The sequence below is a fragment of the Zonotrichia leucophrys genome, chromosome 19, assembly GCF_028769735.1.
Source record: "Zonotrichia leucophrys gambelii isolate GWCS_2022_RI chromosome 19, RI_Zleu_2.0, whole genome shotgun sequence".
In the NCBI taxonomy this organism is placed as follows: Eukaryota; Metazoa; Chordata; class Aves; order Passeriformes; family Passerellidae; genus Zonotrichia; species Zonotrichia leucophrys.
This window is the reverse complement of record NC_088188.1, coordinates 11,469,761-11,604,648: the sequence shown is the minus strand read 5'-3', so window position 1 is coordinate 11,604,648 and position 134,888 is coordinate 11,469,761. Positions and strand designations below refer to the sequence as shown.

The following is a 134,888-nucleotide window of genomic DNA, read 5'->3' as shown; positions in this document are numbered from 1 at the left end:
TGGGGTTCCTATATAATGTATATAGTAAAAAGAATAAAAACTATATGTCCGGTGCAGCAGTAGAAAATTTCAGGCTCCCGGGGAATAAAGGGTTTGTTTTGTATTTTTAAATTTTTTATTTTTTTCCTTTACTCCCCGGGAGCCTGAAAGTTTCTACTGCTGCTTTTTTAAACTAAAGCTAGAAAGGAAAACAAAGTTAGAGAGAGAGAGAGAGAGAGAAAAGAGAGAGAGAGAGAGAGAGAAAAAGAGAGAGGAGAGAGAGAGAGGAAAAGGAGAGAGAAGTAAAGGCAGAAAAAAACAGAGAGAAGGAAAAAGAGAGAAAAGAAGAGGAAGAGACAGGGAAAAAAAAGACAGAGGGAAACAGAGAGAAAAGAAGACAGAGGAAAAAACAGAGAGAAAAAGCCTTGGGGGGGGGGTCCTCAAATAAACATCCTTTTTCACCCTGCTACCTTCAAACCTCCCCCCACCCACAATAATTCCTAACTGTATGCCTGCTCACATTCCCTCTCCTAATCACAATCCTCAACTCACCTGATGCCTCAATCTCAGACATCATCCTTGACATGGGCGGATCCCTCTTGTGACATGATGAATCTGCTGAAAAAAGTGTTGTACTTGACACAACCAGGAATCTCTGGATGCTGCGCTCCTCCTAAAAAAAAATACAAAACAAAACAAGAACAAAACCAGAAATTACAAATGCACTTTACCACCCTAAACACAAAAGCCAAAATCATGAGTCTAAATACTCCCTGTATTCCATGCTGTTTACTTCACAGAATCTTCAAAGCCTCTATGCTTTAGATGCCAGAAACACCTGCTGGAAAGAAGTTGAGATGAGCTGAAAGAGCCTCTTCACTGAAATGAGAGGAGAGTTCTTACCCCAGCACATCCCAGAGAGGGAATGAAGCCCCACAGCCAAGGCTGGGGTTAATATACCCTGATTGTGCCCGCCTCTCGTTCCCATGGCACCCACGAAAAGGGAGGGGGCAAATCCCACCGAGTATAAAAGCCCAGAGAGCAGCTGCAGCTGTTTGGCCTCTCTGACTCAAATTCAAGGGGAGTAAAGTGCTTGTTATAGAAGAAAGCTCTTCAGAAAAATAACAGCGCTTTCTTTTTTGTAGCAACTGCTTGGAGCAAAAGGGCAGCAAACTGGTAAGAAATAAAACTTTCTGTTTAGGCAGCATAACTAGATAGATTGGGTAATTTGCTGTTAACTTAGGTAATTATTCCTTAGTGGCTACTAAGTAGTATTTCCCATGTGACTAAGCTGGGTGGAGAAGAATACTAATGGTATGAATAGTCTAAGTCTCCTTGGGACCTCTAATTTAGGCTATCTACATTATAAGGAAAAATAAGAAAAATAAAAGCCTCCCAGGCAGTGTAAGGGTTAAGGGCATGTGAGGCTCATCCTTCTCTGAGATACTTGGTCCTACAGCATAGAAAGAAGTGCCCTGAAATGTAGTTTTAAACCTTAAGATGCTGAAAAAGGCAGAGCTTCCTTCCAGTGAACTCCTTAAAAAGAGGAAATGGGGCAGTTACCTCTACTGAAGCTAATACAATGGCAAATAAATAGTTTCTGCCTTTAATTTGCTCTCCTTAAATATTGGGAAAAGAGGGGCTTTCCACACTTTAAATCTCTCCAGTGATGAAAAAAGAAGGATTTTTCCCTCAGTTCAAACCCTTAGGATGGAGGGATAGCTGGCCTTCTCCTCAATTTGGGCCTCAGGACAACAAAAAGGGGTGGCTACCTTAATTCAAACCATAAGAAACATTGTCAAGATTTTCCCCTTCTTTTTAAACTGCCAAATAATAGAGAATGAGGACTCCCTGTCAATTAACACCCCTAACAGCATAGAAAAGGCAGGGATTCTTTCAACTGAGACCATTAAAATTGCAGGGGAATCCAAGTCCCTACCAGTTTGAACACAAAAACTAATGGAAAATGAAGCTTTTTCCCTTTTTTATAAACTCTTTTTCTCCTAATAACCCCTCTCCTTTTGGGAGTGCTCTGGAGGGTCTGGGGGCTTTGGAGAGGGACTGACACTGTAAAAGGGGAAAGTTGAAAGCCCTCTCCTGGAACCCCACTTGCTGCCTGGCCTGCTCAGTTGCTGGCCCTTGGCCAAAAGGGCTCTTCCCTTGGCGTTTTCTCAAAGTGATGCTCAGTGCCCAGGTGGGTCTGGCTGTTTCCTAGTCCGTGCTGGATGCTCCGACCGTCCCGTTAGTCCCTCTGGCCTAGCAGCTCCCTGTGCAGGTGTGCCGGGCAACCCTCTGAAAGCAGCTTGTCACACGGGGGGCCTGCTAGACCTTGGAGTGGGGGCTGAGGTGAAGAAAGGTCCTGTGAGGAGCTCTTTCCCTATACAGCCCTTTGTCTGCCCTTAAACCATGGGGTGCCAGGCTTTCCTTTCTAAGGAAATTAACAGCCTTTCCTCTCTGTGTGCCCATGGCAGAAACTGCAATTCGGCCTCCAAAACTGCAGAGAACAATTTCTCGCAGTCCGCAGCTGCCAACACCAAGAACTCTTGCTGCCCTCGGAGTGCCACGTGCCTCCTGCGGATGGACGTCGACACGCAGCAGGGTGAGTTTGGTTTTACAGGGAAGAGGGCCAGCACAGGATTTCTCCAGGAGCAAAGCTGCCCCCACCGAGAACTCGGGCTGCTCTGGCAGTGCCAAGCACCTCCTGCAAACTGGCATCAGCAAACTCAGGGGGTGAGTTTTTCTGTGCAGAAATTCTCCCAGACCAAAGCTGAGAGCATCTAACCCTGACCACAACAACTTAGCTGGGTCTAAAACTTACAACCTTTGGACTGGCAGTGTGGGACCCGACCTGCTGTGCCACCGCTGACCCCTTTCTAAAGCATTCCACTGCAGTCCTAAAACTCTGCCTTTTCAGAGGGTGTTTCCTCTGACCCTGACCATAATCTTCAAAATATTCTAGGGAATCACAGAATGGCTTTGAAAAAGCCCAACAATACCCTAAAAAGTCCCAGAGAAGCCCCTTCCAAAATCCCCTAAATACCTTTAAAAGTCCTGAGAAAAAAACTCAAAAAGACGTGCTCAGTCTCCAAACTCTACCTGTTGCTCTCTAGCCGCAGTGGGTCTGTTGTTCTCTGAGGGTTCTGTCATTGTCCTGGTGTGTGAGGGTTGCTCTCTGGTCTCGCTGTTAGGGTTGCTGTGTTGTGCTGCTGTTGGGGGAAAAGGCTGTTTTTAGGGGAGCTGGTTAGGCTGAGGTTAGGGCTGGGGTGAGGGGGTGGTACAGCTGTATCCTGTACCCTGATCTCCACTGGACTGTCCAGCCCTCAAGGCCTCTCCCTTTACCCCTCAACCGGTCCCTCTGCCCGCAGCCCTCACCTCCTGTGTACCTTGAAATTGGGTTTCCTATTATTTTGAAACTAGGTTGTTCTGGTATTTTGAAATGCAGTTTTTTATAGGCTGGTTTGTTCGATATTTTTGTAGGCCAAGTTTTTAGTATTTTTTTTTGGCTGGGAGTTTGGTATTTTTGTAGGCTGGGCTTTTAACATTGTTGTAAACTGTGGGTTTGTTATTTGAAAACCTGTTATTGGCAGGGGTTTGGTGCACCAAAGTTCAGTGTCCTGGTTTCATTCAGCTTCTTCCACTACAACTAACATAGCAGGGGATCTATTAAATTGCAGGATATACTGTATGACGCTTCCTGAAATAGATACAAATTCCAGCTGCAGCAAAGCCCACCACCACATTTATTATAAAACCCAGCCTATAACCTAAAAAACAAAAAAAATTCTCCAATTTATTTTACTGGTTTTATATTTACATTCTATAGTTATATATCTTTGTTTACATATATAATAGACTATAATTTATATGTTATGTTACAATAATATACAATATATTATAGTTTTATGTATTTATCTATTTGATTTCTATATTTCTGTTTACCACTATAATTTTATATTTATTTTTAAATGTATATTTATTTTTATTTTCATCTACATATTAGACCATATAAATTCATTAACCCGACACATCAGAGCCATAAAAATACTGTACCTTTGTCAGCACCGGTACGCAGCACACGCTCATCCCATCGCAGCACATCAAAACAAAACCTATTTCTATTACTAACAGAACAAACATCCCACACCATTGAACCCTAATAAAAACTCAAATAAACCTAACCGTAAATAACTTTTCTACTGCTGCTTTTTTAAACTAAAGCTAGAAAGGAAAACAAAGTTAGAAAGAGAGAGAGAAAATGTATCTTAAACACCCCACAGAACCCTAAAAATAGCCTCCGAATACACTCCAAATGCCCTACTTTTAAAAAGCCCCTAAAACACCCGTAAAAATCCCCAAGAACCTTTAAAAAATCCTTAAATAATCCTAAAAGAGCTTTAAAATTAACCCTAATTGTTAAAATTACCGATTAAAACTAACCCTAATCCAAGATGGCGGCGCCCGTGCCGACACGTCGTTTCCGGCAAGATGGCGGCGCCCATGCCGACACGTGGTTTCCGGCAAGATGGCGGCGCCCATGCCGACACGTGGATTCCGGCAAGATGGCGGCGCCCATGCCGACACGTGGTTTCCGGCAAGATGGCGGCGCCCATGCCGACACGTGGTTTCCGGCAAGATGGCGGCGCCATGCGACACGTGGTTTCCGGCAGATGGCGGCGCCATGCGACACGTGGTTTCCGGCAAGATGGCGGCGCCCATGCCGACACGTGGTTTCCGGCAAGATGGCGGCGCCCATGCGACACGTGGTTTCCGGCAAGATGGCGGCGCCCATCGACACGTGGTTTCCGGCAAGATGGCGGCGCCATGCCGACACGTGGTTTCGGCAAGATGGCGGCCCCATGCGACAGTGGTTTCTGGCAAGATGGCGGCGCCCATGCCGACACGTGGTAAGGGGACAAGATGGCGGCGCCATCCGAATTACGTCACTTCCGGCAACATGGCGGCCGCCATGACCGGATTGTTTTTTCTCTATTTTTGCCGGGTTTTTTGCGCTTTCCTCCTGTCCCCCGTGGCCGGAGTGTTATTCCGGTTCCCGTGCGGCCGGCGGCGTCGCGGGGAGGGGCTTCTGAGCCGTGGGGGCGGCTTTGGCCGCGGCGGCCGGCGACGGAGGGGCGGCGCACGGGGGCGGGGGCTCGGTAGGGGAGGTGGCGCCGGGGGCGGGGGCACGGCGATGGGGGGGCGGTGCCGGGGGCGGGGCGGCGGCGCCGGGGGCGGGGCGGAGCGGGGCGGGGCGCTTGGTACCGGGGGTGGTGTTAGGGGGCGGGGGCTTGGCGACGGGGGGGCGGTGTCCGGGGACTGGGGCGCCTAGGGGCGGGGGTGGCGGTGGGAGGCGGCCCCTGGGGGCGGCGCGGGCTTGGCTGGGGGGGCTGTGGTTTGGGGAAGGGGGGGGGGACCTAGGGGCGGGGCTTGGTGACAGGGTCGGTGCTTGGGTATAGGGTGCTGTTATGGTAGGTGAGATGATTAGGCTTGATTGTGTCAGTGGGGTACTGATTAGGCTTGATTGTGTCAGCTGGGGTGTGTCAGCTGGGGTATGTTAGGCTTGATTGGTGTCAGCTGGGGGTACTGATTAGGCTTGATTGTGTCAGCTGTGGGGGGGGTGTGGGTATGATTAGGCTTGATTGTGGCTGTTCAGCTGGGGTACTGATTAGGTTGATTGGTGTCAGGGGTGTGTCGTGGGGTACTGATTAGGCTTGATTGTCTGGGTACAGTGGGGTGTGTCAGCTGGGGGTATGATTAGGCTTGATGTGGGGGGCTGTGCAGCTGGGGGTATGATTAGGCTGATTGTTCAGCTGGGGGTATGATTAGGCTTGATTGTGTCAGCTGGGTGTGTCAGCTGGGGGTACTGATTAGCTTGATGGTGTCAGGGGGGTACTGATTAGGCTTGATTGCTGTCAGCTGGGGGTGTGTCAGCTGGGGGTACTGATTAGGCTTGATTGGTGTCAGCTGGGGGTGCTGATTAGGCTTGATTGGTGTCGGCTGGGGGTCTGATAGGGGGGTTCCTATTATGCTTATTGTGATCAATGGGTGCAGCAGTGAATTCAGTGGGGTAGGGTTTGTGTATTTTTAATTTTATTTTTTCTTACTGGGAGACTGATAGTTTTATGCTGTAACTAAGGGTTGTCAGTGGGGGTACTGATTAGGCTTGATTGCTGTCAGCTGGGGGTGTGTCACCTGGGGGTACTGATTAGGCTTGATTGGTGTCAGCTGGGGGTACTGATTAGGCTTGATTGCTGTCAGCTGGGGGTGTGTCAGCTGGGGGTACTGATTAGGCTTGATTGCTGTCAGCTGGGGGTGTGTCAGCTGGGGGTACTGATTAGGCTTGATTGCTGTCAGCTGGGGGTGTGTCAGCTGGGGGTACTGATTAGGCTTGATTCGTGTCAGCTGGGGGTGTGTCAGCTGGGGGTACTGATTAGGCTTGATTGGTATCAGCTGGGGTACTGATTAGGCTTGATTTGTGTCAGCTGGGGGTACTGATTAGGCTTGATTGGTGTCAGCTGGGGGTGTGTCAGCTGGGGGTACTGATTAGGCTTGATTGGTGTCAGCTGGGGGTACTGATTAGGCTTGATTGGTGTCAGCTGGGGGTGTGTCAGCTGGGGGTACTGATTAGGCTTGATTGGTGTCAGCTGGGGGTACTGATTAGGCTTGATTGCTGTCAGCTGGGGGTGTGTCAGGTGGGGGTACTGATTAGGCTTGATTGGTGTCAGCTGGGGGTGCTGATTAGGCTTGATTGGTGTCGGCTGGGGGTCCTGATTAGGAGAGGGTGGGGTTCCTATCTAATGTATATAGTAAAAAGAATAAAAACTATATGTCCGGTGCGCAGCAGTAAAATTTCAGGCTCCGGGGAATAAAGGGTTTGTTTTGTATTTTTAATTTTTTTATTTTTTTCCTTTACTCCCCGGGAGCCTGAAAGTTTCTACTGCTGCTTTTTTAAACTAAAGCTAGAAAGGAAAACAAAGTTAGAGAGAGAGAGAGAGAGAGAGAGAGAGAGAGAGAGAGAGAGAAAAGAGAGAGAGAGAGAGAGAGAGAAAAGAGAGAGAGAAGTAAAGGCTGAAAAAAATAGAGAGAAGGAAAAAGAGTGAAAAGAAGAGGAAGAGACAGGGAAAAAAAAGACAGAGGGAAACAGAGAGAAAAGAAGACAGAGGAAAAAACAGAGAGAAAAAGCCTTGGGGGGGGGGTCCTCAAATAAACATCCTTTTTCACCCTGCTACCTTCAAACCTCCCCCCACCCACAATAATTCCTAACTGTATGCCTGCTCACATTCCTTCTCCTAATCACAATCCTCAACTCACCTGATGCCTCAATCTCAGACATCATCCTTGACACTGGGCGGATCCCTCTTGTGACATGATGAATCTGCTGAAAAAAGTGTTGTACTTGACACAACCAGGAATCTCTGGATGCTGCGCTCCTCCTAAAAAAAAATACAAAACAAAACAAGAACAAAACCAGAAATTACAAATGCACTTTACCACCCCTAAACACAAAAGCCAAAATCATGAGTCTAAATACTCCCTGTATTCCATGCTGTTTACTTCACAGAATCTTCAAAGCCTCTATGCTTTAGATGCCCAGAAACACCTGCTGGAAAGAAGTTGAGATGAGCTGAAAGAGCCTCTTCACTGAAATGAGAGGAGAGTTCTTACCCCAGCACATCCCAGAGAGGGAATGAAGCCCCACAGCCAAGGCTGGGGTTAATATACCCCTGATTGTGCCCGCCTCTCGTTCCATGGCACCCACGAAAAGGGAGGGGGCAAATCCCACCGAGTATAAAAGCCCAGAGAGCAGCTGCAGCTGTTTGGCCTCTCTGACTCAAATTCAAGGGGAGTAAAGTGCTTGTTATAGAAGAAAGCTCTTCAGAAAAATAACAGCGCTTTCTTTTTTGTAGCAACTGCTTGGAGCAAAAGGGCAGCAAACTGGTAAGAAATAAAACTTTCTGTTTAGGCAGCATAACTAGATAGATTGGGTAATTTGCTGTTAACTTAGGTAATTATTCCTTAGTGGCTACTAAGTAGTATTTCCCATGTGACTAAGCTGGGTGGAGAAGAATACTAATGGTATGAATAGTCTAAGTCTCCTTGGGACCTCTAATTTAGGCTATCTACATTATAAGGAAAAATAAGAAAAATAAAAGCCTCCAGGCAGTGTAAGGGTTAAGGGCATGTGAGGCTCATCCTTCTCTGAGATACTTGGTCCTACAGCATAGAAAGAAGTGCCCTGAAATGTAGTTTTAAACCCTTAAGATGCTGAAAAAGGCAGAGCTTCCTTCCAGTGAACTCCTTAAAAAGAGGAAATGGGGCAGTTACCTCTACTGAAGCTAATACAATGGCAAATAAATAGTTTCTGCCCTTTAATTTGCTCTCCTTAAATATTGGGAAAAGAGGGGCTTTCCACACTTTAAATCTCTCCAGTGATGAAAAAAGAAGGATTTTTCCTCAGTTCAAACCTTAGGATGGAGGGATAGCTGGCCTTCTCCTCAATTTGGGCCTCAGGACAACAAAAAGGGGTGGCTACCCTTAATTCAAACCATAAGAAACATTGTCAAGATTTTCCCTTCTTTTTAAACTGCCAAATAATAGAGAATGAGGACTCCCTGTCAATTAACACCCCTAACAGCATAGAAAAGGCAGGGATTCTTTCAACTGAGACCATTAAAATTGCAGGGGAATCCAAGTCCCTACCAGTTTGAACACAAAAACTAATGGAAAATGAAGCTTTTTCCCTTTTTTATAAACTCTTTTTCTCCTAATAACCCCTCTCCTTTCTGGGAGTGCTCTGGAGGGTCTGGGGGCTTTGGAGAGGGACTGACACTGTAAAAGGGGAAAGTTGAAAGCCCTCTCCTGGAACCCCACTTGCTGCCTGGCCTGCTCAGTTGCGGGCCCCTTGGCCAAAAGGGCTCTTCCCTTGGCGTTTTCTCAAAGTGATGCTCAGTGCCCAGGTGGGTCTGGCTGTTTCCTAGTCCGTGCTGGATGCTCCGACCGTCCCCGTTAGTCCCTCTGGCCTAGCAGCTCCCTGTGCAGGTGTGCCCGGGCAACCCTCTGAAAGCAGCTTGTCACACGGGGGGCCTGCTAGACCTTGGAGTGGGGGCTGAGGTGAAGAAAGGTCCTGTGAGGAGCTCTTTCCCCTATACAGCCCTTAAACCATGGGGTGCCAGGCTTTCCTTTCTAAGGAAATTAACAGCCTTTCCTCTCTGTGTGCCATGGCAGAAACTGCAATTCGGCCTCCAAAACTGCAGAGAACAATTTCTCGCAGTCCGCAGCTGCCAACACCAAGAACTCTTGCTGCCCTCGGAGTGCCACGTGCCTCCTGCGGATGGACGTCGACACGCAGCAGGGTGAGTTTGGTTTTACAGGGAAGAGGGCCAGCACAGGATTTCTCCAGGAGCAAAGCTGCCCCCACCGAGAACTCGGGCTGCTCTGGCAGTGCCAAGCACCTCCTGCAAACTGGCATCAGCAAACTCAGGGGGTGAGTTTTTCTGTGCAGAAATTCTCCCAGACCAAAGCTGAGAGCATCTAACCCTGACCACAACAACTTAGCTGGGTCTAAAACTTACAACCTTTGGACTGGCAGTGTGGGACCGACCTGCTGTGCCACCCCTGACCCCTTTCTAAAGCATTCCACTGCAGTCCTAAAACTCTGCCTTTTCAGAGGGTGTTTCCTCTGACCCTGCCCATAATCTTCAAAATATTCTAGGGAATCACAGAATGGCTTTGAAAAAGCCCCAACAATACCTAAAAAGTCCCAGAGAAGTCCTTCCAAAATCCCCTAAATACCTTTAAAAGTCCTGAGAAAAAAAACTCAAAAAGACGTGCTCAGTCTCCAAACTCTACCTGTTGCTCTCTAGCCGCAGTGGGTCTGTTGTTCTCTGAGGGTTCTGTCATTGTCCTGGTGTGTGAGGGTTGCTCTCTGGTCTCGCTGTTAGGGTTGCTGTGTTGTGCTGCTGTTGGGGGAAAAGGCTGTTTTTAGGGGAGCTGGTTAGGCTGAGGTTAGGGCTGGGGTGAGGGGGTGGTACAGCTGTATCCTGTACCCTGATCTCCACTGGACTGTCCAGCCTCAAGGCCTCTCCCTTTACCCTCAACCGGTCCCTCTGCCCGCAGCCCTCACCTCCTGTGTACCTTGAAATTGGGTTTCCTATTATTTTGAAACTAGGTTGTTCTGGTATTTTGAAATGCAGTTTTTTATAGGCTGGTTTGTTCGATATTTTTGTAGGCCAAGTTTTTAGTATTTTTTTTTGGCTGGGAGTTTGGTATTTTTGTAGGCTGGGCTTTTAACATTGTTGTAAACTGTGGGTTTGTTATTTGAAAACCTGTTATTGGCAGGGGTTTGGTGCACCAAAGTTCAGTGTCCTGGTTTCATTCAGCTTCTTCCACTACAACTAACATAGCAGGGGATCTATTAAATTGCAGGATATACTGTATGACGCTTCCTGAAATAGATACAAATTCCAGCTGCAGCAAAGCCCACCACCACATTTATTATAAAACCCAGCTATAACCTAAAAAAACAAAAAAAATTCTCCAATTTATTTTACTGTTTTTATATTTACATTCTATAGTTATATATCTTTGTTTACATATATAATAGACTATAATTTATATGTTATGTTACAATAATATACAATATATTATAGTTTTATGTATTTATCTATTTGATTTCTATATTTCTGTTTACCACTATAATTTTATATTTATTTTTAAATGTATATTTATTTTTATTTTCATCTACATATTAGACCATATAAATTCATTAACCCGACACATCAGAGCCATAAAAATACTGTACCTTTGTCAGCACCGGTACGCAGCACACGCTCATCCATCGCAGCACATCAAAACAAAACCTATTTCTATTACTAACAGAACAAACATCCCACACCATTGAACCCTAATAAAAACTACAATAAACCTAACCGTAAATAACTTTTCTACTGCTGCTTTTTTAAACTAAAGCTAGAAAGGAAAACAAAGTTAGAAAGAGAGAGAGAAAATGTATCTTAAACACCCCACAGAACCCTAAAAAGAGCCTCCGAATACACTCAAAATGCCCTACTTTTAAAAAGCCCCTAAAACACCCGTAAAAATCCCCCAAGAACCTTTAAAAAATCCTTAAATAATCCTAAAAGAGCTTTAAAATTAACCCTAATTGTTAAAATTACCGATTAAAACTAACCCTAATCCAAGATGGCGGCGCCCGTGCCGACACGTCGTTTCCGGCAAAATGGCGGCGCCCATGCCGACACGTGGATTCCGGCAAGATGGCGGCGCCCATACTGACACGTGGATTCCAGCAAGATGGCGGCGCCCATACCGACACGTGGATTCCGGCAAGATGGCGGCGCCCATGCCGACACGTGGTTTCCGGGAAGATGGCGGCCCCCATGACCGGATCTTTTTTCTCGATTTTTGCCGGGATTTTTGCGCTCTCCGCGGGTCCCCGGGGGCCGGAATGATATTCCGGTTCGCGTGAGGCCGGCGGCGTCGCGGGAAGGGGCATCTAAGGCGTCGGGGTAGCCTCTGGGCTCGGATAGATGGCGGCGCTGATGAAGACACGTGGTTTCCGGCGAGATGGAGGCGCCCGTGCCGACACGTGGACTCCGGCAAGATGGCGGCGCCCGTGCCGACACGTGGATTCGGTCAAGATGGCGGCGCCCATTCCGACACGTGGTTTCCGGCAAGATGGCGGCGCCCATGCCGACACGTGGTTTCCGGCAAGATGGCGGCGCCCATGCCGACACGTGGTTTCCGGCAAGATGGCGGCGCCCATGCCGACACGTGGATTCCGGCAAGATGGCGGCGCCCATGCCGACACGTGGTTTCGGGAAGATGGCGGCCCCATGACCGGATTTTTTTCTCGATTTTTGCCGGGATTTTTGCGCTTTCGCGGGTCCCGGGGGCCGGAATGATATTCGGTTCGCGTGAGGCCGGCGGCGTCGCGGGGAGGGGCATCTAAGGCGCGGGGTAGCCTCTGGGCTCGGATAGATGGCGGCGCTGATGAAGACACGTGGTTTCCGGCGAGATGGAGGCGCCCATGCCGACACGTGAATTCCGGCAAGATGGCGGCGCCCGTGCCGACACGTGGTTTCCGGGAAGATGGCGGCCCCATGACGGATCTTTTTTCTCGATTTTTGCCCGGATTTTTGCGCTTTCGCGGGTCCCGGGGCCGGAATGATATTCCGGTTCGCGTGAGGCCGGCGGCGTCGCGGGAAGGGGCATCTAAGGCGTCGGGGTAGCTCTGGGCTCGGATAGATGGCGGCGCTGATGAAGACACGTGGTTTCCGGGAAGATGGAGGCGCCCGTGCCGACACGTGGACTCCGGCAAGATGGCGGCGCCCGTGCCGACACGTGGTTTCGCAATGGCGGCGCCATACGACACGTGGATCCGGCAAGATGGCGGCGCCATGCCGACACGTGGTTTCCGGGAAGATGGCGGCCCCCATGACCGGATCTTTTTTCTCGATTTTTGCCGGGATTTTTGCGCTTTCCGCGGGTCCCCGGGGGCCGGAATGATATTCCGGTTCGCGTGAGGCCGGCGGCGTCGCGGGGAGGGGCATCTAAGGCGTCGGGGTAGCCTCTGGGCTCGGATAGATGGCGGCGCTGATGAAGGCACGTAGTTTCCGGCAAGATGGAGGCGCCCGTGCCGACACGTGGATTCCGGCAAGATGGCGGCGCCCGTGCCGACACGTGGATTCGGTCAAGATGGCGGCGCCCATGCCGACACGTGGTTTTCGGCAAGATGGCGGCGCCCATGCCGACACGTGGATTCCGGCAAGATGGCGGCGCCCGTGCCGACACGTGGTTTCCGGGAAGATGGCGGCCCCCATGACCGGATCTTTTTTCTCGATTTTTGCCGGGATTTTTGCGCTTTCCGCGGGTCCCTGGGGGCCGGAATGATATTCCGGTTCGCGTGAGGCCGGCGGCGTCGCGGGGAGGGGCATCTAAGGCGCCGGGGTAGCCTCTGGGCTCGGATAGATGGCGGCGCTGATGAAGACACGCAGTTTCCGGCAAGATGGAGGCGCCCGTGCCGACACGTGGATTCCGGCAAGATGGCGGCGCCCATACCGACACGTGGATTCCGGCAAGATGGCGGCGCCCATATCGACACGTGGTTTCCGGCAAGATGGCGGCGCCCATGCCGACACGTGGATTCCGGCAAGATGGCGGCGCCCATGCCGACACGTGGTTTCCGGGAAGATGGCGGCCCCCATGACCGGATCTTTTTTCTCGATTTTTGCCGGGATTTTTGCGCCTCCGCGGGTCCCCGGGGGCCGGAATGAAATTCCGGTTCGCGTGAGGCCGGCGGCGTCGCGGGGAGGGGCATCTAAGGCGTCGGGGCGGTCTCTGGCCGCCGCGGCCCGGCGACGAAGGGTCGGTGCCCGGGGGCGGGGGCACGGCGACGGGGGGCGGGGCACGGCGACGGGGGGCGGTGCCGGGGGCGGTGCCCGGGGGCGGGGGCTCGGGTAGGGTTGGGGCGGCGCCCGGGGGCCGCGGCGCCCAGGGGAGGGGTGGTGTCGGGGGTGGCCGACGGGGGGCGGTGACTGGGGTTGGCTAGGGCCAGGTCGGCGCGGGCTTGGCTAAGGGCAGTGCTGCGGTTTGGGGGGTGGGACCTAGGGGCGGGGCTTGGTGACGGGGTGGGTGCCTGGGTATAGGAATGGTGTCTAGTGGTAGGCGAGACTGATTAGGCTTGATTGGTGTCCGCTGGGGGTCCTGATTAGGAGAGGGTGGGGTTCCTATCTAGTGTTTATAGTAAAAAGAATAAAAACTATATGTCCGGTGCAGCAGTAGAAAATTTCAGGCTCCCGGGGAGTAAAGGGTTTGTTTTGTATTTTTCAATTTTTTATTTTTTTCCTTTTGTCCCAGGGAGCCTGAAAGTTTCTACTGCTGCTTTTTTAAACTAAAGCTAGAAAGGAAAACAAAGTTAGAAAGAGAGAGAGAAAATGTATCCTAAACACCCCACAGAACCCTAAAAAGAGCCTCCCAATACACTCAAAATGCCCTACTTTTAAAAAGCCCCTAAAACACCCGTAAAAATCCCCCAAGAACCTTTAAAAAAATCCTTAAAAAATCCTAAAAGAGCTTTAAAATTAACCCTAACTGTTAAAATTACCGATTAAAACTAACCCTAATCCAAGATGGCGGCGCCCATGCTGACACGTGGTTTCCGGCAAGATGGCGGCGCCTGTGCCGACACGTGGATTCCGGCAAGATGGCAGCGCCCATGCAGACACGTGGTTTCCGGCAAGATGGCGGCGCCCATGCCGACACGTGGATTCCGGCAAGATGGCGGCGCCCATGCCGACACGTGGTTTTTGGCAAGATGGCGGCGCCAGTGCCGACACGTGAATTCCGGCAAGATGGCAGCGCCCATGCAGACAAGTGGTTTCCTGCAAGATGGCGGCGCCCATGCCGACACGTGGATTACGCCAAGATGGCGGCGCCCAGGCCGACACGTGGTTTTTGGCAAGATGGCGGCGCCCATGACGACACGTGGTTTCCGGCAAGATGGCGGTGCCCAGGCGTGCACGTGGTTTAGGGCAGATGCGGCGCCATTGACGACACGTGGTTTCCGGCAAGATTTTACGACAGTCGCGCTTTACGGCACATTTTACGACAGTCGCGCTTTACGGCCGATTTTACGACAGTCGCGCTTTACGGCACTTTTACGACAGTCGCGCTTTACGGCACCTTTTACGACAGTCGCGCTTTACGGCCGATTTTACGACAGTCGCGCTTTACGGCACTTTTACGACAGTCGCGCTTTACGGCCGATTTTACGACAGTCGCGCTTTACGGCCGATTTTACGACAGTCGCGCTTTACGGCACCTTTTACGACAGTCGCGCTTTACGGCCGCTTTTACGACAGTCGCGCTTTACGGCCGTTTTACGACAGTCGCGCTTTACGGCCGCTTTTACGACAGTCGCGCTTTACGGCAGTTTTACGACAGTCGCGCTTTACGGCACCTTTTACGACAGTCGCGCTTTACGGCAGTTTTACGACAGTCGCGCTTTACGGCCGATTTTACGACAGTCGCGCTTTACGGCCGATTTTACGACAGTCGCGCTTTACCGGCAGTTTTACGACAGTCGCGCTTTACGGCCGATTTTACGACAGTCGCGCTTTACGGCACCTTTTACGACAGTCGCGCTTTACGGCCGATTTTACGACAGTCGCGCTTTACGGCCGTTTTACGACAGTCGCGCTTTACGGCACCTTTTACGACAGTCGCGCTTTACGGCCTTTTACGACAGTCGCGCTTTACGGCACCTTTTACGACAGTCGCGCTTTACGGCCGATTTTACGACAGTCGCGCTTTACGGCCGTTTTACGACATCGCGCTTTAGGGCCTTTACGACAGTCGCGCTTTTACGGCAGTTTTACGACAGTCGCGCTTTACGGCCGCTTTTACGACAGTCGCGCTTTACGGCACCTTTTACGACAGTCGCGCTTTACGGCCGCTTTTACGACAGTCGCGCTTTACGGCCGATTTTACGACAGTCGCGCTTTACGGACCTTTTACGACAGTCGCGCTTTACGGCCGATTTACGACAGTCGCGCTTTACGGCACCTTTTACGACAGTCGCGCTTTACGGCCGATTTTACGACAGTCGCGCTTTACGGCACCTTTTACGACAGTCGCGCTTTACGGCCGATTTTACGACAGTCGCGCTTTACGGCACTTTTACGACAGTCGCGCTTTACGGCATTTTACGACAGTCGCGCTTTACGGCCGCTTTTACGACAGTCGCGCTTTACGGCACCTTTTACGACAGTCGCGCTTTACGGCCGCTTTTACGACAGTCGCGCTTTACGGCCGCTTTTACGACAGTCGCGCTTTACGGCACCTTTTACGACAGTCGCGCTTTACGGCCGCTTTTACGACAGTCGCGCTTTACGGCACCTTTTACGACAGTCGCGCTTTACGGCCGTTTTACGACAGTCGCGCTTTACGGCACCTTTTACGACAGTCGCGCTTTACGGCACTTTTACGACAGTCGCGCTTTACGGCCGATTTTACGACAGTCGCGCTTTACGGCACCTTTTACGACAGTTTTACGACAGTCGCGCTTTACGGCACCTTTTACGACAGTCGCGCTTTACGGCCGATTTTACGACAGTCGCGCTTTACGGCACCTTTTACGACAGTCGCGCTTTACGGCCGTTTTACGACAGTCGCGCTTTACGGCCGTTTTACGACAGTCGCGCTTTACGGCCGCTTTTACGACAGTCGCGCTTTACGGCGATTTTACGACAGTCGCGCTTTACGGCACCTTTTACGACAGTCGCGCTTTACGGCCGTTTTACGACAGTCGCGCTTTACGGCACTTTTACGACAGTCGCGCTTTACGGCCGCTTTTACGACAGTCGCGCTTTACGGCCGATTTTACGACAGTCGCGCTTTACGGCCGCTTTTACGACAGTCGCGCTTTACGGCCGCTTTTACGACAGTCGCGCTTTACGGCCGCTTTTACGACAGTCGCGCTTTACGGCACCTTTTACGACAGTCGCGCTTTACGGCCGCTTTTACGACAGTCGCGCTTTACGGCCGCTTTTACGACAGTCGCGCTTTACGGCACCTTTTACGACAGTCGCGCTTTACGGCACCTTTTACGACAGTCGCGCTTTACGGCCGATTTTACGACAGTCGCGCTTTACGGCCGATTTTACGACAGTCGCGCTTTACGGCAGTTTTTACGACAGTCGCGCTTTACGGCCGCATTTTACGACAGTCGCGCTTTACGGCCGATTTTACGACAGTCGCGCTTTACGGCACCTTTTACGACAGTCGCGCTTTACGGCCGATTTTACGACAGTCGCGCTTTACGGCAGTTTTACGACAGTCGCGCTTTACGGCCCTTTTACGACAGTCGCGCTTTACGGCCCTTTTACGACAGTCGCGCTTTACGGCACCTTTTACGACAGTCGCGCTTTACGGCCGATTTTACGACAGTCGCGCTTTACGGCACGCTTTTACGACAGTCGCGCTTTACGGCCGATTTTACGACAGTCGCGCTTTACGGCACCTTTTACGACAGTCGCGCTTTACGGCCTTTACGACAGTCGCGCTTTACGCGTTTACGACAGTCGCGCTTTACGGCCGCTTTTACGACAGTCGCGCTTACGGCCGATTTTACGACAGTCGCGCTTTACGGCCGATTTTACGACAGTCGCGCTTTACGGCCGCTTTTACGACAGTCGCGCTTTACGGCCGCTTTTACGACAGTCGCGCTTTACGGCCATTTTACGACAGTCGCGCTTTACGGCCGATTTTACGACAGTCGCGCTTTACGGCACCTTTTACGACAGTCGCGCTTTACGGCCGTTTTACGACAGTCGCGCTTTACGGCACCTTTACGACAGCGCGCTTTACGGCCGATTTTACGACAGTCGCGCTTTACGGCAGTTTTACGACAGTCGCGCTTTACGGCCGCTTTTACGACAGTCGCGCTTTACGGCACCTTTTACGACAGTCGCGCTTTACGGCCGATTTTACGACAGTCGCGCTTTACGGCACCTTTTACGACAGTCGCGCTTTACGGCCGATTTTACGACAGTCGCGCTTTACGGCACTTTTACGACAGTCGCGCTTTACGGCACCTTTTACGACAGTCGCGCTTTACGGCCGTTTTACGACAGTCGCGCTTTACGGCCCTTTTACGACAGTCGCGCTTTACGGCCGCTTTTACGACAGTCGCGCTTTACGGCCGCTTTTACGACAGTCGCGCTTTACGGCCTTTACGACAGTCGCGCTTTACGGCACCTTTTACGACAGTCGCGCTTTACGGCACCTTTTACGACAGTTTTACGACAGTCGCGCTTTACGGCCGATTTTACGACAGTCGCGCTTTACGGCACCTTTTACGACAGTCGCGCTTTACGGCCGCTTTTACGACAGTCGCGCTTTACGGCACCTTTTACGACAGTCGCGCTTTACGGCCGCTTTTACGACAGTCGCGCTTTACGGCCGCTTTTACGACAGTCGCGCTTTACGGCCGATTTTACGACAGTCGCGCTTTACGGCACCTTTTACGACAGTCGCGCTTTACGGCACCTTTTACGACAGTCGCGCTTTACGGCACCTTTTACGACAGTCGCGCTTTACGGCCGCTTTTACGACAGTCGCGCTTTACGGCACCTTTTACGACAGTCGCGCTTTACGGCCGTTTTACGACAGTCGCGCTTTACGGCCGTTTTACGACAGTCGCGCTTTACGGCCGATTTTACGACAGTCGCGCTTTACGGCCGCTTTTACGACAGTCGCGCTTTACGGCCGCTTTTACGACAGTCGCGCTTTACGGCACCTTTTACGACAGTCGCGCTTTACGGCCGATTTTACGACAGTCGCGCTTTACGGCAGTTTTACGACAGTCGCGCTTTACGGCCGATTTTACGACAGTCGCGCTTTACGGCACGCTTTACGACAGTCGCGCTTTACGGCCGATTTTACGACAGTCGCGCTTTACGGCACTTTTACGACAGTCGCGCTTTACGGCACTTTTACGACAGTCGCTGCTTTACACAGTCGCGCTTTGACTTTACGACAGTCGCGCTTTACGGCCGATTTTACGACAGTCGCGCTTTACGGCCGCTTTTACGACAGTCGCGCTTTACGGCACCTTTTACGCCCTTAGCCAAGCCCGCCCGCCCGGCCCTAGCCGCCCCCAGGCACCGCCCCCGTCGGCCACCCCGCCCCCCGACACCACCCCTCCCCTAGGCGCCGCGGCCCCCGGGCGCCGCCCCACCCCTACCCGAGCCCCCGCCCGCGGGCACCGCCCCCGGGCGCCGCCCCCCGTGGCCGAACCCCCGCCCCCCGTCGCCGTGCCCCCGCCCCCAGGCGCCGCCCCTTCGTCGCCGGGCCGCGGCGGCCAGAGGCCGCCCCGACGCCTTAGATGCCCCTCGCCGCGACGCCGCCGGCCTCACGCGAACCGGAATATCATTCCGACCCCGGGGACCCGCGGAAAGCGCAAAAATCCCGGCAAAAATCGAGAAAAAAGATCCGGTCATGGGGGCCGCCATCTTGCCGGAAACCACGTGTCGGCATGGGCGCCGCCATCTTGCCGGAATCCACGTGTCGGCATGGGCGCCGCCATCTTGGATTAGGGTTAGTTTTAATCGGTAATTTTAACAATTAGGGTTAATTTTAAAGCTCTTTTAGGATTATTTAAGGATTTTTTAAAGGTTCTTGGGGGATTTTTACGGGTGTTTTAGGGGCTTTTTAAAAGTAGGGCATTTGGAGTGTATTCGGAGGCTATTTTTAGGGTTCTGTGGGTGTTTAAGATACATTTTCTCTCTCTCTTTCTTTTGTTTTCCTTTCTAGCTAGTGGTAGGTGAGACTGATTAGGCTTGATTGGTGTCAGCTGGGGTTCTGATTAGGCTTGATTGGTGTCAGCTGGGGTGTGTCAGCTGGGGGTACTGATTAGGCTTGATTACTGTCAGCTGGGGTACTGATTAGGCTTGATTGTGTCAGCTGGGGGTACTGATTAGGCTTGATTGCTGTCAGCTGGGGGTGTGTCAGCTGGGGGTACTGATTAGGCTTGATTGGTGTCAGCTGGGGGTACTGATTAGGCTTGATTGCTGTCAGCTGGGGTTGTCAGCTGGGGTACTGATGGTTGATTGTGTCAGCTGGGGGTACTGATTAGGCTTGATTGCTGTCAGCTGGGGGTGTGTCAGCTGGGGGTACTGATTAGGCTTGATTGGTGTCAGCTGGGGGTACTGATTAGGCTTGATTGCTGTCAGCTGGGGTGTGTCAGCTGGGGGTACTGATTAGGCTTGATTGGTGTCAGCTAGGGGTACTGATTAGGCTTGATTGCTGTCAGCTGGGGGTGTGTCAGCTGGGGTACTGATTAGGCTTGATTGCTGTCAGCTGGGGGTCCCTGATTAGGCTTGATTGCTGTCAGCTGGGGTCCTGATTAGAGAGGTGGGGTTCCTATATAATGTATATAGTAAAAAGAATAAAAACTATATGTCCGGTGCAGCAGTAGAAAATTTCAGGCTCCCGGGGAATAAAGGGTTTGTTTTGTATTTTTAAATTTTTTATTTTTTTCCTTTACTCCCCGGGAGCCTGAAAGTTTCTACTGCTGCTTTTTTAAACTAAAGCTAGAAAGGAAAACAAAGTTAGAAAGAGAGAAGAGAAAAGAGAGAGAAGAGAAAGAAACAGAGAGAAGAGAGAGAGAAAAGAGAGAGAGAAGTAAAGGCTGAAAAAAATAGAGAGAAGGAAAAAGAGTGAAAAGAAGAGGAAGAGACAGGGAAAAAAAAGACAGAGGGAAACAGAGAGAAAAGAAGACAGAGAAAAAAACAGAGAGAAAAAGAAGAGAGGGAGATAGAGAAGAAAAGACAGAGAGACAGAAAGAGAAAAGAAAACAGAGAGAGAAACCAAGACAGAGAGAAAAGAAAAGGAGGGTGGGAAAAAGGAAAGACAGGAGTTAGAGGGAAAAGAAAGTGGTTAGGATTAGAAAACTCAGGACAGAGTGAAAAAAGAAAAGACTGAGAGCAAAAAGGACGAACCAAGGAAAAGGAGAACACAGAGAAACAGAAGCAACAAGAGCAAGGGTGAAAGTTATGAAGGAAAAGAAATAAGGTGCAAAGTATAGACACGAGAGAAAAATACATACAGTTAGACAGAAATAGTGAAATGGACAAATAAAAGGAAGGGGATGGAAACATAGTTACAGAAGCACAGACACAGTGTCAGAAAGAGTGAGAAACAGAAACAAAGGGACAGAGACAGATGGAAGTTAGGTTAGAAATAGAAAAGGAAAGTGAGGAGCAACAGGAAGAAATACAGTGGAAAGAAAATACAAAACCACACCAAAAAAACACAGGAGCCACAGTGGGGGTAGGGAAGGGCAGGGGGTATCTTGATTAGGGGTGATTCAACTTTATTAAATGCATGTTTTTATTTAGACATCAGCAAAATACATAGAAACAGTGTATACAAACGCAAGTGCATATACAATCCATAGACACACTGGTAAAAGTCAAACTTACATATGGAGCAATACAGAGCAGTACAGAGCAATACACATATCAACACAAAGTGATAACCTTTTTCTATTTTCATTACATGTTGAGTTATTGTTACAAGAAACCCAAACAACAAAAGCACACAAAAACCACCATTCATCTACCATAACCTCTCCCTTCAGATAGCACAAAACCTCACCATCCCTCTCATCACAACTGCTAAATTACACCCCAGAAATCATTGGTCCTCGGAACGTGGTTCCCGGGAACCTCCAAAAAATCCTCCTGCCTGACAAAAACCCAGGTCCCTGGAAGGTCCGTGCCCAAACTTTGGCGATGAACGTCGCCTCGCAGACTGACCGGGACTGAGGAAAAAAAAACCCAGCCGGGGGGAAAAAAAAAAAAACCCCCCGGCTGGGGATTTTTTATTCTAAATTTAAAAATGAGTTGAAAAACCTGAAAACCAAAAGTCATACACACAACGGTAAAGCCAGTCAGCATGCGCTCACACATGCAGGGACGAGCGAACACAGACAGACACGCTCACTTGCTCCCACACACGCTCACACGCTCGCTGCGGCCCTTACCTGAGACGCTGAAGAACGTGCTTCAATGCATCTTCTCGCTGCCACTCCTTGACGTCAAATGGTAGATTCCGGGGAAATCGTAGCCTCGGGGACCTGTGAGACGACAGGAAGGGGTCAACGAGTGTCTGACAGCTAGGACTTGTCCCCGCACTGGCCCAATAAATTTTCTACCCAAAATCCCACAAAACACAGATGAACGGTACAGTTTTTATAACTCTTCCACCTAACTGTGACTACGGGCCAGGGCAGGGCAGTTCCAATCATAATTGGTACAATGTAAGTACACACATTATAAGCTGACGCATACAGTGCAAGTGTACATAGAGTGTAAGTACACACAATATAAGGTGACACGCTTACATACAGTGTAAGTACAGACAATATACGCCAATACACTCACATACAGTGTAAGTACATACAGTGTAAGCTAGCCTCATACTAGTAGAACTCCTAATCCACCATAATGGATCCAGGTGAGGCATAGCTGTCCGTACAGCTCAGAACAAGACCTGAAATGACATCTGACAGGATGCTTCTAAAGAGAGAACTTTTGACTCAGGAGCTCAGACAGGTATCAGAATCGCATCTATGGCCTGGGTGCCAGGCCAAGGAATGCAGAGATCACAGATGCTAACAATAATGCCAGGGTTTCTGACAGACCCCTCAAAGGCTAAGGTAAAAGACATGAGATACACAAACAACACATAATGCACAGCAGACAAGTGACACAAGACACACCAGGACTGCTCTGCCCTGCTGCACACCTCAGCACTGTCATCAAAAGTGAGACTTTGCTTTTATGGGGCCTAAGGGGCCACTTCATGAACACCCCCCACCTCCAAAGTAGACTCAGAAACCCCTCCCAGTAATTCCCAAACCAGCACCCCGCTCTCACCCCTCTGTGGGACTTAGCCCTCTACTTATCTCTCAGACATCTCAGGATGCAGGCCCATGTCATGTACAAAAGATGGTGGCCTCTACATCTGGGAAGGTCCTGCTGGCACTGCTGTTCAACAATCTCCTGGTGTTTCTTAGCCAGCTACATTAAAGAAAACCAAATATCAATGCATGACCTCAGCAGCACGCTGGCCAAAACCCAACAATTCTGCTATTCACCATTGTCCTAAGAATGCCTGGTGCAGAAATAGGAACACATGCTTAGAGTTGCAGCAGAGAGACTTGAGCAATAACAACTGCTTCTGTAAGCTACTCAATGCTCACCTTGCCCATCTCACCTTGACTGCTGATATCCAGCTTTACTTCCTAAAAAGAAAAAGAACAGTGCTGTAACAGAGTCACACTTTAAACTCCCCCTGCAGAGACAAACAGTGACTGACCTGCTCTGGGGAACCTCCTCACCCGGCATGGGTGGATGGATGGATTTTGCCATGGATTTTATCCTCTTCATCAGAAAGTTAGGACAAAAGTAAAAGGGCTGCAGGATGACTTCACAGCTCCAAACATCTTGTGTCTATCTAGAAATATCATCTAGAGTCCAGTGACACCCCACAAACTGCAAGGCCCCAGGACTTGTCCTATTGCAGCTGGCTATGCGGCAGGGCAGGACAGCTCCGGCACAAATGTGTGCAGACACCCGTGACACAGAACACGACAAACAGGGGGACATTAAACATGACACATCATGCTTGTGGTGAGGGCCTCGAGGAGAGAAGGTAGAAGGGACCTCAAAGACACACTAGGTAACACAGCACACTGGACAACACAACATAGACCAGAACTGTTCTGCACTTCCTGCCTGAAAGCTGCCATCAAAAGTAGAGCCTCTCCCTTTAGCTGTCCTAAGAGGCCCTTGGAGAAGATTGCTTTTCCCTCTGCTAATTTTTACATCTGCCCCAAGATCTCCCAACCTGCTACTCTCCCATCATCCCATCTCCAAGCCCTGGCCCCCAACTTATCGTTTGGATGATTGGTGATGTGGCACCTGAAATGAGTCTGCCTTGGAACGCCTCGTGATGGCCTGTTAGCTTCTTGGTTAGCTACAATAAAGAAAACCAAAACCAAAGATGAGTCCAGAGTTATGCGGGCCAAATCCCAGCAAGTCAGCTACTTGCCCTCTCCTGAGTGTGCCTGGCTGCTTTAGGCTCCAGCTTCACCCTGATTCCAAGGCTGTGGCCTTTATTAGCAGTGGCACCTGGGTTAGAGAAAGGCAAAGTTGGACAGCATTCCTATGAGTGCAGTAGATAACCTTGTGTGCTGTAGGACATGGGAATACCTCTGCTAGGCTTCTGAGGAAGAGTAAAATTTCTATAACTGTTCTACCTAACTGTGACTACGTACCAGGGCAGGGCAGCTCCGATCATAAGTGGTACAATGTAAGTACACGCAATATAAGCTGATACATACAGTGCAAGTATACACAGAGTGTAAATACACATAATATAGGGTGAGCGCTTCCATACAGTGTAAGTACACACAGTATAAGCCAACATAGGTACATACAATGTAAGTACATACTGTACAAGCCAGCATAGGTACATACAATATGAGTACATACAATATACGTCAATACAGGTACACATGATATAGGTACATACAATATAAGCCAGGACTGGAGATAACTCTCTGGAAGATGAATTCTTGAGCCCTATACCCTTTGAGAAAATAGAACCTACAGAACTACTGCAGTCACCTGAAGAGGGTGTAAGACGCTCCCTGTAGAAGTCCAAGACAATGGAAAAAAAGGCACCAGCAAAGCTGGTAGTGAGAAGGAAGATGCATGAGAACATCTTGTCCCTGTGAGACATTCCTGTCTCAAAGAGCAAAATTGTAAAGATGCCAGAATAAGGGATATCCAGAAAGGAATGTGAGTAGAACGCGGCCTATATGGCACAGATGAGTGCCGATAAAGCATCGAGATGTAACAAAGGCCTATGACGTGGAAGACAATTGACACACACTACATACCACAGACAGGGACACCATAACATAGACACAAATGACATAACACAGAGACAAGTTGCAACTGATTGGCACTTTCCCCTTAGGGACCCGAGAGTCCTAGCACAAGACGAGCCAGAGGCCGATGAGGCCAAGGGAAAGGAAGCCCTATGACAACAGCATGTGATGATGAAATGTAACTCGTTAAAAGAAGTTAGTGCCAAAGCAGTTAAGAAGATGCTCGAGAGGCTCGGCAAGCCTAGAGAAGGAAGCGGACTGCTGGGTGACCACGGTTATAGCTCAGGACATGAAGGCGAGCTCCTCGGGGGAAAGATCCGTGACAATGCTGAGTCGAGGAAGGCTGACAACGCAAAGTTCGCGACGCTGTGGAGAGGGGTCGGAACTGCCCTGCCCGACCTCTGGTGAGGCTGAGGAGAAACCCTCTCCCTTTACTTCCAGGGAGCCCGTCCCACTACAGACCTCTCCGCTAAGCTGACATCAGATTGCCTCCTGTGATAGTAAAGGCTTTTCCCCTTCTCCCAACCACTGGCCCCGACCCTTAGCTTTTGGAAGACGAGCGGACAAAAGCCATCGTCGGTCAGATATGGATGTTGAGATGTTCTCAATGTGTGTGCTTCGGTGCTGCCGCTTCCAAGCTGTGGCTACAAGCCTCCCCAGGGTACCTAAGGCAAAACAGAAAAGGTGACTATTGCCCTCAAAAACGGTAATCCCCGGGAGTCCTCCGCACCCCTGCCCCAGCTCACCTCAAGTCTTGATTTGACTCCGGAGGCTGCCCAGAAGGTACCTGCAAAAAGAAAAGGGACATGCTTAGCATGCTGCTGCATAACGTTCGCCTATGAGTCAGCCTGCCTAAACCCCAACTCACCTGCCCTCCTCTGTTCCTTGGTCATGCCTAGGGCAGTGACAGCACCTGCAAAGAAAAAAAGCAGAAAAGCTGCTGAGATACTGTGAAAACACAACCTCCCAACCCTGACAAGTATGCCACACCAATACCTTAAGCTTGAACCCACCTGGCACGGGCATGCTGGGCTAGGATAGATGGCAAGCGGACCATCTAAAATAAAAAGAAGAATAATACATACCTAGAGCTGCACCAAAAACTGAGACCTCAGCAATAACAACAGCTTTGGTACCCTACTCAATGCTCACCTTGCCCACTCAGCCTTGACAGCTGCTCTTTGCCCTGACTTCCTAAAAATAAAGACAAAGAGCAGAGCTGTAACAGCCACCATTTATGCTTCCTCTGCAGAGACAAACAGTGACTAACCTGCATGGGGGAATCCCCTCACCCAGGATGGGTGGCTCTGCCCTGGATTTTATCCTTCTGCAACTAAAAGAAAGTTAGAATGAAAGTCAAAGGGCTGCAGGATAACTTATGGGCTCCAGATATCCTGTGTCCATCTCCAAATTCCATCTAGAGTCCACCTGCACCCCACATGACAAATTCCAAGTCCCTGAGATGCCTCCTATTGCACCAGGCTATGCAGCAGGGCAGAGCAGCTCTGGCACAAATGTGTGCTGACACCCATGACACAGGACAGACAGGACGTGACAAACAAATGGCACAAGACACAGACAGAAATCCCTTTGTAAGAAAAATCGCTGCCAGGATTGAGAGAATGCAAAAGGAAATGACCGAGGTCAGACCGATGGTGAGCTGATGAGGCTCAGAGAACCCTGGAGGAAGACAATGCTTAACCGAATGATTTATTCCAAGAACTGCAAAGATGGATGCCTAGGAATCCTACAGTCAGAATCCTCTCCCTAACCTCGCATTCTTACACGTCCTAATCAGCCATAATGGATCCTGGCGGGGCATAGCTGTCCGTACAGCTCAGAACAAGACCTGAAAAGACATCTGACAGGATGCTTCCAAAGAGAGAGGCATTTCTGATGCCTGCCTGAGCTCCCCAGTCAAAAGTTCCATGGCATGGGTGCCAGGGCAAGGAATGCTGAGATCATGGATGCTAAGAATGGTGCCAGGGTTTCTGACAGGCCCCTCAAAGGGCTAAGGTAAAAGACAGGAGATACACAAACAACACATAATGGATGACAGACAAGTGACACGATACATACCGGAGCTGCTCTGCCCTGCTGCACACCTCAGCACTGTCATCAAAAGTGAGACTTTGCTTTTTTGGCGCCCAAGGGGCCACTTCATGAACACCCCTCACCTCCAAAGCAGACTCAGAAACCCCTCCCAGTAATTCCCAAACCAGCACCCTGCTTTCATCCCCTCTGTGGGTCGTAGCCCTCTACTTATCTCTCAGACATTGGGGGATGCCGGTCCCTGTCAGGTACAAAGAAAGGCCACCTTGTCAGCTGGGAAGGTCCTGCTGTCACCAGGCTGGTGTCTCTCAGACAGCTGTATTCAAGAAAACCAAACATCAGTGCCTGATCTTGGCACCACATCACCCAAAACCCCACCAGTCTGCTACTCACCGTGCTCCTAAGAAGGCCCGGCACCTCCTAACCCTGACCCTCTGCCAAGGATGCAATGCATCTGCACCTGAAAGAAAGTTAGAACATGTGTCAAACACCACCAGGATAACTCACAACATGCAAACACCTTATGTCAATCTTGGAATAGCATCTAGAGCCCAAGTACACCCAAATTACAAATTTCAACTCCCCAGGCTTGTCCTATTGCAGCAGGCTATGCGGCAGGGCAGAGCAGCCCTGGCACAAATACGTGCAGACACCCGTGACACAGAACGTGACAAACGGGGGGACATTAAACACGACACATCATGCTTGTGGTGAGGGCATCGAGGGGAAAAGGCAAAAGGGGCCCCCAAAGACACACTAGGTAACACGGTACACCGGACAACGCGACACAGACCAGAGCTGTTCTGCACTACCTGCCTGAAAGCTGCCATCAAAAGTAGAGCCTCTCCCTTTAGCTGTCCGCAGAGGCCCCTTGGAGAAGATTGCTTTTCCCTCTGCTGATTTTTAAATCTGTCCCAAGAACTCCCAACCTGCTACTTGCCCATCATCCCATCTTTGGCCCATGGCCCCTGACTTATCTTTTGGATGATCAGTGATGTGAATCCACATTGTGCCTGAAATGAGTCTGCCTTCGAGGGCCTTGTGATGGCCTGTTAGCTTCTTGGTTAGCTACAATAAAGAAAACCAAAACCAAAGGATGAGCCCAGAGTTATGTGGGCTAAATGCCAGCAAGTCAGCTACTTGCCCTCTCCTGAGTATGCCTGGCTCCTTCAGGCTCCACCTTCATCCTGATTCCAAGGCTGTAGCCTTTATTATTAGTGGCACCTGAGTTAGAAAAAGGCAAAACTAAATGGCATTCCTAAAATTAAATGGCAGTCGATGACCTTGTGTGCTGAAAGGCATGGGAATGCCTCTGCTATGCCTCTGAAAAGCCTTGGTGGAGGGGGGCCTCAAATAAACAAATAAACACCCTTTCTCACCCTGCTGCCTGCAAACCCCCCTGCCCCCCATAACTCCTAACTGGATACCTGCTCACCATCCCTCTCCTAGCCACAACCCTCAATTCATCTGAAGCCTCAATCTCAAACATAATTTTTGCATTTTTGACACTGGGGAGATCCGTCTTGTGACATGAGGAATCTGCTGAAAAAAGCGTTGTGCTTGACAAAACCTGGAATCTCTGGAAGCTGTACTCCTCCTAAAAAAAAAAAACAACCAAAAAAAAAAAAAAAAAAACCAAAAAAAAAAAAAAACCCAAAAAACAACCAAACAAACAAAACAAGCACAACACCAGAGACTGCAAATGCGTTTCACCACCCCTAAACACAACCCCCAAAATCATGAAATAAAATACTCCCAGTATTCCATGCTGTTTTCCTCACAGTCTCTTCCAAGCCTCTGTTGCTATAGATGCCCAGAAACACCTGCTGGAAAGAAGCTGAGATGAGCTGAAAGAGCCTCTTCACTGAAATGAGAGGAAAGCTCTTACCCCAGCACATCCCAGAGAGGGAATGAAGCCCCTCGGCCAAGGCTGGGGTTAATATACCCCTGATTGTGCCCGCCTCTCATTCCCATGGCACTCAGGAAAAGGGAGGGGGCAAACCCCACCAGGTATAAAAGCCCTCAGAGCAGCTGCAGCTATTTGGCTCCTCTGACTTGAATTCAAGGGGAGTAAAGGGCTTGTTATAGAAGAAAACTCTTCAGAAAAATAACAGCACTTTTTTTTGCATCAACTACTTGGAGCAGAACAGAAAACTGGTAAGACATAAAACTTTGTGTTTAGGTAGCGTAGCTAGATAAGTTGGGTAATAGGGTAATTTGTTGTAACCTTACATAATTATTCTGTGTTTAACAAAAGCTACCTAATAAATTAACACCCAAACCTCCAGCAGCAGAGCTGGCCCTACTAAATCTGTATTTTTATACATACAGTAAACAAAACCAAAATCCCAGTAATACATATCAGAAGTCTATGAAAGAAAGCTATTGAAATTAATCCTATCTCAAATACAAACCAGCCCATCCAGAGTGAGCTTCACTCAAAAAGCAATTTACAGAGAGTTAATAATACCATGAAATAAAAGAACACACCATATACCACATAGTGATGGAAAAAAAAACCCTACATTTGTTTTGGTTTTTTGTTTTATTTAAACTAACTTCTTTTATTAGCTCAAACAAAAGATTTTGCCAAGACTGTAATAACAACTTCTCCTTCTGAAATGTCCCTTCTCTAGGCTGCCGGGATACACCGTGCCTTTGATGCTGCAAAAGGCGCTGGGTTATAGCGGGGCGGAGACTGCCGCAAAGGGTAACACCGGGGTTGTGGCGCAGGGGGGGGGGGGGGGGGGTGCGGTGACGGCAGCACTGGAGCGGTTTTAGGGGAAAAAAGGCAGAATTTGGGCTCGGGCCCGGAGGGCGGGAAAAGGGGAGGAGACCCCCTCGGAAAAGGGGAGGAAGAGGCGGGGAATGTGAGGGGGCGGAGGATACGGAACCCCGTAAGAAGGGCGAGACAGTCCCCCACGCTCCCCCCCCCCACGAAAACCGGGACCGGGGGTCACACGGAGCCCCCCCCCGCCGCCCCCTCCCCAGCATGTGGCAAGGCCGGGGGAGGGGTTAAACTCCCGGTGTGTATCCCCGGTTACCCCCGGGGCTTTCCGTGTGCCCCCCGTCCTCTCTGTGTCTCTCCCGCCGCCCACCCGCGCGGCCCGGCCCACACATTCCCCTCACGTGGGCGCCGCCATCTTGCGACGCAAAGGGTATCGGGATATACCGGGGCATAACTGCCGCAAAGGCTGCCGGGATTTATCGAGGCCATAGCGACGCAAAGACTGCCGGGATACACCGAGGCCTTAATGACGTCAAGAATGCCGGGATATACTAAGGCTATTATTACCGCAAAGGCTGCCGGGACATAGCGAGATGGAAATCGTCTGTGCTCCCCGCGTTCCTCCAGCTTCAGGCAGAGCTGGGACGGGGGGAACACCCCCCCCACTCGGTGATGATGCCCCCCCGTGATCAGGTCGTGCGGCGTGACGTCTAACGCCGGGTTCCACACGTCCACCTCTGCCCGAGGGGTGGGGGGGGGGGGGGACATGTGGTCAGGGGGGCACAACCCCAACCCCATCAGGGAACCCCAAACCCATCGGGGAACCCCAAACTCTGCACATCAGCCCTCTGTGAGACCCCTGGGACCCCCCTGAGAGCACCCCCAGACCCACTGGGACCCTCAAGAAAGCACCAAGACCCCTCTGAGATCAGAGCCCCCAAGTCTCCAGCCCCTCTCCCTCAGCCTTCCTTCCTCACCCCCAAGGAAGGCACAGAAGGAATCAAACTGCCCTGGACAGCAGTGTGGTGCTTTATTCAAGCCCTTTCCACATCTCCCCCAAAAGGGACTCTGCTGGAACAAGAATGGAGGGCAGCCCCCAGAAGTTCCTCCCCAGCCCCGCAGTCACAGCAGAGAGGCAGAAAGAGGGAGGGGCAGCAGAGAGGACACAGGAAGAAAAGTAAGAAAGGGACGCAGAATGAAGTTGAAAAAAACAACCAAAAACCAAACAACAACAAAACCTGGGATGGGCAGCATAACAGAGAGGGATTAAAAAAGGACGGGGACAGCGAACGGCACACAAGGATCCAGTAGAGAAGCAATGGCACACAGGAGCACCAGAGAGCCACCAAGAATAAAAAAGGAATCACCAAAAAACTCCAGAAAAAAAAAAACCAAAAAGCCCCCAAAACTAGAACACACCCCCCCAAACAAAAACAAAACAAAACAAAAAAACAAACAAACAAAAAAACAAACAAACAAAAGAAAAAACCACCAAAATCAAAAAACAAAGAAAACCAGACTGGGATGGGCAGCATTACAGAGAGGGATTAAAAAAGGGTGGGGACAGGGAATGGTTCACAAGCATCCAGTGAGAAAGAATAGCATGGAAATCCCCACACAGAATAAAAGCGGAAAAGGACTGGACTATGGAGGACAGAGGAAAAGGCAGAGGCTCTGACCTACCTTGGGAGGTCTTAATGTCCATAGCTCTGTGGGGTTATATAAAACAATTGAGTTGTAATATGTAAATGTAAAAATACTTGGGGAGGAGATTTTTCTTTTAAAACCAAATAACTGTCATTTTCACACAGCTGCTGTGGCTATGGTAACCTTTGCTGGGAGCAAAAGGAGGTGATGCCAGTGAGGAAGAGGCCTTAGGAGCTGCTGCAGAGGGAAGTACTGCTTATTCTGATCCTTGACACACCCTTGACTTCACTCTGCACTGTGCCTTTCCTTCAGACAGAGTCCATGCAATCTAGGTTCAATAGTATTTAGCTTGTGCTGCCTCTTGGACACTGAAAGGAGTTTGCAGCCTTTAGCTGTCAGCGGCCTATTTTGGGATGGGGCTGTTAAATCCAGTATTTCCAAGAACTTTTTCAGTGTGTCTTCAGTGTATCTATCTTGACTTCCACGTTTCCACAAGAGACACCTGCTGAAGTTTGTTGTATGAGTGAAGGATCCTTCCTACAGAGGCTTTGCTGCATTGCACGTTTAGTTAGTGTCTCCACTCTGGAGGGAACCTTCATTTAGAGCCAGTTACTGCCTTTCTTAGAAGAATTGTGACATTGTCAAAAACTGAGCTTACCCTTAGAAGCACAGCATGACTGACAAGACTATCTGTGGAGCATGTGCCATCTCCAGAGAGGATTCAGTGACAGTTACTTGGGTTGTAGGAAGACAGCTGGTGACAGCTGGCAACTTTTTCCTTTTATCATCAAGGCTGTCAATGCTGCTGTTCTTCCTTTAGTTCTGTTTTTATGCATGTCAGTTCCACAGCTGTGCTGATGAAGTGCTGAGGAGGAATTCACTCGTTGTTTCATTCTCTTCCCATTAATGGGTCTACCTGGCATAGATGAGAGGAGAGTTTGGTTGGGGTTTCTTCATCTTTTCTTCTTCCCTCCCCTAGCCCTTCCCCAACCCTTTTGTAATTTGATTGATTAGAGGTAATTCTTCAACTCAGTCTTCACTCCTGAAGTGAGTCATGCTTACTGGGGAAAGCTGCAAGTAATAAATGCACGTTGCATTCAGCTGTCAGGAATAGTTTCCAATCTGTCCATCTGTGGCACAAAATTAGAAAGCGGTCCTTCCAGCATGCAACTCTGCCCTGCATTTCCCCCAACCAAGTTATTCAGTACATAAGTTGTCCATTTTGGCATCTTATCTTCTTCCCAGCCAACAAAATACATGTGAAAAAGTAACTGCCTGCAGGCCATAAAAGTGTAGCTGCAAGTAACGATCAAAAGCTGATCTTCCTAGTCTTTTCACAGCTTTCTTGCCAAACTCTTTGGCTCCACTGGGTCTCAGTTCTCTATGGGAGAAGGAGCCTATTAAAAGCCACAGTGACACACTAGCTAACAAGGGCAGAATAGCCTTTCCTACCCTCAGCCACAGGTTTTGTTAACCCCTCCGAGATGCAACTAGCATTACCGTATTTTATGTGCTCCTGCCGTAAGGCAGCCCCTTCTAGGTCATAAATCACTGTGTCATCACAGAACAACCTTGCTGGCCCTGTTATTGTTATTAGGTCTGGAAAGATGAGTTACTGACCTTTACCGAGCGCTATTTCTGTTGACTGCTAAAAACCTTCAGAGAAAAATTGTGCGTTCCTTAGTTGTGTGAGCCAGGCTCTTTAACTGCCTGTGAGCTTTCTGAATCTTGGCAAATCTTCAAAGTTCTCTCAAAGGAGAGCCTAGTTTACTCTGCATGTACTCTAAAGAAAGGTAAGCTTCAGGTCCTGACTACTGGTACTAAGTACTACTGGTTAATCCCATTGACGGAGCTTCTGGTTTGCACACAGCATGAAAGCAAGCTCCAATGTAGAAAGAGGCATACTGCTGTTGCCTGTGACTGTTGGTGTGGGCAGCCTCGTGCTGCTCTATGCTGTAAAGAAGCTCATTAGGAATGCAGTAGCAGGGTGGGAACCCAGTCATTGTATATTCCACAGGTTTCAGGATAATGCTTGTCAAATGCCTGCTATTCTGCTGTGCATCTCAATACTTCTGGGCATTACTTGCAAAGTTATTTTGCAAAAAAATTTCCAACATGTACCAAACAGCACAGGATACTGGTAAAGGAGCTGCCACAATTATGTAAATTATGGAAGAAAACGCTACCTTTCTAAACCTGTTGTGAGGAATGGTGGCACAGGGATTCTGGAACGATTTGATGCTGATGTTCATGAAAAAGCTTTAAACCAGAAGCTTATGAAAGGTCCCCATATTTTTTCTGATTTTAGGGTGAAGTATAAGGAAGTTGTATAGGTTTACTTCTGTTGGGGAAGTCCTAAATATTCCTTTGCTAACGGACATAGCTTAGGGTGCTGAGAGACGCAGTTGGCTAGGTGCACTGCTCTGGCATCCTACTTGCATGGTTGTTTGGGCACTCGCTGAAGCAGCAGAGAGGTAAAGCTGAGGCCTGGTGCTAGAAAGCCAGTTGGGAACTGTACAAAGCTGAGTTCTCATTCAGTGGTTTAACCGCTAGTGCAGTAGACAGATGACCTCAGAAAATGCCTCTGTTTTGTACTTGCCTATAAAGAGAGGAAAAAGTCTTAGCTTTCTTAAGGAACCTAATGATGCCTTCTGCTTGCAATAAGAAGCATATGCATCTGAGAAATCAGTTATGAGTTTGGCTCTGTATTAAAACAGTCGAAGCAAGTTCATTGGTGAACACACCACTGCCACTGTCCACATCTCTGTGTTCATTGCTCTGATAATGAATAATAGTTGGGGTAAAATATTTTTCATGAAGCAAAAAACAAATGTTTTCCTCTGCTTCTTTTTGTGATGCTCTTCTAAGCCTAGATATATCGCCTACCTTTGTTGCCCATTTTCTGGCATGTAAGGGAGGAAAACATCCAGTACTTGGTATGGGCAACCCTCAAAATCAAGACCAAAGCCTGCTTTCTGATTTTAGAGAGATAACAGTAAATATCAGGTGACTTCAGGAATTCAAAGAATAATTTCACATTAGTGATTATGTAGCTGAGACTGGAAGTTGCCCTGGTAACTTTTGAATTACCAGCATAGCATGTGCATATTTACCTCAAGTAGGAGCTTCAGATCATTCCTTCCATTGAGCTTAATGCAAGGTCTGGGTTCTATCTGCAGTAGAAGTCGTTCTCAGCCCTTTAGAAACCGTACTGTGATAATTACATGGCTGCCCTTGGCAAATGTCTGACTCTACTGTCAATTGCTAAGTACAGTCAGCGACACAATGAACATTAGCTGTGTTACCTGTGTGACAGGCCAAAAGGCCACAGCAGCAGCCAAGGGCTAAAGCTCTCCTGTTGAAGGAAGAAAGCTGACTGGTCTCTGGTGCAGTATCAGTTTTGTACAGATTTGAGACAGAATGTAAGCGTGCTTTAACACTTGGGGTCTCCCTCCTAAAAGGAGGCATAATGGGATCAGTTTCCTGTAGATCAAGAAAGACTGCAGCAAGCCGAGAAGAATAAGAAGTTGGAAGACCAGAGCATTCAGAAGAAAGTGAATCCCAGTCAGGAAAAGAGACAAACATACATACCAGTCAGGCCTCTATCCAAACTGTGGGAATTTTACATGGTACATAGGAATATGTTGGAGGCTTTAGGAAGGGTGATTGAGGAGCTCATCAATCAGCATTATCAGACAGGAAAGCCATTACCAAGCCCTGGCCTGATAAATGGTCACATATCACTGATGAATTCCATAACAATGCAAAGTGAGATAGTGGAGTACCTAGCAGAAGATTACACAGGAGGGACGAGCAAAAACAGCCTGCTACAGATCTTTTGATATTTCTGAAAATCTCCAGATGCTCAGTAAAGGTGTTTCTTAGAATGAAGACTGTAATTAGCTGATTTGGGGACATTTTAGCTGGAGTTTTGTATGTCTTTTGGCAACTCGGCGGGGGAAGTACCGCAGCCATGAAAGCATGCAGCAGCACCCCAGCTGGACAATACTAGGGTGCTGTTGCCTTCCCATAGTATTGGGCAATCCTACTCCTTTCAAATGCAAAACACAATGACGAATTAATGCAATAGCAGGTTTTCATTCTCCTAATAAAAGATTTGCTTGTGAGACGCTCAGCCCGAATCACTCCCACAGCGCACCAGATACCTGTAAGTCTTGCGGTTGCTTCTCATTTTTACCCACCTCTGTCCTGGTCTCAGAATTTCAAGTGGTGTCACCTCTTATCACATGGGGTGAGCTGAGTGCTCTGGAAAATAAATAATAAGCCACATTGTAAGATGCTGTGCTTGCTGAAGCAGGTGCTAAGGAGGAGATGTGAATAAGGAACTGGTTTCTGTGAAGTAACTGTAGAATTTTTCCACTTCTTCTGTAATAGAGCGCTTTTAGACAGGTGTTGACAAAAAATGTCCTCTTGCTGAGGCCTTCCCCTTGGCTGGCAGTCTTGTGTAAGCTGGAGCTAGCCCAGAGTATCAGGTTGCTTTATGCCGTGAAAAGCTAGAACTCTGATCTGGAAAGAATTGGAACTGCCCGTGGAACGCTGTCAGACACATGATCGCCCAGTGATTGCTAAGGAGAGGATGACCAGGTCTCAGATACCCGAGATCAGTATTGAGAAAACAAAGTTTGCAGCCATGGCAGCGACTGTTGTCTCTTAAATGTTACCCTTTACAGGGCTGGGCATCCTTAGGTGTAACAGAGACTGTTAGTCCTTCTTGTGAGTGAACACGGCCAAAGGAGCTGCATGCCTTCCACAAGTCAGGGAATGGCTGCTCCTATTGCTGCCTTTGGGTAAGTGCGACTGCATGTAGGTCTGTGAACACGTGCCTCATGCATACGCTCTGATACCTTCTGCCACCATGATTTCAATGTTACAATAATTCCTGGTACAAGTGAGAAGCTGCCTGTCAGTTATAAGAATCAACTGAGGCTTCTTGGCTGTTAGCCTGCTTGAAGTGATTGTTATCTTTGGCTGTTTTCAGTAAGCTTTGCAAATTAGAACTAATGACTGAGATAAGGGACAAAGAACGTAACTCATGTTTTATATTTAGAAGGTTTATCCTTCCTCAGTGTCCTAGGGTGACGTTATGATGCTTGTATCCCCTAAAAAACTGTTATTTCACATGCAGACAGGCTGTGAAATTTCATCTGAGCAGTGATTGTACCCATGCACTCAACTGACCCAATTTCAGAATAGGCTTTTGATATTTAAACTATCCAAAATCTTATGTCTAAGATACCTCTTTAAATCCTTGTTGCATAACTACCACTGGATTGCTTAGCTTTTAGATTAGTAGGTTGTGTTTTCCCATGGTCTGAAATGAGTATGCTTTTAACAAAAGTCTAGAAAGAACTTATCAGGTGAAGACTTCCCAGCTCATGGTTTGGCTTCTGAATGCACACGGGTACACCCACCTACATTATACGTGCGTTTGTCTTTGTTTGGAGACATGTAGGGAAGGAAACAGAGTTTGTTTTAATGAAATTACATGTTGCTGCTGTTCTAGGATAGTTTTCAGTTTTTTTCTAGCACTCCAGATTGATTCTAAAAAGTGATAACCACAGGTGCTTAGGGAACTATTGAAAAACCATGAACAGAAATGCACCCTTTGATCTTGGTCTTTGGTTTGTGGCTCAGACCTGAAAAGAGGTCCTTGACTGCCTGTACTTCAAAAGAAATCCTATTTTCCAATAGAGTTTTGCAGAAGAAGAAAAACCATCAGATATTGAGACAGAAAATCTAGTGTCATTTGGGCGTCAAAATATTCTAAATCTGTCAGTTTAAGCTCTGAGAAACTGAGCATTATCTTTCCATCTTTGAATCACTGGTTTGGGCTTCACCTGTGCTATTTACATCCAATAACTGCTTTGAGAGGCTTCTGGAGAGTGACATATTCCCATGCTCTGTCCACCTGCAAAAGGTCCGAAGGAGAAGATTTCAAAAGGGAACAGAAAGGGGAGTGTGGTTTCAGACTGTTGAAGTATAAAGCTAATTCCTTTTTTGCAACAGGACAGAGAGACAGACAGAAAGTTGTACTTAATTTTTCTGTGAAATTAGGATGTACATTAACTATTGGTACGCTCACCTGTACTGTAAATTGATCTAAAAGCATGAATGAGAGGCAGTTTTAAGAACACTGGCAGTTTGCAATTACGCTATGGCTGCTGAGTCTTTGTAAACAGCCAAACAATTTGATTTGCTTAGCTCTGCTAGACCTAGCTGAGAATAGGTTGGAAATTTTCTTTCAAAACACCTTTTGTCAGAAAACTAAAATGTCTGCTAGATAGTTGTTCTGTGAAAAAGTAGAAATTTTCTTTAGCAATTAAAAAATGGTAAAAAATGGAAATATTTACTAGACAAGAGTATTTTCCAAAGAATTACACTATTAGTACCATTAGCTAATAGCTATGAGCTGTCAACACACACACACACACACACACACATATTGTTTTTCGATAAGGTTGCATATGTTAAGAAATTGCCTGTGAGCTAATGGTAATTGAATTCTGTTATCTGTTATTATTGTTTTAGAGTTTTACATATACTGACTGGCGCAGAATGCCAACTTTCCCTGCACATTCCAGATTTACAGGCTTAGCTACTTGCTGCTGCAAGTAGGCTACTATTGACAACTGTTAAATGGTACCAAAGAAGTTGTAGCCACCTGACATAAAGTGCTGTCATGTATAGGCTACCTGATGATGCAAATTTGCTTAAAATATTTCTCAGATTCCCTTTTTCTGTGGAGCTTTTTTGTCTTGTGCTGCAGTAAAGAATATGCCTGAAAGGGTTGTGCATCGTGGCTCTCGTTAGCTGGACAGAAATGTGTCGCATCCACCATGCACCCAGATTGGATCTGCTGGACGACTTGACAGCTCAATACTAATGGCCATGGAATTGCAGCCTACTGTGGGAAACGTGTAAGTGTGAACATGCTGGTTACAAGTTTCTGCCCATGAAAGCGCAGAAATCTGGCAGTTTGTCTAAGGGTGCTTGTGCGTGCATTTCCGTCTCTACGCCCTCAAAGACCGTTCTCTCCTCCCCTCGCCTCCGTGTTCCCCGCTAAAGAGACAATCTGTGCATACTTTCACATCGTCATCGTCCAAGCAAGCCGGGAAAGACCTGGTACAAACCCCTCCTCCCCTCGTTCTGTCTCTCTCCGATTCCTTCCCGACCCACATCTCCCGCTTCTTCCTTGCTCCACACCAGCGCTGCCGCCCGATTCGAGCCGTCTCGCTCCCGCGGCCCCGCCCGTAGCCCATCGCGGGCTAAAGGCCTCGGGCAGCTGAGAACGATCTCGTGGCCCCGCCCCTTCCCCTGCTTGTTCCACCATTCCCTCCCGATATTCCATCTCCCCCTTTGAAGGATTGCACGCTGAGCGGAGCACACCGGGCAGCCGCACGACTCGCACCATCCGCGCCGCTTCTGTGCGGCGGCTGCACGGGGCGCGCCCCGCCGAGCCCCCGCGCCCCAGCAGAACGGGCCGTGCCCGGCGGCGCCGGGGGCCGGGCTTAGGGCTGGGCTAGGGGCCGCCGGGAGGCACGGGGAGGTCTCTAAGAGGTGGAGAGGCGAAGAGGGAGACGATCCGGCGTCTGCTGATAGCCGCTCCCGACCTTCCCGCGTCCCTGGCCGCGCAGCCTGCGGTGCGCGGGCACCATGGCCGGCGAGAGCGAGGATTTGAACAGCCGAGAGGCGCAGACTGTCTGCGACGGCCTGGAACGCTACGAGGACACGCTGCGGGGCGCCGTCCGGGAGATACATGTGGACATCCAGCTGTTCAAGCAAGGAGTAGGCCGGCAGGTGGAGGAGGTGCTGCGCCTCGCCAGTCCCCTGGCACACGCTGTCTCTGAGCTGCAGCAGGAGAACCGGCGCCTCCGGGTACAGCTGGAGCGCCTGTCTCGGCAGGTGGAGGCCCTGGGCAGGTCGGCGGGGCTGTCGCAGGAGTGGGTGAACGAGGCGGCAGAGAGCCCCCAGGTCGTGGGGCCCGGCTCGCCGGCTCAAGGCTCGGCCGACGGCGCCTTCTCCGGTCATGCTAAGCGAACGGTCGCTGGCCGGAGCCAAGTAAGCGGCCAGGGAGACGACAGGTGGGAGGGCCAAGGGCAAGCATGTAGGGATGCTTCACGGGTGTTGCCAGACTGCGTTGGCACGGGATAATGTTTAAGTACACGGGGTTCCTCTTTTGCCAGGGGTCAGTGGTATTTTGGGAGGTGCTCTGAGAGATGGTCTTGGCTGTGATACCATCTAGAGATCTAGCTGATTATGGCCCTCTTTGGTCAGACTGGGATCTTGGTTAGAGTAGTAGCAACCTGTTGCTTCCCTGTGGTTAGAAATAAGAGGAGATGGGGCAGTCTAGGCTATCAATGTACGTGTGCACGCAAATGTTTTTGTATCATTTTTGGACTCGATTCTGGGGGATCTGTGTGCCAACAGTGCTGTTTGCCAGTTGGCAAGCTTGCAAAGGAGAATAGCTTAAGCATATAGCAGGCAGTGGTTTCCATAAGATAACATCCCGCAGTGAGTCAGTTTTGCTGTCCAAGCACTGTCCCTCACTCCTGCACTTGTCCCTCAGAGGCTGACACAAGCTTTCATGACCTGAACTTGCACAAACGTAGTCATCCATCCCACTGATAAAACTTTCTGCAGTGTAATGGAGCACTGTAACTTGGTGCACAGAAATCCCAATAGTGGAAAGCTCATCTGGTACCGAGATGTTTTGTGTAATTCTTTCCCTGTGTCTGTCTCTGCGATAAGAATTGAGAGCTCCTGTGCCACCTCTGACGCCAGGAGAGCGCTACCAGTCAGTACACTGTGATTCGGTCACATAAAACTAAGGTACTAGAGACTTGGCTTTCACAGATGACAGCGTGTTTCATGTCCTCTGGGTTAAGCATGTCTTAAGGGGGTTTTAAAACTGTTGGAGCTTTAAAAAACGGGTCTGTGGTCAATCTAGGCTTGGGGTTAAAGAAGAAAAGCTTGGAAGTTACATTGACTAGAATTGGTGGGAATGAGCAGAGTCTGTATTGCATTCCAGTCCTCTTCATTCCTACTGACCTGTGAATGGGATCATTGGGCTTCCTACCTCTGGGCAAATGGAAAGGTAAAACTGTTATTTGATACATTCTAGCAATTGCTGCCTTTCCCCTATGTGACAAAGGTAAGCAGCATCCATACAACTTCCAGACGGCTTCCTTTTTGTTCTGCGGAGCTATGCACACTTGCTTGTATTGCAAGGAATTGAAATGAGATGAGTGATACAGAAGGGACAAGGGATTGTGGTCCCTCACTCCATCACCACTGTCTATGCTGTGGTGTCCACTTCACAGTCTGTGAAAGTCTTGCATCAATGTTATGGCCAATATCCAGCTTTAGGTATCGGTCTGCGTTAAAGCACAGTATGAGCTTTTGTTTGGAGGGGAACCTTCCTGCTTTGCTTTGGGGGTTCAAGGAAGATCACTTAAGTGCTGATTGTTCTTCAGTGCCCTCCCAACAATTTAGGTTGGAGAAGTTCCCAAGTTAGCAGAGCTGACCGAAAGGGAATTTCAGTACTGAGAAGTATGGGAGGTGCAACTACAGCTCTACATGCCAAATTTGTGCAGTGAAAACATGAGTTTGTGGGTCAGGTTCTGATGTGGCTGCATGCAAATGATGAAAGACCAAGCCTTGGTTGCTGGGACAGTTGCTCAGATTTTCTGTAATGAACACTGTTCCTTCAGCTGATTCCAGTTTCTGGTTATATGACTGAAGCATTTGAAACAGAATACCATAAATGGCACTGTGTATGTTTACAGACACACGAGCACCTATAATAAAACTGGTGACGCTTCTAGTCTTAGGAAATACTTCTATAATGTGAGACACAAGAAGCAAATAATGCTGACCTGGAAATAGTAGCAAATCAAGATGTGCTCTCTTGCTCCTGAAAAGATTTATTGGTTGAGTTCCTTTTTACTGTGCGGTCAATTCCGCATTAATTGAATATCAGAGATTCTGAGCATCTTTGGTATCTCAGCCATTATATTCTAATATTGCTAGATTATTTTTCATTATAATTTCATTTGGGAAAAAAATGAATCCAGGGAATTCCAAGCATAGTTCAGAAGTGAGAACACAAATCTCCCTTTAATTCTAATCTGGGCAATTTCTGCTATGATGTCCCTGAAAGCTGATATGGAGCAGTCTAAATGCTGTTTTTGGTGGAATTTTAAATGGCCGTTAGCTGCTCCAATTTGGAGGTGAGTCTTTCTGTTATTTTGATACCAGACTTCAACTCAGCTCTCTTAATCACGCCAGAGTCTTGAGAGCTGCTTTCACAAAGGTGGAAAATAGGCGATATTTGAAGAGGTAGTTTCGAAGATCTGGATCCTGGAGCCATACCTGCGCTATTGAGCATTTACAAAGAAAGAGTTTTGATCTTTCTTTTGTTGGTCTGATTTTACATTTTGGCAAGAGCTTCATAACTTATGATATTTCCATAGTTTTTGTGATTAAGCATGATGCCTTTGTTAAGAGGGAGAACTAAAAGTACTTTAAGGGTGTCCCATTTTGAAACTTTCAGAAGAGTTGTTGTATAACTTGGACAGACAGCTGCAGACAATCTGCCAGCAGTGGTCAAAGCCACAGAGAGATAGATAGCTGGCTATGACCACCTATGAAGGTCTAAACAAGTATTACTACCCATTGGGATCTCTCCCTGATGACCTGATGGCACCCGGCACTTAGGCAGCCTGTGAGTAACTGCATAAGACATGACTTGGGGTCTATATAATGACCTAAGTATTTCCAGCAAAGATGGGCTGAGAGAGCTGGGGTTATTCAGCCCGGAGAAGAGAAGACTTCAGGGAAACCTCACTGCGGCCTTCAAATACTTTAGCGGCGTTACAAAAAGAGGGTGAGGCACTTGTTTTTGTACGGGCAGATAGCAACAGGACAAGGGGCAATGGTTTTAAACCACTAAAAGTGGGCAGGTTTAGATTAGATGTTAGGAAGAAACCGTTCACTCGAAGGGTGGTGAAGCACAGGTTGCCTGGGAAAGTTGTGGATGCCTCACCCCTATCGGTCTTTGGGGCCAGGTTGGAAGGGCTTCTGAGCAACCTCATCTAATGCATGAAATCCCTGTGCATGTCAAGGTGTTGAAACAAGATGATCTTTATGATCCCTTCCAATTCAAACCGTTCTATGGTTCTATAATGACAGGGAGATTACATGATTAATAGAGCATTACATACTCTGTTTCCAAACTATCTTAACTCCTCTGTTTGATAAAGGAAGTGTCTGTTGGTTTAACTTCTTCATTATTCTCTTATACTTCCAGAAGTGTCATTTTGGAATGGTGACATTTCATGGTTGCCTTGATCCTTATCTAGATTATTTTTGTTGTTTGTTTTAACTCACTGTGGCATAGCCATAGGCACCTTCTGAAGCTGCTAAGGGAGAATTGTTCCCTCCTATCCGTTTATATCCAGTACTCCTATTGTTTTTCTTCAGTGCAATAGCTTTTCTAATATGTTCATGGTGTTAAAGGTTTTTTTTCACGTAGCAGGGTCACTTACAGATAGAGAATACTTGTATTGTCTTGTGGACAATGGCTTTCTTGTAGTAGAATTAAGGGGTAAACATGGTACACTTCTTGCTGGTGTCTAGCTGGCTTGTTTCCATTTCCTCAAAATTTCATTGTTCCCATTATCTGGTATCTCAGTGAGCTCTATATATGCAAGGAACAGAGTGTGGAACTTTGCCTCTGTGGCAGTCAGTGGCAATATTACTGTTCATCAAAGTGAAGCAACAATTTCACCTATCATATTTAAGAATGGGATGTACTTCTCCTACATAAACAGCATTTCTAGAACCAGAGATTTGTATTGTGACCTCTGTGGTAGTTGGTGGTTTTATGAATGACACTGAATGACTGAAATCTGTCATCTGAGTGAGAGCAATATCATATGTGTCTGTCATTCTTCTAGAATTTGACCTTGTTGCAGACAAAATCTTGAAGAGACATAACAGACATGCACCTTAGAGGTTCAGCGAGGAAATAACAATTGTATTTTTTTTTTCTTAATCTTGTGAACTGGTGCTTATTTTTTCTGAATGCATTGAATTTTTACTACTGGCTTGCGATAATTGCAGCTTCCAGTTAAGGATCTCCAAAGTGTAACTTCTTTGCAGCAAAGGAGAAATTCCAGCAGCCCTATAACTATGGAAAGTATTATCACCCTCCTTACATGGAAACCTCTGACCTACACAGAGATTAGTTCTACAAACCAGTTTTGGATAAGGCATCCAAAATATTAGTGTTAACTTTCTTTTCTTCATCAGTTCTTCATTGTGTTGTTGTCACATGAGTTGTACAAATGTGTACTTCTTATTATTAAGATCAGATATGTGTAGTTATCCCTCTGCTATTTATAATCTATATAACCAGCACTGACAGAAGTAGTATTGCTAAACACGAGTTTGTCAGTAGCTTGGCATCTCCACAGTGAATTCTGAAAGTACTTCAGTCTGACACTACTAAATGCACATCAGAATCTGATCTCAGATCCTCCCACTGTTCTGTCAGCACATGGGCCTTCTTCCCCATCCTCCAGCCTGGTATCAGTTTCTTCTTTGGCACTGTTAGCCAAACTGTAGCAGTCAGGTTTGCATGAAATAAGGTAACGCAGCTCTTGACGTTGCATTAGAAAGCCAGTTCAGTGTGTAGAATGCTATGTGACCTTTGCAACAATCATGTCATTTGACGATTTTACTCACCCACACCTCCCCAGCTTATAAAAGTAGATTCATGTTTACAGCCTACACAGGCATTCTTCACATTCAGGTCATAATGTGACATGAATGGCTAAACAATTCTAACTGTGTATCGTGGATACATTATAGGGAGTTGCATTAGCTGTGCTTCACATTTCAGTTCTGGATTTGGGCAGTAACTGTTGACTGGGATCTCAATTGCACTAAATGCAGCAATAGAGGTTCTGAACCTCTGATTCTGCGTGCTTTCTATAATTAGTATTTGTTTAATTTGTAACTTTCTCAATCCTGGCAGCTAGTGATGACTGAGTTTATTCATGCACAGTACCTTTTTCAAAAGTTTCAAAATAGTGGGTTTCTCCCAGAAATTAAAAAATCTGGGTATAACTGCGCAATCAATGAACGTTTTTGTGGACTGTGTGTTGGGGAATTTCTCTCTACTACTTGTAGCTGCTGCTTCTTCTTGGAAACTTAACTGCAGTAATCATGTATCTGTGAAGCAGTTTCTTCTTCCTTTAGTTATGCAGCCAAAAATCACATAGTTCCTCACAATTTAACATGCCCCTTCACCCCCCCAAAAAACCCCATCCCCACCAGACAAAAAACGCAATCAAACAAACCCCTCAAAACCCCCCACAACCTCCTAGTAAACCCACAAAAAAACTCCTGGCTGATTTTTTTGGAATTATATTGACAGCCATTATGAGGACAATTTATGCTTTTGCCAGAAAAAAAGCTATCCTTACAAACGCTGCAGATCATAAAAGAGCTGTCGTGTCCTAGGATTGAATTTACTTTGTAATGCCTGTACAATATGTTTTTATACTGTACTTTCTTTCTGCAGCAAATAAAAAACATGAACAGCATTATTAACTATGCAATCTCAATCAATTTCTCCACTGGTACATCAAGTCTTCTGTTTATCACCATTGCAGTGGGTGCTGATACCTTTATCTAACAAAAGACAACACCTCCTAGGGTCCTTTAAGGACACACATGTGAAGATTGATTTAAGTTATGCATTGCCAATGCTTCATTCGCAGGCTCAGCTCCTGGGGTTAGGTAATTGTTCCTTTCTTATTTTGTGGTCTCTTGCATGAGGAAGACCTGTTCTTGGCAGGTGTGTCTGGATATTCTTCTCACTTTTGCTGCTGTTTGAAATTTAGCTGTTGTGTCTGTTTTCTTTTCTGACAGAGTGTAGACCTGGATGACCACCAGAAACCTGAGTTCAGAAGAGTTTTTAGTTCTTCCATCATTGAAAATGGGCATCGATCTTCATCATCTGGTAGGAACAGGGCATGAAATGAGGCAGCACCGCTTGTAAAATACCTGATCTTGGCAGTCATAGAGCAGGACTCACATTTTTGAAGGGTTAGAATCTTCTATAGTTTCTATGGATATTGTCCAGTGGCACCTGTACTTTATTTCATAATTAGGAGTTTAATTTCTAAACTTTGGCTATACTGTTAAGCATGTACTACGGTGTTTCATAAATTGGAGGCTATTACACCTGCATTAACTTGAGACACGAGCAGTAAGACCTTCTGAGGTGGGTGCCGTTGTAGTCTTGTGTCCCAAAACATGTTGCAAGTCACCCATCTGCTTCTGTCATCCTTCAGTGGAGGAAGGAAAGAGTCATATACAGTGTTTCATAAAACCATGAACAAAAATGCTGCTTCTGTAACTGGGGCAGGAGATTGTGACTGAGAGCTGCGCAGAGGAAAAGAAGCTTACCAAATGCAAATGCTAATATATTAATGATCTGAAGATATTGCTCCTGCTGAGATTCACATAGAGTAAGTGTGATCGCTACAAGGGTCACTTGGGCTAGGGTTGTTTCTGCTATGTAGATGGTATAATGTTTCAAAGAGGAGTAAGTCCAATGACCTGTAAAATAAAGTTGTTGCATGAACATTCGTTTGTAGCTTTGTTACAAACTGCAAACAAATTTACTTCCTCTCTCCCATTTTTTATTCAGGTCAGGCAAAAGTCGCCCATGAACTGACCTGTTTTCAGATGTCAGAATCTTCGTCCCCCGAAGCCCATGCCCCTGCAGTCACCTTACAGATGCCCCACCTTCCTGTTACTGCAGTAACCAGGATATCTGAGAAGTTTTCAGGAGAGAGCATCTGTTCAGCAGGAACAACTAATACATCTTCTTGCCTGCTGGGACAGGGCAAGAGCGCAAATAAAATGGGAGTAAAATCTTCCAACCAGCCAGGTAAAAGAGCCGCATCCCGTTTCCTTTCTTCAACTGGTGCTATGAGATTTGTCCTTGACCTAGTGGCCATTATGAAACCTTGCTTCTATGGCTATATATCCCATTGTTGGACATTCCATTTTGGAACTGTGGGTCCTAGCTGGAGCTTTCAGCTGTAATGTCACATGTGCAGAGAATTCTTGTGCCTAACGTAGTTGAGTTTTTAGTGAAGTGTCTCTTACAGCACAGTTACTGAATTCAGTAAGTTACTGAATCTCTTAAACATGCCCAGCTGTTTTCATGAAATTTGTGGACATTTTTAATGCTTTAGGACTAGAGGTCCTGTGTGAAGTTAGGCAGATATTTGGTCAGCAGGTTCTAATAGTCATTTGGAAGAAGGAATGACTGACAGCAGTCTGACACATATACATATGTCCGTGATTGCAGAATCTTAGTTATATTGAAACTGAGTTTAAAAAAAAGAAATCACATGGAAGCCGTTCATCCTTGGCTGTGACACTTACAAATTGGACTATATATATACGAGTCAGAAATTACAGAAGGAGACTGGGATGGGATTGCTAGCAAGAGATAGGGGTTATTTGCAGACAGTTTTTATCTTACTAAAACTAAAAATGTAGCAAACACTTCCTGTCGTCTTTGTTTGTGCTGATACAGCGAAGGACTGGAATTCAATTACAGTGAGAACAATGGATTCATCTGCTACTGGAGGTGAGTATTCCTATATGCATGCCCTTATGCAACAAAAATTGAGAGTGATTCTGGGCTCTTTGGGGGATCTGAGCATGTACTTTTGACTTGTAGGTACACGGTAATACTAACATTGCTAACAGGTATATGTATACAGACTCACAGAATCACAAACACTTGTTCTATTCCATCAGATTCTCAATCAGTTCAAAGTGAGGGGTACTTACCCTTACTTGCACAGTGATGTACGTGTGTACCGTTAGGCAATCTCTGCAGCGGAAACCATAGGTGCCAGAAAAGTGAGACAGGCAGCTTGAGCAGCGAAGATCTCAGGTGATCAAGTGAAAACTGTGAATGCACACAAGGCACTTGGAAAGTGGCATGCTCACCCTCGTATGCTGAAGCAAATTACTTTGAGCTTTCTGATTTCAGTTGAAATAGATGAGTTGATCTCTCTCCAAAAGTACCTGTGATTGCTGTCACCAAGTTGTTACTGTCTGCAAAATGTACTGACATTTCACAGTGGTCTCAAGTGTCAGTCTATTTAGCAAAATATGTAGCTCTTCTGGAATAAGGATTACATACCTCCTCATCTGAAAACATCTGAGATTGGCATATGGCAATTGTAAGTGGTCACAAATTTGTCACACCTGTATGCTGGCACCTACCAGTGTGTTTTACATGAGAAGTGTAGTTGATCTGGATCACTTCTATAAGAAGAGGGAAGAATTCTGCATTTTCAGAGAGTAAGACAGTGATCAGGTTGGACTGCTTCTAAGATGGCAGTCCTTCGTTATAGAAGGAGCTTTCAAGAAATCAGTTGCTGGTTTATGCAACAAGTTTTGGCTTTGGTATGTTAAAACTGGGCAAGACACTCCACTGTTTTGCAATTATAGAGCATAGCTGGAGTCCAAAGCTGAGCCCTAAGAGGCAAAGCACATAAGGTAGAACCTCAGAGGTGGAGGGAGGAAGAGGCAAAGTTGATTTTAAGCCACATTTGCAACTTCGAGTCTGTTCTACTTTACAAACTAAAATGTCTTCCTGGTAGAAATGAGATCATTTAAATTATGTACTCATCAACATACTCAATTACATTAAACTCCCCAGGGCTTGTCTGCTAGAATGACTTTTGCAAGCACCACTTTTTCCTTTAACTGAAATGTCAGTGGCAGTGTGCCCTGCTCTGAGGGCCCAAAGTGATCTGACCTTCCAAATGCAGTTTTATCAAAGGCATCCTCTTGGAGTCCTTCCTGTTATGCCTATACTATCCTCGCTGCAGTTTTACAGAGGAATTGAACTGCTGGGGAAAATCCTTCCCCAGCCTGTTAGCTCAAATGGAAGTCAGAGGCCTGCAGCTTTACAGTGTGGTGAGTAAAAATCAATGGGCGTCTATCCGCCAGGAAAGCACATGAGGAAAGTTTCTATTTGAAAGCACATGAGGAAAGTTTCTGCACTAATGCATCTTTTCTGTTTTTACACAGAGAATGCTACTTCTGTCACCAAGCCTGTGTCAACTGTGAACTATGGGCTGCGTAGTGGAGCCAAAACTGGTGAAAGGTATGCATTTTTCATGACATTTTGTTAGGCCATTGTGGTCAATGTAGTCTCAAGGGACAGGTGTTCTGCTGACTTGGAAAACAGGTGAGTCCCAGATGCTGTTTTAAACATTGTATGTATAACTGTACATTAATCTACTTGCCCCATAATCTCTTACATTAACATAGGTAGTTCATTTAATATATGTATGTACATACATTAAATTACATTAATGTATGTAATGTATGTGCTATGCCCATCAACATGTAAATGGGCATATTCCTCTTAACCACACATCTACTTTCAGTGAATAACCAATCGATGTCAATGACTACTGGAATAATCACACTATCTGTACTAAAACCATCCTAGTGATGTACTGTACATAGTAGTTTTCATTCAACACAGCAGTGCTTATATACATACCCTGAATGTTCTCAGGTGAAACATACCAGGTTATTTATTGATTGTACTTCTCACAGGAAATCAGCAACTTGCTGTATACATCATGCTATATGTCTAGTTTGAGGATCACTCATTATCCCTGCATGACTTGCTCTTTTGTGCCTCTGATTACTATATCAAGGCCATATCCTGGTTAATCCTCACACCTTTCTTTCCACGAGGCATCTGGTAGGCTGTACATGAACATCACGCCTGTGATTACAGCTTTGGATAGCCTTAGCACATTTGGCTCCTTTTTTGGTGGGGGGTGCTTCTTCAGGCTGTCCCACCAGTGCACCAAAGAACAAATGAGGCACTGGTGCTATATTTTAAGCGTGTTAAAGGCTGTGAGCTTTCCTCTGGGCTAAGTGGAACAGAGATGAGAAGAGACAAAATTTTACAGAGCACTTCCAAGTAGACCTAACTGTGGATTTACACATTGTTTTACTCTTATTCAGTAAGATTATGAGTGCTTGATAGTGGTGGATTTTTGTTAGGAGGAGGAAGTTGTCAGATCCTTTGAAAACAGTTTTAAATATACTAATCTGTGTTGAAATTAGTACTTTGGGTTTATTTTTGGAAACCAACATATAATTACCAGCAAATATCCTTAGTTTGGCTAGCCTAGACTTTAATTTGTAGATAAATGCCTTCCTGAGGACTACTACACACTCTTTATTAACTCAAGTTGCAGTTGCTTAGTAGAGGATTACATGTTATCACAATTATTTCTGGCATATACAGACATGCTTAGCATGCAAAATATCCATCAAGAAAAGAATTGGAATGAAGAAAGTTTAAATCTCTTAAATTAGGCTTGTATCTGTCTTGAAAACAATCCCAAATTAGGTATTACATTTCCTCCCAGGTAGTTCCAACATCAGCACTTCAGTATTTGAGTCATGATACAGTGAGCACCCTAGAAACCTTGGTGTCATACCCGACCTCCATCTGTAACAGAAATTAACATGTGACACTGATGTCATTGTTCTTTGCCTGTTTCCCCATCTCTGAAGTTGGAAATTGATGGGATTTAGGGCTCCTGTGTGGCCACAACTTTTTTGTCTTCTTTTTTTCTTGAAGGTTTGTAATTGTTGTTCTTCTCAATGCTGCAAAGTGCTTGCGGCCTTGCCCAGCTGTGTCTTATTTGTAACAGCACCTCAGGTGCTTCAATACTTATGTGTTGTTGTGTCTTAATAATAATTTTACTTTTATTAACATTACTTTTGATGCAGGTCCTTTTCATGCAGGTCCTCTCTAAATGGATCTTTTGGAAGGTTTAGAGACAACAGTTGAACCTTTATGCTTGCTCTTGTCACTGCAGAGAGTTACTCTTTCATTTACCACTTCCTTTTCACATTATGTTTCTCCAGTGCCATTGACAGTTGCTGTGAGGTGACCCCCAGCTCTCACTCACCTCCTCCTACTGTGCATCGCCAGGTTGAAAGGAGGCGAGAATTGGTGCGGTCTCAGACGCTCCCGCGGACTTCAGGAACGCAGGCCAGGAAAGCGCTTTTTGAAAAACTTGAACGCGATGATGCAAAGTATGTCTGAGTCCTTGTCTCCAGAATGGTTTGTTAATGGAAAACTAATTTGTCGGTTATTACCAGCAGAGTACAGCTGGGTGGGAGAACTCTCTCCGTGTAGGATTTGGAGCCTAGCGACAATATGAGGCCCCTAAAGTTTCACTGACTCCACAGACCAAGCCTTGGAAATTCACAGCTACAGAATCCTCTGACTTTGGAGTTGTTCAGCTGAAGCAGCAGGTTCCCTTTTATCAGGGAAGAGTTCTGTGAAAGCTGCCTTCTCCATCATTATAGGAGACTGCAAATATAGTGACTTTCTGCTGCCATTCATTAAGGATCAAAATATATACACTTCTTGATGGGAGTATGATTTAAAGAAAAGAGGGATTGGAATTGGAATTCTGGCTTTCATTTAATAAAACTAAGTTCTTCTTGCAGGACCAACAGGTTGAGGTTTCAGCAACATGTTTCTCAAATATCACCTGGACAGGGGCTGACCTGAGCAAAGCTGTATAGATGTTCCTGACAAATAGGTTTAAGTTTTTCTAGAATATAATTTAATCTGGTCTCTGTTAATTTTCCAGAGGAAAAGGAGAATCCAGAGCTAAGCTGAAGAGGTCGCTGAGTTTTGGGGTTGCCAGCGCTAGCAGCATTAAACAAATTCTGTTAGACTGGTGTCGCTCAAAAACCATAGGATACAAGGTAAAGATATGGTAGTATTTTGATCTCTCTCTTTTTTGTTTCAAGAGAATTTGCCAAATTCCGTGCTCAAAGGGGGAATGTAAAATATGCTAGAGAATTAGTTAACTTCCTCAAAGTCATCAATTTTTGTGTGGGTAACATGAATATGGTTTGTGTAGGCAACAATTCAAGACTGTCAGTGACTGCATGAATGAGATTCTGTATGTATATTAAAGCAATGCATTATTGTTTTTCTAAAAGCTAGCCTTTTTGTGCTTATGGATAAAAATTTCAGTATACACCCAGAGTTTTTTTTCTTAGTTGCAGGCTGTAATTTTTTATTCACATTATACATGACAATTTCTGAATACATGGAGACTATGGCCATTTTGCTACATGCACACCCAAGTACTCTCTTAGTATTCGACAAATAAATTTTTAATAAATGGTTGAGTTGCAATCATACTTTGAGTAAATTTTTATGAGGTAGCATCAGTGTCACTATAGGAATACAGCAGTTGAGATTTTACTCGTTTTACCTGGCCTTAAACTGCAACTGTCAAAGAAATACAGAATTTTTTTCCTAGGGATTTTTTGCATGTGTTTAGTATGTTTTTCAACATTACTAAATGCACATAATTATTGCTTAACTGTAGATTATAGTATAAATAAGCAGAACTAATTAAAAGCATGGTTAATTGCTTATCAGAAAAGCTGGGACTTGAATTTTATATGATGAGAAAGCAGCACGAAACAAATATGTTTCTTTTCACTGTGGCATTTGAAAGTAACAATAAGAATCTGTTTTGAGAATCAGGTTGTGCAGTAGGTATGATTTTTCTTATGTTTCTACCTATCTATGTGTAAACAGATACTGAATCGGGCAAAGCCAGCAAGCATAGTCTTTATCTAGGGTTATTCACAAAAAGAACTGTTCTTCAATTTTAAATCCTCCATAGGGTGATTATGGTTATATATAAGCAGTGTCCTTGATTTCCACAGATACTGAGCAGGTGCATCTGGCCTTCTCCAGTGCTCACTGATGTTGATGAGATTCTTCACAGTATTTTCAGTGGGCTTTGGATCAGGGACCTTGACTATGTGTCTGTTTTGCATCTGGCTATTTCAGGCAAAGAGCTTTTATTGCTTTTTAGTGCCATTTTTTTCCCAGAATGTCAACAATTAAATGGACATACAAAGATGGGAAGAAGAAAATAAAGCCTGTGCTCTTGCTGGTGGGAAAGAATGATAGAAAACTGCATTGAACAAAAGCAGCTGCTCTTATTTGTTCCCCTGTGCTGCATTAACATGTGTATTTTTTTCATCATGACAGCACATTGATCTGCAGAACTTCTCCTCAAGCTGGAATGATGGGATGGCGTTCTGCGCTCTTGTGCATTCTTTCTTTCCTGAAGCTTTTGATTATAATAAGCTTGACCCAGCTAACCGCAAGCAGAACTTTGAGCTGGCCTTCACAACGGCTGAGTGAGTACATTAGCGCTCTGGGAAGTGCTTCCAGTTCAAGTCTAATGCACCTGAGCAGCAGTGAAGAGTTTCCTTATTATTCTTTTTGACTCTCTGTTGATGCCTTGGGAGGCTACCTAGAACAGACCCTAGACAATGTTAAAGAAATAAAGTAGGTATTTAATATAAAAAGGCCTTCAAAGGATACACCTTGGACAGTACAAGAGCCTGGCCAAGGCTACATCCGGGATGGATGACGGATCACACGTTTTCACACTTTTTTAAGTTTTGGTCCATTTACATATTGGGGGTTAATTGTCCAATTACACCTTCAGATTATGAAGCCCCATCCTCCCAGGTTGCTCTGCAGAGGGAATGCATAGAACGTGTGAGACTTCCTCTCTAACTGTGCCTTGTTTTGCTTGAAAAAGAACAAAGGTTGAATTCAGTGTAAGTACAGATCAAGACTGAGAGCTTCTCAGTATCTCAACCAGGTAACTGCATTTCTGAAAATAGGCAGAGCTAATACCCTCAGTCACATTATCCAGATTCTTTTTTATGCTGTATAGCAGGTAGTTAAATGCTAACGAATTTGTTAAAGTCATTATGAATGTGAACCTGCCAGTCAGAAATAGTAACATTTTTGAGCTGATATCAATGGGATTCTTAGCGTAAGACCTCTCCATGTGGTATGCAGCTGGGTTTGGTACACTTTTTCCAAATGGTAACAGGCGGTACGAACACATGGCTAATGAGGTAACTTAAAGAACTGGATTTGCCATTGCCCATTCAGAAAAAACCTTTCACATTTCTTGACATAATGTTGTTTCTCCTTATTACAGCCTCTAGCAAAGGAATTAATTTGGGAAATACAAGTATTTTTTTAAGTACACATATATGTATATATTAAAAAATTTTGTTGCTTGTCAGTGAGTTGAAGGAGATTCTTGATACATTTAGGTGATCTCCAAAAAACTACCTACAACTCTCAAAGGAAAGCTGCAGTGTTCTTCTACCTCAGTTTATATAAACAGTTAGTTTAGGGGAGAACAAAAGACACCATAAACACAACACTAAGAAACATTACGTGAGAGAAAATTACATAAATTACTGTTCGTAGCTATGATTGCCTTTAAACTGATTTGAGTGTCAGTAAAGGCTATTTTCTCAGCTATTGCTGTTCACCCCAGTACTAGCTATGCTGATACAATTGATCCCTGCCCCTTTTGATTTTTCATCTTCAGCCTCTGCAGATCTGTTCCTTTCTGCTGGTCCAGATCACTCACATCTTGACGAAATGGGTGTGGTGGAGAACAAACAATTCACAGCCACATAGGCCTTCATGAGCACATCTCATCTCCTCCTGAGTTTTTCCATTCTTTTGGAACTCCCTATATATTAACCAAGAACTGAGACATGGGCAGAGTAGTGTGAGATTGGGTTACATGCTACAGATATAAGGAATGTGAATGATAGTGAAAAAAGCACCACCCCTCCAGGGCTTTAGATCAGATCCCACTATAAAGCAAGAGACAGAAAGAACAGGAATATTCTGTTGTCAGAAAAATAAAAATGTCCAGCCCGGCCCTGCTCAATTCATTGTGAAATGAAATGCTGCCAATAAACCTCAGGATTTCTTAAATGTTTCAATCATGCTCAGAGCATCAAATGAATCCTGGAAGCAGTTATGTAACTCTTGATTTGTTGTATCTGTTTTATTGTTAATACAGGAAAATGGCTCACTGTGACCGTCTGATAGAAGTGGAAGACATGATGGTGATGGGTCACAAGCCAGATCCCATGTGTGTCTTCACCTATGTCCAGTCTCTGTACAGTCATCTACGATGCTTTGAATAAAACCATCAACACCTCTCCAGCCAGAAGGGTCAAGTACAGCATACTAACAGGAAGACTGACATTTTGCAAATGGAACACAGTATTATTTCTTGCTTTGTACTGTCCCTTTGCTTACATTCAGCTGTGTAGCTGGCTGGCTGAAGTATTGCTGAGCACTGCCCTGAAGTGTTGATCACATCACCGTGTCAGTAATACGGAAATAGGTTTGACAAAGACAAAAACACATTGGAAAAGCAAATATTGTGATTTCGGTGCTAGTAGTAGATTGGATTTTTAGGATTTTTATGTTTAAAGATCACATGAAGCAAATGTACTTCTCCTGTCTGTAAGGTTAGGGACAATTTTATGCAGTGATTCTGCTATGAAGGTGTTCCATCTTAAAATGCAGGTAAAACTCCAGAAGACAGCACCTTCAGTTTCACTTCCCTGTTAAACATAGTATGGATGATGGCAGATGGACAAGGAAAATTCTGTTTAGCAAATAATGACCTAGAGTACTCAACCATTAGAGCAATCATGCCTCTCCTCCCCCTCTACCCCTCTACTCTAGCATACACACAGAGAGATCAAACAGGCATTGTTTTGTTCTCTTAAATCATAAAGAGAGCGTAGCCTCTTGTCTGATGAATGTGGTGACAGATTACTATGTTACATAACGGCATTTGTTTGTAATGGTCAAATCTAATAGTATTTGCTGAGAGGGTTGCTAATGCCTCTACTGGCAGTCCTGGATTGATTTCTTGATCAGACTACTAGCAACAGCTGGGACTCCTCTTTGTCTGAGATCGTGTGCTTGCATGGTTTAGGATTGCAGGAAAGGTAGGAGCTAGCAAGATACAAAATCCTTTGAACAGTTGTAATAGAAACAAGCCTGTAATGTCCTTTTAACTGGACTCAGGGGGAGAGCAGCTGTTCAGTGTGGACAAGAGTGAACTCTTTTCAGTACAGATGCTGATTCTGAGGCAAATGAACAATACACAAAAATATATATGGAAAGATGTGGGAGTTTTGAAATAGTTTCAAAAGCCTTGCACTAGTTTCAGTTTTCAGTTAAATTACTATCAAAACCACAGTACAGTTAGATTACTCCAGATTTACTGGACTAAAAAATGCCTTCTAAAATTATTTCTTCCCTAAGAACAGGCTCATGGAAAGAAAAAAACTGAAAGCCACAAATCGTCTGCTTGTGCTAGAGAATATTTTTTAACCTGCCCTTGTGCTTTCTGTAGATATTTAGAAGGATTAATTTGGTTCTACATTAATGTGTAGCTATTTAGAAAGATTAATTTGGTTCTGTATTGATGAACATTTATAATAAAATATGTCAAGCATTCTTCAGATTTATTGCATCTTTTTAGAATGATGTGACAGATAGCCAAGTAAAATCAGTGAAAACACAGACCTTTTACTTAAAAGATTTTTGTTCCGGTCATGATTCTGTGTGCTCTGAACTTCAGTTAACAAAGTACAAAAGTTCAACTGCATTTAAAATACGATTTTACTTCAGTCTCCCTTTCTAGTCTAGTTTACTTAAAAACCATGCATGAAGCAACCGCTTTGTTAGCATATAAATGCCATTGCCTTCAGTTCTTTACTTTGTCTTGAATGATTATAATTCTGAGGAGTAAGTGTGTGCCTATAGCTCTACCAAATGCACTGTAAGGATAAACACATTGTAGTTATGTTTTGGAGGAGTTTTGGTTAAGCATGTGGAGAAATCTGTCCAAAACTGGCACATACAACACACCTATTTACATTCTTACAGTAGAATACTTTTTAGTGATCCATCATAATTACCACAAGAGGGGCAATACTGGCTTAATACATGGCATTCCTTCACAGTTCGAGGTCATAGATGATTTTACTGTGTGATGTGAGTGCTGAAGATGCAGGTAAGTGCTTGGCCAATTTAGGCCTAATAGCATATAATTATATAAAGGAACTTCTGGACTGTAAAATTATTGCTAATTCAGCAGGGTGAATCTACATACTTTCTGTAATTTAGCTTGTTTTTGCAGCTATCCACAAGGTATTGCAAAAATTTGCAGCTATCCACAAAGGTATTTGTACAGGTTTTCTAAAGTCTTCCCACTTCAGAGAGGTGATTGTAAAGATATCTGGGATTTACCAGCCACCTGTTTTCAGGATAGTTGAAGACTGTATAAGCTGAGTTGATCTATTGATGGTTTGTGTGTAAGGGTTTAGGGAGATAGTTCTATGACATACTTCTAGAAAAACTTACAGCTTTGTGCATTAAGAGGTCTGCTCTATATGAATAACCTCAACTATTTGATTGTATGATTACATTGAAATTAAAGTATATAATGTATGCCCCCAATTGATTTTTCAGTATTATTTTTTTTAAATGCAGAGCATGTGTGTTTGTGTATATGACAGTGTGTTTAACATGAATGATAAAAGAACAATCTATTAAGTTGGTGTAGTACATATTTTACTCAAATGGACCATTTCTTAACTTTTCTAATGTTTCTGTGTAACATCTAAAAGTGTATCTATGGTTGTTTATTGTCAACCTGATCCTACTTTTAAAGGCTAAATCAGTTCTGTGCAATATTTTCAAGATAATGTCAGCAGAGACATCATCTACTTTTTAAGACTATTCTGAAAGGCTGCTGGAAGCTGTCTGATGAGCCTTCTGGAGGCTGAACAGTCCTAGCCCTCTCAGCCTTTCTTCATGGATTATTTTGGACTCTAGTGGAACACCACTGTTCAGACCTATTACGTTAGTCTGCTTTAGGATTTCAGCAACACTGAAAGAAAGTAGTTGATGATGCTGCAGTGTAAGCTCAATCTAGAGAACTCTCCTACTTCAACACAGTGGCAGCAGTGCTGCTGATTGATTCTATGACGAATAAGACTATTTATGTTATTTTTCATGCACCCAACAAGGAATATGGCAACATACTTAATTTAGATCTAGTCTCATTAATGCTGGTTGGTTAGACTCCTCCACAGAAAACGTGAGACGTTTCCTGAATGAGGACTTGGCCATTTCACAAATAGTGACCCTATTTTCTACATCCAGACAAAATTTACAATGTGAGGAACCACTCCATTGTAAAATCCTTTTCAAAGGCATCGCAATGGAACATGGTAAGCAAGCTGGTGTTAGCTTACCCCTACTGCTGCGCAGGACTTCCTTTTTCATCCGGCCGTAACTGGGCGCTTACCCGCGGTGTGGAAAGGTGGCGCGGGTGTCGGCGCGGCGGGCGGTGCCTCCGCCGCTCTCCCGGGGCTGTTCGTTAGCGCGGGGCTCGGCGGGCGGTGCCTCCGCCGCTCTCCCGGGGCTGTTCGTTAGCGCGGGGCTCGGCGGGCGGTGCCTCCGCCGCTCTCCCGGGGCTGTTCGTTAGTGCGGGGCTCGGCGGGCGGCTCTCGCCCGGGGCCGCGCGCTGGGACCGTCCCGTCCGGTGCGCGCAGCCCCGGCGGCCGTGGAGCCGTTTTCTAGCCCTGTGAGTCGGTAGAGAAAATCATCTGAGGTAAAACTAAAAAGTTTTTTTTTTAGTCTTAAAAGTTTATATTGCAGGATCGGTTGTAAATTTCATATTAACAGTTTGAAAGGCCATTGTCTTTTACGGTAGCTGACATTGATGAATAGATTTGTGGTTTGTAGCTTTAATTTGTGGCAGTGTCGCTACAATCTGGGGCAGGACAGCACGCGATACTGGGTTTTCAGAACAAAACAGCATGAAGTCCCACCGGTCCTGCAATAACTTCGTGGAAAACCACCACTGGGAGTTTCCTCACCTTTCAGGGTGACTGAGCACGTTTTCAGAAACATGACATTATCTCTGCTGTGCTTTTTTTTTTTTTTTTTTTTTTTTTTTTTGAATAATGTTACTTCTTTATCATTTTGTGATCTTTTGGAACATCGTCGGATTTCACTCTGAGAAACTCTGATCTATCTAAACTGTAGCAGAGCTATACGGAGGGGACACAATTGTACCGTCTAATGTCAAGCTCATTTATCTCCTTCATCTCTTGTGTCTGGCTCCCAGAATATTTTCCCCCAGTAAAGAATATTGTTGACGTAAAGATAGAGCATACTACTAAGGATATTTTATGACTGACATTTTAGATAGCTGGATACTTAATACGCCTCTCATTTGTTTCACAATCTTTATGCATTTCTACAACAAATCAATTGAGAATTACTGTCTAGAGCTCTGGGAACTATGAAAAAAATAACGTACAGCGAACAGGTGGGCTTTTTCCTGAGAAATCTTAACAGGAAGTGGGTGAAATGAAGCACCACGGACTTGTGTGTGCTGTGCCTCCTCCAGCCGGTGCCACAGCACCAAGCTGCTAGCAAAGGTAGCTGCGGTAGTTCCCACAGCAGCCGATTTGTTTGCCTTGCGTGCAGTTCCAGCCGCCTCCTGCAGCATTGAGTCGCACATTTAAAAAGAACCTGTGCTGCTGCTGAGGAGGCTGAGAGACTCTTGAGGGGTCTCTGAGGCTGAAAGACCCTTCCTAGGAAAGGGGAACTGAGGACGTGGCATTTTGCCAGGGTTTGAACTTCAGAGCAGTTGAGCGGGGAGGATCGAGGTCAGTCGGGAGATGTGTGAGGACGAAGGAAGTCCAGTTCAGGGTGGCTGTACTGAATGGAGTGTGGGCAGAGCTGTGTGTTGCTGCGCAGTTGTGTGCATTTGGGCTCAGCAACTGTCTCAGGAACACTGGATGAGCATACTGCAATAGGAAAATTTATAATCAAACTACTTTGTGCAAATTCGGGGCATTGGTTTCACCCTCCACTAAACAAGTGTATGCTCAGTATGCTTTGTTCTTCTTCTTTAATCCTTTCTGGACTTTCCCATTTCCTCATTTGCCTGCTGAATTTTTTCCTTCAGCTTTTCAGGTCCGATTTTGATTTGGGGTTTTAGGGTTTGGTGTTTTGTTTTGTTGGTTTTGTGGTTGTAGTTTTTTTGTTGTTGTTGAGGTTGTGGTTTCTTTTGGGTTTTTTTGGTTTGGTTTTTTTTGGGGGGGGGTGTTTTGGGTTTATTTTTGGTTTAGTTTTTTTTTCCCCTTAATCATCATTAGAAAAAAAGTCACCTAATCAGGCATTGGAACAGCTTGCCCTGGGAAGCGGTGGAATTCTCATCCCTGGATGTGTTCAAAAGGCATGTGAATTTAAAACTTGAGAATATGGTTTAGTATTGAACACAGCTGCGCTGCATTAACAGTTGGACTCAATGATCTTAGAGGTCTTTTCCAACATTAATAATTCTGTGGTTACATTTCTTTTTACAGTCTAGATTTTATCCATTTCTTCTGTCATATTTTTGAAAGGTGTTTGCTTCTCCAACCTCTGTGAGGCTATTTATCTTTTATATTTATTCACTTTTTCTTTTGTTTTCTGTGATGGCTTGTTTAGTAATTCCATCTTTCTCCACAGGTCTCCTTTCTCTTCTCCTTCCTATTGCATAGTCCGTCTTTTCCTTTCAGATCCACTTCTCTCCTCGTAAATTCCCCTCACAAATTCTTCTGTTTCTTCATTCTCCCACTCCAAACATATCAGCACATTCTTCCCTACTCATCAGCAAAGACTTGGGAACTTTGAGCAAAAACTCTTTTTTTTCATATCAGTGTGATTTTGCAGGTAAAAACAACAAAATATTTCTCATCCTTATACACCTGTCTTCTCCCCTTCTTGCTTTGGCAGCCAAATATAATGCTATTTCTGTTTTCAGGTTTGATATTCCAAAAACTGACCTGCATTATATCCAGAAACTTTCAAAATAGCAATGGCCAGGCTGTTACAAGATCCATCTAAACTTCATCCCTCAGAATGGTACACTGCAAACCAGATGCAGCGTGCCAGTACAGAGTCCCAGAAATCCAGGTCAGAATGCATGACAGCTGAGAGTTGGAGGCTGGTGGATGAAATAGAAAAGACAACTCAAAAAACCCAGAGTGATGTCAACAAGAAATTAGGTAATCCCATGTCTTCTGCAAGGGTCAAAATGTTTTATTTGAGCTATATTTTCAAGAAGGACTTAGCAAATTAATTGATAATGAATAGGAGTATATGTCAATGCCATGCTTGTTAATGTCATGAAAAAATCAAAAATATTTTATAAAATATTTTGAGGCAGACTCTTTATTTTTATAACAAAACATACAAAAAGCTCTCTTAACCAAACCTCCTGACACAGGGTTGCTAAACTGTTTCCACACAGCCCACAGCACTACAGGCACTCCACTATAGAATAAGTCTATTTGTAGCCATACCTAAGACCTGAGCTGCAGTCCCCTTGCTCATAGAATGGGCCCATATTAATATATGTCTGTTATTTTGATTCTATAGAACAGAGACGGGAAGAGATAAAATTCTGGAAGCAAGAATTAGATAACAAGCTAGAACAAATTGTTCATGAGACAGAGATTTTGTTGACTTTCAAGAATAGGCTGGAGAGAGCTTTGGAGGGTTGCAAAGAGCCCCTTGTCGTTGCCCAGAAGTGTCTCCTGTACAGGTGAGCATTCAAGGAGACAGAAAAAGTCTAGGTAATGAAGCTTTAACAAATGAGAAAAAAGACTGCAAACTAAAGGCCCACCTCTCTTTACAGTGAAGTCACAGTCTGATTTAGGTGTTACAGCACTGAGGAGAGTGGAACTTTATCATCTCTATTCGATGCAGGCATTTGAACAATGTGGCTGATAGTTTTTTCCTTTTTTCATGTAGGCAGAGGCGAGTTGGGATTGACTTGGTGCATGACGAAGTGGAACAGCAGCTGCTGAAGGAAGTTGAAGTCCTCCAGGGGATTATTGCTTTACTTGGACGTACATTGGAACAAACAAATGAGCAAATCAGGTGCAGAGGCAGAGAGCATAACAGAACACTAATTAGATGAAAGTTAAGACAGCCATAATACTGAGAAGTTGTCAGGCTGAACACAGGTCCTAAGTTATCTTCAATGCTAAACACTAGCAGGAGGTCAGTCCTAATTCATACCACTCAATCAGTAGTGGTGAGAGGTTCTGCTTGTAGAATACAAAGTACTTGTGCTTGATCCTTGGTCTTCTCATGATCCAGTCCTGTGCCTTTAATTTCAGTGAGAATTGTACCATCAATTTATAAAAAGGCAGCTTCATACTGTAGATTTTGTCACTTGACAACTAAGAGTTCTTACACGATGATTTCTGTAACAGCATTTGAATTATCTAATGCATGTATGCATACATACTAAGGATACCTGTGAATGCCTACACATGGTCTTAGAGTTTTGGTTGTTTTTTCTCCTAGACGGAACCGTTCAGCAAAATACGACCTGGACATGGATCTGAAGGACAAATTCACAGCTTTGACAATTGATGATTACTGTGCTAGCTTGACAAATGACACTCCTCATATTATATATGCTGATAATGCAGTGAAACTAGAAGGAAAGTAAGTGGTTCTTTAGTTCAACAAACATATGATGATTATACAGATAATATGGGCTGTCCCAGTAACAGTAAGATTATTTTTGTGTAAAAAAGGCTTTATCTTTTTGCCATGTAATTGTTTCTTATACTTCTGTTCATCACTTCTGTATCTGTGTAATATGTCTGGGAAATAAACCACAACAGTTATGCTCCCAGTGAACTGCAGTTTTTTAAAAAGTTTTTGAAAAGTTTTTGAAGCTCACAGTTAGCTAAGGAAGAATTTCACATATTGCTTAAACATAGAATATATTTATTGATCTTAACTTTTTTCCTCTCCCACTGGGGAGAATGCTGGACTGAGACCCATGAGGTGTCAAGTCAGTTTCTGACTCAGACATTAAGCTGTCAAATGTGCCCATTCTGCATGGCTTAGTTATTATGAAAGGTTTAAATGCAAAAATAGCTACCACAGAAAAATGGGCTGAAAAGAGGAGGTGTACTGAGAAAACAATTTGTGCAAGAGCCTCATAAAATCCCTGTTGCTATGTAACAGCTAGCAAACTTGCAACACCAAGAGGCTGCCAGCACTCAAAACAGGTTATGTAACTCAGAGCACACCCAGGATGGTGTTGCCTGCTATGTGCAAATGACAATTAAAACTTTATATATTCACCCAATGACACAAGGAACGAATCCTCTGAAGAACTTCTCAAACACCCGCCTGCAAGCTTGAGGCTGGGCTTCTCAACTGTTGTTCCAGGCAGATACTGTAAGTGTCGTAGAGGTGAACTCTGTGAGAGAATAAGTGAATGTGTTGTGTAAATAGTTGCCTGCTATTAATAGTAACAGCTTAATTAATGAAAGATGTTCTAAGAAATACTGATTATTATGTGTGTTTCCCGCCATGTTAACTTGTAAGTTCCCCTTTGCCAGGGGAAAGTAACAGCAAGGCTCCTCTATGTCTCTAGCAAATTTGTTTTCATTGGACTCTCATCTACTTCATTACAAAATGATTGTGACAGAGTCTTTCCTTTGTATCTGTAGCACTCCCTGGACATATGGCACTTGTGTGACATGCGGTTAAAAGTGCTGCTTTGTTCTTGATTTTGTGGCACAATTACAGATTTATGAAGTCATGGAGGGCCTGCTGCTGTCTGTTGGTGACCTCTTATTTTGATTCCCTTTCAGTTTTGTTACCCCTGAGGACTGGATAGATTTCACAAACATAAATGTTGAAAAGGCTGACAAGCAGCGAAACAATTCTTTGGCACTGAAGGCACTTATCGATGGCATCCTCTCACAGATAGCAAATGACATGCGCAAGCAATGTGAGATAGTGAATAATGCTTTTAGAAATAGGGTGAAGGAAGTCAAGGATGCCAAGCACAAGCTAGAGACACTTCTTGCAATGGTAAGTCATAGGGGACAGTCAGTGAAAAAGTGGAAACGCAAGGCTTGGGCTATCTACCAGTTTACCCAATCCAGTGGGTTGCACTTATCTGCCACATTTTCCTTTTTGTTCCCTTCTCCGTAAAAGTAACTTTAGATTTTTTTTTCTTAGCTCTGTGTGCACCACCAAAAAGACGAATTTCTGGAGTCACTCATGCAATATAAATGTTGCTGTAGCCATCAGTAAAGACAGGATTTTCCTTGTGATTTTTAGTTGCATGAGGCTCCTATAGCTTTTTCAGGATTGTGATGTAAGAGCCTGATAATTGATAACAGCAGGGTCAATGTGCTCAAAATCTGATACAGGAAAACTGAGTATTAACATTAAAAAATATTAATTGCTGAGCATAAATTTCTGGGTTTACCCAGAACCATGTCATCTGCTTTCCAATGAAGGAATCATACTCCTGGCTAAGCTTTGAAAAATATTATTTGATGAAATAACAACATATTGAGTGGTACTGTGATTGTTGCAACTATTAAAGTAGATGATGATGGTTTCACACGTTGTAAGAGGCAGTGTGCAGAATTTCATTGTTGGATTTGTTAAGGTAATGGATGAGACTGCCTCACAGGAGAAGAACATTGCAGCCTTAAAGAAAGCAATCACTGATAAGGAAGCACCTGTGAAAGTGGCTCAAACCCGCTTGGAAGCGAGGAACCGTCGCCCCAATGTGGAACTGTGCTATGACACGGTGCACAGCAGCCTGATGAGTGAAGTTCAAGAGATTACCAAAAATATTCAAAGGCAAGTGGAAATTATGCAAGCGGAAAATCTGTGGTATTGGTTAATTTAATGTGTTAGCATGACAATGGGTCCCAACTATTCTCCCTGAAAAGTTGGGAATTGCTTTTCTTTTAAGGGCAGGACACTTTAAGGGAAGTTAGTGGATAGACTTTAAGGGAAGACAATGGATATTCTCTGTGAATCCCTTTCCATCTTTCTTTTTCTTGCTCAGAATTCCTAACCCTTATGAGAAAAAAAACCACTACCCATGTGTTTTCAACTAATGCCTGTCTCTATTTTCCCTGTTAGATTAAAGGATGCATTGGCACAGGCTCAGACAGAGCTGAAAGGCCTGAGCCGCCGACAGCTTTCCTTGGAGGAAGAGATCAAGGTCAAGGAGAACACACTGTACATTGATGAAGTGCTGTGCATGCAAATGAGAGAGTCTGTTTGCATAAACAATTACTGAAGTCATTATACTGGGAGACTGTGCTCCAAAGAACCAGCTCCTGCTGAAATTTTATTTGCAGGCTTCCAAATGTATTGGTTTCCAAATGTAATGCTGTCTAGTTGCACAAGGTAATTAAAACAGACCTAGTACTACAGCTATCTTACTATCTATGCTCTAAAATGTTTGATGAAATCTTCCACTTGGCAATAAAATTCAGAATAATGAGAAATGCCCCTTCTTCCATGTTTCTCTCATGTGTAACTAATGATATCTTGTGCCATTGAAAGGTGTCAGAAGGCAACTGTGTGAAAGCCAGAGCAGGAGTGTCCTCATAAATCACTTATTGGACAGCTGAGCAAGAGGGAGGGATGTCTCTCAGGACTGGCCATGTGATGTTTTGTTTTTATCTTAGCATCTGCTGCTAAGAACTAGACAGTATGGCAAACTTAACAGGACCTAACTTACCTGACTGATACACTAGATAGTGCATCTGTCTGCATCTGAATTGAGATCAAGTCAAGGCTGACTTTGGGAAAATCACTTGTTCACCCCGTGTCTCAGTTCCCCCATTCGTAAAATGGAAACATTGAGGTGGGCTTCAGTGGTAAATGTTTGAAGCTCTGCAATGAGAAGTGCTGAAAAAAGAGGAGGGTCTTATTTTTATCAGAGATGCCTGTAAGGGTGGAAAAGGGATCACTGCTTCCTGTGGTTCTGGCAAGGAAAACCAAAGCAAGGGAAAGAATAAATAATGCTGGAGACAAAAGAGTCCAGTTCCCAAGTCCAACATTTTAATGCATGGAGTTTAAAATTGTCCCTTGCTTCTCACTTGCTGGAATGATAACTCCCTTTTAGAAGCACTGATGTCAAAATTCAAATCCCTTACTAAAGCACTCCAAAGGATCCATTAATGCAGATGTCACTGGGTGTTCTCTTCCTGTAGTTTATACCATTGGGTAGGTGATGACAAAATAATTAAGTTCTGAGTCAATCAGGTACTTGAATTTCCTGTAAATATCAGCCAGCAGCCGCTCCTCCTCAGTGCTGTCATCTTGGGCTGTATAAATCCTGACCTGTATGCACAAACAGCAGTCATGTCTCTCAGATATAGGGAGCTAAACTCGTTACAGCTCATGGCAACAAGAAGCATCTGTTACTAATAAGGAATCTAGAGAAGCAAAATTCCTTGAATTGGAATAGAATCTTGATGCTTTACTCTCTCCCCACTCCCAGCTGACTGAAAACATCATCTCCTGCCAAAGAATTTTTGGGAGGTGTTGGGAGGAACGGGTTAAATAGTGGAGGACTAGCAAGAAGGATTGTAAATCACTCAGGTGACCTTGCAGATGGGCATAGCCCTTGATAACCCAGTATGAATGCCAGCCAGTGATCCTCTGGCACGGAGCAAGTTTAACTGTGCCTCTATCTCCACTTGTATGTGTCTGCCTGGGGGTTGCTTTGGGGATGCCTCGGTAAGCAAAAGAAGGGAAGCAAATTTACTCTTTATCTTTTAGCTGTGGTTTTGTGGTTGTCCCTGCTGTCTGCCTGTGCTGACTCAGACAGGAAGAACAAGGTTCTTTTTACCCCCAGAACTGATGCATCCCTGGGATCTGCACATATCTGTAAGGACCTACAGAATTCAGATTGTAGCAGAGAAGGTAGCATGTCAGCATGGTTTACACCAGCTACCAGTTGTGGCTTGGCCTCAGTTCAATACAGGACACCTAAAGGGTGTGATGTGTTTGTATCTTTGCAGTTTAGTGGGATTCAGTCCACCTTCCTTGGTTATAGACATAAGCACTGAGCCTGAGAGGTAACTGAGAAACCCTGGAAGTAGGAGAGGGCTTGAAGTAGAGGTGGCAGAGGGAGTGCCAGTCTAGGAAGGGCTTCTGGAATTTTCAGGACTTCATAATAAACTTCTATAGTATCTGTATGTGGCTAAGTAGGGTTGGAAAGCCTCCTTTCTGTGAGTGGCTCCCAAGCTCTTTGGTACTAAGGCATAACATAGGGAAGATAGTTAGATTTAACATTTATGTAAGTGATCTTTGCCTGGGCATGGGGACCTTTGGGTATAGGAGCAAGAATGGGAATGAGAGTTTTGAAGCACCAAGTCTTACCTTTATGGTAGTCAAAATGCATTTCCTTTCTGCACGGTTTTGTAGCAGCCTCTCCATAAAGCTGACACTTAGAAATGCCCAGACTTTCAGAAATAACAACCTCTTGCATGATAAAACAAGCTGTAGCAGCTCATTGTCCAGCAACTCATGGTCATTGTTTAATTCAAGTGTTAATTTCTTGGAAAAAAATGAACACTGTTAGTACTACTAAACAGATGTTGCATGCAGTAACTACAATTCAACAAATAGTTTTCCAAGTTAACAAAAAAAAAAGTCAGCAGATCAATTTCATACCTTGATATTAGCTGACGATCTGTTTTGCATTATGGCAACAGTGTATGTGCTACAGTAAATCACTGTCCTCCTAAGAGGGGGTGATCCCTTGTGCATTTATTAGAAAACACTGCACCTACAGTCATACCATGATCTTACCTGACATAATGAAAATTATCCCACAGACAAGAGTAGAGCCAATGGTGGTTTCTAGAAAGCTTTACATATCTAAGGTGTTTATTCACAACTCTGCAATGGAAACAGGACTTACAGAAAGCTGCCAGCAGCTGTCAGGCGTAAGGCCACTTGTTTCCCTCTGGCATGCAAAGACCTGATGCTTGCTTATGTGGGTCAGCTGTTGCAAACCTTTGATGACACATCCCTTGTGACACCAAAGTGCTTTGACACGGGCACTAGTTAATTTAGATATGCTATAGGACATTTGTGTATTGCCAAAATAGAGCAGCCTGATAGCATTATGGAGGGTTATAACTGGACAAGGATAATTTAATTAATGACATTATGGATGAAACCCTGAAATTTCTTAGGAAAACTGCCCTCTGAATGTAAAACTAAAGCGTTCAGGAACTTCTGTTGCTGACTGCTGTTATGCCGAAGGCCTACATGATTGCTTTGTAGAGCTTTGTGACACTGCAGTGCGGTGTGTCTCGTTTCCCTTACCTGCAGACCATGCCAGTAAGCTGGGAGAAGGTTGGTGAGAGTAGGTCTCATAGTCCAGTCTGGGTCACTAAAATAACAGCTCCGTAGGCTGATGCTCCTAACTGGGATCTCCTCTAGCAGGATCCTAGCTAGGTGATCATGCTTCATGACTCTTTCAAAGAAGAAGTTCACATTCAGTTTTGGGGCTCTCCTGGCCAAGTTTGCCCATGACATTCCTGAGACCACTTGCCCATGAGGGTCATGGATATGACACTTGATATTCAAGGTGCACAGCGAATGAGAGCTGCGCTCCCGCAGGATGTCCAGCAGTTCATCAGACATGCAGTTGTAATTGAAAGTCAGGATGGTCAGCCTGTGGAACTTAGACATAGTTTGGTGGAACAAGGCACTGCTGTAGACAGAAAGGTGAAGACTGAAGAAATCCTCAATATTGATTTCAGATATAAAGCTTCTATTTGTCAAACTGCTTAGAGAATTCAGAAGCTCACAGCCTTCTTCCAAAGTTATTCTTGCTCCTTTTAAGTTAAGATAATCAAGTTGATTGCTCATTCTTTTCAGGAAGGCAGCTAAATTCTTGATAAACTGAGCCCTAACCACATTTCTCCAGATCAAGCAGTCCAATTCTAGGTACTTGATGCTCAGGGATACTAGGTGACTATTACACTTACCCAGGTGTGAAAGAAGACCTCTCATAATCACTTGAAATTTTTTGATAAAGGGAGTATTGTAAGGATTCGATAACTTGATCTCAAGGTGCTTCAAATACTTGCCAAATTTCTTGGTATACCACAGTGCACTTTGAAACTCCAGTGTGCGTGCCCTTGATGGTTGGCCATAAAAAGTGATGGTTCTGCATCTCCAGAGAGATCCAGAGTGCATGGCACAACTCCATTTTTTACAGACCAAGGCAGCCCGAGATCTGTCTCTGTCATCTAACCAATGGAAGACATGCCTCAGACAGACATCAGGTAGATAGGCCCAGGAGCTTTGCTCGGGTTCACTGTCATCTTCCATTGAGAGGACTTCTCTTCTGGGTCTTAAATCAAACCAACATGCAGAAAGCTGTGGGTGCCAACATAATAGGCTTCTAAACAAATGGATGAAAGTTTGTTTCTTCACAATCAAAACCAACAACCTCTGTACTCCAGCTGTCAAACAAGCCCTTGAGTCTAAAGTTTAGTCTTACCTAAATCAAAAGAAAAAAAGAGTGAAGAACAATCACAGTACAAGCACAGGACACATATTATAATTTTTGGGCCTTCACCTTCAGTCTAGCTAAACAGTGAAATGGTATCAAATGCTGCGACAGTAGCCACATTGTCTGCAAAACCTTTGGTTGGCATCAGCTGCAATTAATTGAGCATAGTCTGTGATCTGATGCCTAGCGTTTGAAAGTACTCGGTACTTTGGGCTGCATAAATTTGAACAGGACCATCAGTGCAAAATTAGCACTAATGACTTTTCATAGCCTTCTAGGGTACCATTCCATGACAATCAGTACCCTGCCTTAGATTAAGGCTGGATAAAAAAAAAGTTGAAATGGATGGAAACAAGAAGTGCACCATACGAAGAAGAAAACACGCAGATCCCTGAGAGTCTGTTTACAATTAGAAAAGCTCAGCTATTTCTATTTTAATTGTATAAGCAGGCATGAAAGGACAGGTTGATACCACAATTAAGCTTCAGTCTGCTGTTAGTCTTTTTGCCTACAGTTCTTATGTCACATAGAATCTCTCTGCCTGTATACATACTCGTTTCAATTAGCACTGTTTCTATTCTTAGGGATTCCTCTGCCCACTCTTGCCATTCAAAGTACCAACCCACATCCCCAGCTATCAATAAAACCCTTAGAAACTGATCATGTGGTCTGATTACTACCTGACTCTCTGTCTCTCTTGTATTTAGCACCTCCAAGAAGAGCTCTTTGTTTTGCAGAACTATTAGTCATTTAGGAGGTCTCTAGATCAATTTCCAAAAATCCAAACCAAGTCTTAAAATATGGTGTCTGAAGCTCCAGTTTGCTAGTGAGAAGAACCTGAAACTTTTGCTATAGAGAGTGAGAACACAGGGGAAGAGGTCTAACACTTCAGCTAACTGGAAGCCCTGAAGGCAATGGACAGAGGAAAGCAGAACAGAATATATGGCAGTAGTACATAGAAACACATCTGTTAATAAAGGATGTTTATTACACTGCACTCATCAATATTAGCGTGTGAATACAAAGTGGCACGAACACCATCAAGTGGAACTTTTTTAAAACCAGAGTTCTTATGAATCTATAAAAAGTATGTTTGTTTATGAGCCAGTGGTGTGATTCAACAGGTATCCTGCAGTGTTGTGTTGGCTTTTCCATCACTATAAGCGAAGTCTTAGTTAAGGAGGTGTTCTGTTCTAGCTGTCAGCTCCGAGTTTAACTTGGTGGGGGGAAAACATATCTTTGGAAAAAAACGCTGCTACAGTTCTTTCTAGAGCAATTTTTTTTCATTCAGAAGTAATTTCAAGATAAATGAATGCTTTGGATGTCTTGTTTGCCACTAGGGTAAGAAAAAAAAAACCCAAATAAAAATAAAATCCCCCACCGCTGAACACATACATCCTTTTCCCTTGGCCCTCCTTGCTTCAGAGGGCATCCCGAATGGTTTACGATCCCATACGGACAGTTACACTAGCTGTCTCCTCCAGCAAGAGCCGCACAAGCCCGTGGAGTAAAAGCAAACAAACAAAGACCTTCTAAGATTTTGACCGATAATTACCAGAAGCAACAGGAGCTGTGGCTTGGATACCCAAGTGGGCAACCCAGCCTGAGTCCTTTTACTAGTCCTGCTGACGCGGATCTCTGGGCCGAGGTCCGCGAAGGCGCCAGAGCCGCGGGCGGGCGGGGGCGCAGCGCAGCCCCTGCAGTTGTGCCGCTGGGCCCGGACATTCCCCTCAGCCGGCGCAGGCCGCTCCCTCACCGCCGGCTGCGCCGCGCGCGCCCGGCCGAGTAACGGCAGCCCCGCGCGGGGCCCAGCCAATTGCGGCGGGCGGCGGCGGCGGCGGCGCCAATCCGGGGGCTCGGAGGGGGCGGCGCGGCGTTCAAACGCGGCGGCCGCGCACAGAAGAGCTGCTGTGGGGAGCTGGTGGCTCCGTCCCGATCCGGGTCCCGGTCCCGTGCGGCGCGCTGAGTGAGTACTGCCCCGAGCAGCTGCCAGAGAGGCCCAGTCGCGGCTCCCTTTGCCCGAGTCCGTCTCCTCCGGCCTTGGCGGCACTTTTCGCGCTTGTTGCTACTGTCCCAAGTAGGCGCAAAAACGGCATCGGCTGGTCCCGCCCAGTCCCGTTAGCCCGATGTGGCGGCGCGGCGGGGAGCACGGCCAGTACCTGCAGAGCAGAGTTCCTGCGGCGAGAGGGGCTCGGACGAGGCGTGGGCCCGGGTGTGTCCAGGGGCCCGGCCGGGGGCTACCCCAGAGCGCCGTGGCCTGCAGAAGAAAGAAGGCACCGCGCTGTCCTGTGCAATACCCGTTTAATAAACACATCATTGTAACCGCAGGACAGCAGCGGCGCTCTCTCTCATTTCAGTCGTATTTGTTGACTAGTGAAAATCAAGGATGGATATGTTTAAATTACCATATGTCATATAGATAACTATAGCATTTTAGCCCTTCTCACCAAAGTCTTCTGCTAGTAATAATCTTGTCTGTTTCACGATTTACGTATCCATAATCATAACTGGGACTGAAGCAGAAGCCTTCAGCTAGCAAGTACGGCAGGAGACAATAGCAGCTGTGTAGACCTGTCTCGCTGTGGAAGGTTGTTTTGATTAAAGAGAGCAAAAATTTGGGATGTCAGATCTTGATCTGAGACATAAACCAGAAATATGCACTCATACAGCATTCTACCTCTCATACTAGAGTTTTCCAGTGGAATTGCAATACAAGGCTTCTTGACGGACTTGAGCAAACCTAAATAGCCTTAAAAATCAACCCTGTTCTCTTTCAACCTGTTCTCTTTCAAAAATCAATCCTGCTCTCCAACTAAAAGTCTGCTCAGCTCTAGTTTTCTTGTTTTAGGCAAGTGTAACCGAATATATTCTGTAACAGTTTCCATTTCTCTTTTTTTACACTGCTTTGTACCTTGTTCTGCCTAAGCTTTGCTCTCATTTTCATTGTTTTAGAAATAAAGTTGACCAAGAGCTGGAACAAGATGGCATCTGTGCTCCAAAATGTCAAAGCAACAGTGGCGAGGAGAAAACATCGGCTCCTAGCTGACCTCAGTGAGGATGAGAGCCCTGTGCCTGACAAATTCAAGAGAAGGGCCTCTCTGAGTTCTCTCAATACCATTCGCATGTCTTTAAGGAAACGGGTACCATTAAAGCCAGTCGAGTTGAATTTTCATAAAACCCCAACTAGGGAAAGTCTGGAACCAAGGCAGAGGTGTCAAACTCTTCAGACTATTAAAAGAACAGCAAAATATGCTTTTGGAACAGTGTCCCAGGTACTTTGTCTTTGCAGTAGAACATAGATAGAGTTTAGTTTTTGCTTCAACTCCAGTACTAAGATTTCTGAATACTGTACTGAGTGCTCTATTCCAGAGAGTCCATTCCCACACACTTGCACACCTTAGTGTTTGTCTCATAGCTACTAACTTTTAAAATCTTTAATATCTTTTCCTAAAGTGTAGACAGGCAAATTATGGATCTGGCAGAACATGGAGGAAGGTGAAAACAGTTTATTTTGTTATAAGAGCTTTTTCCCTCTTGTATTTAATCATATATTGCAGCCTTTACACAGAGGAAATTGGGTAGAAATTGCCATAATTTGCAAAGAATGGTTACTGAGAAATGTGCAGCACTTTGGATTTTTTTTCTTGTATTTATTCTCCTGTACCCATACTATTTACTTGCATGTTCTTTATTATAGTTAATCTAAATTTAGACTGACAAAACCTGCCACGAGATAGCAGAGTAGCAGATTCGAGCTTGCACTTCCCTTTCTTGCAGACCTCAGATTTTTAAATGCATGCGTTCTGTGTTGTGGAGCCTGAATTTTTCCAGCATAAGAGCAGCAAGAGCTTTGTCCAATGCCTGCTCTGAAGTCCTTGATGAGTGCCAAAGGCTAGGGAAGCAAGAGACTCCCTATTCAAATGAGTACAGAAGTTGAGATGCATTCATGTTAGTTGAAACCTGATATGAGCATGGAAGCTAGTAATTCAGCCCAAATATTCCTAGCCTTCCTGGTTCCAAACTCATGGCTAATTGAGTTCATTTCGCCTAACATGTCTAATGCTTCTTTCAGAAAATACAAAAGTCTTGCCAAAGCCCAGTACGCTCAATGGTGACCTTTCCAGCTGAATCCATCAGCAGAAGCTGTGCAACCAGTTCTACCAAAAAAAGAACTGCTACACCTCAAACACCTTGCTATATGAGTGTTACTCCAGCAGCCAGTTCCAAAGGCACTCCAAAGTCCAGCAAAAGGGCCTTGCTTGGGCCAACAAAGGTGTCAGAACATAGAGAATGGATGGATATCTCATCCTGGCTTGGTAAAAATGCTCTCTCTCTCCGGAGATCCAGAAGAGCAGCAGCACTGAAGAGCCCTTATTCATCTCCTGCTCCTTCCAGCAGAAAGATGTAAGTCACATTTGTTTGTAAACTCTTTTTTGATTTTTTTTTTTTAATTTATTACACTGATTAGAGTATCTGATAAAGTGAAAGGCAAGGTATGAAGTTTTCTATCCTATTCCCCTGAAGCTGTGTGCTGCTTGAATAGTTAAGAAAGTAGTTCCAGCTCCCTTTATAGACTGAGCTGGAACTACTGTATAGCTCCCTGTACAGGGACTGAGCTATGCATAAAGCTGAAACATAAAAAGTAATTTTTTTTAGAGACATACCTGAGTTTTTTGCTGGTGCCTTTTGGGTAAAGGAAAATGCTCAGTATCTTACTCTGATTTAATTGTAACTTTTCCAAAGCTGCTGTTTGTATTCCAAAGATACCAGGAATGCCTCTGCTTATGCTGAGTTCTTTATAAAACGTAGAGAGATTCCTGCCTCAAAGAACAAACACAAATTAGATCAAGGGTTGGGAGCTAGGGAAATAATAATGTGCACACAGGTTTTTCTTTTGGTTGAAGTCACAAGAAAGGTTAAAGCTAGAAGTTGAATCCAAGCCTTGTGAACCTGAATCCTATGTCTCAGTTGGAAGATAGCTGTTCGGGGGATGAATGGAGACGTGAAGCAGTTGGCCAATGGAATTAAGAGTATAATTTCCACAGCCCTAAACTTCTCTGGGTAAAGTCTAGAGGTAACAAGAGTGGTACTTCTGGGATGAAGGCTTGAGTACTGTCACCTAGTCAGCCTGTCCTGTGTAGCAATGACCATTCTGTTTGCAGAGAGTTTAACTGTGAGCTGGAACTGGTCTCCTCAAGGATTTGCCAGTTGAAGCATATCTCCCAAGCATTTGATGATGCCATTGTGAAAGAGGAGAGGTAAATACTGCTAAGTGTCCCTCAACTTTACCTGCCACCAGAACATAGCCAATTGCAGGCCAAGTAGTCCCTGTAACTCAGGATTAGGAATAGTTGCAGAAGTTTTTCAAGTGTAATGTAGTACATCTGTTTTTTCTTAAAGATACCTGGGAAGTTTAAATCTGCAGTTGGATTTGCAGCTTCTAAAACCTGCCAAATGCTTTACTTGTCTTCAGTTTCCTTGTTGTGGAAGTCAGATTTTTATCAGGAGCCTACCTTGGACCTTGTGTGAGAACAATCCCTCCCTGACTCTTGTCTAAAAAAGGTGCCAATCCAGACTGGGGGAGGAGGTGGGAAAATTCCAGTGTACTAGCACAGTCACTGATGTCTGCACATCCATTAAAAAACCCTTTTATTAGGTAGCATTATGTTAACAAACAGTCCATGGTACCCAAATGAAGAAGCCTCTTATAAAACACCTTTGTTAATCCACAAGGTGGTAGGCTGCTGTATTTGTGAAGGTTATGTCATTCTGAATTAGACATATTAAGAAAATAAAAATTAAAGGTCAGAAATCTTGTCATAGGGTGATTCCCTAAACTTCTTCCTCTCTTAGACCATGTAAAGTATTCAATAACTAAATGTCAAGCACCTCAAATTTTCTAAAGAGAGTTTAGCATCAAATACTTTACTTACAAAGAGGTAAGGGTTTAACATCCCAGATAATTGCAAAAATTTGTATCAATGGGACCATGTCTAGATAACTATAGATTAAAATTTGTATCAAGTTAATTTTATCATACCCATTGAAGGTTCACTAAATCTCACTCCTAATATTCTCCCATCTGCTAGTGATGTGACAGTTTCTCTCATTCGTAACTGAAGATAGTAGCAACCAGGTAAAGTAGTTGTTCACCTGGGCTATGCCTGCATGCATCTGTGGGGAGAAAACCTGCTGTTTATAGAGAGAAAGGCTTATTATCTCATGCTTCTTTAAGGCAGTATTATGTAGAACCACAGGGTTCTTCCTTCATATTCACTGTGGCCATCTCTGCTACAGCAGATCATTGTGCAGTTGTAAAACTTCACCTCTAAATTATGGATTAGTGAGTCCTCATGCGTTCACAATGAACCCCCTATGCAAACATCAGCTTTTCTCACTCCAGATCAAAAATGACTAGTACTAATCTTTTTGTTACTCAGGATCAGTTCTGACTGGTTACTAATGATCACAAAGCATGACAGAACCAACCGTTATCCTGAGCTGTCTGATTTTACAGCCTTTCTTTTCCATCCCTCAAATTTTCATAGTAGTTTAGTCTGTGCTATCACAATTAACAGCAGCTCATAATTGTATTGGTGGCATTTTTAAACACAGCAATTGTACCCAAGTGGATGTGACATAAATATTTCCACACATTATGTTGGAATTGTTCTTTTTGTTAGAGGGAAAGGTACATCCTGAATACTATGTCCCGTTTTAGCAACAAAGACAGGTGCAAGACACTTCATTGAACTTTTCAAGAAAAATGAGAGCAGTTTCAAATGCTGGACTGACAGTTTCAACACTCATCAGAAGTGCTTCTGCAATACAGTACTCCTGCATGTGTAGATGCATACACTGTGCTCTGTTACTGCCTAGTTGCCTACTGGAATAATTGTGAAATGAACTTTTTTTGGAGGTGCCTTTAGCCTTGCATGAGACTTTCTCTTCTGGTATCCAATTGCCATGAGTTTTAATGTTAGTGCTTCATTTTCATTTTTTTAATGATGAAGCAAGTCTTGATCCCAAATGATTGTTTCCAATTCAAAGTATTGTTCTAATGTTTTGCATTGTAATGAATTAGATTATATCACAAGAAATACTCCTGTTGCTAGTTAAAATATCACAGTACTTCATTTGTGTACTTGCCATTTACATTCACTGAAGATAACAAAATACTTTCTTGCTAGTGTTTAGAACAGTTACACAGTAAAAGTGTACCAGACCTCTTCCTTTCTCCCGTCTGTTTTCCAGCAATATGTGAGATAACCAGTTTATTAACTCTACTGACTTCATGCTGCTAATGGTAGTCCTGTTGTTCTTCTGCAGGCAACAAGCAATATCAAACTACTACTATCTAATGGCACGAAACTCACAGTCTGTACATCGATCCCTGAAACCATCTCAAGCTATCAGAAGGCAAGCAAAGAAACTCCATCAAACACTTGGTACCTAGACAGAGATGGCTGTAACTATTTTTTCATGTTTCCAAGTTTATGAGCACATATAAGGAAGGGGTAGGGAGAGGTCTGAATAGCACCTGAAAGGCTGCACTCTATACACTTAATTGAGCCATTACACATTTTTTTATGAAACAGCTCAGGACTTTCCTTGCTTTCTCTTTTCAAGTAAAGAGAGAAGCAAAACAGTACCAACCACAGTGTATTATCCCTGCTGAGATGAGGGAACTGTCTTGAAACTGTATTTCGTGAGGCAGTAAGTACTTAGAAAATGATGCTGAACTGGCCAGTAAGAATGGCCAAAGCAAGGGCTTATGACAGACTTATGAGGGGTAATCCTAGGTAAGAGTAGTGCTTAAATTGGTATCTAGTAGCCATGAGATTCAGCACAAATACTTTCCATGTGAAAAAGATTGGTCTATTATTTTGAAAGCCTAACTCGTTGGGGTTTTTTTTGGTTACTAGCAAACTAAAGTTATTAATCATATTAGCTGGAAGTTAACAAAACAGTAGTGGCTTCTTTGAGTTCTAAGCAAAACTGCCATTCCAAAGCAACAGGATTCTGTGGAGTCACTCATGCCACAAGAACAGAGCCATTTTAGGACTCTTACTTTATGGCCTTAAGGATTAGCCATCTAATCCTATCTTAGGTAGTTTGGCTCCAGACAAATCAGATCAACTTTGTAATTTCTTACTGATGCTTTAGATAGCATCTTGGCAGTTGAGTTAAACATTGATTTTGTGCTGCATCTGTCTTTTAGTTATATACAGAAATTAATGTAACATGTTGTAACTACTCTGATTAGTTAATATCACAGTGGAAGTATTTTGATTATGTATACTTAGCATTTGATACCTGTATTTTGCTTCTAATTACTTTTAAAAAAATTAACATTCATTTGACAAGCCTTTTTTGGTCTGTCATTCAGTATAACAAAGTTTAGTCTTTCACATGAAAGCAAAGATTTGTCAAGGTTTTAGAATTCAACAGCAGGGCTGTTTTCCATGGTAAGCTTTGTGCAGGCTTCTCCAATTATGTTCACTCTAAAATGAACTTTCAAACAAAAGACTGATTTGGGAAACTTTGCTCTACTTGGTAATTTTTAAAATGTTCATGTGACCTAGTAGTTCCAGTGTTACTAAAATTTTAATGGTATCAGGTATAAATATGAAAAGCATTCAATTACAATTTATGTATAAGTATTGATTTTTAAACTTGCTCCAAATTTTTCTTTTTTTCTTTTCAAATGAACCCATTTTAAAACATTTGAACAGTTAATGAGGCCTCGAAATATGAAAGCAACCCTTCCAACCTGAAGACTTCTAGACTTTCAGATAACTGAGAATTTTAGCTTGTGTTATTTCTTGACCTAGTGTTTGTGTGTGTTTTGTGGGTTTTTAAACAACTTTTCTATATGGAAGTATAAGTATAGTATCTCTAAGTTGTCCTTTGTATGTCCTGAAACTACTTCTATAAAGCTTTCACAAATATGTTGTCTCATTAGTGAAATGCTTTTTTCTATGACTTTTGAAAAGGAAGGAGAGTTGGAGATTTTTGAAAAGTTGACCTCCAGTCTAAGTATTATTTCAGACAGATCAACCAGCTTCTATTTATAATGTTTCCACCAGCTACTTGGACACATACAATCATGATCCAATATTTCTCAAATTACTGGTAAGAAAAATCAGTGACACTGTTTGTTTAAAGGCAAGAAGGTTTTATTTAAGTGGCTAATCTGTTTTAAGATTTTAAAAACCAGCTCACATCAAAATCTATAGCAGTTGTAGAAATCTTACTCCTTATTTCATATTAAGAAAATCGTTTTTTTACATTTTTGAATCTTTACAAGGCAGCCATAAGAAATATAAACATTTGTCACCAGATAGAACCTTCTCACTGACAGTATTTAAAAGTATGCACTTAATAAAACTATGGACTGAAAGAACACCTACAATTTCAAGTTTCCTTGAGTGAATTCAGTTGTAAGGGGACTGCCCCTTTTCACCCCAACAAATAGAAAAACAAGTTATGCATAAAACTTGGGGTTCTGTGAGAGAACTGCCATTCTGGGCTGTATACCAGTCATCCAGGTATAACACTACCTTTCAAACTCGCTATCTGTAAATCATGTTTCAGTGTTGCGATCTCTAATATTCCATCTCCCACCATGTCACAGTAAACCTGCCTCTCTCTTTTCCCCCTCCTATGTTCTATACATCTGTACAAATGACAAATGAACTGTAAAATTTATCTCCCCCAACCCCCTAAAATTCTATTCCGTTTCAAGGATAGCTTATTAAGATTAATACAAGTAGTGGGTAAACGGTAATAATCTCTATTTGGGCTTGACCTAAAATGAGTGAAAAAGTCAACACATGACTTCAATTCCAGTATCCATGCACATGATTCTAGCTGTTCCAGGTCTTATTTCTGAAAAACAGATATTTTCATCTAGAAAAATGTGTTATTACTTCCATTTTTATGGAAGTTCTGAATTTAGGCTTATCTATAGGAACATACTGTTACCTTGAGTGACTAAACATAATGGAAGTCTTAATTACTTTCAAAAACCCACAATTTCTGCTTAAGCTTTGAACACAGACCATGAGGAATCACTGCTCTTAGAGAAGGTAGGCTGGAAGGTTTTGTGTGTGTATAGGAATTCTATCCTGTACCAGCTCCAGATGAGGATGAAAGTGCCACTTTCTCCCCTGCATGCCTGACATGAACAATTCAATGCAGAAATCTTGAATTCAGATGCCACAAGTCAATCTCTAATCAGAAAAATCATGAAATTGTGGTGCATAATCCTCATCTCTCCATTATCAAGCCAATGAGTTTACTAAAAAGATACCCATGCTCCAATCAGCTAGTCCTATGATGATGTACTCACCTTTCTGCAGCCTAGATGGCAACAGGGAAAAAAAAACTGAGGAAAATCCTACTTGTTCAGTAACAACTGTTGGACCTACAAATTTTAAAACAAAATACCTACTAGTTTCAGGTATTGTTTTAAATCCTTATTAAAAAAGCTTTTAGCAAGTTTAAAACAGAAATGGTATAGAAAGAAGGGAAAAAGTTTTCTCTTTCTAAATTTATTCCATAAATTATACTACAGATTCTATGATGATACTATAGATCTAAGTATTGAGGATTTGTTAAATACACGCATTAGTAGTGTCCTGGCTAAAGAAAGACTGCAATGTATAAACAGGACAACTTGTTTACTACTAATGGTAAACAAAGGCTATTTTGCAGAATACTGGGGCTTCTGAGAAAAATGTCTTTGTCCTGCATAAACCAGGGAGTGTAATTTTTTCCCCTCTAGTTTACTGATAATTCCACTTCTACATAACCAGCGAAAGTTTTAGCTGTTTGGAAGTGACTTCCCTAGGTACTAGAGGAAAAAGTGAAGTAATCTGTATAAATTAAGACTAGTTTAATGTAAACAAATAAAAATGACAGCTCTCATGAACCCCAATAAATAAGAATTACCAGTACTTTGTCATTTTTACACCTAATAGAATTTTATGCTGAATAGATACAAACCATGCCACAAAACTAAACAGGAATACTTTGGTCAAGCAAAAATCTATACCAAGAGCACTAATGTACGCAAACAAAAATGTTATTCAAAATAAGCAGATTTGGATTAACATCACTATTCAATTCTGCAATCAATACAATGATATCATGTTCCAAACCTACCTAGCTAGACAACAAAATTGAACAGACAGCCACTGTTGCTGTGTTTGAGTTGGTTTTGTTCTTTTTTTTTTGTAATGTGTATTGGTTACAAATTTGCTGTGAAAGCAGAACCAAAACTAGTGTCTTCCAGCAGCTATACACACATACACACAGACAAAACGAAAACACCACAGTTGTGAAGGTGTGTTTTCACAATATCTGAAATAACTCTACCACTGCTATTAATCACAGCCATTTTTTACAGTAATTTAAAAAGGATCCGTATCAACAGGACAAAGAAGTAAATGCTTCCAACTGTGGCAGACTTGTACTGTACCCTTAGCACCCACTGGACTAAAAATTTTGTGTTTTACAATTTCATTTATGCTTCCTCCATGCAGCACACTAAAAAGAATGTGCTTTTCTGTTACACACTGGAGGCACTAAACAAAAGATGGTGCTGAAACAACTGATGAATGTAATGTATATTCTTTGGGCACACCCACCTGACTTCACTGTCCCTTTCCCTTCTGTATATGCTAAAACACTTTCATAGTCTATGTAGTTTACGTGCTGACTGCACAGAAACTGCAGCAATGAGGACTTGCAATCAAGAATAAGATGACTGTAGGATCAAACTTACCCTCAGCGAATAGCTTCCTAGGGGACTGATCTTCCATGAAAACACAAGTAGGACTGAAATCCAATTGCAAGCTGAATGCCTGTGAATGACTGGATGCAGTTCCATGTGGACAAAGTGTGTAACTAAGAAGCCTGTGTCACTATTTTGCCAAAGTGCACAGCTGGAGTGTGGGATAACAAGATAAACCATTCTAGCCATGAGCAATCAGCAGTGCTGGAATTATGGAAATGCCATATAAGCTCTCATACATTGTATGAAAAAGTTAGGGAGAGTATTTTCAGCTTGATTTTAATACCATGTGTAGAAACTTTGAAATTGTTACCACACTAAATCATATACACACATGCACGCGCACACACTTGTTTTACTGCTATTAGCTCCTAATATTCTTAAGGGAAGCCAGCACAGTGACTACTGTAAAGGTGACCCAGCTATTAATAGAAACACACAAAATCAGAGTCTTGATGTAAATGTAAAATGACATTATGTCTCCAAGAGTAAAAGACAGCCCTTTATAACCTAAGAGATTTTTCTAACCTTGTACTTAGACACTATTTCCTTCAATACAGTCACAGAATTACACACAGATCCCTCTTTTGAAAGGCAGTAGACCTTTCTACTACAGCAACTGAAAACAAAAAAATAGGTTTTCAAGTCTCTTGGGTGATAGAGGTAGATGGCTAAAACAACAGTAGCTTTGAACAGGAATAGCGATTACAGTCAGGAGACATGCTAAACAACGTGCAATGATTAAAAAGAACTTTTTGATCAGTCAATATTTTAGACCCCTCATCAAACTAAACATTTTCCTATTAAGTTCCTCTCACAAGCCTTGTAATTCCATGCCCATTTAAAACTAACAAGCAGGACTGTGCTAACAGTAAATTCACTAGAAGGAGATGGAGGCTGGTGCACCTGTGCAACCTCTTCATGGTGCAAAGCAGAGAAGAAATGGACTATGCGACTAGAATTAATACAGTGAGACAGTGTGCAGTGAGACAGAACATTGAATAATTTCTCCAACTTCATGGGTTCAAGAACTATGATACTACTGGGAAAGCATTTGTAAATGTAAAGTGTTTCAATGCAGTTTGCAAGCTATCTTTCATTTAGCTTCTGTAGCAACAGAGCACAAACCCTAGCCCCTTGTAACGTATTTACCTGTTCCCAAAGAGTGTTTGCTACCAAACATTTTACATCTTTCCTTAATCTTTAGCAGAGATTACCCCTTCCCTTAATGGAAGCAATAGGAAAAAAAACCAACAAAACAACCAACTACTGATGTGCGAGAGATATTTCAGGAAGTTTGAAATAGGTAACTGACAATCTTGCCAAGTAATGTCTGAAAATATAAATCAAACATCTCCACTTACAACCTATTTTGCTGCCTCTTAAGGCAAAAGCTACTCTCTTACAGCATTCCAAAAGTCCACTGAAACTTCATGGTTAACAGAAAGTACAGACTTACTTTACTTCTGCACTGTCTCTAAAGTTTTCCATTGCATTTATTGTTTTACATGTTAACTTTTAAAATCATTAACTGACTTGGTGAGAGACTCTGTCGGGTCTAGCAAAACCTGAAAGGGGGATGGAGAGGCATCACACCCTCTCTACCCCAATTCCCTGAAATAAAAAACAAACAACAAACCTGAAAAAGGAATGTTCTTTTGACTTCAAGCTTTCTCAGTGTCAATAGTATGTTTTTAACTCTAAAAAAACAGGGGGTTTATGTGCACTTGTAACTTCATTGCAGGTTTAAAACATGCGTCAGTTCAGTCATTAAAATTCTCTTGATGAATTTCCATGGAAGTATCTGCATGAAGAATCTGCAAACTGCTACTGTGTTAAAGTAACTATAACGCTCTAGAAATATTACTACTTACGGAAAACATCACACATTTTACTTCTAGTAAGTCCATTGAGAGATCAGAGAGAAATTTAAATCAGCAGAGAAATGTCTGTGTGGCACCTGTATTTTTACACGTTCACTCTTTGAAGCTCAAATGCTATAATTCTGAATGCTACAGATTGTCTTAATGCAGAAGTTGCTGTGAAGCATGAGAAGGTAAACAATTTATCAATTTACTTAATTAGGTTTTTTCCCCTCCAGTGTAAATATTCTAGTTTGAATAATTAAAAAGCAATTGCTCTGAAGTTTGCAGATCCCTTAGTGAAACGGTTCCTTTTAGCTTGCCCTCTTAGGATCTGACTCTCAGACTGAGATCATCAGAGCCATCTTCTTTGGAGTAGTCCACACATTTTTGCACAGTCATCAAGTTCCACAAACAATGTGATCTTTGTACAGTTGCACACTACTTTGGTTACAACAACACTAACTGTGTTTAAACTGTGGCTGACATATTTATTTTTAACATGAAGTTTTTATGTTTGGTTCACAAGTGAAGTTCTCGCACTTATTTGTCCAGTGCCTCACACAAATGAGAGTGCCCATGTTGGAATCTGTTGACCAACACTGTAGGCTGAAAGGAAACCTTGGGTTTAAGGCACCCAGAAAGCATCTTGTAGAAGTCCTAACCACCTGTTATTGTAGCTTCCGCTGCTGCTTCCCTTTTATCACTTTTATTGAAAAGTGAAGTGGAAACAGACATGACTACTTAATGTTTAAAGTGTAAACCTCCTCTGTAACCTACAGGACCTACCCTTGATGCTAGTTTGGGTGCAGCTAATTAGCTGATACCACAATCCTTCTGAGTAAAATCAGTATCTTTTCCTCTTACTGCACATATTATATTTGTTCCCAAAAATAACCTGTTGCTATGATGATAAACTTGTGATAGTTTTAGATTGTTTTAAACTTCCCCAATACACATGATAAGAGGAAGAGACTGGAAGTGCCCCAGTTGGTGTAAGAAGGCAGATTTCAGAACAGGGAAGACTCCAAGGTACAAATTCCTGTCCACTTCTCTTAATTTGGAGCTGCCTAAATACTACCTTTCAGGCATGCCCACAAGTTTTATGGGGTGCATCCAAAATCTACAGTCCCAGTCCTCCTAGGGAATAGATTCAAATTTGTGAACTCCACCTCGAACCCAAGCAATGGAAGGAAAATGCCTCTCATGATCTTTGTCTGATTCAGGCTGGCTCTGAGCACGCTCTGGCTTGGGGTTTAAGGAAGGTGGGTCAGGTTGCTGCACGGACATAGTCCTGCGGAGGTGGTTTCTCTTGCGCAAAAACTCAGGCTGCGAGTGGAGGCCAAAGCTGCCTTTTCTCAAGATCATCCGAGAGTTGTTCTTTTTGGGTCGTGAATGGAGACTGAACTCCAGCGAGGCCAAGTGGGCTGCATAACCTTCACTGAGGAACTGAAATAGGAAGAAAAGACGGGAATGACAAATTACTGCTGCCTTGACCAATGAGTGCTATGAGGTACCAAGTTTTGATCACTGGCATCCCAGTCAGACACCTATAAAATACTAATACTTCTCTCCCCTCAATTTTTTTTTAAAGTGACCGATTTCATTTTGTCATTCAGAAATATGCAATGCATGCACTTGTAGATACAACCTGCAACCACTTGATTCTCTTTACTATTCACCCTTCCAGAAAATGCCTCATTTATAATCCAAACTGCCTGTCTTTGAAATACTGTTGCTGCTTTGTGTATTTGTAAGTTTGCACATGCATTCACTTGCATGCATTGCCTCGCCTTCCCTAGGACTTCCTGACTGAATGGCAAGAGTTACTTACTTGGCACTGTGCCTGGTATTTCTTTGTGGATCTTCCAACTATGTAGATCTGGGATGGCGACAGAGCCAAGACACTGTACACAGAAATATCCTTCATGGAACCGTATGCGGCACAGATTTTGATGTGGCACTGAAACAAACATTACTTCCAAAGTGAACACACTTATTGAACACCATGCAGCTACAAAGCTGGTGCCTGATTTTACAGTAAAGCAGCATATGAGTTTCCTGTTAACAATTTCAATTTGCAAACCACAGAAAGCTAAATCAATCTGCCTGCATGTGAGCAAGAACTACAGCTATGTGCACAGGAAAGGACAAACAGTTCATTTGCTGATTTGTCATGATTGGAGGTCCCTTTGGATGTTTTATAAGCTTTCCTTACTCTTTTAAAAGTGAGAAAAGAAGTGAGGAGTGGCAAAAAGACTTTGTGACGTTCAGTAAGACTTACTGTTCAGAAAGAAGGGAGATCTCTACTGAATTGCATTCCCTGAAAAGAGGTTTTAAGGCTACAAATAGGTTTCTAGTACCTCTTGCATGAGATTCCGGAGAAAAATGGTCTTTTGTCGCAGTGGGTCATGAACGAGTCCATCTGAGAAGAAGATCATCCCTTGTGGGAAATTGTGTTGGGACAACCAGGAAACTACACGCTGTTTCTGCATATCTGGACGGCCGGTGATATATATAATCAGATATCCCAGGTCCTGCCAATGCCTGTCAGAAGAAGCAGTTAAATTATATAAGTGCAGAAAGAGCAACAGTGCTCACAGGTCAGGTCAGCATCTTTTCTCAGACCAGTTAGAAGTCATATGAAATCCTTCAACAAGTGGACAGCAGCATGCCTAAGTCTCTGCTCCAATCCAGAAACTAAGTAATAATGTCTACACCCTGGGGGAGATGGAGGAAAGCAAGAGACATTCTTATACACAATATTATCTAAAATGTTAAGAGCCATTCAAAAATATACTTAGAATAAACCGTGCAACACATCAGGTACTGCTACTTTTGAAATCTTTAATGAGATTTCCTGCCATTTCAGCTGTAAGGAATGGAAACCCTTGAAAACTGACATTTTACATTCTGATGCAAGTTCCAAAATGAGAATTGCCTTTTCCCATCCAGTGCAACATTAACAGACCTGCAAGAATGAATTAAAAGGCCTTTTCATTTTTCCTCCAAAAAACATTCTTGCATTCATGGCACCTGATATTTTTTAAGTACAAATATGTCCTTATTTGAAATTAGTGAAACACAAAATACACATGGAATCATTATTAACTCACTGCACACACTTCAAGATCATATTTCCAAGAGGCAAATTTTTGTCTTTAGGCAATTTAAACTACAAATTTCAATGTAATCCACAGCATTCTAATATTTCTCTGAAATTCAGGCAGATATGCTTGCAAGAAAATATAGAAATGTATCTGCAGAGAATCTTGGCCCTTAGAAAATTGCTGTCTGTTTAGTATAACAACCCTTTTCCTTTCTACTGTGTTCAAGCAGAAAGTCGGAGATTTGAAGCGTTCAAACCTCATTTACCTGACAACATCAACGGCCCCCGCTCGGACTTTGGGGTCACTTCCCATAATTGAAACGCTTGCTGCAAAGGAGCCATCAATGCTGAACACAACACATTCCATTCCTCGGGGCAGTACAGTCAGGTAACTTGCTGCACTGCTCTGGTCCCCTCTGCAGAGTCAAAGCAATAAATTAATTTAAAAAGCAAAATGTCAGAATGTATTTTCTGCATGTTCTAGTTAAGATTTGAAATTAGATCTTTCTAGACCTACAGCTTTAAAAATCACTGTCAAAAATGGCTTCTGATTTCAGTCTTATGTGGGACAATCAAAACTCACACTTTTAGGAAATAGTTTTTCAAAGAGAAATTTGGAAGCTCATCTTAATAAGAAATCACATGCGTACAAGTAACCAAAAGAATTAGAAAAAAAACCCCGCAAAACACCTTGAAGTACTCTAATTACTACTCAGACTTTCTCCATAAGCTTAACAATTCGTAATATGGACATTAGCCACCCTCTATTCTTGCAAATATCTCCCCTTGCAATGGGAATGCCAGTTGAGAAAAGTAAAAAACAAAAAACAAAAGCAGCAAGCAAACAAACAAACAAAAACAAACAAACAACCAAAAAAAAAAAAGCAGGCATACATGACTCTTGTCATGGAAACACATGTGAAAACCATTTCCTTATGATGTATTTTCCCCAAGAGAACTGGATGTTAAAAAATGGGTAAATGACAAGGAAATCCAAAGCTCTTCTCATCCCACCACCTCATGTTCCCTAAAACCTGTAATCTAAAGACCACGTTCATATGTGGTGATGAAGATTCCTACAAATATGTGCTCACAGCGTAATGAAAAGAGGACATTAATTTTTTTTCCTCTTTGAAACTTACTCCTGCACTCTAAATCTTCATTTTTGAATATAATTTTATTTGTGTTTCAGTAACTATTTTCTTGAATTGATTGCCTTTTATATTTAACTGAGGTAAAACATTTTCTCCTTTTCAAGTTGCACTACATGGGATTGTAAGTTGACTTTGGACTTCGTAACTGGTGGATAACAACACATTCTATTTCAGCTAAATTCTCCTCATTGATTTAATCTCCCAACCAGGAGATTCAAATGATGTTTTTACTCAGTTTTGAAGTTCCTTCCTGATCACTACAACACATCACAGCTTTAGCTCCAGCTTGGAGTTATTACCTGACCACCATTTTGATGGGATACACACCAACTCTCAGTCTCTTCTGTTCAGGAATATTGTAGGATATTCGTCCACTGCTGTTGGATATCTCTGTGTCAAAATACACCCACCTACCCGAAGATGGCTCAGTCATTATGAAGATATCCACCTGCAAAACCAATGAAACAGTAATCTAGTGTGACAGCCAACAAAACACCCCCAATGTGCAAGGCCTGCCAAGCCTCGATAATATTAGTATCTCCAGCCATGTCTGGTAGTAAAAACTTTCAAGGAAGTTTGAAGGAACTTCAGTTAAGAACTTCAAAGAGAGTCCTCTCAATAAGCAAATGCTTTCTAACATACAAGAGTTTATTGTCTTCATAATTTAAAGCCCTGATCTTAGCACTGCACATGCCAAACATAGAGGTCAGAAATTTGGGAAGAGCCATAAACTAGGAAAAAATAAATTTTGTCTTGCATAGCTATATTACCTTTTCGCACACTAAAACTACAAGAAAACCTCCTGCATCTGGTTCTTGAGACAAAATCTTTCTCGTATTATAATCTTGCCTACAACCAAAACAGTTCAAATTATCAAAAGATTTAATCAATATGGTTATCTTCAACCAAAATATTTAATCAAAATTAACATAAACTATATTAAATACTTTGCTAGACCTGAAACAAGCCAAGTGAAGCCTACACGCTTCAGTTTTGCCCTCAGCTCAGCAGCATTGCTCTCTTAGTTTGCTCAGAAACTCCTACAATCTCAGTGAATATGAAAAAATGTGTTCACTTGATGCTTGGCTTTATTAGCTGTAAGCCTGGCTTCTGCAGGCAGCTTTAGGAATGACTGTTTCAATTGTGTCACATCACTATAATTCCTGAAACTAATCTTTACTTACCCATGTGTAAGATACAGCAGCCACCTAGCTTCTAGAATGCCTATTCTTTTATCTAGTTGTTTTACCTGGATAGGATGATATGTGGTTTTCTTTTACTGCTTTGTCAACTACTATAAAATTCTTTTTCCTTCTTCCTCGGAAAGTTAATTGTCTCCAGTAGATGGTACAGCTGGCACTGCACAGCACACTCACCACCAACCAAAGGAGATACCCATAATCAGAGAGCTCAGAAACAGGTCAGCCATCAGGAAAGCCCACTTTATAGCATATTTCTGCCTAAGTAGTAGGTGGCTAGTGACATTTCCCCTCACTGTAAGGCTCTCTCTGACACCGTACATGTGTGCTACATTCAACAACTGTTTCAAGTAAAACGAAGAAAATGGATTACTCAGACTTTACCTTTTCACCTGTTAAAGCCACCATGTCCAGAGGTCCATACATAAAGCGCCCAACCAGTACCTGAGGACCATCTTCTGCTGCAATGACATCATTAGCTCGGTGATTAGCAGTCACATTCTGAGATAAGAACAGAAGATGAGAAGGGTATAGTTCATTTTTGTCACAAGGCTGCTGTCTCTTTTTTGTTATGAACAGTGACACAGAAACACAGTCCTGGGCAGTATGTCTGAGGTACATGAAGTGCACTGCATTCCCATTTCAGCTGGAGCCTGATTTCCACTTATGGTGGGTTCCTGAATAGACTTTCTAGAGAGAGTACTCAAAATGACCAAACAAGAGAGAACATTGAGGGAAAGCCAATTCTTTTTCACTTCAAGTGGGGCCACAGAGCCACATCACTATGCGCAGGGCACATGCATTTTAATTGACATTATTAATTGACTTAGCATCTGAAGAAAGTAGGAAATATTTTTGCTTGGCTTATGGATTTGTCTAGCATAAAAAAAAGCTCTTTGCATAATGGAAACTTAGGGCCTGTCTGTTATTCAAAGAAAGAAATATAAAAATTAAAGAATAAATATTAAAGAAAGAAAGAAATACTTTCTCCCAACATGAAGTGATAAACCAAGATGAAATTGCTTATATTCCCTAACCATTGATCTGCCTGCCTCTGGATTAAGTTATCAGTTTTCAGCTCTTTAGTGATATTCAGTTATGTAAGCTCTTACTTGGGGAGATCAAACTCCATTTAAATTTCTGTCAAACCCATGTTCCATAGCTGCCATATATATTCAGTGTTAAACTTACTCTCAATTTGACATGTGTCCTTTTGCGTAGCCATTTTTCTCGTGGATTGGATGGACTTAGTGTTTCTGGATCCAGGTTGTCATTTTCCTTGAAATTTACATTTTCATACCTCATGACCTGAAATTATATTAATATTTTAATAAACAGCTTGTGGCCTGAGGAGTCCTGGTACTTGGCAAAGAAAGAGAAATTACACTGCTGCCCCAGTTGAGTGACACTGCAGAGCCAAAAGCACAATGCAAGTAGAGTGGTAAAGCCATATATTCACAAAACCTGCACAGACAAAGAAACTGCTTTCACTCTGTTGGCCAACACTTAATTTCAAATACTTATTGAACAGCTTTTCATTCACAGCAGAGCTTATACATTCCTCCAGAGAAACAGTGAAAACATTAGGATGGTATCAGGTGACAAGTCACATTGTCTACGGTCTGCAAAGTCAGTAAAGCAGCATAAAACCACACAAGCAATTTTTAATATCCTTTATGTGGCAGACATCAGACTCCTGACATCATCTATATGATTTTCTACACATCTACTCAGAGAAAATGTTTCTTACCCCTTTTGGGTATTACTACTTCAGTAGCTGATAGGTAGGGACCCACAAGGACCCACTGAAATCCAACTGAACTTGCAGAACCTTATTATGTCATACACATTCTTGCAACCTAAACATCACCTAAAAATCATACATTTACCAAGAAACTTTCATGTCCAACTCAGATTTCAGGACACAACCTACAGAATTCAGAATCTGGGTGTGCGTTATGCCACATTCCAACTGAAACCAGAAGCCCTGTCTCACTGAAATCTGTGGGTTGTACCTGCAATCACAAATAGCTATTTTGAATGAGAAATAAATTAGCAAATTTTTCAAGTTGAACAGCTGGTTTTCTGTGCTGAAGTTTTACAATCTCAGTACCCTTGCTAAGAGAGTGATCTAGAATTCTTTTAAAAGATGTCTTATATGAAGTCCCTTGAGTAAAATCATGCTGCAATCACAGTCAGCAAAGCAGCTGGTTTGCAACAAATTACAGCAGTGTTGAGAAGTAAGCATGGTTTTTAACAAATTGGCATAAATTCTATTCACTAGAGGTAATGTGCAGGCAATATATGCAGCCACAGGGCATTCAGGAGCCAGTAGTCTTATTCTTAACCCCCAACAAGGGTAGAAGGCCCAGACTGTACTGGAACTAACTAGTCCTTTATGTAGAGCTGTAAGCTCACATACAGCTTTAGAGATATGTTCTAAATATCTAAGCTTGAAAAGCTTAATAAATTCTAAAAGATGTAATGTGCTTACAAGGCTAGGAAAGTGTCCTGTAAAGGAGAGACTCGACTTTCTTATGGAAGCAGTACCTTCAAACTGGTTTACTATCAGATGTATGCTAGTAATTTGATACTTAATAGGGAGATATATAATTATGTAAGGCTGGAGATAGCCTATTCCTTCAAAACCAGGACAAAATTAATATATAATACACGGTTAGACTGATCTGGGGCACAGGAGGGGTGAGATATGCATAAAGGCGCAATATTACTGGTCACAAAGCCAGCAGTGCTAATGGTGGACTCACTGTCCCCTTTACCTCTATAATAAATACAGATCTGTCACTCCTAAATGCACTTGTATGTGATGCATCCACACGTAGCCACCTAACTGACCGAAAGATTTAAAGACTGACCCTTGGAAAATGCAATTAACAAGCACAAAGTTATCTGTTGCAGAGAGAAAAAAGAAAAGACCAGTTACCTGTCTTAAGATAAAGGCCACAACATCTGTTGATTCCCAGTAGCTGGCATGAAAGAGATGTGGCAGGGCCACCGTTGGAAAGGCTGTCAGCACATCTGGACAATACAAGGCATAATCTATTCGTTTTGTTCCCCACCATTTTGCAGTAACTACAAAAAATGAAACAAAATAGCATAACATTTTTATATCAATACATTTCTTGCTGTCTTCATTTTAAGCTACATAATGGAATTAGGTCTTCTGCTTTCTTACTCTTGACATTTTAAGTCTGTTAAAGCTATCTATCATTCACAAAAGTACAGTTTTTACTGACTGCATCATTACTTAACTGCCTGACATCTAAAGAGTTCTTCTGGGTCCAAGTTTTGGGAAGCAGAAATCACTTCAGCATGATCCCCACTGCTTTTTAGTCCATGGAAAATGTACAGTGAAAGATTATTACTTTTATAATCATATTATAGGGTAAGAATTGCAAATGCCTCCCAAACAGTGAAACAAATATTGAGAGAGAGAGATACACACATACATACATACATATATACACACACATATGACTGTAGTCCATAGCAAGACAATATACTCATTTACAGCACTTTTAATTATGAGTAACAAATCTTATCTACCTATGCTGCTTCATGCCTGGAACATGATCATAAACTGTTACTATGAAACTCCTGTGGCTATTTATGAGTAACACCATAATATAAAACTGACTTCTATTACTTTATCTATCTAATTACAAACAGAAAAGAAAGATAACGTTGTGTTATGTAAAATTGCAGAAATTTTGGCTATTCTCATTCTCCCCAAATTCCAAGCAGGTATATTTTCTTTTCATAATCAACTTTTTCACAGAAACAATGCAAAGGGAAAGGCTATTGCCATATCCAATAGCACAGGGCACAAAGCTTCACTCACTGTTGGTGAGGCATGCTGATAGCAAGCTTTCAGTTGACCCGGAGTTTTCACTGTTCATGCTGGCCAAGCTCAACTTTCTTGCTTTCCCTTGTGGTTGATCAGATGTATTTGGAGATCCAGGACTCTCCTGAGAGAAAGGTATGTTCAAAGAGCTATTCTCAAGGAACAGACCACTGTGATTGTGGAGAGCATCACCTGCAGGTTACAAAAGTGAAAATAACAAAAAAAGGATGCACACCGTGGTTTTGAAACTAGTGCATCTGTGTATATCTTATTTCCTTATTTATTCATCTATTTTTAAATGCAGGGCTAATGAATGTTTTCCTGAATAATATCTCATTTAATGTTCATGGATGAAACTTCCTCCTTCAGAGTGTGAATAGCATGACCCAGCATGACTGCATAGAGAAAGCACACACCCTACTGCCATGAACTTGCAATGGCAGCTGGATGCTTTTGGCCAGGATCTTCCAAAGTGGGTAGTGATGCTGGGATGCTGTTTTAGTTCACACTCAACCCTACTCATTTTAAAGTAATTTTCTGAGAAGAACTACATAGTCCTGGGAATGCGTGATACTTCTCTGGTCCTCTTTCTGGCATGAGCAAAATGTCCTTTTTTGCATACCGTGACAAGTCAAAGATACTTCATGCCTATATGATTTTACCTTATTTTCTATTAAGTCAAAAAAGCACAATTCCTTCTATTAGCAGCTTGCTCATCCACCCCTTTCTCTTTCTTCCCCAGAAATCAATCTATTTCTCTTTGGTTTTCTTTTCATAACATAACTATTGCTTAGTAATCCACCCTGGAGAAGTGCAATCAAGACTGCTCAGTGGTCTGATTGGTCCTAGTAGATATCTACAACAAACCAACCATAAGTGACCAAAAGAAACAACATATGAGGATCTAGGCAAAGGCCAACTAATTGTAAAAATAAATTGTTTAAAATGATAGTCAAGGATATGGAATTTTCCAAGTGACACTTCAACTAGAACAGTGGTATCACCTTCAAACTCCTCTTTAACACAACTAGTATCACAAACCTCATGCATAAGAAAAATTTTTCTTAGCAATCCTCTTTGGTTCCACAGTTGCTAAGTATGTCTGTGCTACTCAGTCCCAGAGTTTGTTTTCAGCATGCTGGCACATTGCTATTTCAAATTCTCTTGAGCTGTATAAGGAGAGAACACTTAAGAGAACAACAGGCAATGAGAGCTATGAAAACAGGCACTATACCTAACTGGTGAGATCTTCCATCCCCTAGTGGATATCTCTGGTACCGTGGGACACTGAATGGAGGAAGAAGATGGAATCTTTTCTCCAACAATGGTTCAAGTCTGCAGGCAGAGGGGTCAGCAGAGTGAAAGAAGCTGTAAACTTGGCTGCAGGCTGGTCGGACCTGGCATACTTGGATGAGAAAGAGACAAAGAGGCCAGTATTGCTGCTTTACAAATTTCAGAGAGTCTGTGCAGAAACACAGTTAATAGGTCTTCTGCAAACTCCAGATTAGCACACAACTGGCCAAATTGAATTGTTTCTTATTTCATATGTAAGGAACAGTTCACTGCACAGGAGTTTAAAGAGACATCACAGTCTGAAATGCAGGCACATATGAAATGTGAAGAGCAGCAGAAGAGAAACAGAATGAAGTGAGAAATGAAAAATAATTTTAAAATCTTGTAAATACATTATTAAGCATTATAGCTGTGATGCTCAGCACTTCAAATATATACCAGCAAAACAGTCTGACGGGCTTTTGTCATCCCGAAGACTTAAACCTAGGGGACAGCAGAACACTCCCTTATATTATAAAAACTAATTCTAATAAAACAAATAAATACATCTGAATTTTACTTGTTACATTTTCAGGTAGCTTTTTACCATTCATTTCAGTAAAGAGGGCACCTTACTCTTCTCAACCAATTTCCAACTGTCTGCATGATAGATTTAAATTTGTCTGTTCTCCTCTCAACTGTGTCACAATTATCGCTTTAAAATGGGATTCTTTTATCATATGCACCTCTAAAGACTAATTATGCTTCAAGTAGACACTGCTCACCTCAGAATGTGTTTGAAATGCCCATCAGTTGAGCTGCTTTCAAAGCACACTCCTTTGCCGGATATTCGAGGAAGGATAGAAGTGAGAGCTAATTTGAAGAAAATAGTTTAAAATACTAGTAATTAACATGAAATTTTCCTTTCAAAGTGCCCGGAGGGTAACTGAGCGGAGACTGTGGAAAGGACTGGCCAGGAAAAAAAACCCTTGGAGCTCTGAGTTGTCATCTCTTCTCATTATTGCAACAGATTTCCTCCCTCGCCTCTTAAAAAATGAATGCATCATTTCCTACAAAGATGCTGCGCTATCCAAATCTCATACCATGCAAAGAGATAAAGCATGTGCTGAATAATGAAAAGTAAAGTAATCTTTTAACTGAAAAACTTTAAAAATCCAGATGATTTTTTAAATTCTCTCTCTGTCTGATCAGTAGGCTCTGTTACTAGAGAGGAAGAATGGCTCACAAGCAACACACCCGAGGGCCAAACCCACCCGCGAAGCCAGACATGAACAAGAGGTAATGCTGAACCAAGAAGAGATGTTATTTTTGGTATTGTTTTCAAGGACTCATCCTTGGTGAAGTGTGAGCTTCATGATGTATGACACTGGGTATATAATTAACAGTAGAACTTAAGATACACTTTTTTAAGTACTAGAGCAATCCTCATCACCTCAGTACCTACCTACATTAACATTACCATCTCTTAAAGAAAGAAACTTACCTCACTCCCTGACTTTAACCAGGCTCCTTTGTTTTCCTTCTTTTTATGTGAGTCTCTTTGTTTACAAAGGTCTTCATGCATCTTGTATTTCAACCCCAAGAACTTACCATCCAGACCAGGCAGAACTGTGCTCCTCATGGCCAGCACCAAACCAAGCGGTGATCCAAAAAGGAAGAAATCAGACACCTCAAATTCAAATCGGCCCAGATTTACTTCTGAGAAACTGGAATCCACAGGAGGAAGTTCTGCACCATCTTTCAACACGCTTGAGTGGATGCTGAACAAATAAAATATTGAATCAAAAATAATAAAGAGGGCATTCAGAAAAATATAACAGTACCAAAACAGGATACTTGGAAAGTTCCAGCAATGGCATTTAGAACCAAACCTTAAAATTGTAAAATGATATTGCAGTATAGCAGCCATGATTTTTCAGTGTGGCTATTCAGCAAATTTACTGCCTTCAACACGCAAGAGTTTCCTGCAATTATACTACACAATACTTGGTAAAGTTTTGCAAGGACCATGAATATTTAAGTTTACTGTTTTAAATAAAACACTGTATTTCTCCTATAAAACATCCTAAAAGTGACTGACCAAACAAATCTTCATGTTTTCAGTTGCAGACAAGAGAAAAACAACCATTCTGTCTCAGAGGAAAAACAATCTACAACACATTGATGTCAAGAAAATGCAATGGTTTCAAAATAAATGCAGAATAGTCAAAGAAAACAAAGCAAAGGGCATTCCATTACAGCAAGACTACAGAATTACCTTAACCTGCTACTAAGAAAAATGCCAGACTTGAAGAAAGGCACAGTAGTAAGTCTGCACTATACTCAACTCGAGCAGAACTGAAACTTCAACACACAGTAATTCTTGCTCCTCTGCATCACTCACAATGAAATAAAGGAAATAGGAAGATAGATAGGAGAAACAAAAGCCTGAATAGCTCAGGTAATTAAAAAACCAAATAGCTTAGAACCAGCAGGAACAATGAGACAAAGGGAATGGTTGTGTTCCCATCCCATGTATTTCAAAGGTTTTTTAGGATAAAGGAAAACTAAGTTAACTTCTCCCTCCAGTTCCCTCCTCATTTAAGCCAAATGTTTATGCAGGGCTTTTTTTCTGTGTTTGCTTTAAAGCTGATCTGAATAGCTTATAGATCAATGGGAGCACCTAAAGCAATTACCTCACTAGAGAATAATAAAAGTCCTGAAAGTGAAGTCAGAGGGATTGTTAAAAAGAAATAGGTAGGTAACAGAAATTTACAATTATCAAGTATTCACCCATCTTGTTTTGAGTGGGCTGTACTTAAGAAATAGAACTTTGTGCATTCATTTTTGAACCCACATGTTTGAGGGTTCAAAACCCTCACAACTGAATAAAGATCAAATAAAAAACTCTCCAGATGTGAGTAGTTTCATACTAGACCCACTAAATCCATAGTTTTCTTTGAGGGAGAGACAAGAACTTTAAGCAAACCTCCAGAAACCTACCTCAAACAATAATAATGCCTCTATGTAATAATGCCTCTATGCTCTGCTGCTAACAGGTTCCTTTCAATGGCAAGCCCATTTCTTTGACTCAGTCATCGGGCAGTGGTTACCTGGACAGGAAGGCATGATGCTGGGTTATGGTATCACACTCATAAGTGGATGAGTCACTCTGTTTCCGAGGCAGTGGTGGCCTTTGCTTCTCATCCTCCAGGATTCCCGAGATGTCAATATTGCTTTTGCTCAGGTGTTTGCTGTCACCCAGACTGGAGTCCTCTGCTGAGAGTGGATTATCCTTCAGAAAATTAACAGAGCAAAGGGAAGATTTAGGCAGATAACAAAATACAAAAGAGCTTATATGAAATGCCTGCATTTATACATATGATCTCACTTAATCCAACTGGGGAACGAGAGGCTGGAGAGCAGCCACACAGAAAGGCACCATGGAGGCTGTGGTCAATAGCAAGTTGACTACAACTCAACAGTGCGCCCTGGTATCCAGGAGGACCAATTGCATCTTGAGGTGCACCAGGCACAGCATTGCTAGCCAGTCCAGGGAAGGTGACTGTCCTACTATGCTCTGGTGTGGCCTCACTTTGAGTCCTGTGTGCAGTTTTGGGCACCACAGTAACAAGAAAGATAAAAAAGTTATTAGAAGGTGCCTGAAAGAGGGCTATAAAGATAGTGAAGGGTCTGGAGGGGAAGCCATATAAGGAACAGTTGAGGTTTCATGGCTTGTTCAGGCTGGAGAAAAGGGGACTGAGGGGAGACCTCATAGCAGTCTATAGCATCCTCATGAGAGGAAGTTTGATACATGGATAGAATCCCATTCTATCATGGTAATTTACCAAATCCTTAACTTTCCTCTGGTTTATATGAAGCTGATTTCCTCCATGGAATGCATCTATGGGGATTCAGCTCTGTGTATTTTTTCCTCTTCACCTGGATGCTGCTGATGCTTCCTCTCCTGCTACTGTTCCGACTCTCGTAAGCTGTATTAGAATTATAGCAGATGGCATCAAAGCCCAAAATTCCTCCAATGCAGTCACCGATAAGACACACCTGAAAAAAAGATTTTAATTTTAAGATGTAGCAAGTGTTTTCAAAAGAGACAAAAGGCATCACAGTACTGCAGAAGAGTTTCTATCTTACTTCATTCCCTTGCTACTGGTTTCTACACTTTGGTTTATATTGCAGCTACTTTTTTCTACTTTCTTTTACCACCAGAAATATGCCCTATGCAAAGATTATCTGTGTCAGGAACTATGTTGATGAGTGGGAGTTAATCTGTTCCACATACAATATAAAATCAAAAAAGGCAATCTCTGATCTAATGAACTTGGAATGCAAATTGACAGAAGAGACAAAAATATTATAGGAAAGATCCACACAGGGTGCATGCCAGGATATACGATACTCAATCAGTACAGGGCTTATTCAGAGTCAGAGCTGAAATTTCTATCTAAGGAAGAAAGCAAAGCACTTTAGGGAGCACAGAGAAGTTGCTTGCATTTTAACTGTGCTGGTAGTTGATGGTGAAAATTCTGTGGAACATAGAGAGGTCAAGCAGTAAATACAAAATATTATTTGTAAACCTCAAGAGAGAGACTTTTTTGTAGCTTTGCCAAGGAAAAAAAATCATAACACTAAATTCTATTGAGATAGTTTTCATATTATTTTTGTAACTGGTGTCATTCTGCTTTACATAATTTCACCTTTCATAATGTTCTGTCACTGCAGCTGGGCTGGTTTTATGCTTTAACCAAGAACAGTTTACTGTGCACAGTAAAAATGGCTTACAACCAAATTATAGTCTAAAAATACTGATATATCACAGCATAATCTTATTAGTGCCACGGAAAAGAATTTGTGTAATAAGACACATGCTTCCCTTCAAAGTTTACACTGTACTCTATATTAAATGTATTTTCTTTCTTTTTCTGAAGAGTGGAGGTCACTGTACTTAAAGGAAGTGCATGTTTCTGGCCATTGTAGATGGCCCTATTACAAAATAATATCAGTAACTCACATAGGGTATCAATATCATATTTCTATGTAAATGCACGTGAGATAATGCACAGGATTCCAAAAGTGCCTGTCTTGTGCTGGACACAGAGAAGACATTTTGTGTAGATGATCCCATGCTAACATTCATTCATATTTGTAGTGTCCCACACTCATAACTCAAACCCCTCAACATAATGGCTTAAAACCAAACAGCCTTGCTCTGAAGAAATTTTACTTTGATGTAAGAGAAAACAGTCCTACCTGTCCATTAAAACCAGCCCCATCAGTAGATTTGAGAAACTCATTATAAACCTGATTGGCTCTACTGATCACCATGGCAACTGCATCCTGGTACTGAGGAGATGAAACAGCCAGCAAAGGCAAGGCAGCCAGTGGGATGTGGTCTTCACTGCTGCTGAGACAGCTCTCATCATAGCTGTAGGGATTTAGGCTAGAAAAGGACATGTTATCATCAGGAAAGCTGCAAGGGGCAGCGCACAGCATTAGAGAATGAGCAATTACTAACAGAAATGGGTTGGGCTACTGCAGTTCACAATGAGCAAACACAGGAAGGATCATTTTCTCAGAGAATTCAACTCCTTAAAAAAAACCAAAGCATTACTGCTTCAGGTGAACGGGATCACACTAGAAGGCATTTCTGTAGTTAAACACACTTGGTGCAATTGTTCTACATACAACTAGACATAATTTTAAATGGCAATGACATGATTACATTTCAGCTTTTGTTTCCCCCCCATATAATAACTCACTGCACCAGAGAGCAGAATCCAACCATCACAATGGAATAGTTTCCAAGAAAACAATGACAGGTGTATTGTTCAAAAGCATATTATGACATTTTTCCCAGTGTCCAAACTTTTTAAAAAGATGAAACAAAGCTGCACACAATCTGAAATCACGAGCTTCAAATGTAACCCTGGGCACTATACTGAAATAAAAATAGTCTAAAAGCAAGTATCACTTAAGGAAGCCCCAGATAAAACCAAGAGAAGCATCTCTTCGCTTAGAAAAACAGAAACCAAGGAAATCTGATTCTCTCCTCCCTTCACCAGAGTTCAGCAGTTAATCCTAGTTTGCACTTGTAGAAGAACTGATGCAGGAGTATGTGTTTCTTTCATCTTTCTCTATTGTGCCATTTAAAATACTTATGTCATGGAAAGTAAGGTTACTTGAAAATATTCTCTCATTCAATGACAGAATTTCTAGACTGAAAAAGCAGCTGAGGAAGAGCCACTTCTGAAGTGGATTCATCCAATAAAATTTATTTTTAAACAAATTAATCCACTTAGACAAGGATGAAACATCTCTGCAAGTCTTCCAGTCGGCAGAAGATTAAGAATGAATCACAAAATTTCATTATGAAATATATAGGTCACAGAAAGCCATTCAAAACCACAATGCATAACCAAACACAGGGAATGCAAATCAACTTACCTGGAAACAAGAGAGAAAGCTGCTGAACAAATTGCTGGGCAGGGAACAAGTCTCATTAAGATGTGGCCCAAAGAGGCAGGGAAATGGGCTCGGGTCACTTTCTCAAACACAGAACTGAAGGTGTTGATGTCTGCCAGCTTGCTGCTGTGGTCCCCACTTCCAGTGTCTAATATGTTCCCCCCATGTAGGATCAAAATTAACACATGAGTTTTGCAGTTCTGGTGTTGAACTCCTTCCTGTGAGAAAAACATGAAATAGGAAAGGAGGAGGCATTTTCATGGACTTTGTTAGTTTACCTGGTGTCAACATTAGCAGTGATTTTTTTTTTCTGCCACCCCCATCGTGGTAATTTTTTGATATTGGCTTTCACTGGAGTGGGTGGGGGCATGTGTATGTATATATGCATGTCCTGTGTTCCATTTAATTCGAGTATGTCTGAATCAAGCAGAGCCCACTATGCTCTGACACAAACTGTGCAGCACAGATGAAGGTTTCAGATCAACAAAGATTAAGACAGCTTTGTGTACATCAGAAGTTACTTTAAATACTCTGAGACTGGAGAAAAATTCCAAACTCCACAGGCAGCATAAGCTATTATCCGTCTAGGTATCCTAGTGATTGCTTAATTTACTGGCAAGGTTTTCATTCAAACCATCACGAGTCCAAAAAAGACAAATTCCTCTGTCAATGAAAACATTCAGCAAAAGCAGATGATGCAGTTATCTCAGGCTTTTGAGACTGGTAACTTCTCATTAAAATGAAAGACACTTACTGAAAAAGTAAAAAAATGCATCATTGCTGATATCCATAAAATTCACAAACAAATTTATGAATATGTGAACAGGCGCATACATAGACAATAATCAGCATGTTTTGTAGATAACCAAGATGCTTCCTGTTGAAACCAGAAAAGCGTTTTGAATGTCTCACAATTTCACCCTTTTTTTCCTCTTTACCCCTTGATACTCATGTGCACTTGAAGAACTCAGTAATACATTAAAAGGTCAGATTTTTTGTTGTTAAATCTTGACTGCTATTTTCTTCTTCACTTTGGATGTCAGGATTCCTTAAGATTTCTAGTTCCTGACCAAATATGAACACACTGTAAAAATAACAGTAACGTTTTTTGACTAAGGATCATTAAATGCTAGATTGGGTGATTTATTCAGAATCAGGCAATGTTCTGGACAGTTTATTCTTAAGTTCTGGAATGAAAGGAAATGGGTAACTTTAGCACTTGTATTATGGTGACAGAGAAATGGCCGAAAATGAGAGAATTGTAGGTTATTCCACTACCTCTGTTCAGCCCATGAATTTTAGTATCCAGTAGAAGTACTAATTCTGAAGGCTTTTTGCTGACCTCACTTGTATCTGCTTAAATACAGGAGAATCATGTAAGCATTTTTCAGGTTCCACTTTTTCATGCACTGATTTACAATTTCCTTCTCCATAAGGTTTCATTCCAGTTTTCAGAAGAGAAATTTAATTCCCTTTAAAAGCTAAATATATTTCCTTCCATGGACAATGTCTGCTTGTAAATAAGCACCACTGCTGAGGAGCTGATGAAACTGAAAGCTTCAAAAAGGAAAAAAATCAAGTGGGTCAATATTGCTGAAGTCAATGGTATGAGAAGTCTCTCAGCTGAATTTAACTGGTATTTTTCACAGGAAGACTCAAAGAGAATAAAATTAATTTGTCTCTAAGGAGTAGCTCAGCCATGACTTAGACAAGGTGCTCAAGGACTAATTGACTGCAGTCAATCAATGACTGTCATCATTTTATGGGGGTTGTAGGACTGAGTTCTTCAAAAATGGTAAAGTAGGCATTTCCATTACCTGTCCTATGTGTGGACAGAGGACCTTAATCAGTTTTCTGGAAGGACCACTCGTTGAGATTCTTTCCTGCTTCTAAATAAAGGCAATTCTGTTACTACCAAATTCATGACTGCTGCTGAATCTGCTTCACAAAACCTGCATTTCCAGTCAAGTACTAAGCAGACATAACAATTTCTCTTCAGAAAACTGAGTCCTATTTCCATGTAAGTAAGCAATGTCTAAAAATCTTGTGATGATCTTCAGTGAGTACATGTGCACCTACTAAACACGGGAAAAACACACTAAGGCATCAGATGACTTTACAGTTACATAACACAATATGAGAGTACTTCCACACGTCTACTCCTTGAAAATCAGCGCAGCTTGTTTTAGGAAAAAATCTCACCTCATTGTCCTCATGTATTTCAATACTGCCTTGTGCAGGGAACCTTTGTTTTCTTAAAGAGGTTCTATATAATTCACCTGAAAGGAAAAGAGACACATTAATAATATAAATATTTGTCTGTTACATCTTTTACAGACATTTGTGGAGGTAAGGCCCATTTCTGATTTCGAGACAGAAAGTTCTGTTCACAGGAAATCCTGTAGACAAACAGAACAATACACGTTCACCAGTGATTCAGAGACACTAAGCAAGTTCTGCATCTCTGGCTTTCCTGAAGTAACTTGTTGCCCTGCCTATTCAGGTGGAGTACAACAGATCTCAAGATCACCACAAGAAGAAAGCCAGGTGAAAGGAAAAACACTGAGTGATTCCACACCCTAAAGCAGGCATGAAAGGCATGGGTTTGATACATGACCAAAAAAAAAAAAAGTTTGTACCCTGAATCTAGAAGACAATTCATACGACCACTCCTAAACTTCTGAGATCATGAGGTCAAGTTTGGACCCATACTAAGAATCAAGACAGGTCCTCTTTTTTTATTACACAGACCATTTAAAATATCCCTAATATTTTGCTATGCTAATTAGGGAGAAATTTAGAGGGGAAAAAAAAGAAAAAGAGAACTTGTGTTGGCTACAAAGCATAAAGGTGTGATAGTCCCAAAAGAAAACTGCTATTTCCATTATCATGCTCTCATGAGAAATGATGCTGTTTCTTGCCATCTGCTTCACTATTGCTAGCCCTTCATAATGACAAATCTGTCATAAGAAATATGTTCACATGAAGGCTGTGACATATGCTTTCTATTAACAAATGAGAAAGAATACTGTAAATATACTGCAGATGCATTTTGCAGACTGCACTGTTTATAGGAAAATAATGGCATGCATCACTGAGTCCAATCCTGCTCTGAAAATCACAGCATGACAGTTCCTGTGTTAAGTTCCACAGTTTCTTCATTGAATGAGTCTTACACATACACACACCACCAGATCTCATAAATTACTACTACAGAGCACAGAAGAAGAAAAACACACAGGATTTAGCTGTGGATCTCAACGCAAAATGCTCCACAATTCCAGTTAAAAGACCAGGCGAAATGGGAAAAGTATGATTTCCAAAAGGGAAGGAGTTGGCACCTAGTGACAATGTGCTCATGAACACAGCTGCAGGAATAAAGAACTGACATTTCACTGTGAACTGCTTCAGTAGTCAGATGTTTTTGTTAACTCTTAAGCATTATGTTACACAAGCTAAATGTTACCTTGACTTTCTTCAAGCTTCCCAATTGTTTCTATCTGCTCAACAAGGTCATTTGAGTTCCACTGGCTCATGCCTATAAGAATAGCATTTTTTCCTTCCACCATCTCTTCTGTAAGAGGAAAAAGAACAAAATAAATTGCTGTGACAAAAAAGAGAAAAAAGACAGAGTGAGAACTAGCAATCGAGAGAAATAAACACTCATTAGAACCCCTAATGGGAACATGTAACAGGTTATGCAGGACTATTCAGGAAAGCTTCTTGCCTACTCATATGCTTTACAGCAATCCTATACGCTTCATAGATTATGTGCAGGAAAAACATGGAAAAGAGAGGACTGCCTGAATCTTTTCTCTCTTGAGCAGCCACTGCAAAACAAAGTCTATAGCAATCACTTTGAGTGTTAGAGTAGTTGGCTGGTTTTGGTTTTTTCTTTTAACTTTTTTTATTAGAAGAACACTGGCAAGTGTGTGCAGCAGGCACAAAGACCAGTGAAAAGAACGGAAAACAAATGAGAGGGCTGTTATGGAAGATTTTTTTTCAGCTTAAAGGCTGTGGGGCAGGCATGTGGGGAGATCAGTATAGGGGTGTCTGCCTGTCTGCTGTTGAAGTCTGATAAAACAACCAAATGGGAATGCGCAGGCTTCTCTGAGCAGCTTTTCAAATCTGAGGAAAAAAATGTTAGTCAAACATGGAATTTCACATTCTGATAATTTTGTGATGATGTATTCAGCTGTAATTTTCACCTTCTGTGATCAGAGGTATGTTGCAATTAAATTATAAGGTAGTTTCCTGCATCAAATATAATTTTGCATGTTGACACTGTAAAATTCCTGCCTAACTTATGGCATGTCACATAGAAAGCAAGAAACAAAGGAAAGCCAGGCAATATAAAACAGTAAAATATTACTTCTCCCTTTCCATATGGATTTCACTGAATTAAGTAGTTAGCCATGACAGATGAATCAACAGTCAAAACATGTACAGCTGCTTCATCTCAAACACAGGTGCTTGACTCTGTGTTTACAAGGCTGCCAGCCAGAAACTTCTTTGTTTGAGAAACTGAGATTTGACCCCAGCTGTTTTTCAGAATACAAAAGCAGCTCACTAATGTTATGTTTTAATGGTGCCTACTGCTGTGCCCACTGTTTCCTACTTCCGCCTGTCTATGAAGTACAAATTACACATGGCTAGATGCGAGACAACTTCCAAATTCTCCCATGAAGAAACCCCATAGTACTCAACTCCAGCTGCACTTTGCAGCTGCAAGAATATCAAACATTGATGAAGCACTCTGTGTAAGTTACAGAGAATGGGTGAGGAATATAGGTAAGAAACACTGCAGAAAATTTTATGCTGGAGACAGAAAAAGGATATCAAGCTACCTCATTTTTAGGAGGTGAAAGCCACAGTCTCTGTCCTGGACAGGTCTCTCTCACTCCAGCACAAACAAACTCCTCTTGTTTCTTTGGTGCTAAACTTAATCTACTGATAACACCAATTACTTCAGCTCACACATATGTTTTCCTCTACCAAAGACACAAGCTCCCTTATCACCAAGAGAGCTTCTGAGTGTAGAAACGCCTTCTGCCTCTTTTGCTAGTATTTATTTCTGTGTACATTTATTTTCCTGACATTTAAACACTTTATTTCTGAAAGGCTGGTCAGGAGAAAGCAGAGATGATACTAAATTAGGAGGACCCAAGGACTGCCTCAAGGGTAGTGAGGCCTTGCAGAGAGATATGGATAGACCACAGAGGTGGGCAATCACCAGCCATATGAAATTTAATATGCGCAAGTGCTGGATTGTGCACCTGGGATGGGGTAATCCTGATTAGACCTATGAACTGTGGGAGAGGGGGCTAAAGAGAAGCCATGAGGAAAGAGACCTGAGGGTTCAGGATAATGGCAAATTGAATATGAGTCAATGGTGCATTCTGGCAACTAGAAAGGCCGTGTCCTGGGGTGCATCAGGCACAGCACCCTAGCCAGCTGAAGGAAGGTGACTGCCCCGCTCTGCTCTGGCGCAACCTCACATGGGAGTCCTGTGTCTAGTTTTGGTGCCATTATACAAGATCTAAAGCTATTAGAGAGCATTCAGAGGAGAACAACCAAGATGCTGAATGGCCTCAAGACCAAGATTTATGAGGAACGATTGAGATCCCTCGGTTTGCTCAGTCTGGAGAAGAGTGAGGGGAGACCTCATTGCAGTCTGCAACTTCCTCAAGGTGGGCCATGGAGAGGAAGTTGCTGATATCTCTCTGGTGACCAGTGACAGGATTTGAAGAAATAAAAATCTATCTAAACAAAACTTGATTTGAAGAGCATTTTTGCAAGCTAACTATCAAGTAATCTAAACTTGGAAATACTTGTGTTAACTCAATATGGACTACACGTCCAGCAAATTCAGTCTACAGTGCATGCCTCGCCAGCTCCAAAAATGCAGGCACCAAACTGACCTTCAAAGCACTACTGAACAATGAATCTTGATGATTCAAAAGAATATTCCATCAAGCACAGTAAGTGATCATACTCCCAAAGACAGAATCTAGTCAGACTTTTGATCTATTCACATCAAAGAAAACTATGCCATCTAGAATGTCTGAAACATCATCATTTTAGTTCTCTTTATGGAGAAAAAAACTGAAGTATGAGTTGGTGCTCAAAGTTACAACTGCAGCTTCATGTGGAATTTGGAAACATTGCTGAAATCATCAAGACAGCTATTTTAAGCACATGGTAGAACATTGCAAAGCACAAAGGCATGTGGAGGAAGATCAGCATAGGGTATATTTATTTTCTATTTCCAACTCTTCTATTCATTAAAGCTTAAGATTTAAATGCAGCTTAAACAAATTGGGTATCCTAGTCTCACTGAGTACCCAGTGGGAAAAGATCACCATCTCTCATTCTCATTCTCTTCATGCTTAGATGTCTCCCATGCACATTTAAGTTTGATCCCCAGAAACAATTTATCACATATTATCTCTCACTAAAAGTCTGTTATTAGGGGATTAACAACACAGCAACAGATGTTGTTCATTATCTTTACATAGTGACTTTTTATTTCATTATAAAAGCTATAGTGACTGTCATTACAAGCATTTCAGACTACATAGACTACTTTTGACATTACAACTTAGGTATTTAAGGAAAGCTCTTTCAGAAAAAGGCAAGTGAAATGTGTCGGAAAAGTGTAAATTTTGGTTCCTGGAAACCAAACCAAAACCAGAGCTCCAGCCTCCCACTGGAGGTGGGAGCTTGTGTATGCACGCAACCTACAGATTCTTCTGCCACTTCAGAACAAAACTTTGCGTGCAACCAACCATGTCAAGTTTCAGGGCCTCCCACATGACTTAGGGAGTGCTGCAGTTACCTCAGCTGGTTAGAGCACAGTGCCATAGTCACAGGTTTGATCCCCATAGGGGCTATTCACTTAGGAGCGGGACTCAACGATCCTTGTGGGTCCCTTCCAAGTCAGAACATCCTGTGATGAAATCCACAAGCATTCAAATACTGCTCCTTGAACAAGCAGAGATCCCAGTCCCTCCAGAAATAGTTTTGATAGAGTGGAAAACCTAAGACATTGGTCATTAAAGTGGACAACGTGGACACCAATGGCCTTCATCAGGAACTGTGAACAAGAACACTCCCACTGTAACCTCATACACTGTCTGAGCTGGGGAGGATCAGGGTCAGACCCCATAAGCTCTGCACTGGTGGTGTTTTGCTGCTTCTGACATCAGACTCAGCTCAGGGCAGCTCACTCATCCACCCCAGCACCTCAACAAACTCCGGTAAATTCAGGTCCATGCACAAATCCTGGATAGAACTGATGGAGGTTTTGTCTAATGAGGACAATGCTGTCAGTTCACCCATGAAGCAGCTGAGTTAGCTGTTGCAAAACTGGGGGGGAAAAAAGGGGAGGGGACGACAAAAATGTGTACTCACCCCGCGCATCAAAGAATTCATCATCGGAGCTCTCCACAGAGTCTCTGAGAACACTCTGCATGTGCCGCTGAGCACCACCAAATCGGCATGGGCCAGCTGAAAACACAAGGAGACCCACATTAACACAAGGGAATGCTCACCTCTGCTCCAGAAAAGACCCTGACCCAACACATTAATGACCAGTTTGTGTAGGTGCCTCAGGAAGATGTCATGCATCATGTACACTTTAATCTCAACTGTCAGCCAGCCAGAGCTCTCAGGATGGCAAAAAAATACTTCCACTTAACGAAAGTGATTAAAACAAGTTTGTGTTAAAGATAAGCCTGCATTCAGCTAATGCAGTGACCTCAAAAGACAAACTCTTTTCTGTTGAATTTGTGTGACTGTTCCATTCCAACACTCAAACTGCACATTGTTTCTAAGACACAAAGCAGCATTTCCCCAGGACATGACAGTAGCTCCCACTTAAATTCAATTTAACTCCTAAAATAAGTGCCATCTTATTTGGCTCACAGATTTGCAGACAAGCTACTTAATTCTCACTCACTGAACTGGTTTCATCAGAGAGCTCTGCTGGGGCCTGGGGCTTTCACTTGAAGCTTGCCATTTGAAGATAGGAAGGGAAAACCACATTACAATAGGTACAGTAACAGATATAGTCATGACAGCTTAGATGGTCCTAATGGATTATCATATTCAAACTAATTTGTAGTTAGTAAGCCAGCCTTGTCTAAATATCTGAATTCTCCTTACATCTAAGCAACCCAACACTAGAAAGAAGCAGTGAAATATATTCCTTATATTAACAACAAAGTCTCCCCACAATAAGTGGAGAACCAGGGATCAAATCCACCATACCCCTAACAACACTACTGTAGAAAGGACACTCATTACCCACCAGAATAGTGTCCTTAGTTTTATTCATTTCCGCAAATGATGACATCAGACCTGATTCTAATATCCTGAGCCCCTGGCCACAAAAGCATTCTTCTTCTCTCAGCAGTAAAAGAGCAACTCAAACAGAGGACGCATCCTTCTGTATTATTCTGGAGAAAACATGCCACTAGATCACAGCCTTTTGTTCTTCATTTACTCCACCTATAGCTGAATTAATCAGAAATATAAGTGAAGGGGGGTAAGAAGCAGCAGATTTTAGCTGGCCAAGACGTGAGTAAAAACAATAATCAATTAATAGCATTTTAATAGGGTTAAAAAAATGGCTATTAAGAAGTAAGTAAAAATAATAGTCAATTAATAGCATTTTAATTTTTTTTTAATGGCTATTAAGGAGTCAGTATTCATTCCAAGAGTACACCATGTTTTGGCAATGTGTCCAGTGATATCTGGCAGCTACTGGAGCCCCTCCATTCAGGTACATATCTATCCTAAAATGCACCACTACAGTCATCAAAATAGTGGGAGAAAAAACACTATTCTGACCTTCAAATGAAAAAAAGTCTGCATTGGGTCAATGCTTGGAACAGAAGGCATTCCAAAATTCCAAAAGCACAAAGTGGGAAGCACCACAAAAAAAACAGAGTGATGAACGGAGGGTTGGACCAAAAGAGGGAGGGAGCAAGGGAGCAAGGGAGGAGGCTATAAAAATAAAAAATTGTAAAAACTTCAAAGGTACTCCAAAGCAAACAGCAATTCCCTGGAGAAGAACTGCCACTAGCCTGGCTGAAAATCAATAATAGTACTCACCCCACAAAAAAAGCCCATGGTTCCAGGGACCTTGGAGTTTGATGTAGAATGTGAAGGGAGGGGAGGGAAAAGAGTCACAAATATCCAGGCATAAATTCTGGTTATGAGAAGAGATCTTGGGAGCATAAGTTTTATTATATTGCACTGGGAATGTTTCTAGATTTAGAAGCAGCTTAAACATAACCACAGTCAGCAGCACAAATATGCGTAAAGCTCACAGCTCTCCACATCTAGATTGATTTGCTGGCTGGACTGCATTGCATTGCCCTAATACATTGGTCCTATTGAGTCTGCTTCCTTCAGTGCCATCAGATTAGCATTAGGCTAACCTTCAGAGGACTCTATTAACATTTCTTGATTTTATTAGACACTGGCATTTCCTGGACTCACTGATTTGATTTACACTGTCAACTGCTGCATATCTTATTTTATAATTTTGTTTCAGAGAATGAAAAGGCCAGCCCTACTTCAGAGCACAGGTGAGCTCCTCGGTAATGACACTTTATGCTTCTACAGCAGTGATCCTACCTTTATCAGATCAGTCAGCTGACTCTTAGCAGCAGCCAGATTTCAGAAGTTTTTGCACCCAGGTAGCAACTTTCATTTCATTTCAGTTGTTCAGTATCACAATTTCTGATCAAAGAAGGGGAAAGCATGGAGAAATGCCTTGAACACTACATGACCAATTTGTGAGTCACAATAGTTGAACTGGAAGCACATACAGTAGTTCCCCACAAGCTGTCGGGGCGGCACGACAGAGAGATAGCAGGATATAAGAGTAACATTTCCCAGAGGAGGAAGTAGAGCCCACAGAAATGCACAGGTGCTTTTCTTCTAGAAGAGGCAGAAGTAAAGTTTCCTATCTAACCTGTTCTCTCTGCACAGGACTGCAAGTTGTGACAGTCACCTGTCACAGAGGCAGCTGGCAGGAGCTTGCCCCGAGCACAGCAAAAGCAAGGGAGAATACAACAGCAGAGCCATCGTTGCAGAACTATGAACAGAAGCTCAATGCCCTAGTAGGCTAGCACTAACCATAAGTAATTGTAATTAAGAATACAATCAGGGATTCTCCTCAGTAAAAAAAAAAAAAAAAAAAAAGTCTTCTTTTCTTCAACAAAGAACAGCTGGAATTTCACTGCAACTTTGCTGCATCAGTGATCTGGTGACTGATGGAGGTGTTGTGATGCATGTTAGATATTGACTTCTTTACCCCTACTATGTATAAGTAAGGATCACAACTGAAATCTATCCTGCATAACAGCTTCCATAATGGGAAGAGCCACAGATGATAATCGGCTGCAACCTCTTGTGATAAGCAGCAAAATAGCCAGGATCTTATGACTAAAAATTGCTACAGAAATAGTTCCATGTTCTATTATGCAACACTAGCACTTTGGTTGAAGGCAAGGCAGACTGCACCTCTGTACACGTCATCCTAATTCAGATGCAAGACAAATTTAATCCTTGGTGTTTAGTGAGTGTATATAATTCCAGCAAACAGCAGAAGAAACAGTTCCCACTCATATACCAGCAGCTTCTAATACTGTCCATCCAGAGAAGGAACAACCCACTAAAATGATGCAATCTCTGATATGTTCCACAAATAGACCAAAGGAGCGGAACAGTCATGGAAAATGCCAATTCTACTTTCACCCACAAACACCAGCAGGGCTCAGTCTTCCATAGCTCCACAAGAAATCACCAGCAGTTGAAAAGTACATATAAGACAAGAATCAGCTCTAGCTTCCTCTGGTCAGGAGGCATAAACCCAAATTCTTTCCAAAGGTGTCTCTTTTTTTTTTTTACAATCTGGCAATGATATGACAATAAAGCAGTGCATGAGCATGCTTCATTACATGTGATATGAGGGTGATTCTAGAAGAGAAAAAAAAAGAAAAACACAAGAGGAATTAAAGTGACCCTACTGTTCTTTAGCCAACATTCTCAGGACTAAGAAAATGGCAACAGAAAAACAGGTAAGAAGTGAAATAAGGCTGAAGAGTCTCCGAAAAAGTTTAAAAAACAAAGCTTTTTCTCTGAAAACTGAACCGCTAATGGTGTTGATTCCCAGCTTTAATCGCTTTCCTATATCCTTTGGAAGGCCCAGTGTCCAAAACACACTCATCATAGAAGTCCCAAGCACCCTAAGACAAAACAGCTCACCACTGTCACTCAACAGTATGCACATGTTCTGCTACCAGTACCAAAAATGCTGCTTCAATATTACCTGTTAAGAAAGATAGTATTCAAAATGCACACCATGTCAGGAGAAAAAAAAGGCATCTACTTTCCATTTCCATTCCAGTAACTGGCATCAATTCTGACAGCACAAAGCAACACCACACAGTACGGGCTCCAGGTCCTTAGGTGGCATACACCTGGAGGTGAAACATGTGAGAGCATAAGAATATCTTCTGGAAAAAGGAAGGAACAATTTCCTGTGGAAATTATGTCCTCTTAGCACACTTTACCAAGGCACAGGGATTGAATCTGCTACTGGATCTAACGAGAAGAAAATTAATTTTCAAATGCAGCAGGAAGTAAGCCTAGCCCTGCTGTGAAAACACAGCCATGTTACTTTTCTTCACTGGTTCTGCCTTCCCCTAATTTTGAAAGCTTTTAAAAATTCTTACTGAAACTGAAAAAAAAACCCCCGTTACTGGAGTCATCACATCACTGTTTACAGAAGCACTTCATGGGCAGGACTGGCACATACTCTCTGGGAATGAGAGTATGTTGATTTCATTCCTGAAACATACTTGTGAGGGCAGAGTAGCACTTGTGAGGGCACAGTAGGGTCAGTCTAGAAGCATCAGTCTAAGAGTCACTGCAGCATCTCCCTCTTCTCCTTACCAGTGCATGTGTCACTGGCTACCTTGTCAGGCAAGCAGGACAGACAGAAAGCAAGCAGAATGACCCAAATGCCAGCCATGCCAGCCCCTTGTGTAGTGGCAGCATCACAGGCTGGTTCCAGAGGCCATCCCAGCTCAGGTGTGCTCACACCAGACTTGCCAGGAAAATGCATTCAAGCAGATTGGGCTAAGAGCTGCAGTTTTCACTGGATGCAATTACAGCACTGGTCTGGCTTTGCTGTCAAATGAATTCAATATTATTTACTTCACTGTCATATTATCACAGATTTCAAGCTTTGCAGGAGACCCAGACTTTTCCCACATCTTTTGCTTGGAAACATTTTCCAGTTTCCAATCAAGTCCAGACATAAGGACATGCCAGAAGACAGGCAATGATAAAGAAAGCACTCCTGACTACTATCACCACACCTAGGTAGAGATGAAACAGCTTCACAGTGTTCTCATAGCTACTGGAAACTCAGGCTTTTACAAAGTCAAATATTGAGGACTGAATTAACCTCAATTAAAAAAAATAATAAACAATAGACTCTATTACAGAGATTAAAAAAATTCCACCTGTCAAAACTTGTTTTAGAAGCACACCATTTTGAATTCAGGGGCAGTTGTCCTAATAAAATTTAAAAGCACAAGTCATTTTGCCATTTGGATAGAGATGCTGGGTAGGAGGAATGACCTTTGCTATTGCTACCAACTGTGGTTGCATAATAATATTTCCTTCTGTTTTGCCGGTTTCAGATGCTTCTTGCCTACCCATTAAGTGATTTAACTGAGCTACCCACACAGTGTATATATACCCACCTAGTGACTATGAAGTTAAGACTTACTGGAGGCCAACTTCACCCACTATTATTTCCTACTTATTTTTTATTTCTTACTTGGAAATCGTAAAACTGAAGACGTACATTACAAGTATGTGAATTTAACTACTGGAGGCACTCCTTAGACTCAAGAGCTCATACAAGACAGAGGGAGATGCTGATCAGAAGAAGTCCTTGCCTGCACACTGACCACCAAAAAAGATGGACCATATATGCCATCACTGATAGCAGGCCTCCTCATCCAAAATCACAGAATGAATCTGCATCAGAGACTGGAACTGAAATAAAATCAGTTGAAGCTGAAATGGAACAAATGCAGCAGAAGGGGCTGAGGAGGGGCATGGAGTGGGAGGCCTACAAAACTGTGAGGCTAACAGAAAAGAGGAAAAAAAATAACAGTGGGAGGTGAGAGGGAGGGTAGAGAGAACACAAAATGCCAAAGGGGATGGGGAAAAAAAAATGGAAGATCAAGTCAAGATGTCAAGCTCCCTTGTCAAAATACACAGCTGAGAAAGCCTGACATAATTACAGATAGAAAAAAGTCCACAAAGATTGCAGGTTCTCTTGTCAAGAAGTGAAAGACCTAACTGATAGCCACTGTGGTCAGAAGTGGCCAACACAATCATCTCCTCTCTCCCATTCCTCATTCAGTGTCTTTCATGTCACAGCAATTTCACAGTGAGAAATCCCTGGCTGTCTGCTGTTTATATCCCTCCACTGGCAGTTCTGCAGCAGATGGTAAGGATAGGCATGTATTTGAATATTGAGTACAGAAAACAAATCAAGAATCTAAGCCATGCAGGTCTTAAAGCCCCTATTTTAAGGTACCAGTGACATTTGCAGTCTTGCACTTTACAGGATTACTAGTGAGGTGGAGGAAGAGAAAAAAGAGGTTTAACATGACTGTTCAGACTTCAAATCCTAGATCAAACTTTCCTGTAAACATTGTACATCTCCCAGAGCTGTTTCTTGATGCTTCAGATGCCAGCTTCCCCACAGCTGAAATTAACTTCACCCTCCCTCTCAGCAGTGTCATTACCTCCTCCAAACTGACTCCCCAAAACCAGAGAAGATATGAATATTCTCCAATCTTTTCCTGCAATGACTGTAGGTGGACTGCCTGCAACACATCTCAAAGTCTCTACTTTCATAGTGCAGAGATTCTGGCTTTCTGAGGAGGCTCTGGCATTTTTGAGTCACTGTGCTCTGTTAAAAATGAAGTCAGAGCTGAAAAGCAGATACTCTACCACTCCCACGGGGACATGCCAGGTGGTGATCTGCAATTGTCTTTATGTGGTTTTACAATCTACACTTGCAAATGCCCAAGCATTTCTGGATAGGGACAACTTCAAGTGCTTAGGGTCTGGAGTTCACCAGGTGAGATCTGGCTACTCAAATGAGTAAAGTGTGGACCATGTCTAAAACCCCTTTACAAGCACACCTGTCATTCAACAGTGAGCAAACACTACAATTTTGGTGTTCCTTTCTATTTGAGGTAAGGCTACAGCACTAGCAGGAGCTGCAAGGTAGCATACATACAAGCAAAACAACTTTTTAATATTTGTGCATTTTGCAGCTCACACTGGTAAACTCAGTAAGCTCATTTTATAAAAGCAGCACATTTTCCCTATGCCTAGACCAGATAGTTTCTTCCAGACCTTCTTTGTGAATGGTCTCTTCTTTGCAATAAGTATTGCCATCACAAAGCTTCTTTCAAAATACATACTTTTTCAGTAAAATCACATCCAAGACAAGTACTATGTTTTAAAATTCCTGTGCAAAATTGTACTTGAATACGCAAAGTACGCATGTAGGCTGCGTTATTCATGTATCACAGAAGCAAAAGCAACACCGTCTTCTTATTTTCCTAACAAACTTAAAAGAACTGCAAGCTAATGCAAAAAAAAAAAAAAAAAAAAGCCATGAGACTTTTCACCTATTTGATTACTTCTTCATCTTCCAAAGACAGAAAAGAAACATTTAGTTCAATCCTATACTTGCATCCTCTGAAATTATTAATGTTGTATAATGTTTTCGAGTGTTACATCTCTGGGCTGCCATCAATCCATGTTTATTTTGGGGGAGAAAAGAAATAAACAGTGCTGGAAAAAAACACCCTTTTGGGTTTAGCTTTAATACTGCCATGCTGCTGTGAAGCTGTGTCCAGACCTGGCACCAAACACCAGAAATGTCACATACTGACCATTCAGTCATAGCAATTGGGCCTTCACCTGCAACAGCAAAGGGTTCTGTGTGCAACCTAGAATAAAACCACTTGTTCATCAGCAACTGCACTCTCATCTGCTCTGGTTTCGTGCACACAGAACACATGCTACCTCCTTCAGGCCGCACCTGCCACCGGGCACGGGACATCTGGGCGCTGCTGCTGCTGCTGAGCATCCTCAAGCCTTGCTCTCAGCCCAGGCCAACCGACATCCAACCTCCACACTGCTCAGGCTCCAGAGGAAGCACAAGTCACATGAATGGGTAAGGCGCAGGGCAGGCTTTCCACCCAACTGCACACCTGTATTGCTCTCCGACCACGGCTGCTGCTCCCGAGTCTGTTGCTCCCGAGCGGGCGGCAGCGAGCACCGGCCCGACCAGGCGGCAGCCACGGAATTCCCCGGGAGCTGGAACCGACCCTTCCCGGAGCAGCTGCGGCGGAGCGCGGGGAGGAGGCCGGGCAGCGGCGATGGGCGCGGGCGCCTGCGATGCCCCCGCAGACTCGCACGGCCGTGCCTTGACCACGGCACCGGCAGATGCGGGCGCCGAAGGCAGAGCGGGCCGTGCTCGATAACGACGACGAGGACGAATGTACCCGCGCCTCGTTCACACGAGTTCGCGTTCACCGCTCCGCAGGGCCGGCGGCGAAGGACGCGGACACGGCGCTGCCACGGAGCCGCGGGTGGGCGGGGAACGCGCCGGAGCTTCATCCCCGCCGCGCCCCCGGGGCCCCGCGCTCCCCTCGGGGCCGCCCCATCCCGCCCCGGGGGCCTCGCTCTCCCCTCGGGACTGCCCCATTGCGCCGCGCAGGCTCAGCACTTACCTGGGAGCGGAGCTTTCGCCATTTCAGGGCTGCCCGCCCGCAGCCAAGCCGTCCTCCGCCGTGTCAGGTGCTCGCCTGCTGGGCGCTCCGGCACCCTGCTCTCCGGCGCCCCATCGGCTTTCGGCAGAGGCCCCGCGCCGCCCCCTTGCCTGCGGCGCTGAAAGACGCGGCCGGGAGACGCCGCCGCCGCCGCCCGGTGCCGCCCGCCCGCCGCTAAAGGCGCAGCCGCCGTCGCTCAAGGCGCAGTGAGCGGCTCCGCGGAGAGCGGGGGCCGGGCCGGGCCAGCACGGGGATGTGGCTGCGCATATACGGCCTGGAGAGAGCGGCCGCGAGGTGCGAGCAGCCCCCGCTCCCGGCAAGGGCTCGGCGGCGGGTCTCGCCGCGGCGCTGCCGGCAACGTCCCTCTGCTTGCAGCTCGCCTCGCCCGCAGCCCTCACGGCACGCCTCCCGCCGAGGGGTCGCGGCTCCCCCGCCGTCCTGGCGCCCCTCGGAGCTGCGACCCCGCAGAGCCGGAGGGGGCTGAGGCCCGCGCCGTGCGCTCAGCTGTCCGGGGCCCCGAGGCGCTGTCCCTGCGCCGGCCCGTGGTGCTAGGGCGCGCACGGCTCGGCTGCGGTTGCCGCATTGCCCCTGCCAAGCTGCTCCTGCGAGCGGCTGCTCTGGATTTGAACAGCAAAATTCCTCCGAGTGCTGCCAAGCCCCGTGTCAATGCAGTGGCGGAACAACTGCAAAGCTGCCTTTTAAGTCTGCCATAGGCAAGTGGCTTAGAGTCTGCTGAAACTTACAGGGTTCGTCCCTCTTCAAGAGCCTCGCTAGCAGCATGTCTCTAAAAGCAGAAAAGCCAACTTCTCCAGAACCCCAAATAACCAGAAATTAATCTTAAGGAATGACTTAAGTCACAGCCCTTCTTGTAGAAACGATGGGAGGAGGCTGGCAGCGATCTTAGGAGGGTTTGTATGTTACTGTAGTGTGTCAGAATACCACTAAATAAAGGGCAGTGAACAAAAGTTTTGCCCCAAAAATCCTACAATTAAAGAACTAAGCAAACATAATCCAACCAAGTCCTAAAGCAACTTAAAGGCTCTGTGCCAACACTGACTTGATAGGTATAATTGCATTATTTGCTAGGGGTATTGCTTAGCAGTTCATTCAAGAGCCACAGCAAATACCCCTGAGAACATGGCGAGCTAAGTGGTTTTGCTTGAGCCTTAAGTGGAATAGCCAGAACACCCAGCGTTCCCACCTCCAGAGCCAGCTGCACACAAACTATGGTTCACCTTCCCCCAGCTATGGGTGACAGTGCTAGTACATGCTGTAGTTTGCCCTCGAGCCACACTGCCTCTGCTGCTGGACACAAGTCCTGTTTAAAAGATTTGACAAGGATTGCTTTCCCAAAGGTGCTACAGTGTCACTAAGCCATCAACGAATGCAATCCTAGAAAAAGACCATGGATATACAGAATCATAGAATATGCTGTGCTATTCCAAATGGATTCAGAGGGAAGTTATCTTAAATTAAAACTGTGTTCAGTGATAATAAACAACTGTTTATTAAAAAATAAAACATCTTCAAAATACTTTCACACATATATATACATAGAGACACTATTGCTTTAGTGTTTTTGACTTACAATTTTAGAAATCAGCTGGTTTAAATTACAGAAATCACATATCAGCAAAGTTCCACTTCAGCAGTAACATTTACATTTGATGTAAATTTGAAGACAATTGAAATAGTAAACAAGGCTTCAAGAGAAACTAAATTACTTTTAAAATATATGTTCTAATTAGAAGAAATAAAAATAAACTTAGAAGATTAAAATTGAATGTGTTATAGACTGAACAATATTAGAGAAAAAAATTGACAAAGGAAACAGTCATATGTTATTTGGGTTACCTCAAGTAATTATTAGTCACTGCTCTGACTCCAGACATAATCCAAACTAGTACCTTGATTACTTGAAACAAGTTAATTTAATGTTGCAGAAATGCCAGTTGCTCATTTTTTTGTTGTTCTTGATTTCAATGGGATTCTTAAGAGAAAGGAATATGGGGTTGAATCATTCACTAAATGCTGATAAAAATGTAACATTTAGACTACTTTAAGAAAAAGAAAGATCTCTATCATGTGCTTCTATTGGAAGATCTGCTTTTGCCTGTGCATTAGGTACTAGAGGTACTCAGGAACTCTGTTCTGAAGGCGATGGCAAGAGCCCAAGCAAGCCTGCAAGTACAGCCAGTGACAAGTGTTTGCGTATTTGTGCTCTGCCATGAGAATCCTTCACTGGATTGCTACATCTCCAAAAGAACTCACTCCAGTGTAGCATGTGCTAAGGCGATTAGCCAATAAAAGGAAAAGTAAGGAAGTCCTTTCTGAAAAGGAAAACGTTATTATAATGGCTTTATAAAAAAACTAAGATTAATCTTTGATGGAGATCCAGTGCAGAAAATCTCACAGGCTGAGGCTGATGTTGATGGGACAGGTGGGAAAGAATTCACTGCACCGGCTGCAAAAACTCTGATGTGAATACAGCTTCTGCATAGTCCTCACAAACATCCTGCAGCTCTGCTGCCACGTCACACAGGGCTTCTTCTGTCAGTTGCTCTGCAAGACTGACGGAGAGAGAGGGCAAAAAAAAAAGAGAAGGTTCAGAAAGTCAGCTTTCAAATTCCAGTCTTTCACTTCCAAACCACAAAGACAGTTCATATACCTCTCAGCAATCTGCCATGGATCGAAACTGCCCACAGCCTCATGAGAAATAAGCTTTAAATGATGCTTGTATCTGCTGTTATAATCCAAGATGCTCTGGAGCACATTGCTTGGCACAGACAGAGACACAGAATATGCATTCTGTAGAGAATTCAGAAGCAAGGGCTGCACAATATCATTTCCAGTCTGCAATTTCTCCTCTGCTTCTTTATTTTCATCAATATCACTGAAAAGATAAAATAATCATCAAGACAGAGCTAAATTTTTAAATCTCTTTTTGAAGAGTTAGTGTAATGAAAATACTATAATGAAGTCACATAGATCCTATGCACCACAGTTTAGTGTAGGGCCAAGTATTCCACTTACGTGCTGTCAAAAGGTTTCTCAAATAAAATGTCTGTTTCCAGCTCTCCATGGCTGATTAATTTGGTCATCTGAACTGGATGAGGAGGTGTAAGTTTTTTAGCTGTTGATGCCATTTGTAGTTCTTCTAGAAGGAAGATAATACTACTTTAAACTGGTTTTTTGAAAGAGAAAAACTACAGCTACTGCAGGTTAAGTCCTCACAAAGACTTTTGTTTCTTTTAAGGGGAAGTCCTCCAGGTAAGTAAAGTATTCAAAATTAGAAAAAAACATAAATACAGCTCAGTGTATTAAAGCTGAGCATTTCAGAAATACTACCTTTAGTATAAATAATTTGTGCTGCCAGTGGGTACTTCTAGCAGAGAGACAGAAAATACCACTGTGAAAACAGCACAGTCTCTCAAATTCAGTGGTAAATCCAAGACATGGAAAAAGAACCTATAAAGATTTGGGGTAAATCTTCACCAGGCTTAGTGGGAGATTTTCCAACTTGTATTTAACAATACAGTTTCAGTAAAGGTGTATGTGATCCAATGGAAAATCAATGTAGCTTCACTGTGCTACTCAATCAAACCACAAGATAAAGAAAAGGAGTGCTGATAAAGTACCGATTTTAGAACTACATCTTAGAAACTGTCCTCTGCAAGGTACCATAGGTTTTTACCTATGGTAAAAAATGTGTCCAAGTGGTGCTATTTCATCATACATAATCCAATTACCTTGATTTCAAAACACCTGAATTTAAACCTACAGATTACAGGGAAACCAAGTTGTATGAAAAAAGACAATTACCCATGTTGTCTTGCTGGGCCCACAAGTGGGAGTCACTGTAGACAATCTGGGTGACTCTCCTGCGGACAGCCTCCTGGTACATCTGTGGTGAGCACACATAGCAGTCAGTCAGTCAGTCAGCCAGTCATGGACCTGGCAGCTCATTATCACTGACAGCAAAGCAAGCCAGGATCCTCCTTGGGTTAAGCAGCCTTACTTTGGCCGGCAACACAACACAGAAGAGAGGTGGGGGATTGAAAACACAGACTTTTCTCTTGTTCAAAATGTCATTCTCAAATACAAAACTAATTGACAGTCCCAAGGGAACTCCTCCCATTTCAGACCAACGGCCCTTAGCCAAACAACTGAAGGGCCCTCAAGCTGCTCCTGCCTCACCAACAGTGAATCCAAGTGCGTGCTCCAGTGCCTCAGGGACAAGGACACTGCAACTTCACACTTCCAACTGATGAACAGATCTCTAGGAGTAAATGGCACTAAACTGTTTAGTTCTAAGTCATAATAAATTTCAGAGGATAGGAAGGTCAAACTGGAACTCAAACCAGACACTATGAAAAAATAGACAGAAGAACACTTTTCAAGAAAGCAATATACAAGAAAACTCAAGTCAAGTAAATGATAACCTTAAGAATATCTATATGGAAAGATGAATAAAGACAAAGATAACCATGTATTTGTCTGACTTCTCCATGTTGCCCTGTGAAATATTTTGGATTGCCAGAGCATATTTCCTCAAGATGGTCATGCTGCTAGAATACTGAGATTCTATAGCAGACAAAAGGGAAAAATTCAAATTAATATTAATATACTTTCCATTCTGCTAGACAATCAACATAATCACCATGCTGATTCTCCCATTCACACACTAAGATTTAAGCCACAAAGTATTGAGATGGGATGCAAACTCAGGTCTGTCAACTTTACAGCAACACATTAATCAAACACTGCTTCTATCCTTACACTGTGTCTTCTGGAAGCACAAACTCCATCCGGGTCTTTGATTTCAGACACTGATCTAGTCAGACCTTGCTTCATTTAAGAATGTAGATACTTACAGCTATTATAATTTATGGATAGTAAATAAGAAATTGACACTAATGAGACTAAGCAAGACAGAAAATCTTACTTCAATTTCTTCCATTCTTTGCAACATTGACTCCAGGCTATAAGTGTCAGCCAGAGGTAGGGCCTCAGCCTGCAGTCTCTCATGCTGATCCATGCTCCACAGTTCCTGAGCAGTATCTTCCAAAAGATCATCCAATAGCTTTTCACTCAGAATATCTGCATTTGTTGCAACCTGCTACTTTAAAAAACAAATCCCAAAAACAACTGTTACAGAAAACAAAGAGATGTAAACCCAATACAAGAAAGAAAGAAAAAAAACCCAAACCAAAACAAAAGTGACTTGCATTAAGTTGAAAATGAACTGTTTGCTTCCCCTTTACAAATGTTTGACAACTCTCAAGGCATCATTCACCCAGTGGTATGAGCTTGCCTGTACCACCTGTGTCCTGTCAAATGGAGGCTCTGACCACTCCTGTCTCTCCTTCTCAGCTTTGTCTGCACACCGGTCTGGAGAAACAGTTTGTGACCTGCACAAAGAAGAATACAAGACAGTGCCATTCTGAAACCTGGTATGCCAACAATAATTTAAAACACCAAACTACATAAATGTATTTTTACATTTACTCCCACTGTTGGGAGTGGGGAGAAGTTCATATCAGATCTGACACGTCTTATGAGATTTTTCAAAGAAAATCATTACCTTAACTTCTGTATTTTTTCCATTTCTCCTCTGCAAAGGTCAGTTAGAACCTTCACTCCTCTTGAATTTTTTGCTTCAAGCCTTGCTAGTCTTTAAAAATAGCACAGTAGCATAGAGTTACAAAATGTACATTCTAACAACTGAAGAACGAAATAATTTCCAGCATTAGTTTGGAAGAGTTACAAGAAACTTCGGAGAGAAAATGAATAGACTTTAAAACCATAAAATATAGAATATTCTGTTGAGAATGAGGGATCATGAATCACGTTTCTGCTGTAACAGGAACTACATGCTTATCCACAAATACTGTCCAGAGAAATGAGCTCCTCATCTTACCATGGACACTGCCTAGGAGATCCAGCACCTGTATCTTCTGGCTTCAAATGCCACAAACACCAGTCCCAAACCAACCTAAATTTGGAGACCCCCTGTCTAACAGTATGTTGAACAGAGTTTAGAGTAAACAAATCTGCACTTTATTATTGTCTGGGACAAATATAAGTATCTTGTCCTTCTGAAACAGGGAGATAATATTTACCTTCTTAATGCAGTGCTGGGAATACCCACTCCTCCCCCTGTGTTTTGTCACTGCCCCACCTTACACAGTTTGCAAGACTCCCAGGCAGGAACTCAGACAAAAGACTGAAGTCCTGGCTCTTCCCAGGCTTTAGGGAATAGGGCTGCTCTGGGCCAAGTGGGAAAGGAGAGGAGCTATGTGACAGCAAGCTGTGCTGGGCCAACTCTAGCCTAGTCACTAGCACAGATCCAGAAGCCTTTCCACTGGGAAGCAGGGCAGAGGTGGGTGCCAGGGGACTGCAAACATACCGCTCCGGTGAAACAGACCGAGGTGCAGGCTTTGAAGGCACGCGAGGCATTCTGCTCTCCTTAACAGGTCGTTTGTTCTCTTTTAGCTGGAAAGCTATAGTTGGCTCTTGAAATCGGGCAGGCTTTCCTGGAGGGTGTGCCCGTCTTGATTTTAAAGATTTCAGCATTCCCTTAAAATTAACACGATCACATTAAAAACACCTATTACAGTTGTTGAATTTTCAAAGTATTTGGCATTCTGCTTCAGACTTTATCTGGAAATCAGGCCTGCTGGCTTTGCTGCAATTGATGAATGTGAAGGATTTACAAGTGCTTTAAAGGGAAGCAAAGCTGTGCCTGAACAGAACACATGCTTAATCCTGCAACTATTATTTTTGCAAACAGTTCCAGCTTTTCCAGTGTTTCTCTTCATGGGGAAAAAGATGACTTTTGGTTTTTCAGAATTAAACTCTATGTTAACTATTTATAAATCTATTATAAATAGGTAACTATTTATGAATCCAAATAGAACATTTCCAAGGTAACATTGTATTCAGCCACAAAACTATAATATTCCCACATCTGTTACAAGATCACTTAGGCTTGTCCCCTCTATATCAATTATTAAAATGCTTAACCTTCCTGCCCATGATCCTCACGGATCCACAGGGATAGGAAGCAGTAAAAGTTACCTAAGCATATGCCTATGTTACTGTGTCAGATTTGATTTTTCTAGTTAAAAGTGATACTGAGGAATGGATAGAAGAAAAATACACTTCTTAGCAAAATATAGCCCTAGTCTTTTAAGAATTGTTTTCTTTCCACTATGGAGCTTCTTTCTGGTTGCAAGGACTTAGCGGAAACCAGAACTTGTATAGTGAAGTTTTATCATTCCTGTTATCAATTAAGTAAGCCTGAGTAACTTATATTCTCCTACTAACATTAGCACAACATTACTGCTGAGTGCATTTTTTGTGATAGAGAATGACCATAGGAGGAAGATACTTCAGCTTTAATTTCAAATTGAAAAACACACCTTAATTTCAAACATTAAACTAGTTTCAGTGAGCATTTTTCTTACCAATTCTGTTGTTGCTTCTAGTTGTAGAGTGCACTACCAAGGAACAGTAAATACTGTTTTAGAAAAACATTTTCTAAAATAGTCATAACCACTAATAACAGGCAGATGACATAGTTTATCCCCCTATGTCTCCTAGCTCAGAATAATAATATTGTGGGGAGGTGAAAAGCTTTGACAGTGTCTTATATTATACAACAAATCCCAGAAAACAAGTAGAAGACAGCATGAATGATTTATCACTTCCATACCTGTGGTTTTGCAGGCAATAACACACCTTTCTTCTTCAAAGCAGCACTTTCAAGGACAGACTCTTTTTTTACAGCTCTAGCTCTCACCAGTACATCTGTGCTTCCTTGCAAAGTGGCACTTCTCTCTGAAGTAGGTCGGCCACTTTCTTCTTGGTATTTATTGTGTAATATACGAGCACAACTGTTTGCCTGTTGAACTGCTGAAATATTTGCAACATGTCAGTGTTTATCTATACTAAACATAGGAACTGTTAACTGTAAGTTGAAAGGGGCAAAAATTGTCTTTTTTTCTACATTTGACACCTCTGTTATGCTAGGTATACCTTACCATGAATTTTTAAGCTCTATTACAATTAAAAAAAAATCAAAGACAAAATGAAAAATTCTAGCCTTGTATTTCCTGACAAGTATTAAAGAAATTGTCTTTCTTACATTGTTTTGGTGAACAGGAAGTTTTGGGGGTTGTGTGCATGTACATATTTACACATACAGAGATATTTGAAAATATACATATATATGCAAGTCATGGGAAAGTCTTTTGGGAGCAGTTGCTATATGAGGTCTAGATGGTGGTAACAAAGCATCCTCTTTTAGACACATGGAAACCATTACATGTTTACATACTGTCTGCCTGGACTGCCAGAACTTGGCATATGGAATTCCTGCTACATGGGGTAGTGGGGAATACTCAGGTATGAGAAAGTCACCACAAACAAGAAAACCAGTTAATATAGTTTATATAATAATGTAAGAACTTACAGTGGCTTTCATGAGGTGCCAAAACACTTCAGGTATATTTATCTCACAATACCTTGAGAAAGAATAAAGCTCCTTTCCTTTCATATCCAAAGCAAAAGAATGATATAGAAAGCCAATTCCAAACAGTTGCACTGCAAGATAGTGGTTAAAACCCCCAAGTCTTCACCTTAAGTATCAATTCATGTGTCTCTAGGTACAAAAGTGTGACTGTTGTGCAAAAGATATTAACAGTAATGAAGTAGCCAGGATAAAACAGCCACTGCTCCCAGAAGCAGAGAAATTGTACCAACCAAGGGAATTCTGAGCCAAAGACACAATAACTTTTCACTATGAACAGTTAAACAACTACAACCTGGTTTTTGTTAGACTGATTTGCTAACATCTAACCAACTTCTGACCAACAATACCATACTAAAAAATTGCACTGCAGATGGCAAGGTGAGTGATAAAAATGTATTTAGTTCAAAATACAAACCAGTCAAAAGACTCCTGGCACATGGAGGTTTTTTAGACTCTTGTTCATGCTGTCTCTTTAAGGTGAGAGGTTTGTTTTCTCCTTTTGGAGACAGAAAGTGCTTTCTGTCTGGATATGTCTCAGTGTTCCTTGGAGATTTGGCCTGAGAAGCTGAAATGCATTTCTTCACTGTTTTTGGTGTTTGCTTGCTTTCTAGCAGTGAATTCAGATCCTGCACCAAATATTTAGAGTTTTAATTACTCTCTCAGTAAATCTGATGTAACGAAAAGCAAAATCATTCTAAGCAGTTGGAGCTTTTTTGGTCTGGTTTTGTTTTGTTGGTGTTTTTTCAGACGATAACTTTCAGGTTTTTTCAGACTGATAGCTTGTTCATGTAGAAGCTTTTTCACATTATTTATTTCAATCTTCCTGAAAAGACTTACATTTTTGTATTTACAACTGACTTCAGCAAACCATTTGCTTACAGAATGCTCAAAAAGAATTGAACTCAAGGGCTACAGACCAACAAAAACTTCATGGTCACATGACTATCGTAACACAGACACTTCTTCCAATGCTATGTCCAAACTTAAACCTAACTTCTTTTCTGTTCCCAGACAGTTAGCACTCTTACTGTTCTCATAAGCAGGTCATAACACTAAAATTAAAAACATAGCTCTTACAGTTTTAACAGTATTTTAAGGAAAGTATCTTACGGCACCAGTATTGCTTTTTTAAATGTATGCAACAGGCAACATGAATCAGAACTTTTCTGTGATACCAGTGACATGTATAAGTCATCAGATATCAATAAAAAAGATATTTGAAGGGCACAGAGCCAAGTAACTCTTGCAGCCACAACTTTATATTCTGCCTGGACAACTCTGCATGCAACACCGTATGAGATGCTCAGATGCTCACCACTGATGCTGATGACTAAAGCATGCATCCAGAGTAATAAAACACTTAATGCACACCTATGTATAAAATGAATTCTCTCTGTCCTGAAAATGACTAATGAATTAGAAACTGATGCTTTGTTACAACTATCACTACCAGTCCTCATTCTACCAGGACAGCCAAGAAAGCTAGGAACAGCATCAACAAGACCAGCAGTAGGTAGCTTCTGTGTTTAGTATGCATGTCTCTTTTACACCACCATTACTTAGGAACATTAGAAGTACATTTATGGCCTTTAAAAAATAAAAACAAACCCAGTAATATATTCTGCCGTTTCATTAACACAATCTCGTATTTCATTACCTCTTTCCTGCCTTAGCAAAAACAAATGTTTTTTTCCTACCTCAACTTGCAGCAAAATGTCTATGATAGCTTCAGAAATGGAAGAATCCCCTTCTAGTTTGGCAGAGCAGAGAGACAGTTGACGAATGAGACTGCCCAGTTCCTTGTAATGGGCAGGAATCTGCTCATCTGTTTGATCTGTAAACTGACTGGCAAATGCCTGCAAGGTTCGTACAGCTCCTCTATGTGCTGCTGCCAACCTGGATACTGCTCGAGACTGGAAAAATGAAAAATAAATAAATGCTTTAATATCTATAGTTTCTATGGATACTTATACTACTGGAAGAATTGTTGCCGAAATGTCATGCAGAAACTCAGGCTTGGAATAATTTTAATTGATATTAATCCATTTGTGAGACAAACAAAACAGGCATTGAAGTAATTTACTCAAGATTCCTCAAAAGAATACTCCTATTAATGTCATGCTGGCCTCAGGTAAAACAGCCTGGGTGTATCAGGTCATGATGTTTTTACTACCTGTGCCAACACAGAACTATAGGCATTTACAGTTGGCTGGAGTCTAATGTGTAACAATTGCACAAACAAAAATATTCTCAATCCTCTTTGTTTTGTTACAGAAGAAAATGCAAGTGATTGAAAAAGCAGAAGAGAACAACAGGGCAACATTGACTAGACTGTGGGCATCTCAGCCATCCCCCTGAAGGCTGCTGGGCAGAGAAGAAAATCAGAAAGAAGGCTGGTAAGACTGAGTGTCATCAACCAGAAGTCATAAAAAGCAGTCAAGAGTAGAACACATTGTTAATTCCTTGCAAAAAGAAACTGGAATGAAGAAGGAATTGGAAGGCACATAAACGCAGAAGACCAACCACCTTCCTCTCATTTACTGCAGACAAGACCTGAGGAGAAGCAGCAAAGGCAGTGTCAGGCCAAGTGAGCCATACTTCTCAGAGAATGAGACGAAATATGTAAGATACAAAGGAAATCTCCTTTCTGGAGAAGGCTTAGCTGCACCCTAGACAATCAAACTCAATTATCCAGAAAACTCTGTTGATAAGTCACTTACAGCCTGAAGGATAACTACATCTTACCTTTTTAGTATGTTTGATTGTATGAGGACTCAGTTTCTCTAAATCATCCTGAATTTCTTTTACCTGTTTATTAAGAAAGGAGACAGAGAGGAGCAAGTCAGTCAGAATTAGTTCCATGTCTATAAACGAACAATAGATCTTCACTGTAGCATCTGAGATTTTTCAACAGTGATGCTCACCTCTCTGTCCAGCCATGAGGGAAATCAGTCACACCATTCAGATCTAAACTAGAATGCCATGGAAGTTCAGAGATAACCCAACTGACTTCCTCTTGTTTCAGTTAGTTTCTGACAAATTCATCACAACAAACTAAGCTCCTATGCATCCCAGTTTAAAGTCATGGCTCCTACCTGCTGCTGGAGCACATACAGCATCCGAGCTGACCGTGCAGCTTGTTGCTGTCTCCTAGTGCAAAGCCGCTGCTCGTTTTCAGGATCTAGAAGTTCTCTATCTCTCCCTAAAAAGCATAGCATATAAAGTTTTATATCTTAATTTAACCTGTGAAAATGCCAATTAAGTCATGACAACAGACATAATTTAGTAATAAGCCTTTTCCATGCAGAACCAAACCACATATTTGTGGTGGTTTCTTTAACAGTAATGCAAGTTAGTTATCATAAACTCCACATCCTGTTTCTATTTAATAGTCTAATACAATATAGCTCATTATTTATTTAAAAAATCGTGTCTATGATTAGTTTTATGACAAAGCTGCAGATAAAGCACTCAAAATTAGGAACGGTTAAACCTCCTCCTTGTTATTACAAAACAAAAAACTGCTTAAGTTGGCTAGCTATTCTTTTATTTAGTTTTCAAAACAATAGATGGTTCTCAAAAGTCCAGCCATAAATACAAATTCTAATCCAACCCAAAAAATGAGGGTAAAAATATCAACAAACTAGTGTACATTTATATCATTTATATAATATAATTACTGTTCAGTCTTACACCTTTTTTAATAAAATCTTCAATTTTCTGGACATAGTTCCTCAATTCTTTTTGCAGACGCTGAACTTCTTGCATATTTTGATGTTCTTTTTTATTTAAATTTGGCTTGTGGTCCAGTCCTGTGTCCCGGGTGGGAGGAGAGTCCAAAACAGCTGCTACTGGCTTTCCTTCCTTAACTAGGCAGAGATGAACGTTGGTGTCAGAGCTGGCAGACTTTCCTTGGGAAGGCTGGGCAAGCCTCTGCTGACACGTCAACTGAGTCTGAGACTTCAGGGTATTTTCATTTTCTCGACTTGCAAATACTTCAGTCTTCTGTGGTTGTGATTTCTGTGTCCACAACGGTGTGCTGACGACATCTCCAAATACCTGCTGTTTTACTTGTTCTTCGAGACGTCTTTGTTTGATGTCCCTTTTTGCCAGCTGAACAGCCAATTTAAGTCTCTCTTCAGACACCACTGAGAACATCCCAGAGCTTCTCAGGCTGAGGTCCTCACTTCCAACAAGATTTCTCTTATCACTGGATGCCTTCAGTTTTTCTATTATAATTGGATGGGGGTGAGAGAATCTGAGAGCCAAGTTCTCTGGAACTGCAGGAACATTTCTATTAAACTGGAGCTGTTCAAAGTGTAAAAAAAACCCTGATGTTATGCAGAATGCTATACACAGGCAATGCAACTCTGTCATGATGGCACTGTTTTGGATTTATGATGAACACAGTGTTAACAGCACATCAATGTTTTCATTCTTGCTAGGCAGTGCTCACAGAGGTCAAGGCCTTTTCTGCTTCTCACCTGCTCACCACTGAGTAGCCTGGGGGTGGGCAACAAGCTAGAGAGGAAACAACTGGATGGTTGATCCCAACTGACAAAAGGGAAATTCCACACCCTGTAGCATCATGCTCAGCAGTAAAAGCTGCAGGGAAGAAGGAGAAAGGGGAGACTAGTGACAGCATTTGTCTTCCTAAGTCACTGTTATATGTGCTGAAATGGCTGAATTCCTGCCTGCTGATAGGATGTAGAGAATGAAGTCCTTATTTTGCCTTGTTTGCGCACAAAAAGAGGAAAGCATTTGCTTTCCCTGTTAACCTGCCTTTATCACAACCCGTAACTTTTCGCCTTCCAGTTCTCTTCCCCATCCCAACTGAGAGAAGGTGAGCAAGTGCTCGGCTGCCTACTGGGACTGAACCACAACAGATAATTAAGAATAATTATACATCCAGTTTGTGATCTCTAGCCTTACTAAAGGACAGTGTCAAGATAATGTGCGACAGTACGAGGAAAGCTAGTATGACACTCCCTGCTGGGCTGTCTCATGAAGTGGGTCAGAATCATACTTTTGTTACAATCACAAAGAAAACCAATTCAGCATCGCTACAGACGGCAAATACTACCTGTGCTTGTAAAGCTTTAGCTTCATTCCTGTATCGCTGGCTGGTGAATGCAAACGCATCATCAGACACCGCTGTCTTGCTTGGTACCATCTCATCGGCTCGAGAGCAAATCTCGCTATTATCGCTTCCTTCCTTGTGATCACAGCTGTGAATGCGAGAACAATAAACCGTTATTTCAGACTGGCAAAAGCCATCCCGGGTCTGATGTGAGTAACAAAGGGAGAACCAGCCCGAGCAGCCGCGGACAGAACGGGGCGGCCTCTCCGCAACCGCCCAGGGCCCGTGGCTGCTCCCGGCCCTGGCCCTCACGGCGTCCCGGGCGGCACCGGCACGGCGGGCCCCGGGCGCTGCCGCAAGGGAGGGACGGACGGACGGAGGTCGGTCGGTCGGTCGGACGGTCGGTCGGGCGGCCCGGGCCGCGGCGGACGCACCAGGCGCCGTTCGAACCCGGTCCCGCCGCCGCACGGGCCGCCGGGAGCGCGCCGAGCTACGGCGGCCGCGCGGGCCGGGCCGGGCCGGGCCGGGCGGAGCCTCCGCCGCTGCCGCCATGGGCTGGGAGGAGAGGCAGATCCGCGGGTACCCCGAGTTCGTGCGGACGGCGCAGAGCTACCACGGCCGGCCCATCTTCGCGCTCTTCTGCGGCGATAAGGACGCCGAGGGCAGGAGCTGGTGTCCCGACTGCGTGACGGGTGAGGCGCGTGGGGGAAGCGCCCTGCCTGGGGCATGGGCTGTGTTGGTCGTGAGGAAGCCGGAGAGGCCTCGGGTGCCTTTCCGGGAAATGCCGGGCGGGCACAGCAGCCCCAGAGCCGGTGCCAGGCTCCAGGCGCAGTTTCCCCGGTGAGCTGAGCGGGCTGTGAGCCGCAGCGGCCACGCTGCCCCTTTGGCTGCGCACATGGAACGGCGCGGGCTGCTGGCGAAGGCTGCTAACACGGCCCAGCAGACAGACAGACAGACAGACAGACCTACCTGAGCCCTGCCGTCAGCTTCACCTATGCTGCATGTGTCGAGGCGCAGCGATGCCTTCCCCGACCGTGTCCAGCGGCAGTATTTCCTTCTGAGAAATCACCGCACTGAACCGCAGGGCTTTACGTGTCTGAGCAGGTCTGAAGGTGCCTTAGGGAACCGTCACCCTGCAGAAGGGCGCTGTGCTGGGCTGCCACACCCGGGACAGGACAGAACAAGAGAAACAAGAGTGTTTCTCTTCGTGTTAGAGAAGAAATTGGCCTTTACTCCAACACAAGTCCAGTCAGCGTTCAAGCATGTAATAAACTCTGAAAAACTTGTGGATAGCCCGCTGCAAGGAAATATCGATCTCTAACTAAAGCAGACAAAACATTGATAAGTAGCCCTGCCGGTCCAAGTTAATCCATGTGATTCTGTAGCACGAGTATTTAGTACTAACAGATTTTAAAAATTATTTTCTAGCTGAGCCAATTGTGAGGAAGGAACTTCATAACCTGCCTGATGAGTCAGTTTTCATCTACTGTCTAGTTGGAGATAGAGCCTAGTAAGTACCTTTGAATGCTGACAAATGGGATTACTTTGTTCTGTTGGTGGACTGGTGGTTAACCTGTTGAAAAAACTGACTGAGCTGTCCTTTTCTGTAAAGAGTCAATCATTTTTTGAGGTCCTCACGATCTCTGACATAATCTATCTGCATGCTTGTTTTGAGAAGGGCATTGGGAAGGTGTGAGGCAAAGGCCTTTGAATAATTTTGAAGCTATTTTCAAAATGCCTCTCTACAAGCTGTGCTTAACACCTTCTTTCTGAACAGCTGGAAGGATCCCAACAATGAATTCAGGAGGAATCTGAAACTAACAGGAGTGCCTACACTACTTAAATATGGCACAGTAAGTGATTAACGTTGTGAATCTACAGGCATTGAGATGGGCACCTGTCAGGAATTTAGGGCTGAATGAATTAGTCACTTGTATTCTCTGAGAACCCTCTCTTGTTCAAGGAGACCAGAGCATTCTAAACATCTCTTCTGCTCCCAGCTCCTCAAGAGAGAACCATTCTGCTCATTGTGTAATGTCTGTAATAAACATGCAGTAAAGGGAATATGTGCACTTGCCTCATGGTGCTTGAGGGGTTGAGCAACTTCTTAGCTACATATTGTTACTGTTCCTGATCTGCAGCTCCTCAACTTTTGAAAATTCCAAACGCTGAGGCTACAGGAGTGAAACAAGTTCCAAGCACTCTGGTCAGACTGCAGCTCAAGTTGTCACTTGTACATGTTAGTTAAATTAGCAGTTACTTTCTTAGAAATGCCTCTTCCAAGGCCAGAGAACCCTCAAGAATGTTTTAGTTGTAGTTACCATTCTTGTTCCACCCCCACTACACCTCACTCCCCAGGCCAAAGTTGCTGGATGTGGCTAATGTTAGTGTGTACAAATGGCTCTCAGCCAGAACAGATTTTTTAATTATGAACGTTTTTCTTTCAGCCTCAGAAGCTGGTTGAAGAAGAATGTTTTAAATCGGAGCTTGTGCGTATGTTGTTTACTGAAGACTAAAGGCCTCACTAGTCAATCACTGATGAAGATGGTAGTCTCAACTACTGCACTGTCCTTTCAAGGAATCACTGACCTTTGTTAAAACTTTAATGATTAATTACTTTGGACTACTTAAGATAAATGTCCTGAAATTCTGGGTCCAAACCTTACACTAAAATCTTACAAGAAAAACGGTATCTTTCCTTTCATGTCCAAATAAAATTGAGTTTGTGAACAACCTCTTTTCAAAGGACCTGAGCTCGTGTTAGAAACTCAGATTAGCTTGCATTTACTGAACTGTAACTACAAGTTGCACTTTCAGCGAGTAAGGAGGAAGGGGAGAAACAGAGAGCCCTCCTTCCTAAGCCTGACTACATAATTACTGAAACTGTTCAGATAAATTTTCAATGCCAAAGATGTTTAATGACTTATCTGTTCAGTCTAAGTGTGATAATGTGATGGCTGGCAGCTGTAGTGTCACTGATCCCATCTTAATGGTTAACATTTGGGAGTACCTGTTCCTACAAGGACAGGAAATACAACATGAATGCACCAGAAATAGAGTCTAAAAATATGAAAATTAAAAACCCTGGCAGCTGCCAAGAGCTATGTTCTTAGAATAAAAAACTATACAGGAATAAATGGCAAGCGCTTCTCCAATACTCCAAGCAATGGCATGTTTCCCTGCACACCCTGTTCTTGTTACATGGAGTGTAAAAAGACTCCAGAGCAGCCACTGCTGCACGGGCAGAGGCCAAGACTCAAGGAAGCTGAGCTTAACAGAACAGAGACAGCTACACCTTGTTTCCTTCTCTATCCTGCAGAGTTTATCTGCACCTATCTCTGCTCTGCTCCCCAGACCTCACCCAGTACGCTCTGATTTCTATCTGTACCACATGCTGTAAGGAAAAATAACTTCCATCAATAATGACTGCCAGGGAAACAGAAGTGATAAATAATAGCTCACCTTGGTTTGAAGGAAAAACTGCACAGTTTTGACTTTATCATCACTTCACCTTTGCTTGTCCCAGAGCTGTAAGTAGTGGGGAGTTCTCAGTACACTTTGAGACACCATTATTCTCCAGGGAAAAGGCTTCCTAGGAACAGCCTTTAGAGCTACATGAGCTACATTTCTTTGTAGGTAGTAAGTAACAAATCTAGATTTGTGTGCAAAATCAAGAGCAATCAATATCTATGGTAGTAAAGCTCTTACAAAATTGTCCACGCTATAAAATTAATTGCAGGTGTTTATTAGTCTTCAAAAGAGTTGATGAAACAAAAACCCCAGTCGCCTGATAAATTCAAATAAAAGGGACACACACCCAGAGCCAAACTTGCAAAAGGGTTTATTCATCTCCTGTAAATACTTCACTAACACAAAGTACACCTCATCACCACTACTGCATGTGCTTTTCATTTTACAGAGGTGTTGTTTTGTTGCTGCTGCTCAGCCAGTGCCTGCTGGAGGCGCATCCTTTTCCGGGAATAGTGCTGCCAGTGGAGGATCTGTTGCTCATCAATAAATTTGGCACACTGAGCATTGACCAGTTCTTTGCGGAAATGTTCATACTGGAGCAGCTCTAGCATATGCAAACATTGAGGATACCTGGGTTAAAAATAAACACGGTTTAATACAGGTTTTTACAAGGGACAAGTCAGTCCCTTTTACAAGGGACACTAAATCTAAAATTTCCAGTACTTCTGTGGGTAGTTAGTTTTGACTCGTGTGTCTTTACCCAAGTGTGAAACCACTTCAGCACGCACACTGTGAGTTGGTAACTGCAGCATCAGCCCAGGAAACAAGGAATCCAATCCCAGTAATAAATGCACATTCCTGCCTTCTTCCCCAATGGCTTGGTTTAACAGGCCAAATCCATCCATCCATCCATCCATCCATCCATCTGGCTTTACAAGGCCTGCTTCCAGAGCTGAATTAAAGATGACTGAAACCATTTTCCAAAAACGGAAGGAATTTGCACACTTGCAAAAACACAAAATCACCCTTTGCCTCATGTAAGCATCAATAATGCAAAACTGATCTTAAAATTCACTTAACTGCTTTTTTACCCTAATGTTCAATAGTTTGATTTGAAACCCATTGAAAGTGCAGATTAAGGCTTTAAAGGAAGATTCTATGCAAAACTCATGAATTCTTCATAATTTTGCCCATTGCTGCTACATGTGAACTATTGGAAACAAGAAAATCTACACTGCATATTACCATGATCTTGCATAATCTATGCTGCGGGGAAGACAAAAGTAGTGTTAGAGGCAGAAATGAAATCCTAACGTGGTATTGTACAGTGTGTAAAATGAGGTCAATGGCAAACTATTAAAATGCAGAAACTTATGGGAATTTAGCACTTACTTCAGGTATTTTGCATATTCAGGTTCTTTCCAATAAAGTAAATATTTCAGATAATTTACAAAAGCTTTATCTTTGAAGTAGCCTCTTTGTGCAAGAACTGAAATAAAATGACAAATAAGGAATTGACAGTTACAGATGGGTGTAAAATACCAGCACACTTGAAAAAAATCACACAGTCAAAACTTTCTCATTACAATCAAATTTTGATAATTTATATTTGGCAAATTAAAAACCACAAAGCAATATAAGATCTTTATGTCAACAAAATAATAGATTGGTCTCATCTCCCTTACAATTTGCATCTTTCATTGAATGGAACAGCTTTTTGAAACAAGAAAATTTGACTGCAGCATCAAAATTAGCAATGAGTTATGTATAGTACCTAAAACTATTCACATTAGTAAAATTCTGTTTTCAGATAAAGGAATACTTGACATTACTTTTAAATAATAGACTGGAACTTGTTATTTTCTTCTTTACAGACTACTTTTATGCTGTGAAAAACCCTTTTATTTGTTTAGCTATCTCTCAAATTACCAGTACAAATAAACACTAATACACTATGTTAACTCGTCTGGGTCCAGGTATTTATTTAAGTACTCACAGTTGAGGTAATTTGGATTTGCCAGACATTGAACAAACTCCAGCTCCAACTGGAATCGAAGTCGATTTCCTGTATCATCTGATTAAAGAAAAAAAACAGTAAGAACCACACAATAGATTGAAAGTAATCCCAGTCGCTGTGCCACCTGGGAGCAAAGCGGGCCGGGGTGGGCGAAGGGCAGCGAACGGCCCGGTACGCGGGCCGGCCCGGCCAGGGCAAGCACGGGAGGGGCCTGCGGGGCCCCGGGCTGCAAAGGGCCCCAGTGCCGGGCGGCGCCTCTCGGCCTGCGCGGTCCCGTCACACCCGCCGCTCTGGGGGCCTGGGCAGCTCCGGCGGCGGCCCCATGGGCCCCGCACCGGCCCCCGCACGGACCCCGCCGGCTCCCGCACCGGCTCCCGCACCGGCTTCCGCACCGGCTTCCGCACCGGCTTCCGCACGCTCCACGCACCCGCGTCCATGTCTGGGGCGCGCACACCCACACAAGCACGCCTCCTGCTGACAGCCCGGCGAAACGCAACGCTAAGCACTCTGGGAACTCAGCGGCTGTTGCCTAGCAACGGCGGCGGAGGCGGGGCGCGAGGGGGCGGGACGGAGGCGGGGCGCGGCGGAGGCGGGGCGCGGCGCGGGCCTCGATGGTCTCTAGCGCCCAGCTTCGGTCATCCGCTGGAGGGGCTGTTCGTTCCCGTTGCCGTTCCCGTTCCCAGCCGTGTCCTTCGCAGTCGTCCCGGGACACTGACACGGCGCCCCTTGCACACGTGCGGGTCATTTTACGGGCTGGGTGTGCGCGCACTGCCCGGAGCGCTTCCCTCATGCCTGGCCCGCAGAGCAGC

At 43.3% G+C, this 134,888-nt stretch overlaps 9 protein-coding genes and 5 long non-coding RNA genes across 28 annotated transcripts in view; 6 read left to right on the top strand and 8 right to left on the bottom strand.

Moving 5' to 3' along the window:
* The window catches only part of LOC135455645 (uncharacterized), a 1,482-nt gene extending 576 nt beyond the window's left edge, over nt 1–906 (bottom strand). Inside the window, exons 1-2 of the long non-coding RNA XR_010442366.1 lie at nt 532–906; nt 1–8 (exon numbers count right to left, since the gene is read on the bottom strand). The exon at nt 1–8 is cut by the window's left edge and continues 252 nt beyond it. This is a non-coding gene — a long non-coding RNA (uncharacterized LOC135455645). The remainder of the gene's footprint in view (nt 9–531) is intronic.
* On the top strand, nt 899–9,563 carry LOC135455644 (uncharacterized). The gene is made up of 4 exons (XR_010442365.1): nt 899–1,155; nt 2,451–2,709; nt 7,884–7,914; nt 9,202–9,563. It is a non-coding gene; the product is annotated as an uncharacterized LOC135455644 (long non-coding RNA).
* LOC135455638 (uncharacterized) lies at nt 3,020–11,800 on the bottom strand. 8 transcript variants are annotated; one of them, XM_064729019.1, is made up of 5 exons: nt 11,165–11,800; nt 9,826–9,935; nt 7,508–7,579; nt 7,288–7,409; nt 6,457–6,766 (listed from the first exon to the last, which is right to left on the bottom strand). In XM_064729019.1, exon 1 carries the CDS (start codon nt 11,793–11,795, stop codon nt 11,166–11,168), a length of 630 nt encoding a protein of 209 aa, XP_064585089.1. In that variant the 5' UTR covers nt 11,796–11,800; the 3' UTR covers nt 6,457–6,766; nt 7,288–7,409; nt 7,508–7,579; nt 9,826–9,935; nt 11,165. The 8 variants fall into 8 exon arrangements, 6 of the variants coding, with proteins under 6 accessions (XP_064585086.1, XP_064585089.1, XP_064585087.1 ...); XM_064729017.1 differs by having other exon boundaries at nt 7,508–7,576; XM_064729018.1 differs by having other exon boundaries at nt 7,288–7,406; nt 7,508–7,576.
* A 10,295-nt stretch (nt 11,801–22,095) lies between these two features.
* LOC135455641 (uncharacterized) lies at nt 22,096–23,937 on the bottom strand. The gene is made up of 3 exons (XR_010442360.1): nt 23,614–23,937; nt 22,763–23,538; nt 22,096–22,580 (listed from the first exon to the last, which is right to left on the bottom strand). It is a non-coding gene; the product is annotated as an uncharacterized LOC135455641 (long non-coding RNA).
* Nucleotides 23,938–23,955: 18 nt separating this feature from the next.
* LOC135455642 (uncharacterized) lies at nt 23,956–26,997 on the bottom strand. Its single transcript, XR_010442361.1, has 7 exons — nt 26,903–26,997; nt 25,728–26,825; nt 25,610–25,651; nt 25,471–25,514; nt 25,326–25,370; nt 25,204–25,244; nt 23,956–25,122 (listed from the first exon to the last, which is right to left on the bottom strand). It is a non-coding gene; the product is annotated as an uncharacterized LOC135455642 (long non-coding RNA).
* A 1,550-nt stretch (nt 26,998–28,547) lies between these two features.
* Nucleotides 28,548–31,125, top strand: LOC135455647 (uncharacterized). The gene is made up of 3 exons (XR_010442368.1): nt 28,548–28,666; nt 29,146–29,219; nt 31,049–31,125. It is a non-coding gene; the product is annotated as an uncharacterized LOC135455647 (long non-coding RNA).
* A 6,881-nt stretch (nt 31,126–38,006) lies between these two features.
* Nucleotides 38,007–56,406, top strand: SMTNL2 (smoothelin like 2). 2 transcript variants are annotated; one of them, XM_064729008.1, is made up of 9 exons: nt 38,007–38,780; nt 44,844–44,934; nt 45,628–45,870; nt 46,528–46,581; nt 48,042–48,117; nt 49,914–50,084; nt 50,651–50,768; nt 52,081–52,232; nt 53,942–56,406. In XM_064729008.1, the coding sequence occupies exons 1-9, from the start codon at nt 38,559–38,561 to the stop codon at nt 54,066–54,068; spliced, it is 1,254 nt and encodes a 417-aa protein (XP_064585078.1). In that variant the 5' UTR covers nt 38,007–38,558; the 3' UTR covers nt 54,069–56,406. The 2 variants fall into 2 exon arrangements, with proteins under 2 accessions (XP_064585078.1, XP_064585077.1); XM_064729007.1 differs by having other exon boundaries at nt 38,007–38,963.
* A 1,007-nt stretch (nt 56,407–57,413) lies between these two features.
* Nucleotides 57,414–64,304, top strand: TEKT1 (tektin 1). 2 transcript variants are annotated; one of them, XM_064729010.1, is made up of 8 exons: nt 57,414–57,565; nt 59,774–60,017; nt 60,391–60,556; nt 60,766–60,894; nt 61,327–61,470; nt 62,637–62,859; nt 63,449–63,645; nt 63,934–64,304. In XM_064729010.1, the coding sequence occupies exons 2-8, from the start codon at nt 59,828–59,830 to the stop codon at nt 64,091–64,093; spliced, it is 1,209 nt and encodes a 402-aa protein (XP_064585080.1). In that variant the 5' UTR covers nt 57,414–57,565; nt 59,774–59,827; the 3' UTR covers nt 64,094–64,304. The 2 variants fall into 2 exon arrangements, with proteins under 2 accessions (XP_064585080.1, XP_064585082.1); XM_064729012.1 differs by lacking the exon at nt 57,414–57,565 and adding an exon at nt 58,327–58,631.
* Nucleotides 64,305–64,661: 357 nt separating this feature from the next.
* FBXO39 (F-box protein 39) lies at nt 64,662–70,189 on the bottom strand. The gene is made up of 4 exons (XM_064729009.1): nt 69,897–70,189; nt 67,144–68,329; nt 66,190–66,366; nt 64,662–65,145 (listed from the first exon to the last, which is right to left on the bottom strand). Exons 2-4 carry the CDS (start codon nt 68,155–68,157, stop codon nt 65,017–65,019), a joined length of 1,320 nt encoding a protein of 439 aa, XP_064585079.1. The 5' UTR covers nt 68,158–68,329; nt 69,897–70,189; the 3' UTR covers nt 64,662–65,016.
* A 14-nt stretch (nt 70,190–70,203) lies between these two features.
* PIMREG (PICALM interacting mitotic regulator) lies at nt 70,204–77,287 on the top strand. Its single transcript, XM_064729013.1, has 5 exons — nt 70,204–70,307; nt 71,294–71,613; nt 72,414–72,745; nt 73,504–73,599; nt 75,671–77,287. The coding sequence occupies exons 2-5, from the start codon at nt 71,323–71,325 to the stop codon at nt 75,795–75,797; spliced, it is 846 nt and encodes a 281-aa protein (XP_064585083.1). The 5' UTR covers nt 70,204–70,307; nt 71,294–71,322; the 3' UTR covers nt 75,798–77,287.
* A 218-nt stretch (nt 77,288–77,505) lies between these two features.
* On the bottom strand, nt 77,506–115,330 carry PITPNM3 (PITPNM family member 3). 2 transcript variants are annotated; one of them, XM_064728986.1, is made up of 19 exons: nt 114,937–115,330; nt 106,496–106,591; nt 102,549–102,656; nt 101,285–101,361; nt 99,065–99,300; nt 97,871–98,060; nt 96,545–96,664; nt 95,716–95,897; nt 94,214–94,383; nt 92,565–92,735; nt 91,328–91,522; nt 90,410–90,558; nt 88,657–88,773; nt 87,850–87,966; nt 86,566–86,714; nt 85,379–85,528; nt 84,367–84,550; nt 83,838–83,966; nt 77,506–83,452 (listed from the first exon to the last, which is right to left on the bottom strand). In XM_064728986.1, the coding sequence occupies exons 1-19, from the start codon at nt 114,956–114,958 to the stop codon at nt 83,144–83,146; spliced, it is 2,871 nt and encodes a 956-aa protein (XP_064585056.1). In that variant the 5' UTR covers nt 114,959–115,330; the 3' UTR covers nt 77,506–83,143. The 2 variants fall into 2 exon arrangements, with proteins under 2 accessions (XP_064585056.1, XP_064585055.1); XM_064728985.1 differs by lacking the exon at nt 114,937–115,330 and adding an exon at nt 114,415–114,886.
* A 1,150-nt stretch (nt 115,331–116,480) lies between these two features.
* Nucleotides 116,481–129,143, bottom strand: KIAA0753 (KIAA0753 ortholog). 5 transcript variants are annotated; one of them, XM_064728989.1, is made up of 15 exons: nt 128,595–129,143; nt 127,207–127,819; nt 126,607–126,713; nt 126,257–126,319; nt 125,209–125,424; nt 123,927–124,137; nt 122,693–122,892; nt 121,385–121,554; nt 120,560–120,649; nt 120,290–120,386; nt 119,921–120,094; nt 118,798–118,879; nt 118,009–118,129; nt 117,644–117,868; nt 116,481–117,545 (listed from the first exon to the last, which is right to left on the bottom strand). In XM_064728989.1, exons 1-15 carry the CDS (start codon nt 129,141–129,143, stop codon nt 117,428–117,430), a joined length of 3,036 nt encoding a protein of 1,011 aa, XP_064585059.1. In that variant the 3' UTR covers nt 116,481–117,427. The 5 variants fall into 5 exon arrangements, with proteins under 5 accessions (XP_064585059.1, XP_064585061.1, XP_064585058.1 ...); XM_064728991.1 differs by having other exon boundaries at nt 120,299–120,386; XM_064728988.1 differs by having other exon boundaries at nt 118,009–118,132; nt 122,693–122,889.
* On the top strand, nt 129,142–131,324 carry TXNDC17 (thioredoxin domain containing 17). The gene is made up of 4 exons (XM_064729022.1): nt 129,142–129,283; nt 130,020–130,101; nt 130,369–130,444; nt 131,039–131,324. Exons 1-4 carry the CDS (start codon nt 129,142–129,144, stop codon nt 131,105–131,107), a joined length of 369 nt encoding a protein of 122 aa, XP_064585092.1. The 3' UTR covers nt 131,108–131,324.
* A 1,091-nt stretch (nt 131,325–132,415) lies between these two features.
* MED31 (mediator complex subunit 31) lies at nt 132,416–134,620 on the bottom strand. Its single transcript, XM_064729021.1, has 4 exons — nt 134,507–134,620; nt 134,059–134,136; nt 133,455–133,551; nt 132,416–132,692 (listed from the first exon to the last, which is right to left on the bottom strand). The coding sequence occupies exons 1-4, from the start codon at nt 134,514–134,516 to the stop codon at nt 132,500–132,502; spliced, it is 378 nt and encodes a 125-aa protein (XP_064585091.1). The 5' UTR covers nt 134,517–134,620; the 3' UTR covers nt 132,416–132,499.
* Nucleotides 134,621–134,888: the final 268 nt, after the last annotated feature.

Coding starts and splice junctions, on each gene's coding strand:
- LOC135455638 (XM_064729016.1), bottom strand. CDS start 11,795: ATGGGCGCCGCCATCTTGCCGGAATCCACGTGTCGGCATGGGCGCCGC.
- SMTNL2 (XM_064729007.1), top strand. CDS start 38,559: ATGGCCGGCGAGAGCGAGGATTTGAACAGCCGAGAGGCGCAGACTGTC. Junction 44,935..45,627: donor GCATCGATCTTCATCATCTG/GTAGGAACAGGG, acceptor TTTTTTATTCAG/GTCAGGCAAAAGTCGCCCAT. Junction 50,769..52,080: donor CAAAAACCATAGGATACAAG/GTAAAGATATGG, acceptor TCATCATGACAG/CACATTGATCTGCAGAACTT.
- TEKT1 (XM_064729010.1), top strand. CDS start 59,828: ATGGCCAGGCTGTTACAAGATCCATCTAAACTTCATCCCTCAGAATGG. Junction 60,018..60,390: donor TGATGTCAACAAGAAATTAG/GTAATCCCATGT, acceptor TTGATTCTATAG/AACAGAGACGGGAAGAGATA. Junction 61,471..62,636: donor GCAGTGAAACTAGAAGGAAA/GTAAGTGGTTCT, acceptor ATTCCCTTTCAG/TTTTGTTACCCCTGAGGACT.
- FBXO39 (XM_064729009.1), bottom strand. CDS start 68,157: ATGGAAGATGACAGTGAACCCGAGCAAAGCTCCTGGGCCTATCTACCT. Junction 66,367..67,143: donor CTTACTGGCATGGTCTGCAG/GTAAGGGAAACG, acceptor TTTTTTTCCAAG/AAATTAACACTTGAATTAAA. Junction 65,146..66,189: donor GCATTTTGACTACCATAAAG/GTAAGACTTGGT, acceptor TTGTGCATACAG/GTCAGGATTTATACAGCCCA.
- PIMREG (XM_064729013.1), top strand. CDS start 71,323: ATGGCATCTGTGCTCCAAAATGTCAAAGCAACAGTGGCGAGGAGAAAA. Junction 72,746..73,503: donor GCTCCTTCCAGCAGAAAGAT/GTAAGTCACATT, acceptor TTCTGTTTGCAG/AGAGTTTAACTGTGAGCTGG. Junction 73,600..75,670: donor GCCATTGTGAAAGAGGAGAG/GTAAATACTGCT, acceptor GTTCTTCTGCAG/GCAACAAGCAATATCAAACT.
- PITPNM3 (XM_064728985.1), bottom strand. CDS start 114,823: ATGAAGCTCCGGCGCGTTCCCCGCCCACCCGCGGCTCCGTGGCAGCGC. Junction 102,657..106,495: donor TGAATTCTTTGATGCGCGGG/GTGAGTACACAT, acceptor TTCCTCTTACAG/AAGAGATGGTGGAAGGAAAA. Junction 86,715..87,849: donor TGGCTTTAACAGGTGAAAAG/GTAAAGTCTGAG, acceptor TTGGTTTTGCAG/GTGGATATCTTCATAATGAC.
- TXNDC17 (XM_064729022.1), top strand. CDS start 129,142: ATGGGCTGGGAGGAGAGGCAGATCCGCGGGTACCCCGAGTTCGTGCGG. Junction 129,284..130,019: donor GTGTCCCGACTGCGTGACGG/GTGAGGCGCGTG, acceptor ATTATTTTCTAG/CTGAGCCAATTGTGAGGAAG. Junction 130,102..130,368: donor CTAGTTGGAGATAGAGCCTA/GTAAGTACCTTT, acceptor CTTTCTGAACAG/CTGGAAGGATCCCAACAATG.
- KIAA0753 (XM_064728987.1), bottom strand. CDS start 129,143: ATGGCGGCAGCGGCGGAGGCTCCGCCCGGCCCGGCCCGGCCCGGCCCG. Junction 120,650..121,384: donor CGGTCTGTTTCACCGGAGCG/GTATGTTTGCAG, acceptor CTATTTTTAAAG/ACTAGCAAGGCTTGAAGCAA. Junction 117,546..117,643: donor CCATGGCAGATTGCTGAGAG/GTATATGAACTG, acceptor TCTCTCCGTCAG/TCTTGCAGAGCAACTGACAG.
- MED31 (XM_064729021.1), bottom strand. Junction 133,552..134,058: donor AAATCCAAATTACCTCAACT/GTGAGTACTTAA, acceptor ATTTTATTTCAG/TTCTTGCACAAAGAGGCTAC. Junction 132,693..133,454: donor GAATATGCAAAATACCTGAA/GTAAGTGCTAAA, acceptor TTTTTAACCCAG/GTATCCTCAATGTTTGCATA.